Here is a 144,179-nt window from a genome sequence, read left to right on the forward strand (position 1 = left end):
TATAGAGCATTGGTAAGGCCCCATCTAGAATATGCCGTACAGGTTTGGTCTACATCACTCAAACAGGACATAATTGTATTAGAGAGGGTGCAGAGAAGGGCAACTAAGCTGGTAGAAGGTATGGAAAATCTTAGCTATGAGTAAAGACTATCCAATTGGGGGTGTTCACGCTAGAGAAGAAGCGCTTAAGGGGTGATATGATAAATATGTATAAATATATAAGGGGATCATATAATAATCTCTCTAATGCTTTATTTACCAGTAGGTCTTTCTAGCTGACACAAAGTCACCCATTCCGATGAAGAAAAGAGGTTCCGCTTAAATATTTGGAAGGGGTTTTTTACAGTGAGAGCTGTGAAGATGTGGAATTCTCTTCCTGAATAAAAGATGTGGTAGTGAGACTACATTAATTTGAGAGCAAATAATTAATTACACTGAAACTACGCAGCCAGCTACACTACGTGTACCAAGGGACTAAAATACAAGTGTTTAATGATTTGTGCTTAACTACACTCTCTAAAAGAAGAACCATGAGGGCTTTAACACAGAAGCTAAGGGACAACCAAATCCCATACCGATGTGGATTCCCCTTCTGCCTGATAGTGAACCGAGAGCGGACCCAGTTCTCCATTCAGGACCAGGCCAGAGCATCACAGTTCCTGCAACAGCTGAGCCTTGTTAGAGAGAAGTCTCCCCCAGCACCCCAGTCACCTTCACAGCAGCACAGGCTCTCCCAATGTGGAGCACAACATCATCCGGACACTGTGTAACGGTTGGCACCCTGAATCCAGAACCAATGCCAAGCACCCTGGTCTCAGGTAGTGCTTCTGTAGCAGCCGCCTTTGGCCTCAGGAGGAGCCCTCAGCTACTCATATGCCGCCAGGTCTTAAAACGAGAGGTGCAAGGCGAAAGGTTCTAAACAAGCACAACTGTAAGCAAAGTCTTTTGGGCAGAAGGTCGGGGTACAAAGCGTAAGGCAAAATCAGGCAGGGTCAAGGCAGGCAGAGAATAAGAGTAGTCAGGCAGGCAAGGGTCAAACCGGGAGATCAATCAGGTAGGATTTAGCAGAAGAGGTAGTTGGTATTCAGGCAAGAGTCAGGATCCAGAGGTCAGAATAGTCAAAAAGCTAGGCAGGGGTCACAACAGGAATCAAAACAGGTTCAGACAGATAGCATAAAGCTCAGAAGCACCAGGAACAAACTCCTATAACGGGCAATGCAAAAATGAATTCCCTTTAAAAACCCTTTGAATTTCGTGCCATTTCGCGCCATTTCGCACCATTTCACACCTTTATGCATTGATGTCATCCCGCCTGCGCGTCCACGTCCATAAAGGGGACAAGAGTGCGTGCCCTAAGCAACAACTGTGGTGCACCACTAGACCACCAGGGTTAGCTGATTTTGTTACATTACTGCCGCTCTAGGGGGCCACTGGACCACCAGGTCTCTCAGGAAACTTAGAATGAAATTGCTTCCTGAGGCGATCAGCCCTAATATCACCAACAGGAACCCAAGAGGTTTCCTCAGGACCTTAGCCCTTCCATTTCACAGGGTATTGTAACTTACCCCTCGCTAAGCGAGAATCGAGGAGCTCTTGGACAATGAATTCAACCAATACTGGGGGAGGAAAGGATTGTTGGCCCACCTGTGTGGCAGGTTTCAGGAGGGAAACGTGAAAAGAATTAGAAATTTTGAAATTATCAGGAAGTTTGAGATGACCAGAAGAAGGGTTAATTATTTCAATGATGGCATATGGACCAATAAACCTGGGCCCCAACTTGAGGGAAGGGAACTTTAACTTAATATTTTTTTGTAGAAAACTATACAGAGTCTCCTACCTGATATTTGGGTGCCTCTCTACAAGACCTATCGGCTGCTCTTTTCTGAGCAGCTGTAGCTGCAGAAAGAGAGTCATGCACCCCAGACCAAATTTTTGCAAACTGTTTGACAGAAGAATTAACAGAGGGTTCAGGGAACAATGAACCAGAAAAAGAAAATTCTTTGGGAGGTAAACCATTAACAATAAAGAATGGAGATTCATCAGTTGAAGAATGAGTTGCATTATTGTAAGCAAATTCTGCCCAGGGTAGTAGTTCAGCCCATGAGGACTGGTTGTCAGCCACGTAACACCTCAAAAATTGTTCAAGGGACTGGTTAATCTTTTCAGTTTGACCATTGGTTTGAAGGTGATTAGCAGTAGAAAATGACAACTCAATCCCCACTAAGGAGCAGAATGCCCTCCAAATTTTTGAAACAAATTGTACCCCTCTATCAGAAACAATATTTACAGGAAAACCATGCAACTTAACAATATTAGAAATGAATAACTCGGCCAATGTTTTGGCAGAAGGGAGGTGTGGGAGGGAAATGAAGTTGCTCATTTTGCTGAACCTATTCACCACCACCCAAATCACAGTTTTCCCCTGAAAGGGGGCACATCAACAATGAAATCCATCAAAAGATTTGACCAGGGTTTATCAGGAATGGGTAGTGGCCTCAACAAACCCTGAGACAAATTCCTAGAGGATTTAGACATACTGACTGGGACAGAACTAACAAAATTTTCTAGTGTCTTGCTTAAATGAAGGCTACCAAACATTGCGGGATAAAAGAGACACTGTTTTGACGATGCCAGGGTGTCCCGCCATTTTGGAATTGTGAACCTCACCCAGAACCTGTTCCCTAAGATCCTCAGGTTCAAATAATCTTCCACATGGGGAGTTTCTACAGGAGCAGAAGACTGAGTTGAGGATAATAGTGTGGCAAGGTCTGATCCCAGAGCTGCCACAATTAATTCACTAGGAATGATGGGAATGCACTCACTAGATTCGGACAAATTAGATTCAAAACTCCTAGAGAGTGCATCCGCCTTAGTGTTCTTGGAACCATGCCTGTAGGTAAGGGAAAAATTAAACCGGGTGAAAAATAAAGCCCATCTGGCCTGCCGAGGATTCAACCGCTTGGCAGACTCAACGTATAACAAATTTTTGTGGTCAGTAAAGACCGTTATCAAATGCTTAGCCCCCTCCAACAGATGTTGCCATTCCTCAAAGGCCCACTTAACAGCCAACAATTCTCTATTCCTGATATCATAATTAGCCTCAGCAGGCGAAACATTTTTTAGAGAAAAAGGCACAAGGGTGTACCTTGTTGGTTGTTGGTTGCCTTTGAGAAAGGACTGCCTCTGCCCCAGCCTCTGAGGCATCAACCTCAACAATGAATGGAAGAGTGGTGTCAGGGTGATGAAGAATGGGGGCAGATATTAACTCCTTTTTGAGGAGTTCAAAGGCTTGAATAGCATTGGGGGGCCACATACTCGGATTTAGTGATCAGTGATAGGGGCCATTATCAAAGAAAAGTTTTTAGTAAATTGGCGGTAATAGTTGGCGAACCCTAAGAACCTTTGGGTTGCCCGCAAAGAAAGCTGACTGAGCCCAGTCCAGAACTGCCTTAACCTTCCCAGGATCCATTTCCAGACCCTCACTAGAGATGTTAAACCCCAAAAATTGGACAGAAGAAACCTCAAAGGTGCACTTCTCTAGCTTGGCGTAGAGGTTATTTTCCCTCAACCTGCATAACACCTGCCGCACATGTTTGCGGTGATCACACAAGTTGTAAGAAAAGATCAGGATATCGTCTAAATAGACCACTATGAATAACCCCAGCAGGTCCAGGAAGATGTCATTGACAAATTCCTGAAACAATGCGGGGGCATTACAAAGACCAGACGGCATTACTAAATATTCGTAGTGGCCATCCCTGGTGTTAAAGGCTGTTTTCCACTCATCTCCCTCCCTGATATGGATGAGGTTAAATGCACCTCTAAGATCAAGCTTAGAATAAATACTGGCATTCCTAACCTGATCAAATAACTCAGAAATTAGAGGAAGGGGGTAACGTTTTTTAATGGGGATCTTATTTAAACCCCTGTAGTCGATATAGGGGTGAAGACCACCATCTTTTTTCCCAACAAAAAAGAAACCCGCACCAGCAGGGGAACTAGAGGGTCTGATGAAACCTCTTTCAAGGTTTTCCTGAATATACTCTCTCATTGCCTGGGCGATTGGACAGTCATACTGCCTATGTGGGGGTAGGGTCTCTGAGGCTTTCTTAGAAAAGACATCTGTAAAATCTATATAAGCTGCAGGTAAACCCTCTAGAGATGTAGTTGCTACCACCAGGGGAATACAAGACCCCTGACATTTTAAACCCCATTGGAGAACCTCCCCAGTTACCCAGTCAATGTGGTAACCAAGGTAACCCCAAGATAAATGGAGAAGAAGCACCCTCAATAATAAAATAAACGAACTCCTCGCAGTGCGAGTTATTGGAACATAAAGATAAGACCACTGTCTTTTTCGTCACCAGACCAGACCCTAAGGATTTTCTATCGACTGCTAATATCCTCATACGAGAAACTAGGGGTGTTAGAGGAACACAAAATTTTGCCACGAAGGCAGCATCCAAAAAATTCCCCTCCGTCCCTGAATCCACAAAAGTGGACACCTTGACAGAGCCCGTAGGCCAGGATAACTTAACCGGAATCAAAATCCTAGAGGTAGAATGGGGAAAGGAAACCTCTGCACCCAAATGGAGCTCACCTTCTCCATTTAGGCTTGGAAGTTTCCCAGCCTCTTAGGACATTGATTTAGGATATTACCCTTTTCCCCACAGTAAATGCATAAACCCTGGGACCGCCTACGGGCCTTTTCCTCAGGAGTTAGATGGGATATGCCCAATTGCTTGGGTTCCTCCTGAGGTAGAGGCACGGAAGGATTAGGAGACTTAACATTGGTCACCACATTAGGAAAATTAGACTTAACATTGGTAAACCCAGACTGAAAAGAAGTGCCCCTCTCACCCCTTCTTTCCCTCTGTCTTCTATCTTCCTGGATGGCAAGAAACATGAGATCATCCAGGTTGGAAGATAGGGGATAATTTACCAGGCTGTCTTTGACAGAATCTGAAAGCCCAATATGGAACTGGCTGCGAAGAGCCATGTCGTTCCAACCAGTTTCTACTGCCCACCGGCGGAACTCGGTGCAATACACCTCTGCATCCCTCTACGAATCGCGGAGTCGGCAGAAGAAGCACGATCCGGGTCATCGTAGAGTATCGCCATAGTTTTAAAGAAAGTCTCTAGGGAATAGCAGGCAGGATCAGTGGAGGGTAGCCTTAGGGCCCAAATTTGGGGATCACCCTGTAACAGGGTCATTACAGACCTTACTTTTTCCTCGCCAGTGGCGAAAGATTGAGGAAAGAAGCTGAGGTAGAGTTTGCATGCCTCTTTAAACACAAAAAATTGTGTTCTATCCCCATTAAATTTCTTGGGGAAAACAATTTTAGGCTCATGGGACTTAGGTACGTTACCCAGCATGGAAGGAGAACCCACAGGAGCGGCCACAGGAGGGGTGACCACAGGAACTGGAGACTGTACAGCAGAATCTAGATGGCGTGTCAGATTGTGAAAATCTTGCATAAGGTAATCTTTCCTCTGCTCATGTTCCTCCAGGCGCTGCAGTAGAGGGGTAAGTAGTGCTTCTGTAGTGAAAGGAGCAGCGGCAGCAGCGGCTTGACCTTCTTCGTCCATGGCCCATTATACTGTAACTGTTGGCACCCTGAATCTAGAATCAATGCCAAGCACCCTGGTCTTGGCTAGTCCTTCTGCCTGTAGCAGCTGCCTTTGGCCTCGGGAGGAGCCCTCAGCAACTTAGATGCCGCCAGGTTTTAAAACAAGAGGTGCAAGGCGAAAGGTTCTAAACAAGCGAAGGGGCACAACTGTAAGCAAAGTCTTTTGGGCAGAAGGTCGTGGTACAAAGCGTAAGGCAAAATCGTAGTCAAATCAGGAAGGGTCAAGGCAGGCAAAAAATAAGCGTAGTCAGGCAGGCAAGGGTCAAACCGGGAGATCAATCAGGAAGGATTTAGCAGAAGAGGTAGTCGGTATTCAGGCAAGGGTCAGGATCCAGAGGTCAGAATAGTCAAAAAGCCCAGAAGCACCAGGAACAAACTCCAATAACGGGCAATGCAAAAATGAATGAAGTCCCTTTAAATACCCTTTGAATTACCCTTTGCACGCTGCCGTCTTAACGCCAGCGCGTCCATAAAGGGGATGAGACACGGCCACACGTGCCCCAAGCAACAACCATGGCGCAAGAAGAGGAGCGGTGGGCATCCGCACCACTAGACCACTGGGGATAAGCTGATTTTGTTACACACTGACTGCAACAAAGATCTCCACATTCTCCTCCAGCATCACTCACTCCGTAGAGGGCACCTGCTTGATGAGTTTCAGAGTGAGCACTGGATAACAATCCCCTAACAGGAGACTAGAAGATGTTAGGGGTGTATTTACGCCATACAAGGCCAGCTGGATCCCATCTTGGGAATTTTTTCTTTTCTTCCCTTTTACCTCCCCCCACCTCTTTTTTTTTTTTCTCTAGCTTATAAACATTTTACAGCCTGCAATAGCTACCTGGAGAATGATACACGTGTAAGAGTAGGATGGGATTCCTGTTCTTTCCTCTCCTATACCTGATTATGGCTAATGCCGGCATTCTAACCACACTAGGCCACCCCTCCTTAGAACTTTTTTGGAAAGGGAGACTAAGCCAACTGGACTAAGTTTAAAGTTACAGGGGCTCATTTATCAACACTGGGCAAATTTGCCGATGGGTAGTTACCTATAGCAACCAATCAGTGATTAGCTTTTTAAAGCCAGCTGCAAGTAGAACAATGAAAGCAGCAATTTGATTAGTCGCCATGGGTTATTGCCCATGGGCAAATTTGCCCAGTGATGATAAATGAGCCCCACTGTTCTTTATTTTGGTTCTGAAAATTTTGATTTTTTACACGGCACGTCTTAATTTCCAATGGTGGCATTGGCAAGAGGTTCTCCCCCTTGGCCAAGAGATACACAAGGGACCTCCATTTATATTCATAATGATCAAAATAATATCTTTAAATGTCAATGGATCAAACTCTCCATTGAAGCGTAACTACTTTATAAAGACCTCCAATCTACCAGCCCTAGCATAATATTTCTCCAAGAGACACATAACCGTAAAGTGGACGAAACGATCTGAAGGATCTTAAGGTAATGGAAGCAGACAAGATGTTGAAAAAACATAAGCAGCTTCATTATGAGAAAGCTAACAGACTCCAAACACTGCTGGCTAGGAAATTGAGGGCAGATCAGGACTTACAAACCCCCAAAGTTATTCACACAGCCCAGGGCCGGGTATGCTCCCCAGAAGCCATAGGAGAGGCTTTCCGCTCATATTACAAAAACCTGTACAACCTGTACGACCTGTTCCCTGATACTGATACTGACAGATGGACCAAACAAAACAGGAATTTTTGTAACTAAACTTAACCTTCCAAAATAACCGCTCTACTATAGGCTACTATAAAACCTTTAACTGGTAGTTGAACAAGTACTTGCTACCACTTTACAATAGCTGGAGGGAAGGGACACCCATTCCTAAAACCACCCTCAGCTCATTTATAACATTACTGCCAAAGGAGGGGTAGGACTACGCAAAATGTGCAAACTATTTTTCTCCTGAACTCAGACCTGAAGATATTTTCAAAGCTATTGGCAAATAAGCTGAACTTACTCCTTCCAACATTAATAAATTTATGTCAATTTGGCTTTGACTTAGGCAGGAAGGCAGGGGACAACATAAGAAGGGTGGTAGATGGACAATGGTATTGTCTTCTTAATGATAGAGACTTCAATACCACTCCCCATACCTATATGAAAAAATGGGAGGAGGCATTAAACCAACCTATAGACTTAGCCACTTGGTATAACATCTGGGGAAATGCTACAAAACCCCAATATGTGTTACCCTCAAAGAAAACATTTATAAAATATTAATGGGTTGGTACCACACTCCCTCTCTATTACATAAGTGGTTTCCGCAAACAGTTTTACCTCAATGTTGGAGGGGATGTGGCCATGAGGGAACACTATTCTACACTATATATTCTGGACATGTCTAGCAATCCAAGCATTCTGGGAGAGAGTGAGACAATTGCTACATAGGGCTCTAATCTTTGAACCACAACCAGACCCTTTGATATTCATTCAGGGGAAGAGAATTCCCAAGTTAAATAACCAAACCCAAAAACTAGCCAACTCAATCCTCACTGCGGCTACTTGTGTTGTAGCTGGGAAATGGAAAAAGACCCTCCATCCATCAGAAGCAGACTTTCTGGAGAAAGTATTGTAATGTTTTCGTAGCCAAGGATGAGTACAGTATAACAGTGCTTTATTAGCAGGCTCATGCAGCCATTACACAACAGTAAGCAACTCTAACACCGCAAGCTGTATAGAAGGTATTCACAGTATAAGTCTTGAGCACAGTGACATCTACAGGCCATTTGTATAAACACCACATATTCCCCCTATAGTAGGAAAGCATTTGGATAAATATAATAAACAGCAACAATTAAACAGTATGCATTTTAAAACAATATTATACATTCTTCACATCAAAAAGTCCTTGGTCCATGCAGGTAGTTTTCTGATTCTCTCAGTACCTTTATAGGTTCACTTTCTTCAGGCCAATTGCAGTTGACATCAGGAAAATGTCCTTGGAGCTTCTCCAAAGTCATATCTAATAGGAGCAAGCCGACTTGCATTCCATATGCGTCCATTAGACAGTTCAAATGTGTATGGTCCTCGCTGGCGTCTCACTTCAAGTTGTGTAGTAAATTTTGATTGTCCTTTCATAGTTACATAGTTAAATTGGGTTGAAAAAAGACAAAGTCCATCAAGTTCAACCCCTTCAAATGAAAACCCAGCATCCATCCATGTCCTTGTTTCAGTATTCCTGGTTTCTTAATCCTGACTAAAGATCCAGGCTCAAAGTGTACTTCTCTGGCACCATGTTTTCTGTTAGTATAACAGCATTTGGCTTGTTGACGTTTCACAATGTCAGCAGTAGATGATTTTGTAGGCACAGTATTTTGTGGAAGTTTGATGTCTGCAACATGTAACTTAGTGAGCATCTGTCTGCCATGTAATAATTCAGATGGAGATGATTGGGTTGTTGCATGACACATTGCTCTGTAGTTATGTAGGAACTCTGTTGTAAATACTTTCCAAGATTTCCCAGTAAGATTTGCTGTCTTTAGTTCTTCTTTCAGACTTCTGAATTGCTCGATTTCTCCATTTGCTTGTGGGTAATACACTGAAGATTTCCTATGCACAATATTCCTCTCAGAAAGAATTCAAACTCAGATGAGACAAACTGTGGTCCATTGTCTGATATTAACTCCTTTGGATTACCTTCTCTGCTGAAGACTGTAGACAGAAATGTTATAACTGTAGCTGGTGTTATATGAAAAACAAATGCCATTTCAGGCCATTTACTGTAATAGTCTATCAAGGTTATAGCAAACCTACAGTCTATAGGAGCATCTATAAAAGGAACGACACTATCAATACTGAATCAGGGAATGGTACTGGCTGAAGTGGTGGTGTATGTGTGATAGCTGTAACACAAGAATGAATGGCAGTTATCACATTAGCATTCATTGCTGGCCACCAGTATAGTTCTTGTAGTCTTTTGTTTTCCTTGATGACTCTCATGTGCAAGTTGTATGAGCTTTTCTCGCAAGGTCTCACATAGCCATACACTAAGAAAGTTTGTTTATAATCCTGTAGTAAGGTTGAAGATCAGGACCGAGTTTCTTCTCAGCATTTGGCCATTTGCTTTGTTAGATGTTCTGTAGTTTTACTTGAATTGGACATGTGAGGCAAGCTTGCTTAAAATCAGCAGCTGTAACTGTAGATGATAGTAAATCAGTCAATGCTACAACTTCTATATCCTCATCCAGTATATCAGATGCTGCAGGTAAAGGTAAACGTGACAAACAATCAGCAGTAACATTTTGTAGTTTAAATTCAGTAGCCTTGCTGACCATCTAGCTATACGCATTCCAGCTCTTCCTAGTCCCTTTGTTGTAAGCAGTCTAGTTAAAGGGCTATGATCAGTGCATAAGGTAAATTCTCTACCCCATAGGTAGGTTCTCCATTTTTCTGTTGCCCAAACACATGCTAGAGCTTCTTTTTCAACAGTTGAATACTTATGCTCTGCCTCTGTAAGTGTTCTGGATGCAAATACAAAAGTTTTCTCTGTATGATCAGCAAGGATCTGTGTGAGAACTGCACCAACACCATAGTCTGAAGCATCTGTAGTAACCATAGTGGGTAGTGCAGGATCAAATAAAGCTAGCACTGGACTGTTCACAATTAGCTGTTTCACTATTTCAAAGCTATGTTGAGCAGACTCTGACCACACCAGACTTAAAGTTCCTCCACAACTGAAGCATAGTTGGGAATACGATGAAGTAAGACCTAAGAGAGCTCGTAAGGTCTGGAAATCAATGGAGTACGTGCTTGTGTAACAGCGTTGACATGGTCAGGGTCAGGCAGTAATCCATCTTGTGAAACTATATGACCCAGAAATGACAGCTGAGTTTGTCTGAAGTGGCATTTGGAAATGTTCAGTTTCAGTCCTGCAGAATCAATGCATTTCAGAACATTTTTTAGGTACTTGTCATGAAGATCCATAGTTGGAGCATAGACAATTATATCATCCAAGTAGCATTCTACACCAGGTATGCCATGGGGTATAAAAGACATCAGTCTTTGAAAACAACTCGGTGCTGAAGCTAGTCCATAAGGTAAATGCTTGAACCGAAACAAACCATCATGGGTGATAAATGCAATGAGGTCTCTGCCTTCCTCATGCAGTAATACTTGATGATAAGCACTCTGAAGATCCAGAGTAGAAAAGAATTTTGCTCCTTGGAGTTCTGAACATATTTCCTCTATGTGTGGCAAGGAATGATTATCCATAAAAACTGCTTTATTAGGTTCAAGGAGATCAACACACAATCGAATACCTCCAGTTTTCCTCATTGTTACAACAATTGGTGAAACCCATTCAGAGGATTCAGATTTTTCAATCACATCTTGCTCTACCAGTTTCTTTATTTCCTGTGAGACAGTCTCCCTTATAGAGTAGGGCAATTGCCTCAATTTCTGGCGTACTGGTTTTACTTAACCAGATGTTCTCAACTTAACTTTGTGTACAAAGTTCTTTGCACAACCCAGTGAAGTGTTGTTTTGTGGTGAAATTTTAGACACTGGCTTTGTGGCAGGCACAGTTGCTGTAGTAATGAGACTAGTAGAGAGGTAAGTATCTGATTATAGTATACATTAAAGATATGGCATGGGTGTACACTATATTCAGATACTTACCTCTCTACTATCACATAAATAGAAATAATTCTTACTCTATATGAATGTTTGCTAAAAGGTGAAGAGTTTCTATCACAAATATTGTGTAAAGGCTTTACAGGCACTGATGGTGTGCATCTAATTTTGAGATCGCTGCACTATATTGTTTTCTGTTTTTTTCCCAAAAAACCCTCTTTTGAGGGATACAGCAATCACTTCTGGAATTTTGGCGTTTAAAGGTGGAAAAAAACGGATTGTCTGGACTAGAGTACACTAGGTTTGGGACTTATCAACATTTATATTTTTTTATGTAACTGACCAGTTTCAGGCAAGGTGCAACAAGCGGATCTTTTGCAAAGTATTTCAAGAAAATATCCTTTGGAATTATAGAAACAGCTGAACCTGTGTCAAGCATCAGGTTAATGGAGTGCCCCTTGTCAGCAGAAGCAGTATTGCCATTGACAGTGCATATCAACTTGTCTGGAATAAATGTATCAGCTTTATCCACACTTTATACTGTAACATTTGTAGTAGTGACTTCACGAACATCTTTAGCAGAACTATGACAGATCTTAGCAAAATGTCCTACCTTTTTGCATTTGTGGCTCTGTACAGCTTTTGCAGGACATGTAACATGATTTGCAGTGTGTTGTGTTGAACCACAGTGAAAGCAGAATTTTTTATTTGTATTTGCTGCATGATTTTGCAGTGTAGGGGAATCCCTTTCCTTAGCACTGTATTTTGCCTGTGACTGTGCATTATTAGGCCAGAGTGTTGAATTCACAATCTGTATATTCCCAGCGGTTTCCTGACTGAGAGTTTTAGCCTCTGCCACTGCTGTTTCAATTTGGCTTAGCAACTGTAATAGACTTTGTAAGTGTTAAATCCTGTTCTAGGAGCAGTCTCTCTCTAATGTGAGGTGAGTTTGTTTTTTCCACTATTTGGTCTCTTAGCATTTCATCTGTTAGATTCCCAAACTCACAGGTAACAACCAGCTCTCTCAAAGCTGCTACAAATTGTTCTGTGGATTCGCCATTACGCTGTCCACGTTGGTGGAATTTATATCTCTCGGCAACTACATTTACTCTTGGCATGAAAAAGTTCTTTATAGCAGTAAGTGCAGTTTCATGAGTCTCATCAGGTAATGGTAATATATAGAATATACACTGTCCCTCTGCTCCTAGGCAGTGAATAGGTAAAGCATGCTTTCTAGCAGCTGAAATCTACCTTGGTCAGCAGCAATAATGTAATTTTCAAGCAGACGGATCCAAGCAGTGAAAGGTATGTTTGGCTCGCCAGGGTTTTGGAGAAAAGGTGCAGGCTACTGTAGAGGTAGAAGAGACATCTTGTCACCAATTTGTTATGTTTTGGTAGTCGAGGATAAGTAGAGTATAACAGTGCTTTATTAGCAGGCTCATGCAGCCATCACACAGTAAGCAACTCTAACACCACAAGCTGTATAGAAGGTATTCACAGATAAGTCTTGAGCACAGTGACATCTACAGGCCATTTGTATAAACACCACAAGTACATTATATAAGGAGAATTAAACACCTGACAGCACTCAGAAATGACAATATAGACATATTCAACAAAGTCTGGGAAAATTGGGACATAATCCAGGGGGTGGGGATGATGTAAACAACATATTCCAGAGATACAGGAACGCAATGTATATTTTATACCCAGGTCAAACGCCATAGTCTAACTATTAGGTGCGATTCATGCCAAAATGCAAGAAATGTAAGGTATATGTGAACTCACCATGCCCGGGGGAACGATAGGCAGAAAAGCCACTGAGACCAATATCAGAACCCTAAGTACATACAACAATTATATGCATAGCTGTGAAAGGGACATGGTTGAAGCATATTTTAATTTGCCACCTCTAGAAACAGTAGCAATATGCCCAAAAGTTAATGTAGTTAGATATTATATGTACATGTACATAGATATTATTCCATTCATATTACACAATAATTGGATGAAGCTGATGTAACTACAAATGCCAATGTGTAATTTCTGATCACTTGAGCTAATTCTTCTTTTCTGTTTTCATTTTCATTTCTGTTTATTATGAAAAAATACAAAACCTCAATAAAAAGAAAGTTATGAAAAAAAGTTAAAAGGTTGAACTTGATGGACGTGTGTCTTTTTTCAACCTAACTTACTATGTTAATGTTACTATGTAAATAGTATCTCTTACTTAACCAGTTAGGTCATTTTTTTGTCACACTGGGCTGTTTCTCAGCCTGCATATAGGTGCTTGCCGAGAAACATCCCCTCCATTTAGATCTTCTGTTGGCACCTGGAGTCACTGTTTCTGCCTGGATGCAGACACACAGAGCATATTTTGGTGTCAAAATGCATGGACTATCCATGTGTCTGTACCCAGGCTAAAACAGTGGTTTCTGATGTGCATGAAAGGGCTGTTTCCAGTGTGGCACTAACCAGAAGATATGGTGCTCATAAATACATAAATATTACTTATCTAGAAACCCCAGGTGTCAAGCATTCCTGATAATAGATCCCATACATATACACTACTCTACTTTAAAGGAACAATAAAACCAAAACATAAAACGGTTTAAAGTAATTAAAGTATAATGTTCTATTGTCCTGTACTGGTAAATACAGTTGTGAGACTGGCAGGTAGGAGCCTATGTGCTGTGTAATCCAGGTTATACATGGCAGAGGCCATGTTATTGTGAAACAAGGTGATTTAATGGCAAACAGAAAATGAACAAAACAGCAGATACAGTGCAAGGTGGAATGGAAAAGGCAAGTCCTATACCAAGACAGTTAAATAATATTTTTAGGAAGGCTGTTAGGAACTTTTGCCTAGCTTTCTTTATTGTTTCACATTTTCTCTAAGTACAAAGGGACACACTTAACTGGGGTAATTTTTACAGCTAGAATACAAAAAATTCATATATGAAAAAACTGTTATACTCCAGATATGTCACTGCAAAGGATTAAAATTAGCACAGTGATGCAGCTTTTTAATTTAACAGTGTATTTGTAAATTAAAAATTTAGCCCATACTCTTGTAAACCTAACAATCATTCATTATAGTATAAGTTTACAATCTATGTAGCCATAATTGTGTGATTAAACTACTGTATATCAGAATATCCAAATACAGTTTCCTTTCCTCTGTTGTTTTGGGTAAAAGGAAAAGGATCTCAATGCATTTGTAATTAAAACTTGTAGATCTACAAAGGGCTGAATACTTTAGTTAGAAAAAATGTCAGAATGACTAATTAATTGTTTCAGAATCAGCTATTAATCATGCTTTAATGTGATAGTCTCTCTGCTTTGGCAAACAGTCATGGCAGACATTACTTCTCCTAATTCCTCAAGTAGAATACAAATATTGTGGACTCAATAAATCTTAGTATTGACTGCCCAAATTCTTTCTTGCCAATAACTAGTGAATTATAAAATTATTACAAGTCCATGACTAAGAAAGCACATTTAATAAATTCCTAATTTTACAAAATACATCTATACAGGATTTTAACTCCACTGCATCCACTGGCTATTTCCCAATGGGGCTAAAGTGTGAACCCTTCATCTTTGTAACAAGTCCCATGTACAAGTCCCATGTGCATCAGGAGTCCTGCTATGTATGTGCTATGATCATGACCAAAAGAGTCAGGAGAGTGCCCATTTGCATGATGTCACAACACATGTGTGGTACGGAATATTGAAATAAAGAGACGCTAGAAACCCGGTTTCAATGCTCGAATATTGGTTTTAGTCCTGAGTGTTCCTGGGTATGCTATAATTCTTTATTGGTTGAGTGCTGGATCCTGACCTTCGTGCTTTGACTCCTGACTTTGTTATTCGCTACCTGTCCTGATCTTTTGAGTACAAACTTCCTTAACCCTTCAGATACCTTGAATTGGACTTTCTATATACAGTTTCTTCCTTGCTCCTGACTCCAATCTTATAAGAGCCACTAGGCCTTGGCAAAAAGGATTCCAGATGGGAATTTTACAAGCGTATTTATGAAATGGTGAACTTTCACCCATAGGCCACCAACTGGACAGCTCAGGCTTATAGTAATTAGCAAACCCCGTGAACCTTTGAATAGCGCATAAAGACAAGAGTTGCACCCACTCTAGGATAGCCTGTACTTTGGCTGGTTCCATCTCTAAACCCTTTTGGGACAGCATGTACCCCAAAAAGTTTACTGAGATTACCGCAAAGACACATGTCCAGCTTAGTATAAAAGGTAATTTTGCTTTAACCTAGGCGACTCTTCCTGGACATGGTCACAGTAATCTAAAGAAATGGGCAGTGAGACTAAAAGAAAATATCAAAATATCAACTAGATACAACACAACATACCAACCCAGCAGGTCATGAAAAATATCATTAACAAGCTCTTGAAAGATGGCAGGGGCATTACATAAGCCCGAACGACATCACTAAATACTCAAAGTGCCCATCCCAATTATTAAATGCCGTCTTCCACTCGTCCCCTTCCCTTATATGAATTTAATTATAGGTGCCCCTGAAATAGAGAGAAAATGGTGGTGCCTTTGAGTGTATCAGAAAGATACTATCAAAGAGTTCAGAAATTAAGGGAAGGGGGTAACGGTTCTTGACCGTAATTTTATTTAAACCCCTATAATCAATACAGGACCTAAGCGCCCTGTCTTTTTTCTCAACAAAAAAAAACGCTTGAGAAAAGGATGGTCTTATGAATCCTCTTTCCAGGTTCTCCTTAATATATTCCTCCATAGCCTGGGTTTCAGGCAAAGAAAGAGGATAGGATAGGAGGAGAAGAACCTGGTATTAACTTAATGGCACAATCATAAGACCTATGAGGAGCAAGGGTCTCTGCAGCTTTTTTTGAGAAGATTTTAATGACAAATAAGGGGAAGGTAAACCTTCTAAAGAGGTTGCAGCTAGAACATGAAAAGACTTAAAGCAGGAAAACTCGCAATCTGTACGCCATTGATCTATTTCACTAGTGAGCCAGTCCACCTGGGGGTTTTGTTTCTGCAACCAAGGAAGTCCTAGAATTATAGGAGTTTGCAGGCAGAAGATAATAAAAAATTTAATTTGTTCAGCATGGTTACCTAAGGACATAGTGAGGTTACCAGAACAAGAAGCACTAACCCATTCCCAAGGGGAATTCCATCTACGGCCATTAGTCTGAGCAATGGAATTAGGGGTTTAAAGGGTATGCCATGCCTAGTTGCAAAATTAAAATCTAAATTACCTTCTGTCCCAGAGTCTAGGAAGGTCGCAGTTTGTATGCAACCATTACCCAATTTAAGAGAACAGGGAGAAACAATTGTGCAGGAGAAAATCATTGGGGAGTAGAAATGGCATAACCCAAACTGGACTCCCCAGACCTGTTCAGGTTCTGCCATTCTTGGGACAAGTGTTGCGTAAATACCCTTTGTCCCCACAGTATAGACATAACCCATTAGCCCGCCTACAACCATTTTCCTCAGAGGAAAGACTAGTTAAACCAAACTGCATGGGCTCCTCAGAGGAAATAGGGGTAGGAAGAGGAAGGATAGAGTCCAAATCTGGAAACGTATTAGGGGAGGTTGCCACAGCGACAACCTGACTTTTTAAATGAGTGTCATTCCAGCCCGTCTCTACCGCCCAGTGGTGGAACTCCATACAATAATCCTCTAACCGCCACTTGCCTTGCCTGAGGTTACATATAGCTGCATCGGCAGAGGGATGTCATTTTTTCAGAAATTTTGCCTATGCCACGTGCAAGTTTAGGAAGACAGTGGGAGCTTAAGGAGCTAAATGTGTGGCTAGAGCACTGGGCTAATTTTTCCCTGGGGTACCACCTACTGTATACAGTCATGATGGATTGCACCTCAATGGAAGGGGGTCCACTGTGCTAGGGGAAAGAATGGCTAAGAGGTTGGAGAAGTGTTTAAACTAGGCAAGGGGGGATGGGTGGGATAAAGAATTATGGGGAAGCTAGGGTAGATGGGGCAGTGGGATTAGTAAGGGGTCATGGGGGAGGAGTGAGGGGGCATGCCTTTTACCAGCTAAAGAGGTCTCTCTGTTACAAGGAAAACAGACTAATACTAACTTAAGATATAATTCTCCACTAAGTAATCCAAATTTCAAAAGAAAAAGTAGTAACCATTGATGTATGCTGGAAAATGCACGGAGTTTGTCAGGTAAAATGGGAGACCTAGAATTATTTGCATGTTCTAAATATTATGACATAATTGGTATCACTGAGACCTGGTGGGATGAAATATGTGACTGGACTATGAATTTAAATGGTTACACCCTTTTTTGGAGGGACAGAGGGATTAAAAAGGTAGAGGAGTATGTTTATATGTAAAGCCTGAACTAAAGCCATGCACTAAAGAAATAACCATTGCTGGCACTGGGGAGGGTGTGGAATCCCTCTGGATAGAGATTTTGACTGGTGTATGCTATAAACCACTTAGTATAAGAGTATAACGCCCAGCTACTCTTACAAATAGAAGGGGCTTCACAACTAGGTCAAATCATTACTATGGGTGACATCAATTATCCAGACATTGACTGGGGAAATGGGGTTGTAAATATGCTGAATGGCAACTTTTTATTCCAGAACCTACTAGGAATAACTCTCTTTTGGATCTTGTAATAACTAATAATACTGAACTCATCTCTAACATTTGTGTGGGTGAGCACATGGTCTCCTTTGAGATTCTGTTGCAGAAGCAATTCTATTAATGAGTAACTAAAACACAAAATTTCAGAAGTGCAAACTTTGACAGTATAAGGGCATCTCTGCAACATATTAAGTGGGAAATGCTTTTCACAGGGTTTAACACAGAACAAAAATGGGAAGTATTTAACCCTTTCACTGCCAGCCAATTTGGCCAAGTAGGAACTTCTATTGCCAGACCGTTTTTGAACATTTTTTGCTCTTTCACTTTAGGGGACTTTCCTGGGGGGGTCTTTTAGTTTACCCATGAAAACAAGATATTGGGTTTTTTTTCAGGACACCCTAAGCTTTCAAAATATGCTAGAATTTAGTTGTCATTCCAGTCTTGTAAAAAGATATGGGCTTCTAAGTGTATAAAAAAAAAAAACAGTTTCACATGATAAAAACGCATATATCAGAAGCATAATTTATTTTATGCATAAGAACATGACAGATTTGGAAAGCTCTGTGTCTTCCGAACGAGCCAATACTAAATATATATAATTTTATGGAGATTTCTCATTTCGATAGATCAAAAACTCCGAAGCAGTAAACTACCAAATTTCCAAAGCACCGCTCCACAAAACTGCATACATCTGATTTCAAGGCCAAACATTCCACAAACAGTAGGTTTACCCTAAAAAAACTACCCCTTATTGGAAAGAACAGATTCCAACGAGTTCAAAATGGGTAAATATATATTTGTACTTTAAACTACCAAGTTGCAATTCTTTCCTAAAGTTAGCAGTTTTTATAAAAATGTGTTACATTTTTGAAAAATTACCTAAAAGTGTCCAGTCTACAGCATTGTATCTCCCACATATCATTATATACCAAGATACAACACCCCAAATATGAAAGCCCAGGGTCCGCTGAACAGTTTGATGCCCAATATGCATAGGTACACCTAAGTATGTGGCGTATAGGGACCCCAGAATGAAGACACCCCATATGAGTTATCAGTTCTGGAATTCCAAATACTGCAAAATCAGCACATTTACATTATTTTTCAAGGGGCAAAAGTACAAAAATGTATGTTCACCCCAGAAAACCATATACTTTTGGAAAGTACACATTCTGACGAATCTAAAATGGGTATGCATGTCTTTCTACTCAAAAGTACCAAACCGCAAAGCTTTCCTATATTTCGCAATTTTTATGACATTACCGAAAATCAACTCGATATTGCAGGAAAAGGAGCTGAAAAACCTGGCTGTAGCTATGCTAAAAAACACCAGTCACAGCCTTTGTCAAAAAGCTCCACTGCTTCTGTTTCTGCTGCTGTAGCCAATGTGACCCCTGCTAAAAGTTTTGCGCAGGCAGTCGCTACCGGTAACAACCCAAGCCAAGTCACTGCTGGGGTAGAGCAGCTTACAAGGAAGCATGGGGTTAGATGTCTAATGTCAGGAGCTCATGGCATAGAGGCTTACATAAAAGCTGCAGCTGAAGTGGTGGGCCCCTCTGTAATAGTGGCAGCAAGTAAAATGAATGGGAAAGCCATAATATTTGCCCGTACACTAACTGCAGTGCATAATCTTGTGCAGAGAGGCATAACAGTAGGGGGTAGTTATATCCCTGTAGAACCCCTAGAAGGATTAGGCATAAAGATAGTCTTATCTAATGTGCCCCCCTTCCTGCAAGACCATTTATTGCTACCCCACCTGCAAGCCCTCGGTGAAATAAAGTCAACTATTTCTAAACTTCCCTTGGGTTGCAAGGAGAGCAGATTGAGACATATCCTCTTTTAAAAGGCAGGTGCAATTACTTATGCCTCGGGGTCAAGATACTATTGAGGGGTCCTTTGGTGTTCCATTTGAGGGGGTGCTCGATAAAAAAAATTTACTGCACAGAAAGAAGTGAGGTGCTTCCTTTGCAAGAACCTGGGGCATACTCACCAGAGTTGCCCCAAATGGCATATTAAGACCACGTACCTCTAATGTAACATCATACCCTGCTCCCTCTTCACTCAAGTTATCTAAGGATGCAGCCTACATTTCAATTTCAGCAAAAGAGAAGGGGGGAGGAATGTCAATGCATCCCCAAGTGCTGCAGTTGTTTTTGCCAAAAACCAACTTAACCCTGTTATGAGCAATCCTAAGGGTGTGGGATAGAGCAGAGAGTAGCATTTCCTCTTCAAATGACAAGAAAAAGAAGAGGAAATTTAAATCCAACAGGCTGATACCTGAGGAATGGGTTTCAGTGGTCAATGATGGAGCACCCCCATCCAAGGGCAAAAAGGGCAGCAAAACATCTGCTCCTCATGTGGTGATATTGTCTGGTCCAACTGTTGGATGCAATCAACTGGTGCCAGACCATGCACCTATAAACTCAGTTGGGGAAGAGGAGATAAATGGTCTTGAGAAATTTGAACAGGGGATTATGGGTCTCCCGAGTCAGGGGTGATGCATCTGTCTCCAACAGGGGATCCTCCCCTGAAGTATAAAGGGACAGCTAATGAAACCCCTGTAGAGTGGGCCGTAAGTGTTCCTGAGGTGCTGAGCTTTGGGAACTACAACCAGCCTCAGTGTTTAGTGCCTCAGGGTATTTCACTCCAAGAAATGGAGAATATTGGGACAACCCCCATACAGGACCCTGCAGACAATGCTGTGAGGGAGGATAATGAGACTGGAGTTGTAAATATGGAGGATAGCCAGACAGCCTCTGTAAAGTCTACTGTGCATGTTAAGATCTCTCCTCCATTCTCTTCCACTGATCCCAATGTTATTGCCATTCAGGAGGCACAGGAGGCAGTGGAAAGGGCAGAGGTTGCCCATCGAGACTCTAAAGCTCCTGTTGTTAAGGAGCCAATTCCATCTGCTACCCCTGAGCCAAACACCTCCAGTGGTGTTCAAAGCAAAATCCAAGTATTATCTGAGCCGTTGCAGGTTCTCCAGATAGCAGGTGCTTCTGATCCTTCTCCTGCAATTTCTTGTGTAGATATTATCAAAGCTCCAGTGGAGAGGGGAAATTATCAATCCCTTAGCCAAGAAGAGTTCATGGATGAGGGGGACATCAAAGAGGAGGTTGACACAGTTGTGACAAATCCTTCTACCCCAATCATCCCAGCTGAGGAACTCAAGATGTTTCTTGAGAGCACCCTTGGTGTTAAATTGGAGAAGAAGCTACATAGGGCTCTAGAGAATTGGCGTGATTTGACTTTGGTGATCAGTTCTGTGAGACAATACATCGAGGTCATAAAAGAGGCCAAAAACTATGGAACTGCAGAATATCTCCATAGTGTTAAGTTCCACAAAAAGTGTTTGTCTCACCAGACCTCTGTGAGGGCTAAAGCATTTACTAACACACAATAATGGCTCTAAGTATAAGCACTCTTAATACAAATGGCTGTCGGGAGCCTTTTAGAATGTTTCAGGTACTCTCCTTTCTACGCCAAGGAGGGTACTCTGTGAGTTTCCTTCAAGAGACCCATATCACTCAGGAGCTTGAAGCGACCTGGCATCTGGAATGGAAGGGCAGAGTCTTTTTTAATCACCTCACATGGACATCATGTGGGGTGGTGACCTTGTTCTCAGAATCCTTCCAGCCAGAGGTACTGAGCGTTAATTCTGTCATCCCAGGCCGTCTGTTACATCTCCGGTTCCGGGAGTCTAGTGGAACATACAATCTGATAAACTTGTAAACCCCAACTACTGGAACCGAGAGAAAGCATTTTTTTTGTAAGTTTATCAACCTATATGGAGACAATTGACTCAGATGAAGCCGTGATTATAGGGGGTGATTTCAATTAAACCCTTGAGGCTCGGGACTGAAATGTTTCCCAGAAAAGGGATTCATCTGAGTCAGCTTTGCGGGAACTCATTGCTCATTTCTCCTTGGTAGACATCTGGAGAGAACAGCACCCAGAAACCGATGCTTTCACCTATGTTAGGGTGAGGGATTGCCATGTGTCTCAGTCCCGGATTGATAGGCTTTATATATCAAGCCATATTATGTCACGAGTTTGGTCCAGTAATATTAGCTTGGCACCTTTCTCGGACCACAATTGTGCTTCTTTGATAGTGGCAGTTGCACCATCTCTGCCCAAAGCAGCCTATTGGCACTTTAATAACAGCTTATTAAAGGATGAAGGGTTTGCAAAGGCAGTCCGGGAAATGTGGACAGACTGGAAGGGTTATCAGGATGAATTTGCCACACTGAGTCAATGGTGGGATGTAGGCAAGGTTCACCTAAAGCTCTTGTGTCAAGAGTATACAAAATGTTTGAGCAGACAGAAAAATGCAGAGATTGAGGCTCTGAATAGGGAGGTGCTTGATCTTGAGCAAAGGCTGTCAGGCTCTGAAGACCAAGCCATACAGTGTGAATATGTAGAAAAGAAAGAGACTCTGCGTGGAACAGCGAAAGGCTCGTGGTGCTTATGTGCGAAGCCGCATGCAGTTACTCTGTGATATGGATCGTGGCTCACGTTTCTTCTATGCTCTGGAGAAGAAGAAGGGGAACTGAAAACAAATCACATGCCTTCTTGCAGAGGATGGCACCCCCCTTGAAGATCCGGAGGCTATCCGGGACAGAGCCCGGTCCTTCCATCAGAACCTTTTTTCTCCGGATCCCATCTCTCTGGATGCCTGCAGGGAGTTATGGAATGGGCTTCCAGTGGTCAGCGAGGGTAGAAGAGAGAGTTTGGAAAAACCAATCACTCTGAATGAACTCTCTCAAGCACTCCACTTAATGCCCCATAATAAATCTCCAGGGCTGGATGGATTGACTGTAGAGTTCTTCCAGTTCTTCTGGGATACTCTGGGACATGATTTCCATAGGGTTCTAAATGAGGCCCTCAAAACCAGTGAGATGCCACTTTCATGTCGTCGAGCAGTGTTATCACTGCTACCTAAGAAGGGGGATCTCCGCCTTATTAAGAATTGGCGACCGGTCTCATTGCTCAGCACAGACTATAAAATTGTAGCCAAAGCTATATCACTTAGGCTCAAGTCTGTGCTGGCAGAGGTGGTTCAACAATAGTGTTTAGCCGCACACCACTTACTTGCTTGCTGGGTGCATCCGTATCCCTGGCCGCCTCCAAGCCAAATATTGCACAGATATATGAAGTGGGAAGGAGCACACCAAAATGTCCAGGCAATGCCTTAGTTCATATGCAGATTTATTGAGTGCACAAGCTTTCGGGGTCAGAGGAAGGGGTTCTGACCCCGAAAGCTTGTGCACTCAATAAATCTGCATATGAACTAAGGCATTGCCTGGACATTTTGGTGTGCTCCTTCCCACTTCATATATCTGGCAGAGGTGGTTCATCATGACCAGTCCTATACAGTCCTCGGCTGGACAATTTTTGACAATGTCTTTCTGGTTCGGGATTTACTACATTTTGCCAGGAAGGCTGGTCTATCTCTCGCTTTTCTCTCCCTGGATCAAGAGAAGGCATTTGACAGAGTAGATCACCAATATCTTTTAGGCACTCTGCAAGCCTATAGCTTAGGCCCACAGTTTGTGAGCTATCTGAAAACACTGTACACCTCTGCAGAGTGTCTAGTTAAATTCAACTGGTCTCTGACTGCACCTCTGGCCTTCAAACCAGGAGTTAAACAAGGATGTCCTTTGTCGGGACAGCTGTATGCACTGGCCATTGAGCCCTTCCTGAGTCTACTAAGGAAGAGGCTTACAGGACTGGTACTCAGGGAACCTGACATGAGGGTAGTTCTTTCAGCATATGCTGATGATGTCATCCTTGTGGCCCAGGACCTAGTTGATCTTGATTTCCTGGATTTAGAGAGGTCAGATTGGGTGGAAGCTCGGGCAGTTATGCCACACATGGGGTACCTTACCACTGCTCCAGGAGATCAAGAATAACCTCTCTCCTGAATCTCACACATTTATTGATGGGGTTTTACGTGGTGGAGAACCACATCCACCTTGGAACTCTCCACCTCCAGTCATAAAAATAGCACCCAAGACCCGTCAATCCCCTGACACACCTCCTTCCCCCAACTTGAGCCAGTTGGAGAATTTTACCTCAACGTGCTTTTATGACATGACAAGAAAGCTATTGTACTCCCTCATGCTCCACACTGTACACTTTCTTGCTCTTGTCTCCAGCTATGATACCATCTGGAGGCGGGTGTTTAATGAGGGTGAGAAACCCCAGTGGCGAGCCCTTCATTCCAGCCTGGTGCCCAGACCCACTGGAGAATTGAGTTGGAGAGTGCTCCATGGTGCTTTGAGCACAGGAGAGTACCTGGTACATTTTACAGACTCCACAGCTGCTTGCCTATTCTGTGGCAAAAGGGAGTCTGTGTTTCATGCTTATTTTTCGTGTGCCAGACTGCAACCTCTTTTGGCTCTTTTGAGGAAACTTCACCTGCAGTTCTGGTTACATTTTTCCCTCTCATGTTTTTATTTTTGGACGCCCAGTATCCCGGGACAATCGAGAGAAAGACCTTCTCTTCAACTTGCTCCTAGCTTTAGCCAAACTAGCCATTCATAAGTCTAGAATGCAATGTTTGGAGGGTGGGAATCCTCTACCGGTAGAGGTTTTTTTCTGGGTGCTGGTGCGTTCCCGCATCCAAGCAGAGTACACCCAGGCAGTGTTTACTGGGCGGTTGAGTGAATTTGCTGACCAGTGGGCAATAGATGGGTTGCTTTGCTCAGTATCCCCAGATTTGGTTTCTGTTAAGACAACGCTCACAATTCATATTTAAGTGCACTTTAATTTAAGTGACAGATCTATTATATTCATCATCAACATCTCCTTTGAGGTGTAATTCTTTTTGGTGAGCAATCACTCACCTGTAATTTGAATAATATTCCAAATACTGCAAAATCAGCACATTTACATAATTTTTGAAGGGGCAAAAGTACAAAAATGTATGTTCACCCCAGAAAACCATATGTTTTTGGAAAGTACACATTCTGACGAATCTGATATGGGTATGCACATCTTTCTACTCCAAAGTACCAAGCCGTAAAGCTTTCCTACATTTCGCAGTTTTTATGACATTACCGAAAATCAACTCGATATTGCAACTCTGAAGCATCTTATCTCCCACATATCATTATATACCAAGATACAATACCCTAAATATGAAAGCCCAGGGTCCACTGAACAGTTTGATGCCCAATATGGATAGGTATACCTAAGTATGTGGCCCAGAACGAAGACACCCATATGAGTTATCAGTTCTGGAATTCCAAATACTGCAAAATCAGAACATTTACATCATTTTTGAAGGGGCAAAAGTACAAAAATATATGTTCACCCCAGAAAACCATATATTTTTGGAATGTACACATTCTGACGAATCTAATATGGGTATGCATGTCTTTCTACTCCAAAGTACCAAGCCACAAAGCTTTCCTATATTTGGCAATTTATGACATTTCCGAAAATCACCTGAATTTTGCAACTTTGAAGCATCGTATCTGCCACATATCATTATATACCAAGAAAAAGCACCCTAAATATGAAAGCCCGGGGTCCGCTGAACAGTTTGATGCCAAATATGGATAGGTACACATAAGTATATGGCGTATAGGGGCCATAGAACGAAGACAGTTCTGTAATTCCAAATACTGCAAAATCAGCACATTTACAGCATTTTTCAAGGGGCAAAAGTACAAAAATGTATGTTCACCCCAGAAAACCATATATTTTTGGAAAGTACACATTCTGACGAATCTAAAATGGGTATGCACGATTTTCTACTCCAAAGTACCAAGCCGCAAAGCTTTCCTACAATGCGCAATTTTTATGACATATACAAAAATCTCCTCAATACTCCAACTCTAAAGCATTGTATCTCCTACATATCATTATATACCAAGCTAAAACTCCCTAAACATCAAAGTCTGGGGTCCGCTGAACAGTTTGATACCCAATATGCATAGGTACCCCTAACTATGTGGCGTATAGGGGCCCCAGAAAGAAGACACCCCATACGAGTTCTGTAATTCCAGATACTGCATAATCAGCACATATACAGCATTTTGCGACAGGCAAAGGTACAAAAAACTAGGTTCACCCCAGAAAACCATATATTTTTGGAAAGTACACCTTCTGCCGAATAAAAAAGATGGCGGGGGCGTTGTAGAGGCCAAAGAGCATTACCAGGTACTCATAGTGCCCATCTCTGGTGTTGAATGCCGTCTTCCATTCATCCCCCTCCCAGATGCGGATCAGGTTGTAAGCTCCACAGAAATCCAACTTAGTGAAAATCTTCACCTCTCTGAGTTGATCAAATAGCTCAGAGATGAGAGGTAGCGAATATTGGTTCTTCATCGTGATTTTATTGAGGCCCCTGTAATCAATACAGGGACGCAAACTGCCATCCTTCTTTTCTATGAAGAAGAAGCCTGCCCTAGCAGGAGAAGAGGAGGGTCTAATGAATCCTCGCTGGAGGTTATCTCTGATGTGCTGCTTAATCACGAAAGTCTCAGCAGGAGACAAGGGGTAGGTACGCTCCCTAGGTCACAGCACAATCCAGGTAAGATTTTACTTAAGTATACCCTGTGGATGTATGGGGAGTTTATACCGTTCCAGTAATATAGCGTGGGGTCCGGGGCAGAGGGCACCAGGGCCATAAAGTTTAAAACGGTGAGTGAGTGTTAATTGAAACAAATACCAGGAATTGTGGCTATAAATTATAATTGGAGAAACCCCTAGTATAGCGCTGGATATGTGTTCATTTGAATTTACGCTCCCTGGAGGGCATGGTTCCAGGGAGAAGTTCAACGGGACAGTTGTAGGGCTGGTGAGGAGGGAGAGTCGCCATAGGCGGAGGGTGAATTTTTTTCTTTGGGAAGACTAAAGTTGCCCATACACTAGACTTACATCTAATATCAGATGTAGCAGATAAATATAACACCCTTACTTCCTGTAGCTCCCTCTAATTTCATTGGAAACCATGCAGATGTGCAGAAAGGAGTCCTTTTTTAAATTTACAGGGCATAAAACCATTGACACCTTCACATTGCATGATGTGAAAAGCAATGGGCATTGACACCACAGGCACATTACATACAGAGAGAGATACATAGACATATTGCATAAAATTGTGACAGTGGGTACTAACATGGCCGGCAAATTATATAATATTAGGGTTAGGATGCATCATTTTTTAATAAACTGGCAGTTACATTTATAAAGACCCCCAAGACAGGATAAATGCAAAACACATACTGTAGCAGAATAAATTAAGTGCTAATTTCACATATAATGCCCTCACACAAAGATTTTATGTGTGACCATATGCACATACATGATCACTGAAATACAATATAGGGTATTTTTCCTGACATAAATGTACAAATATATTTTTTTTGCATTTTGGCCTCACTCCTAGATCCTTTTCTCTACAGCAGTGCTACTGACGTGGAAATTTTTCATATTTCGCCATATGGCCGCCACCGATGCGGAATAAGCATCTTTACGACCGACCTTTGCACAATCACCCGATCATTCTGATTCCCATCCGATTTGTGTTCATCAGGCATGACTGCAGCATGCCCGGTGTGGCGCCGGTTGGGATTGAGGCATACGGACCATTGAACAAAGGTGTACTTTTACAAGCAGCAGACGGCCGCGCGTTCTCATGAGAACGCTCGTATGTATCAGTACAAGCCATGCTAAGATCGCTGTGTCTGTGTGTATGTATATTACCGGGGGGAAGTGCCTTTTGTCCTGGTGTTTTTTGTTTGCCTAGGGAAGTCTACCTTTGCCCCCCCTCTTCTATGGACATGTGTAGGTATGCTGGTTCCACCAATTGGTTCATAGCATAACATGCTCATTGATTGGATATATTGTAAGACCACCTTTTGTCTTTGTGTATAATAAACCACTGGCCATTGTAGAGGGAGGCAGAATACTGGACCCCAGCTGAGAATGACTGCTGTGACTTTATTTCTGGGGGATTGCGCAACATCACCACACGATACATCAAGGTTTCCGGATCGATTGTCCATTAAGACGAAAGATCATTTTTCCTACTATAACAGATGGCGAGCCAGGCAGGAGGTCCAATTTTTCTCTTAATTTCAGCAGAATTAAAAGGGGCCATATCTTATTTTGTGGCAGCAAAAAAGGCCGGCATTGAGGTAAGACCTGTTTTGATACTCTAATATTTGAGAAAGTTTTTGCTGTCTGCAAATTAATTTGTGGTCTCTAGGCTACTGGAATCAGGTAAAAATCTACCAAAAGAACCTTTTGGGTGTATGTGTGGTGTTTTTCGGTATTAACTGCCCAGGTACTGGTTGGGGCATATCTGCATAACTGCTGTGGGGTTTTATTTATTTATTTATTTTTTTAACCATAAGGGACTGTTATTGCATCCTGCTGGAGGATCTGTGAGTGATTCAGACCAGTGGAGGGAGTTTCTGTGTATGCCGGGTGGTTGTAGGATAATCTTGTAGCAGGCAGATATGGCCAACGGTATCTAGAGAGGATTTAGAATCATTGTTTTTTTCATTTGTGTTTGTTTTCTGTCTGTCTACTAAATTTCTTTTATTATTACAAGTTTCAATATTGGAGGTTGGGTAACAATCCAACCAATCTGAATTACAAACCAACTTTCTAGCCCTTGCTGAGCGCTGAACAAGGGGAGCCTACACCATTTTGTCATTAAGCACATGTGCCAATGGCCATTTCGTCTTTAAAGGGGAAGGAAATCTAGTTGGCACAAAAACCCTCCCCTCCAGTGTGTTGCCCACCCTCCCCCCTGGCCTAGCCGCCCCGCTGGGCAAATGCCCCTAACTTGTTACTTACCCTTCTGCGCAGGTCCAGTCCAGGGAGTTCACAGACGACATCTTCTTCCACACGATCTTCTTCCTGCTTTGACCGGCGCATGCGCAGAAGGAGCATTTCGCCGGTACGAACTACTGCGCATGCGCCAAAAGTCACAAAGACTTTTGGTGCATGCGCAGTAGATCCGTACCGGCGAAATGCTCCTACTGCGCATGCGCCAAAACGCCGGTCAAAGCAGGAAGAAGATCGTGTGGAAGAAGATATCGTCTGTGAAGTCCCTGGACTGGACCTGCGCAGAAGGGTAAGTAACAAGTTAGGGGCATTTGCCCAGCAGGACGGGTAGGCCAGGGGGAGGAGGGAGGGTGGGCAACACACGGGAGGGGGAAGGGTTTTTGCGCCGACTAGGTTTCCTTCCCCTTTAAGCACATGTGCCAGTGGCCATTTTGGCTTTGTTTTTGAAAAGGTATATTGGGCTATTGGTGGGAGACACATCCCCTGCATATAACCCTAAGAGTTGTTCTATTGTATAGAATAGATTTTCATCTTTACATTTCATAACAGCAAAGTTCTCTTTGAACTTTTTGGAACATTTTTTAAATTTTTGTTATACCTTTTCTGCTGTTCCCTGTAATTGTAATTGTCCTTTTGTGTAAGTGAAGGAAGAATGTTGCATGGTTTACAACATAAGGCTTTTTGTTAACTAGCTGTTTCTATTTTTATACTCCTTGTTTTCCTGCTCTTTCTCTCTTTATTTTCCTCTCTTTATCCTTCCTTCCGTCATTTATTCTCCCCATCTCTCTCACTTTTCTCCTTTTCTCTCTTTTAAAACACTTTTGCTTACCCACTCTCTCTCTCTGTCTATAACTACCACACTAACTCCTTACCTTGCTCTTGGCTAGCCCTCTTTTCTGTTTTAATCCGTTCTCAAACCAACACATTCTTTGTAGGTTCGGTTGGAAGACATCTTTTCCGACATTGGAAATCGGGTAGTGTAAGATAGCTGCTGTCTGCTTATGAAAGTTGCTGTTAGGAAGGAAATTCCTGTTAGTTATGACCATAAGTAGTGATGGGCGAATTTATTCGCCAGGCACGAATTTGCGCGATTCGCTGCCAGCGAATAAATTCGCGAAACGCCCGCGAAAATTCGCGGCAAAAATTCGCCAGCCTCCAAAAAAAATTTCCAAAAAAAATTTCCGGAAGAAACGGCACCATTTCGCAAATTTTTTGGCAAAGCAAAATGGCGCAAATTAGCCCATCACTAACCATAAGGGCTGTTCTGCGAAGTCGGGCTGTATAGGGCGAAAAACAGTGAACTGGTTAGCTTTTTGTGAGGAGAAAAAGTGGGCCAAGCCTACTCAGGTTCATCAATTGTCGGGTGAGCTTTGTTCTCTTTTCTCTTCCCCTCAAGGTCCATCTTAAGGGTGGAAGGTGTCCGTGGTTCGTGCCAAAGCCCGGGGGTGGAGTTCATGGGGAAATTATTGAGGACTGTTCCCTTTCTTGTTCGCTTTCTTGACTTTTCGTCACTGAGTGACCAGGTGTCCGCGGTTCGTACCGGAAGCTTGGGGGGCGGTGAACTGGTCAGGGGTTTCTCTGTTTTTATCTGTTTTTCTAGCCACTTTCTCTCAAAACCTATTGGCCTGACTGGGGTGACCAGGTGTCCGTGGTTCGTACCGGAATCCCCAGGAAGGTTCAACTATATCTCCCTTGTTCTCACTTCCTGTCGCTCCCTCTCACTTGCTGTCAACACTCCAGGCATTGGGGACTCTTAAATAAAATTCATCACACTCTCGCGTTTTCGGCGCAGATCCTGGACATCACTCGGACAACAGCATTAGATGCAAAATTCAGGCTTTATTTCATCATACACACAGGTAAGGGTTTAGGCGGTGGGTGTGCACGCTGACTTATGCGTTTCTTGCCGGATCCACCGGCACTTCCTCAGAGTCAGTGAATATCACATGACTCTAGACTTAAATAGCAACAGTGACTGACATCAGTGCTCAAAATACAGGTGCATTCAAATTCCATTAGTGATTGATACTTATTATTCATATATCATTTAAAATAGTGGTAACACGATTAAAAATTAAAAGTTTAAATATTTCTTGACATAACCATGCTTTTCATATCATTTATACAATAAACTGAAACAAACAGCAATGGAAATGTATGTCATATTGCGGTGAATAATTTAAATAATCAAATCAAATATTTGTTATATAAACGTGTTTTATACAAAGCCTTATGTTTAACAAACCATTGTGTTCGTATCTGTACTTTAAAGTGAGCATATAAAATCATTAAATAGATATAAATGAGAAAAATCTTTTAAAACCAAATGTATTCTCTTTAGAGGACTGGTTATGAATTCATGTTCAATTGTATCAATTCATATATCGTTTTAATCAGTGTATATTGTAACATTCTTTTTTTTTGTAACCAGTTGCAACTTTTTAACCATTGCTTTTTGTCTAATGTCATCTTTGGAGCAGGAACAATATAGTAAAAATTATTTTTGGTTATATTTTAAACCAAACATTGTTAGTTTGTCACTCTTATATGTGAAGCGTATATATAAGAGTGACAAACTAACAATTGATTTCCTAGACATACAATTTAAAACCAAAGACTCACACATTCTTACTGATGTGTACAGAAAAACTATAAGTAGGAATTCATTATTACACAGGAACAGTAGCCATCCGGAACCTTTGCTGAGAGGTGTACCGACTGGACAGTTCATCTGACTGAGACGGAACTGTACCACTTGGGACACCTTTCACCAGAGATCCATGGAACTATGGAACAGACTTATATCCAGGGGGTACGAAATTGACTGTGTCAAAAAAGCCTATGAGAATGCGATAAGGAAAAATAGGGCTGATTTACTTAAAACACCAAAATATCCTAGACAAAAACAAAATGATAGAAAGATAAGATTTATAACTACATACAGTACTGAGGCAAAACAAATACAAAAAATAATTTATAAGCATTGGTCATTACTATTTTATCTTCTATGGATCTGAAGAAACCACAGATAGTATACAGACGCAGTCTTAATTTAAGGGATAAACTAGCACCAAGTATGTTGCCAGATATTAACAAAGAAGGTAATGTGAATTGGATGAAGGTCTTGGGTACTTACAAATGTGGAGCCAATGTATGTAAATGCTGTCGTTTTATTAACAGATCAGATCAGTTCAAAAGTACAAATACACAAAAATCTTATAAGAACAGGATGTATGCCTACTGTAGAACTATGCATGTGATATATTTAGCCACATGTAGGTGTGGACAACAGTATGTAGGAAAAACCACTAGGAGATTTAAAGATCGAGTTTTAGAGCATTTAGCGTGCATTAATAGGAGAGATATTTCATCTGCAGTAGCTGAACATGTAATAGACAAACACCTAGCGATGGAGCATTACGTAACCTTCCAAGTGATAGAGACGATCAGACTAGGTAAGAGAAAAGGAGATATAGAGGGTATACTATCTAAGAGAGAATTTTATTGGATATTGACATTGAACACTGTCAAACCAAAGGGTCTTAACAAAGAAGCAGATATAAAGTACTTGTTAAGATGACTACATGTCTTGTAGATCTCATTTAACACCAATATTTATTTATGCTTCCTGTCACAGCCAATACTATTCAGTTACATCAGTATGTGAAGAAATTTTCTATGGAATGTGACAAGATTAGGTAACTGAATTTTTTCCAATATCTACAACCATTTTTTATATAATCCTAATGACATATAGTATTTTCAATTGACATAAATTGATAAAGTATTTAATTTAGTCGATTAATGATTGAAAATCAAATGACATATGACATAGCCAATAGGATAGGAGAGATGATTTAATCATATTAAGTATATACAAAAGGTTAAAAATATAAAAGCCTGTCTGTGTTATTAATTTGTAAAAATTATACACAATAAGCATAATCAGATCAGTACATAAATTTAAATTGATATATGAAAAGGAATTAATGAATTGAAATTGAATACTGAATAGATTAATTTAAAATATAACCAAAAATAATTTTTACTATATTGTTCCTGCTCCAAAGATGACATTAGACAAAAAGCAATGGTTAAAAAGTTGCAACTGGTTACAAAAAAAAGAATGTTACAATATACACTGATTAAAACGATATATGAATTGATACAATTGAACATGAATTCATAACCAGTCCTCTAAAGAGAATACATTTGGTTTTAAAAGATTTTTCTCATTTATATCTATTTAATGATTTTATATGCTCACTTTAAAGTACAGATACGAACACAATGGTTTGTTAAACATAAGGCTTTGTATAAAACACGTTTATATAACAAATATTTGATTTGATTATTTAAATTATTCACCGCAATATGACATACATTTCCATTGCTGATTGTTTCAGTTTATTGTATAAATGATATGAAAAGCATGGTTATGTCAAGAAATATTTAAACTTTTAATTTTTAATCGTGTTACCACTATTTTAAATGATATATGAATAATAAGTATCAATCACTAATGGAATTTGAATGCACCTGTATTTTGAGCACTGATGTCAGTCACTGTTGCTATTTAAGTCTAGAGTCATGTGATATTCACTGACTCTGAGGAAGTGCCGGTGGATCCGGCAAGAAACGCGTAAGTCAGCGTGCACACCCACCGCCTAAACCCTTACCTGTGTGTATGATGAAATAAAGCCTGAATTTTGCATCTAACGCTGTTGTCCGAGTGATGTCCAGGATCTGCGCCGAAAACGCGAGAGTGTGATGAATTTTGTAGTGGATACCGGCACGAAGTAACCGGCGTCTCGTAAAGGCTGCGACTGGATAGACACAGCTGATCTGGATGAGCTCCGATGCGAACCGCATCTATTTCTTTTTCTATTGGGGACTCTTATCCTGCAGTCAAGGCGCTGTTTTGAGCCAATTAAGCACGAGGGATAAGGAAGGTGTCCGTGGTTCATACCTGTCCAGATCCCTCGGCCGCTGATCCTTCTCTCTGAGTGGGCTACGGTGGATAATGTCCGTGGTTCGTATTTGAAGCCCTAGAGCTACTCAGAGGATGAACAGGTAAGGATCGACGGCAGTCTGCACGATGGACATAGACACTGTAGGTGGATGCATCTACTTGGAAAAAGCTTGAGACTCGAGTATGGGTGTAGGGAAATCTAGGGAACAGAAGGGTACCACTTCTGAGTTCAGGACGGCTCAGCAGCACATGAAATCCACATATGGAGTAGGGACTGTTAAGCCCCTCAAAGATTGGCACAAATGGTCTTCAGGTTTAGAATTGTCCATCCCTAAGGAGGGGACGTTTGAGGTCTGGATCTGGGAAAAGTTCGTCCGTGAGTTCCACTCCAGACTCCAAACACATGGGTCTTCAGAGAAGGCCAATTTGTGGTTACAGGAATCTACCAAGCTTCAGCAGCAGAGCATTCAAAAGTCTCAGACGGTAAGGTCAAACATAATCATGTACTCCCGTCCGGCCAGAACTGCAGAAAGCAATAATGATAAGGACGAGACAGAGCTGCAAACAGGTTTAAATTTGCTAGCAACACAGGCCATCTCAACAGCCTCAGCTCATCTGTCTCCATCACCAACGACACGAGCCGTATCACCTGGCACGTGCCTTTTACTGCGGGGGAGATCAGGGAGATATTTAATGACCTCCCGGATCACAGGACTTACCCGCGTGGGTTCGCTAAGAAAATGGGAGTCAATCAGCTAAGCTATCGGATGAGCAGAGCAGATTGTGCGCGCATCCTCAGAGCCGCAGTAGGCGAAGATGTAGCTGATTACATAATTTCCAGGTGTGCAATAACTACACCTGAGCAGCTCACAACGGGGGCAAGGAATTCTGTAAGCAACTGACAGACAAAATGCCCACTATGTATAGTGTTGTGTCCCCATTCCAGTTTATGACAGTGATCCAGGGCCCAGATGAGGACGCTTGGTCTATTGGCGGAGGTTAATACAAGGGGTAACAGATGCAGGATTTGAGCCAGGTCCAGATGCCCCAGAGAACACCCAGCCAGTATCGCCCATCCATCTAATGTTAAAGGCTAAATTTCTGGCTGGATTGGTGCCTAAGCTAAGAGATAGGCTAATGGTTGCACATAGAAATGGACCTGCATGCCAGGAAAGAGGCCAAGTCAGCCAAAATCATGGCAGCTCTTGGGCTAATAGCCCAGGACCATCATCCCTATCCTAGGAAAAAGAAACTCACCAAACGTACTAATATAACTTGTTTTGATTGCGATCAAAAAGGACATTTAGCGCGCCACTGTCCAGAAAATGAGGACAAGAAAGAACAAAATACTCCTAGTCCTTATAAAGTTGTTCCTGACTGGCCTCCGCACATAACCCAAACCCGGGGAAATCTTATCATAGTACGGAGGGCCCCCCGGGAACCTACCATTTCATACCAGACCCTGAAACCGTTAAAACCATCAGAGCTGCTACACAGTCCCATAGCTTTGCCCACTAGGGGAAAGGCAAACCGGTGTTGGCCCATGTCAATCTATTTCTTCAGGAATTGCCATATCTTCTGTCCTGCCTGTCAACACTCCAGGCATTGGGGACTCATCCTGCAGTCAAGGCGCTGTTTTGAGCCAATTAAGCACGAGGGATAAGGAAGGTATCCGTGGTTTGTACCTGTCCAAATCCCCCGCTGATCCTTCTCTCTCTGAGTGGGCTATGGTGGATAATGTCCGTAGTTCTAAAAACACAAGATCTAAAAGGCAGGATTCCACACTCTCTGGAATAAAGAAAGGGGATGCAGTTCGCATCTGAGCTCACCCGGATTTCTCTGTGTCCATCCAGTCGCAGCCTTCACGAGTTGCCGGTTACTTCATACCGGTTTCCACTCCTATATTCATCGCACCCCCGTGTTTGCGGCGCTGATCCTGGACAAAACTCGGACAGCAGTGTTGAATACAAAATTCAGGCTTTATTCCATACACACAGATAAGTGATTAAGCGGTGGGTGGGTATACACGCTGACTTACGCGTTTCTTGCCGGATCCACCGGCACTTCCTCAGAGTCAGTGAGTATCACGTGACTCTAGAATTAAATAGCAACAGTTTCTGACATCAGTGCTCTAAAACACAGGTGTGGTCTAATTAATCAACAACCAATGTGCAATATTCATATGTCACTACATATTGTGTCATTAATAAAAATAAAAAGCTTAAAAGCATAACTCGATATCTGTATTCTTCATATTGTTTATACAATGTGCCTTAATCGACATTAAAAAAATATATATATATCATATTACAATGATTAGTCGAATTTATATATTATGCAGCCGTGTTATTTTTTACAATCGTGTTATTTATATATAAAGCCTGTTATTTAAATTAACCATTTATGTTCACACTAATGATTTAAAGTGATTTTATAAAAACATTAATAAGACATATATGAAAGTTTAAAACGATATCTATTCTCTTTAGAAGACTGGTTAGATAATTCTTATACAATTGTATCAATTCATGTTTCATTTTGTGTATTATGACAGTATGTTTCAATTTATAACCAGTTGCAACTTCTAAACTGTTGCATTCTATCTAGTGTCATGTTTATTTTAGCAGGTATAATATAATAAATGGTATTAATCTGTTCATATTTTTGACTATTATTGTTCATTATTATATTTCAATCAATTTCATATTTCATATTTTATTATTATTTTTTTTATATTTTTTAATATTTTTTCTCTATAAATATAATGATTTCTATCTATATAATGAAATGTTTATATTTATTATATAATATCACAGATTAATGTCCACAACAGGTATGATTTATTTATTTGTATATATTCAATATAATTAGCCCATTTCTCATAACGCATTTGCTATAGTATATTTTGATTTAGCTTTATGAAATATAGCTTAATCTCATTATGCGGTATATCTAAAAGCTATATTCAATTCTATATGGGTATATTTTTAGATTTGAAATTCCGGGAACATTTCATTTCTATACTTTATCTGATTCTTATAATCATTGTTTCACCCCTTATTCTTACATACACTTACGGCTGTCTGTTATTCATCATGATAGTACATAAAATTCAAAGTTTTTTGTATAGGTGTCCTAATTATCTTAAGAAGTATTTTATATCTGCTTCTTTATTGAGGCCTTTGGGTTTAACTGTTTTCAGTGTCAATATCCAATAGAATTCTCTCTTAGAAAGTATCTCCTCTATATCTCCTTTCCTCTTACTAGATCTAATCACTTCTATCACTTGAAATGTTATATAATGTTCATTAGCCTGATGTTTCTCTATTACATGTTCAGCTACTGCAGATGAAATGTCTCTTCTATTGATACATGCTAGATGCTCTAAAACTCTATCTTTGAACCTTCTGGTAGTTTTACCTACATATTGTTGTCCACACTTACATGTGGCTAGATATATCACATTCACAGTTCTGCAATTAGCATACATCCTGTTTTTATAAAGTTTGTTTGTATTCGTACTTATAAACCGATCTGACCTATTAATGAACCGGCAACATTTGCATATGTTGGCTCCACACTTGTAAGTACCCAAAATTTTTATCCAATTCTCCTTGCTTTCTTTTTTGATATCAGGTAACATGCTAGGTACTAATTTATCTCTCAAATTTGGACAACGTCTATATACTATCTGTGGTTTTTTCAATTGCATGGATGATAGAATGGGATCTCTCTGAAGTAATGACCAATGTTTATAAATTATTTTCTGTATTTGTTTTGCCTCCATGCTATATGTAGTTATAAATCTTGTCCTTCCATCTTTTTGTTGTGATCTGGGATGTTCAGGTGTCTTAAGTAAATCTGCTCTATTTTTCCTAATCGCATTTTCATAGGCTTTTTTGACACAATCAGTTTCATACCCCCTGGATATAAGTCTATCCCATAATTCCATAGATCTCTGGTGAAAGGTGTCCCAAGTGGCACAGTTCCGCCTTAGTCGGATAAACTGGCCAGTCGGTACACCTCTCAGCAAAGGTTCAGGATGGCTACTTTTCCTGTGTAACAGTGAATTCCTACTAATGGACTTTCGGTATACATCTGTAAGGATATGTGAATTCTCAATTTTAAATTGTATGTCAAGAAAATCCATTGTCAGTTCGTCCCTCTTATATGTAAAACATATATTGTTGTTGTTGTCATTACAATATTGTACAAACTTCTCCAAAAGTTGATCATTCCCCTTCCAGATTATAATCAAATCATCGATGTAGCGATGGTAACTTTTAATGTTTTTCCTATAGGGGTATTATCTGTAAGAATGTAATGTGTCTCAAACCACCCCATAAAGAGGTTGGCATATGATGGGGCAAATTTTGCCCCCATCGCTGTGCCACGCCTCTGTAAATAATATTGACCATCAAACATGAAATAATTATGTCTTAACAGATAATCCACTGCATCCACTATATATTGGTTCTGTTCAGATGTGTAAAATTTCAATTCTCTTAGCCAAAACTGTAAAGCATGTATCCCATTATGATGAAGTATCGATGAATATAATGCTGAAACATCCATTGTGACCCAGGTATAATTTTCCTTCCATTCAATATCTTTTAATTTGCTTATTGCATCTCCACTATCTCTCAAATATGAAGGTAAACCAACCACCATAGGTTGTATCAGTTTATCAACATATTCGCTCAACTTTTCATTGAGAGATCCAATGCCTGCAATTATTGGACGTCCCTGGGGTCTATGCAGATCCTTGTGTACTTTGGGAAAGGCATGAAAGATAGGAATTTTAGGACATTCTACCCTTAAATATTGCAATTCATTATCATTGAGTATGCCCTCATTTCTACCATACTGTAAAAACAGTTTTTTTTGAAAAAGTGTTGTAGGGTCACTATCCAATTTGCCATAATTGTCAGGATCATCAAGTTGTCGCTTTATGTCAGATATATAATATTCTCGGTTCAAGATGACTATAGAACCCCCTTTGTCAGACTTCCTTATTACTATATTATCATTCGTTCTTAAAGATTCTATTGCTTGGTATTCTTGTTTATTTAAATTATTCATATTTGAAATTTTGTGTTCATCAAATAATGTATGTAAATCTGTGATTACCAAGTCATAGAATCTTTCCACGAACGGTCCCTGATTTGTTGTAGGGTTAAAATGTGATTTCACTTTTAGGTCCGTGTGTATTATTTTAGTATTAGAGTTACTTTCTATTTCTTCCATTGGTTGGATAGTGTCTATTGTATTATCTGTATTTAATCGGTCTATAACCTCTAATACATCTTGTGTTAGGAAGTCTGTTTCAGCATTTACAGGTAATTGGTGTTCAGTATTTCTATTATGTATATGAAAGAACCTTTTTAATGCTAGGGTTCTCACCAACATATTTACATCCATGATAGAATCTGTTAAGGAAAAATGATTAGAGGGACAGAATGTTAGACCTTTGTTCAATACTTTCAGTTCATTTGTAGTAAATTCATAGTCTGATAAATTAATTACCAAATCTTCTTGTATATCTTTATCTCTTCTTATCTGTATTTCTTGTTGGTCTTCATTCTTGTGATTTTTGATTTCATATTCTTTTCTGATTTTCCTTCTTCCTCTCTTGCCTCTCTTTCTTTTCTTGCTGTCTTGGTTCCACACTCTCTGGCAACACAACCCCCACCATTGGGCTTACAGTTCATCCAGTGACTCTTAGGGAGACAAAACCATTGTACTGCAGGTTAGGTCAACACACCGAAGCAGTCAGATCTCTATTAGTTTCAGATGATGTCCCTATCAACCTATTGGGAGCAGACATTCTGTCAGAGATTCAGGCCAACATCACTTATACCCCAGAGGGTGTTGTGGTAACTAGTGCACTCACAGACGAGTTGCTGTGTGCAGTGGTGGCAGTCCCGTATACTGGAGAACCTGGTACACATTTGTCCCTGGATGTACTAGCTGAGGTAGACCCTAAGGTTTCAGCTTGCTGCCAGTACCTCCAGCCACTATACGGATTGCCCCCGGTTGCGTGCTACCAAAATTGCCACAGTATATTCTGAGTATGGCGCAGATGGACAGTCTCAAGATCCAGATTGATAGATACTGTATCTCTAAATCGGGGTCTTAACCCCAACACAATCACCCTGTAATACACTTTTATTTCCAGTGGCAAAAAAATCAGCCAAGGGTCAGGAAGTCACTTACCGACTGGTCCATGATCTCAGAGCCAGTAACAAAATCATAGTCAGTGATGCCCCGTTAGTGCCTAATCCTCACACATTACTTGCGTCCATCCCTCCTAAAGCTTCGTACTTTAGTGTTATTGACTTGTCTAATGCCTTCTTTTTTCTGTTCCATTAGATCCACAGTGTTATTACCTTTTTGCTTTTTCATTCCAGGGTAGACAGCTGACGTGGACCCGGTTACCACAGGGGTCCATGACTAGCCCATTGGAATATAGTTGCAAGCTAAAGGTGGTATTAGACCAGTGGGTGCCAGAGGATCCGGAGGTCGCACTGTTACAATATGTGGACGATCTATTAGTTTGTTGCCCGGACAAGGATTCTTCATGCTACAGACACACTATCTCGCTACTGAACCATTTGGCATCCACTGGGAATAAGGCTAACAAGGAAAAATTGCAGTTTTGTAAGGAGAAGGTTATTTTTCTAGGGCCTGTATCTCAAAAGGGACCTGACACCTGACAACACAACGGATACAGACTCTCAAAGACTTCACCCGACCTCGTAATGCCCGACAGTTGAGAGCCCTTCTAGGTCTGATCAATTACAGCAGAGATTGGATCCCTAATATTTCATTCAAAATGGGTCCTCTCTATACTTTACCCTCTCAGACACCATTTCAATTAACTGAAGAACACTGGTCAACCCTCCAGGATCTGATCCAGGAACTCTCCAGGGCCCCAGGCACTAGGTCTTCCCAGCTATGACCTACCCTTTTATCTCTTTTGTCACAAAAGCAAAGGGCATGCCACTGGGATACTGACCCAATTGCAGCCACATGTCGGCCCAGGAGGCTGAATTACATGCATTGGCCAGAGCCTGTGAAAAACATGAAGGTTTAAGGATCAATGTACACACGGACTCCAGGTACGCTTTTGATATAGCTCACGATTTTGGCCCAATCTGGAAAGCTAGAGGATTCCTCACTAGCTCGGGGAAACCTGTAAAACATGCCGAAATAATCAATAGATTGTTCATAGCACTCACTCTTCCTTTAAAAGTGGCTAACTTAAAGGTCAAAGCTCACACCACAGAGACCACCATGGAAGCCAAGGGCAATGCAATGGCAGATCTGGCTGCTAAAGAATGAGCCCTTGATCCCCCTCCCCTGTCTCTAATGCTAGCTAAACCCCCTGATGTGTCTCTCGAGGAATTTAAGAAGTTGCAGGCTCAAGCGGAGAGTAGAGAAAAGCAGAAATGGGCAACGTTGGAGCAACAGAGGGGGCTGATAAGATCTGGAGTCTCGATGGTAAGTGGTGCTTGCCTAAAGCATTATATCCGATGATGGCCCATGTAACCCACTACCCTAGTCACCAGTCCAAAACCGTCATGTGTGCCCAAGTAGAGGAGTACTGGATAGCTCCAGGATTCTCCACCAAAGCCACCAAGCTCACTAGTGTTTGCCTGGTCTGTGCCTTACAAAAAAGTTTATATCAAAAACGATATAAGTCCCAAGGCCTCTTCAAGTAAAAAATATTAATTTATTGTTATTCATATTAAAACAGTAGCTAGTACATACTACCCCACATACCCCACCTTACGCGTTTCGCACCCTCCGGCGCTTAGTCATAGGTGTATCTGAGATACACCTATGACTAAGCGCCGGAGGGTGCGAAACGCGTACGGTGGGGTATGTTGGGTAGTATGTACTAGCTACTGTTTTAATATGAATGACAATAAATTAATATTTTTTACTTGAAGAGGCCTTGGGACTTATATCGTTTTTGATATAAACTTTTTTGTAGTTGAATGCCTTTCTGAACTGGGGCGAGTCCCTTGGGCCTGGCTGATTAACTATATGGACTCCCGATTTTGAATTGAAATATGGTCTGTGCCTTACACAACCCTGGATGACCAGCTATAGCCCCAAAGAAACATTCTCCAAAACCTGAATACCCCTTCCAGAGAACCCAAATAGATTATATCAAAATGCCTAAGAGTGGGCCCCACGAGTATGCTTTGGTCTGTGTGGACATGTTTTCTAGTTGGCCGGAGGCTTGGCCTGTTAAAAATGCTAATGCTGTAACAATGGCTAAAAAGATCCTTTCCGAGGTTGTCTGTCGATGGAGAGTACCTGAAGTCATCGAATCTGACCAGGGGACTCATTTTACCGGACAGGTTTTTAAGGAAATTTGTGAGGCCCTTCACAACAACCAGGGTCTCCACACTCCATACCACCCCCAGAGCAGCGGCATGGTAGAGAGACTAAATGGTACTCTTAAGAACAAGGTCTCTAAGATATCCGCTGACACGGGTAAACCTTGGCCTGAGTGTTTGTCTATTGCCCTGTACTCTGTGTGTAATGCCCCAAGACGGCTTCACGGGCTGTCCCCTTATGAGATTCTGTTCGGGAGTAGGCCCAAGACGGGATTGTACTTTCCCCAGCAGCTGTCATCTTTACATTCTCAGTTGACGGGGTATGTGCAGTCTTTTCAGCGGGAACTCCAAAAGATACATCATAGAGTTCATGAATCTATTCCTTATCCAGAGTCTATAACCACTTTGCATTCTATCCAACCAGGTGAACGGGCCGTACCAGGTTCTTTTGACAACATCCACCTCCCTTAAGGTCGAGGAACGTGATGGGTGGATCCAAGCCAGCCAGTGCAAGAAGCTGCTGGACTATCAAGTGCAATGATCAGGTGCATTGTTTCTATATACACTTGTTGTTTAATGTATTTTGGATACTGTTATGAGGAGTCACATCCGAATTTAATGTTCAAGATGCATTTACAATTAGCAAAGATGGCAAATAGGTCCAACTGCTGGGTGTGCTCCAAACCCCATCTGAGCCAGAGCATCCCGGCGATGGCGGTAGTACATGCCCTTTATGACATCAGGGTAGGCATGAGAAAATTTAGTCCTTCAGGTAGATCAGCAGAATGCCATCTGTCCATAGAATTTAATCAGACATTCATAGATGGTAATGTCACCTATGGTCTTGATGTCAGCCCCGAGGCTTGTACTAGACTTAGCAGACCCGTGTGTGTATCCGGTCAATTAGGCCAGCCTGGGATTTGTTTTAATATCAGCTCTGGTTTTGGAGCCAAGTCCCTGGGGAGGACCGAATGCCCATCTGGGATAACAATCCAGATCGACCATAGAATCCCTGACGGTAACAACCTAACCACCAGACATGATTATGTCTGCTGGGAGGGAGGGTGTGACATTAAGGAGGGTGCAGCAATCCCATTATCCATCCAGTTGTTGCACAATACCCGTAACCATAACCCCAATGACCTTTGTGTCTCATTAACTGGGCCCTATTACTTTTTGTGCGGCCAGGCTGCCTATAGATTCATTCCCCCAAATACTAGAGGGTCATGCTCCTTAGTCAGGTTAGTCCCTGCCTCCTACATTGCCAAAGGTCACAAGGACCTGATGGTGCAGAGGAGGGTGAGTGTGGGAAGAAGGACCAGGAGAGAGCTGTTCTCTGCAGGGGACCGTGCATGGGCATGGTTTCCGTCATGGACCGGATGGGGTATAGAACTTATGAAGCGGCTAAACAATTTTTCCATCATAATGGACGAGATGTTTAATGAGACAGTCGGAGCCATGAGAGAAATTTCTTCTGAACAACGACAGCTGAAGACGCTTATGCTTTAGGAGAAAATGGCTCTCGACTATCTTTTAGCATCAAAGGGGGGTTTCTGTGAGTTCATTGGGGAGGATTGCTGTACCTGGGTGGAAGATACTGGGGACAAGGTTCAGGCCCATCTTGACAAGGTGGAAGCTTTACAGGGACAAGCAAACGCTATTGCAGAGGAGGGTTGGAACCCCTTTAAATATTTAGGGGGCTTCGGTGATATGTTGTTTTTTATTGGATCATAGCTTAAAGAAGTTGGAGTGTATGTCCTGATGCTGCTCTGCTTTCTTTTCCTCCTCTATGTGACAGCGAGAATGACCTGTAGTTTGGTGAACCAAGTTGCAAAGAGCCGTGCAGAGGACCATGTGATGATTCCATAAAGAGCCATGGCCTGAAGCATCCGGAACCCTTTACCTCAGGAAGATCAGCACAGGAAGAACCACCATCTTTTTAACACAAACTATGGACTGTCCCTAAAAGAACCGACTTCTTCCCTTCTTGGAGACTTTTTTTTGGGCTGTTCAGACATAACCAGAAACCTTGTTTGATGATATCACCTCCATGAAGGCCAGTCTGGACCTCGTGATCAAGATATAAAGAAGATCAAGAATATTAGGCCGGTTCTTCTTGTTAGTGCATTTGTAGTTTAGCATGTTCCCTTTTCTTTCTGTACCCTTTAGAAGCTTTGGTTGGAGTGATTGTAGTGTTAGGAAGCCATTGCTGTGACGACATATGGCGAAAAAGGAGGGACTGACGTGGAAATTTTTCATATTTCGCCATATGGCTGCCACCGATGCAGGATAAGCATCTTTACGACCGGCCTTTGCACAATTGCCCAATCATTCCGATTCCCATCCGATTTGTGTTCATCAGCCATGACTGCAGCATGCCGGGTGTGGCGCCGGTTTGGATTGAGGAATACGGACCATTGAACAAAGGTGTACTTTTACAAGCGCGAATCAGCAGACGGCCGCGCGTTCTCATGAGAACGCGTGTACGTATCAGTACAAGCCATGCTAAGATCGCTGTGTCTGTGTGTATGTATATTACCGGGGGGGAGTGCCTTTTGTCCTGGTGTCTTTTGTTTGCCTAGGGAAGTCTACCTTCCCCCCCCTCTTCTATGGACATTTGTCGGTGTGCTGGTTCCACCAATTGGTTCATAGCATAACATGCTCATTGATTGGATATATTGTAAAACCACCTTTTGTCTTTGTGTATAATAAACCACTGGCCATTGTAGAGGGAGGCAGAATACTGGACCCCAGCTGAGAACGACTGCTGTGATGTTATTTCTGGGGGATTGCGCAACATCACCACACGATACATCAAGGTTTCCGGATCGATTGTCCATTAAGACGAAAGATCATTTTTCCTACTATAACACTGTCCAACTTCTGTGGTACCCAGACTTATGTTCCACAGACAGAGCAGGGTACATATGGGCAGAGTAGGGCACACATAGGCAGAGTATGGCACACGCAGGCAGAGTATGGCAGAGCAGGAGACAGGGAAACCAGACCAGGACCAGTCTAAAATGTACTACATACAGTGACACAGTGCTGGTGACCCATTAGCAGTTTGTATAAAGTATGAACAGGTAAACCATGTGGGCAGTTTCAGTCTGGGTCTCAGGTGTTAACAGTACAGGGCTTTATGATGTGAACAATAGAGGTGTCACAAGTGTGAAATACAGGGGCATTACAGGTGTGAACAATGCAGGGGATTAGTCTGAATTTGAGGTTTAAACAATGCAGGGGCCAGTTAATCTCTGTAGTGATACCATTTAAATTTTACACATGGTAAGCAAACACAGCAGGTACTCCAAAAAGGCTTTTTACACTGATTAGCGTTAATCCAGAACAGTTCTTGTGGTGGTTCCTTGGGTGCTCCGCCTCTGACACTTGAGAAAGGGCCAGGTGCCCGAAACATGTTGTGTGGTAATGGAATAAAAAGCCTAATTGCAGTTATGCTGCGTTTGTGAGTGTTTCCAACAGTTACTACAAAACACAGCAGGTAGGTGGGGGCCACATAATGGAGGGTTGCAGGCCACCAGTTGGACTGCCCTGCTCTGCAGTATAAGCCTTTTCCATGTATATGTTCTTCCATTTATTACTCATTTTTTACTCTCAAATCATCCTCATTCTCTTCTATCTTTCATGTTTGTCTTCACTTTGTTCCCTTCCAGCCTGCATTTTTTCTCCCACTCCTCTTTTAGATCTCATGCACTGTATTAAAAGGGTTGTTCCCCTTTAGTTAATTTTTTAGTATGATATAGGCAGTGCTATTCTGAGACATTTGCACTTGGTTTTAATTTTGCATTATTTGTGTTTTCTGAGTTATTTAGCTTTTTATTCAACAGTTTGCAATTTCAGCAATCTGGTTACTAGGGTCCATTGATTTGAAAAAGAGACTGGAATATGAATAGGAGAGGCCTGAATAGAAAGATGAGTAATAGAAAGTAGCAATTACAATACATTTAAAGCCTTCCAGGCCATTAATTGGATGGGGTCACAGACCCCCTATTTGAAAGCTGGAAAGAGTCAGAAGAAGAAGGGAAATTAATAAAAAAAATAAACAATGAAAATCAATTGAAAAGTTGATTGGAATTGGCCATCCTATAGCATACTAAAAGTTAACTTAAAGGTGAACCACCTTTATTTAATGGGCCTACTTTCTTGTTACCTTCAGCCCTGTGTGTTAACCTTTTTAGTTAAATGTGTTTCCCAGCCATGCAGTGTCATAAGGACTCCCCCTGAACAAACACAAAACGAACAAAACAAAGAAAATAATAAGGAAAAACTACATGTGTAAACACCAACCCGAAAAGCACAATTTTGTTTTTCAGGTGAAAGGATTAATGTCAGACTGAGACAAGGATGACTGAGGTATGATTGATGCTAGCAGTTTAATTTCAGCTAGTAGATTTAAGTTGACCTCAGCTCTCAAAAAAACTGTACAGTACCTGTGTTTGAGGGGACAAAAGCTGCTGGAAATATTCAGAGGAGGTGATAAAAGCAGGTAAAGTTTACAAATCTGCAGTGCCTTCTCTTTTGCCGTGACTTTAGTTTGTAATGTTTCCTCAGGCACGCCCACTTCTGTTTGCTTACTGGTACATTCAACAGTCTGTAAGAAGACTCTGATTGGAGAAGCTTCAAGGCAAAAGCTCCTATCAGAGTGCTGCTGGTTTCTATATCAACAGAGCTTGTCAGCAAGAATAGAGTTTTCTCCCTGTGTTTAACTAGAAAAATTCAGTAAGGGAAACTTTCTTTTTTCTTTTCTTTGAGATGTTAGGCAGGTTTGGGGAGGCTTAGCCTTCCAAAGCCTTAATGAAAATCCACCCATGAGAGTCGCCGCTGACTTCTTGCAGAAGACATCCACAAATCTTTGTACACAGTGAGCAAAGATTGCAGCTCTGAAACAGCGAGGGACACCCGGTGGACGGGCTTAGCAGGCAAACAGTTCTTTTGACAAAAAGGACTCCAACAGGAGATCTGGTTAGCAGACCAGTAAATGGAGACGTAGCCAGGGTAACCCCAACACCACAGGAGCAGATGGGCGGAGATAATCAGGAACGAAAGTCTCTCCTTATGCAAAGTCCCAACCTGCACAGGTAATTCTCCCATTGTCTTGGAGATAATCGCGGAGGTTAGAGGTATATCATCAATGGCAGGAACACGCAGGAACATAAGGGGTAGAGGGGTACACTCATGTGTACCCATGCACATGGGTGCATAGTAAGTGAAGGTTTCCTTCTTAATAGTCCCAATTCTAGTAATGCAACTAATGATGCATGGTTCACACATGAGGAAATTCAAAAGAGACTAGAACATGTTAAGATTAACAAAGGTCCGGGGCCAGATGGTATTCATACCTGGGTACTTAGCGATCTTAGCTCTGTAATTGCCAAAGCTCTTTACTTAATTTTTCAGGATTTATTGAGATCTGGCATAGTGCAGAGAGACTGGCGAATTGCTAATGTGGTGCCTCTATTCAAAAAAGGATCCAGTTCTCAGCCTCATAACTATAGGCCAGTTAGTCTGACGACAGTGGTAGGAAAGCTTTTCGAAGGGTTAATAAAGGATAAGATACTGGACTACATAGCAAATCATAATACTATGAGTTCGTGCCAGCATGGTTTTATGCGTAATAGATCTTGCCAGACTAACTTAATTTCTTTTTATGAGAAGGTAAGTAGAAACCTCGATTCTGGGATGGCAGTGGATGTGTTTTACTTTAGACTTTGATAAAGCATTTAATACAGTGCCACACAAAAGGTTACTGGTTAAATTAAGGAATGTTGGCCTGGAACATAGTATTTGTAATTGGATAGAGAACTGGCTAAAGACGACTACAAAGAGTGGTGGTAAATGGAACATTTTCTAATTGGACCAGTGTTGTTAGTGGAGTGCCTCAGGGCTCTGTACTAGGTCCCTGGATTTCAACTTGTTTATTAATGACCTGGAGGTGGGCATTGAAAGTACTGTTTCTATTTTTGCAAATGATACTAAATTGTTCAGAACTATAGGTTCCATGCAGGATGCTGCCACTTTGCAAAGTGCTTTCTCTAAATTGGAAAACTGAGCAGCAAACTGGATAAATGCAAGGTTATGCACTTTGGCAAAAATAATATAAATGCAAGTTATACGCTAAATGGCAGTGTGTTGGGAGATTCCTTAAATGAGAAGGATCTAGGGGTTTTTGTAGATAACAAGTTGTCTATTTCTGGGCAGTGTCATTCATGTTGCTTCTAAAGCAAATACAGTTCTGTCTTGCATAAAAAAGGGCTTTAGCTCAAGGGATGAAAACATAATTATGCCTCTTATAGGTCCCTGGTAAGGCCTCATCTAGAGTATGCAGTGCAGTTTTGGACTCCAGTCCTTAAGAGGGATATAAATGAGCTGGAGAGAGTGCAGAGACATGCAACTAAATTGGTTAGAGGGATGGAAGACTTAAATTATGAGGGTAGACTGTCAAGGTTGGGGTTGTTTTCTCTGGAAAAAAGGCGCTTGCGAGGGGACATGATTACACTTTACAAGTACATTAGAGGACATTACAGACAAATAGCAGGGGACCTTTTTACCCATAAAGTGGATCACCATACCAGAGGCCACCCCTTGAGACTAGAAGAAATTTGAAGCAACGTAGGGGGTTCTTCACAGTCAGGACAGTGAGGTTGTGGAATGCACTGCCGTTTGATGTTGTGATGGCTGATTCAGTTAATGCCTTTAAGAATGGCTTGGATGATTTTTTGGACAGACATAATATCAAAGGTTATTGTGATACTAAGCTCTATAGTTAGTATAGGTAAGGGTATATAGAAGTTAATTAAAAGTAGGGAGGGGTGTGTGTGTATGCATTTGGAGGGGTTGAACTTGATGGACTTTGTCTTTTTTCAACCCAATTTAACTATGTAATTATGTAACTATACAAACAAAGCATCCATGAAATTCCCTCCACCCCTGGAATCTAGGAAAGCAGCACTGTCGATAGTCTTAGTTTCCCTGGGGAACAGGTGCAATACTGCCCACTTGAGACACCACAGTTTTACCTTTGCAAGAGGAATCTCCTGGCTTCAATGGACAGGAATTGGCAATGTGAGCCTGGCCACCGCAGTATAGACACAGGCCAGCCAAATGTCTCAGGAGCTTTTCTTGTTCTGAGAGACGCATCTGATCAATCTGCATGGGTTCCTCAGAGGGAGTTACAGGAGTTGGATTGACAGGATCAGGAAGCATGGGTCTCTGGAAGCAAGGTGCCAGACCAGGCAGGGATCTTTTGTTTCGCTCTTTATCAGACTGGTGCTCCCGGAGTCGGGTATCCACCTTGATGGTGAGAGCAATCAGATCTTACAAAAGTTCAGGAAGATCCCTGGAGATGAAGTCGTCCTTGAGTCTAGTCGACAAGCCTTGATAGAAGACTGCTGCATAAGCCTCATTGTTCCAGCTAGTTTCAGCCATCAAAGATGTGAAATCAATAGCGTACTCACTGACACTGTGGTTCCTTGCTGGATCTGTAGCAGTCGGGAAGAAGCATTAGTGCCATGACCAGGGATGTCAAAAACCATACGGAAGGCTTAGAGGAAGGTCTTGGCATCAAAGGCCAAAGGGGTGTTGCCCAGTCTAGCGGTTTCCCCACCAAACGAGACATCACATACCCCACCTTGGCATGTTCACTGGAATACTGCGAGGATTGAAACTCAAACTGGATCAGACACTGTGTGACAAACCCTCTACAGGCTTGAAGAGCCCCATCATAGCTGGGTGGTGGAGTAATGCGGGGCTCACCTGCCGACGCAGTCTCGGAAGGAGAATTACCAGCTGCGTGAGGATTTCTGGAGACCGGAGACACAGAAGGCATAATCTTCCATGTGGGACACTAATCTCCGGAGAGCTCTTCTAACATCAGGCGTAGATTCCTTAGTAGGGTCCATGGTCTGATAATAAAGTCAGGGGTCTATCGGCTCCCAGCAGGGAGTAGTCAGGACCAAAGAGGAAGCTTAGGGTTCAAAGTCTGAGTTTGCGGTACAAATAGGGATCAGGAGAAAATGTCGTCAAATTCAAATCCAAAGTCCAAGTTTGCGGTATCAATATGGATCAGGAGAAAACGTCGTCAAATTTCAGGCAGAGGTTCAAAGGCAGGCAGATTACAAGCAAGGTCAAGGTTCAGGTGACATTTCAAATGTTTACATATTTATTGTGTATTCTAAGTGCTTTTTTGTGATCTGTACTAGCTGGAGCCACGTCATCTTGTCTCACTGTGTATTTGTATACTGCTGAAATGACAATAAAGTTTACTTTGACTTTGACTTTGAAGAAGGTCAAAGTCCAGGAGTCAATACAAGAAGAATTATAGAACACAGAGGAATACAGATCCTATTATTGGGCATTGACCTTGGCGTCTTTTTATTTCAAATCTTCGCGCCGGACGGGTGACGTTATCATGCCAGCGATGGGACACCAGCCCACTACCCACATGGCGGTCATGGGCACCACCATTTTGGGAGCAGCGCCAACTGCAATGGGAGTACCATCTTTCTCTCCTAACACTGTCTACACAAACGAGAAACCAATTAATGAAGGTTTCCTTCTTAATAGTCCCAATTCTAGTAATAGAACCAATGATGCATGGTTCACACGTGAAGAAATTCAAAAGAGACTAGAACATTTTAAGATAAACAAAGGTCCGGGCCAGACGGTATTCATCCCAGGGTACTTTGCGAGTTTAGCTCTGTGATTGCCAAACCTCTTTACTTAATTTTTCAGGATTAATTGAGGTCTGGCATGGTGGATCCCATTCTCAGCCTCAAAACTATAGGCCAGTTAGTGTGACATCAGTGGTAGGAAAGCTTTTCTAAAGGTTAATATAGGATAAGATACTGGACTTCATAGCAAATCATAATACTATTAGTTTGTGCCAGCATGGTTTTATGCACAATAGATTTTGCCAGACTAACTTAATTTATTTTTATGAGAAGGTGAGCAGGGACCTCGATGCTGGGATGGCAGTGGATGCGATTTACTTAGACTTTGCTAAAGCATTTGATACAGTGCCACACAGAAGGTTACTTGGATAAATTAAGGAATGTTGGCCTAGAACATAGTATGTTTTTTAGGATGGTTTTATAGGATGGTTTTCCTATGAGCTGCCTGAAAGGATGTTGTTGTCACTATGAGTTGCCTGGTAGGGTGGTTTTCACATGAGCTGCCGGGTAGGATGGTTTTCCATTGAGCTGCCTGGTAGGATTGTGTTGTCTCTACGAACTGCCTGGTAGGATGGTTTTCATATGAGCTGCCTGATAGGATGTTGTTGTCACTATGAGCTGCCTGGTAGGATGGTTTTCATATGAGCTGTCTGATAGGATGTTGTTGTCACTATGAGCAGCCTGGTGGGATGGTTCTCCTATGAGCTGCCTGGTAGGATGTTGTTGTCTCTATGAACTGCCTAGTAGGACAGTTTTCCTATAAGCTGTCTGATAGAATGTTGGTGTCACTATAAGCTGCCTGGCAGGCTGGTTTTCCAAGGAGCTGCCTGGTAGGATGATTTTTCCAATTAGCTGCCTGGTAGGATGATGTTGTCTCTATGAGCTGCCTGGTAAGATGGCTTTTCTATGAGCTACCTGATAGAATGTTGTTGTCACTATGAGCTGCCTGATAGGATGGTTTTCATATGAGCTGCATAGTAGGATGGTGTTGTCACTATGAGCTTCCTGGAGGGATGTTTTTTTCATGAAGCTACCTGGTAGGATGGTTTTCCTATGAGCTGCCTGATAGGATGCTGTTGTCACTATTAGCTGCCTGCTAGGCTGGTTTTCCAAGGAGCTGCCTGGTAGGATGGTGTTGACTCTGTGAACTGCCGGTAGGGTGGGTTTCTTATGAGCTGCCTAGTAGGATGTTGTTGTCAATATGAGCTGCCTGGTAGGATGGTTTTCCTATGAGCTGCCTGGTAGGATGGTTTTCCTATGAGCTGCCTGGTAGGATGGTTTTCCAATGAGCTGCCTGGTAGGATGGTGTTGCCTCTGTGAACTGCTGGTAGGGTGGGTTTCTTATGAGCTGCCTAGTAGGATGTTGTTGTCAATATGAGCTGCCTGGTAGGATGGTTTTCCTATGAGCTGCCTGGTAGGATGGTATTCCTATGAGCTACCTGATAGGATGGTGTTGTCTCTATGAACTGCCTGGTAGGATGGATTTCCTATGAGCTGCCTGGTAGGATGGTGTTGTTGCTATGAACTGCACGGTATGGTAGGTTTTCTATGAGCTGCCTGATAGGATGTTGTTGTCATCACTATGAGCTGCCTGGTAGGATGGTTGTCCTATGACCTGCCTGATAGGATGTCGTTGTCACTATGAGCAGCCTGGTAGGATGGTTTTCATATGACCTGCCTGGTAGGATGGTGTTGTCTCTGTGAACTTCCTGGTAAGGTGGGTTTCTTATGAGCTGCCTGGTAGGATGTTGTTGTCAATATGAGCTGCATGGTAGGATGATTTTCCTATGAGCTGCCTGGTAGGATGTTAATCCTATGAGCTACCTGATAGGATGGTGTTGTCTCTATGAACTGCCTGGTTTTCCTATGAGCTGCCTGGTAGGATGGCTTTTCTATGAGCTGCCTAGTTTAATGACACCATTTCTAAGTGCTGCCTTGTAGTATTGTGTTGCTATGACCTGCATGTGGGATGGTGCCATCTTTATATGCTGCCTGGTAGGATGGTGTTCCTGTGCGCTACCTGGTAGGATGGTGTTCTAATAAACTTCATGGTGGGATGGTGTTGTTGCTATGAACTGCATGGTATGATAGTTTTCCGATAAGCTGCCTGATAGGATGGTTGTCCTATGAGCTGCCTGATAGGATGGTTTTCATATGAGCTGCCTGGTAGGATGGCTTTTCTATGAGCTGCCTAGTGGAATGACACCATTTCTATGTGCTGCCTTGTAGTATTGTGTTGCTATGACCTGCATGTGGGATGGTGCCATCTTCATATGCTTCCTGGTAGGATGGTGTTCCTGTGCGCTACCTGGTAGGATGGTGTTCTAATAAACTTCATGGTGGGATGGTATTCATTGGAACACATCTCACCAGGGATCTCCTACCAGTGATGTCACCTGTATGAACTGCCTGGTGGGATGGTATTCCAGTGAGATGCCTGGTGGGATGGTGTTCGTATCAGCTGCCTGGTGGGATGGCATTCCTGTTAATGTTTGGTGGGATGGTGTCATCCCTATGAGCTGCTGTATGAGATGGTGTCATCTCTATGAGCTACTTTGTGGGATGGCGTTCCTACGAGTTGCCTGGTGGGATGGTGTCATCCCTATTTGCTACCTGGGGGGATGATGTTATCTGTATGTACTTCATAGTAGGATGGCATCCCCATGAGCTGCCTAGTGCGATGGTTTTCTTCTGAGCTGCCTGTTTGGATAGCATTCCAATGAGCTGCCTGGTGCATGGTGTCATTCCTATGTGCTGTCTAGTAGGATGGTGTTCCTATGAGCTGCCTGTCAGATGGTATAATCTCTATGTGCTGCCTGATGGGATGGTGTCATCCCTTTCTGCTGCCTGGTAGGATGGTGTTCCAATGAACTGTCTGGTAGAATGGTGTAATCCCTATTATTCCCATTAGGATGGTATGGTTTCTATGTGCTGCCTGGTAGAATGGTGTCTTTCTATGTCAGTAAGCTATACTGACAGACTCGTTGGGCATAAATGACACCTGAGATGGATGTCAGGTAAATGGTGTATTGTCAGATGTTAAATGCAAACTATTGAACTAAAACCCTCTATATTTAACTGATAGTCCTCATTGCACTACCCATGCTGTAATCATATCAGTAATCACTGAACACTGCACCAGAACCATAAGAAGACCTTCAGTGTTCATGCTCCTACTTAGAAACTATTACATATACCTTGGGGCCAAAGTAATGCAGCTAAATGTTGCAGTTCCCAAATCCACCACACACACACACCTCTGTAGTGTGGCACCTGGTACATGGGGAACATTTACTTTTAGGAAGTGTGATTGATGCACATCTATAGGGGGCACATGGACAATTTAATGTTTAGATTGTAAACTCTGTTGGGCAGGGCCAACTGTACTACTTATATCAGTTTTTATCTTCCTGTATGTGATCTGTATGTTCAATGTGTACACTTATCTCATTTATTATACAGTACTATGTAATATGTTGGTGCTTTATAAATTCAGTCCTAATAAATCACTTTTAACTTTTTATAAAACTAAGGTCTTATTTGTGAAGCTACCTCTTCATATTGGCTTGTTTATTAGCTTAGTGCTATATTGTCACTGTTTCCTAGGAGCAACACCGTTGTTGCTTTATAGACACATGTTAATAATAATTATTCTGGCAAAGTCCTGGGCATGTTACGAGAAACTCAATTCATAGATGCACTAGCTTTCATTTCTGCCAACGCAAATTTGGTATAGGTCTTGCGCTCAGGTTAATTTACATATGGCGAGAAATTTACATTGAATGGAAGTCTTTATATTATGTTATGTATATACATTACATTTCCACTGTTAATTACACATGTCCAGGGAACATTTATAAAAACAACAGAGTTGTTATAATGCCCTACACATGAGCCCACTGTATAGTTAATGTTCCATATGTTAGAAAATGTATGGGGGAAACGGGTTACACAAAAAAAAAATTTTTAAGACTTTTGCAAGGCTTTAACTCTGAAAAAGAGAAAAGTCGCCAGTGTTTTTTTTGTACTTTGAGGCATTTTCCGCTCACAGAATATAATGTAAGTGATAGAAGATTGAGGAAGATCGAACTACTTTAATGCACTTCGCCTGGTCTGAGGTGGCGAAGGCAACTCTGGCAAAAGAAGTAACATTCAGTAAAATCCGCATTTTAGTAAATTTACGGAGTAACGTCTGTTAGCTAGAGCGAAAAGTCACCTGGTGATAGAGTGCAAATATATCAGGTTGTATCCAAGGACAAACTTTGGTTTCCCCACAGTTCAGCACTTGCAGGTCCTCCTCCACCTGTTTGAGACGATCTCCAAGTACAGAAAATAAAGTGCTAGAATCCTCAAAAATTCATTGAGGAGGGGGATTTAACAGAAAGAATAAAATATAGTGTAGTATTTTTTCAAAAAAAATTTTTTTTGTTATTTGTTTTTTTTTAAAGAATTTCTTAAACGCCCACCGTGATTATTGACAGTGATAATAGTGTTCTTTTATTTGGCTTAGAAAAAGAGAGCCCAAACTGTGATGGTTGTGAAATAACAAGTGAAAAAAATATATATAAAAAAATGAAAAATAAAAAATAAAAAATAAAAATAAAAATAAAAATAAAAATAAAAAATAAAAAATAGAAAAGAGTGAAAAGTGAATTTGTTCAGTGAATTAATAAATACCAACGATTTCTTTCCAAGTGATAATAAATGCAGTGTTATTCATTACTTAAAACACATTCAGTGCAGTAGGTGAATATTAATCTGATTAGTGAATATTTAGTGTGGGTTAAACTTCCCCTTAGATTTTTCTCGTTTGAGATCCACACTCTATGGATTAGAGGAAAGGTAACGTAAAATACTTTGCCACAATTCCGGTACAACCGGTTGTGCAGCTCACTCACCAAATGTGAGTTAAGGGAGAGCGTCTGATAGGTCCTGTTCGCGCTGTTTCCACTCTTTTTCTGCTATCCAGGTTTTTGTAAGAGGGATAAAAATGGAGAGGGGCATGTGCAGGGATCACTTTAAAACAGTTTAATAGAATAAAAAATACACTCACAAACACGATCGGTAAAACTGCAAAAAGGATTGGTAAAAGTCCCGCGAAAGTCGCTGTGTTTCCTTGGCGTCCCTCGGAAGGTACAGACGTCTCTCTGGGTCGGGTACTCCTGCAAAAGGTTAGCGTGGTCTTTTTCGCTTACGCGTTTCGCCTGGCTGGCTTCTTCCTGAGCGATGACGTCCACATACTTTCTTGCCCCTTTATTCTCTGTGCGCTCTCAACCAAACTTCCAACAACTTTATTTACAAGTGTTCCAGTGCATTTAGGCACTGTTCTTTATGCAGCTAGTGCGTATCATAACTTTAAAAAATCTTGTCCTATTATTTCTACACCCACAAAGAATTTAGTGTACCCATTTATACATATAAAACAATTAAACATATGTATTTAACATTTCTACAGTATTAAAAATCCAAAAAAAAATTTTTTTTAATAATAATGGATTTTTAATACTGTAGAAATGTTAAATACATATGTTTAATTGTTTTATATGTATAAATGGGTACACTAAATTCTTTGTGGGTGTAGAAATAATAGGACAAGATTTTTTAAAGTTATGATACGCACTAGCTGCATAAAGAACAGTGCCTAAATGCACTGGAACACTTGTAAATAAAGTTGTTGGAAGTTTGGTTGAGAGCGCACAGAGAATAAAGGGGCAAGAAAGTATGTGGACGTCATCGCTCAGGAAGAAGCCAGCCAGGCGAAACGCGTAAGCGAAAAAGACCACGCTAACCTTTTGCAGGAGTACCCGACCCAGAGAGACGTCTGTACCTTCCGAGGGACGCCAAGGAAACACAGCGACTTTCGCGGGACTTTTACCAATCCTTTTTGCAGTTTTACCGATCGTGTTTGTGAGTGTATTTTTTATTCTATTAAACTGTTTTAAAGTGATCCCTGCACATGCCCCTCTCCATTTTTATCCCTCTTACAAAAACCTGGATAGCAGAAAAAGAGTGGAAACAGCGCGAACAGGACCTATCAGACGCTCTCCCTTAACTCACATTTGGTGAGTGAGCTGCACAACCGGTTGTACCGGAATTGTGGCAAAGTATTTTACGTTACCTTTCCTCTAATCCATAGAGTGTGGATCTCAAACGAGAAAAATCTAAGGGGAAGTTTAACCCACACTAAATATTCACTAATCAGATTAATATTCACCTACTGCACTGAATGTGTTTTAAGTAATGAATAACACTGCATTTATTATCACTTGGAAAGAAATCGTTGGTATTTATTAATTCACTGAACAAATTCACTTTTCACTCTTTTCTATTTTTTATTTTTTATTTTTATTTTTATTTTTATTTTTTATTTTTTATTTTTCATTTTTTTATATATATTTTTTTCACTTGTTATTTCACAACCATCACAGTTTGGGCTCTCTTTTTCTAAGCCAAATAAAAGAACACTATTATCACTGTCAATAATCACGGTGGGCGTTTAAGAAATTCTTTAAAAAAAAACAAATAACAAAAAAAAATTTTTTTTGAAAAAATACTACACTATATTTTATTCTTTCTGTTAAATCCCCCTCCTCAATGAATTTTTGAGGATTCTAGCACTTTATTTTCTGTACTTGGAGATAGAGTGCAAATGACCGTTAGTGCCAGTCTCTTTCACTAGTGAATTGCGCCTGCGCCCGTTGGTAAACTGGCGATGTCCCTGTGGGTGGCAACACTAGTGTAAAGTTGCTAGCGTTAGCCACTTTGCCCTTTAGTAAATCTGTCCCTTGGAGTGGACTTGAGCACAGAACACAACATTATACATGTATGTGCACACAAGCCAACTCCCTGCCCATCAGTGCACTTGACTAACAGCGATGAGTGAATCAGCTTGGATCAGTTTTATCTCAGCCTGTGTCTCTATGCAGGTGGGAAAGCAGCCTGGTGTGCCATAAGCCTAAAGGAGTTGAGAGTCAAACAGTAGAGAGTCAAATGATGCAAATTATAATTTCTATGAAAAACAGTTACATTTTGACCATGTATTGCATGATAAAATATGAGGGGAGGCCAAAGAGACTGCTCAACACACACCATCTCCTATGCGGGGGGTGTCCACTTTGCAGTACTTTTGGAGTTGTGACAACATTTTATCATTTAAAAGGCACCTATTACATACAAAGCCCACACTCTGGATGGAGGAAATGATTGTATTTCTTTAAGAAAATCACACTTATGAGTGCTGCAGCATTCTCATTGTGTACATAAATGCAGAATTTTTTTTTTATTAGGGACATAAGTATTGTTTACCTCATTCTCTCCTAGTGCCCACCTCTGGTGGGGGAAAAATGTTATGTATTAGGTTCCATTTAACTTGCCTAACATTAATTTATAGCTGTAAAGCTACCCCCTCAATGTTGCAAAGATGTTGGCATTATGGAAAAAAACAGTACAATATTTATTGTGACAAGCTACGCATCATTTGCCTTGATTTGTCCTGCATTGCATATGGAACTACAATGTTGCTGTATTCTTGTTTATATATATAGGAATGACTACGCAAATGGTTAAAACAAGATAGCTTGTCACTTTAAACGATATCACAATATGAACCCAGGGGGATTGAAATTCTGGGCTATCGAAAAAATAAATCTAGGAATAAGAAACCGGAATCTAGAGCAAGAATTATTAAAACGAGAAAGTCACTGTATTTTTAAAATGTGCTCCGTTTCTCCTTATGGGATCACTGAAAACATATTGTATAATGCCTTTATTTAGCAGGCAATTATACATTTGATTCCCACTAGTATTAATAATCCGCTGATAATATAACATGTCCACCGTAACCAATTGATCATACACAATATTTGTAAGCAATAAATCAAGTTCACTATAAACACTTCCCATTGAAAAGGGAAGTTAATAATCTGACAGGCAACTCCCCGAAGCGATGACGCACAGTTGAATGACATATGGAGGTGTTCCTGAATCGATAGCTAAAGTATACACGGAGCAACGTGATGACGCACACTTCTTGCGATAATTGAATGACGTCACATGAGGAAGCCATAAAGAGCGATACAGAGACTTGTGAGCCCAATTTTGCCTTGAGAAAACATACGTGAAACGCGCGTCGGCAATCCTCCGCTCTTATTTTTTAAAAGCCTAGTTTTAAAAGCTTCAGCACTTCTGCGGCAACCTCTAGCCGCACAAAGTTTTTGGATAATTTTAGCAGCAATCATTCTTCATCCCTCTATTACTCCACGGCTCTAGGGATTTGCGGTTTTTTAGATAGCTCTTCCACAGACTAGTTTAAATATCGAGACCGCAGTTCTTAGAGTCCTGCCTTTCTCCCGTGTGGTGTCCCAGGGCATTAGACAGAAAAAAGCCTTATTTAGGAGATTTTGGGACAACTCCACCTCTAATCTATTTTCCTTTTCCATTCTTTTTATTCATGAATTGCTGATATATATAGAATTCTCTTTTTATAATAATATCACATTTTCCAATGAATTTTTGATATTTATTAGCACTAGCACTATAACCAATTAATTGATAATCAATGAATTCTTAAATTAATTGATGTTATATAAGCATTTGCACTTTTTTGAATGAACTATAACTGATGTTTTAAATGAATTCTTGAACTAATTTTGGTATAATTAATTGGTGGTTTGTAGGAATAGAATTAACTCAACGGCACATAAAGCACTAAGCACTTTTTCTAATTGTTGCACTTTAAGGGTAAATTAATTAGTGATTTAATTCTAAAACATATTTTTAAAGATATTGTGGGGTTACTACTTTTCAAAATCAGGGTACAAGTATGATAATCCCCCCTCAAAAAACATGAAAAGCTCAAGAGTATGAAATTCTGAGAAAATTAATTACAGGAGGAGGGGTATTAGAAAGTCTGTACCTGTACACTGCACAAATATTTTGTTAAAAAAACACTGACTCCCAACAAAAGCTTGTTAGTATAGTAATATGTATATAGCCTATATATGTAAATTTATGATATTAATATGTTTGTATGAATGCACATACTGCTAAAGACTTACAATTTGAATACTTACACCTGGAGAGGGTCTGTTGCATTCCAAAGGAAACTGGTTGTGTAGCTGTGTATCATGAAGCAACATCTAAAAGAAGTCAGCACTCATGCCGTTTTTGGTTAATGACCATTAGTGATGGGCAATTTTATTTACCAGGCATGGATTTGCGGCAAATTTTCACAAAATTCACTGCAACAAAAAAAATTGATATACATCAAAATTGTTGCGCCTCAAAATATTTTTGGGCACCCATTTGCTTTAATGCATTTGGACAAAATGAGTGCACGTAAAAAAAATTGTCGCTCGTGTCAAAGACACCCGTCCTTTATAACTGTAGCTATTTCTTCTGGTGTAATTTGTGTATTCAAAGATGAAAGATGTGGTTGCATAAGTTTTGGCAAATTACAAGCTTATATATATATTTGGCAGTTTCATGTACCCTACCCTCTGATTTTCCCCGTTATATAAACCAGTATAATAATCTACAAATGCTTTATTTGCTTTGGGTCATTAACCAATAACCCACTTTTTGTCCCATCTATCCCAATTATACCAATTGATTGCATTTTCCGAAGCTTTCTTAATCTCCTAGCTAAAAAAGTATCAGGTTTATTAGCCTTTTCAAAGAATTATTGTTTTGCCCATAACATTGCTTTGTATGTGTCCTCCGAAAGAGCAAGTTTTAATTCTCTTAGCTTAGCTTTCACCATATCCATATAGCTAATCATATCTGTATTCTTTTTATATTCAAGCTCATAGTTGTGTAATTTTTCTTTTAAATAATTAGTTTTTTCTCTCCTTTTCCTTTTTCGTTTTGATTCTAACTTTAGAAGATCTTATTATTATTTATTACCACCTTATGGGCTTGCCACAATGTTGATATAGAAGTTTCACCCACATCATTTTCAGAAAAATACGTTTTTATATCTTTCGCTACAATGCCATGAATACACTGTGTGATCCATAAAAATGCCCTCCAATGTGGTGGCAACCATTGTATGATCAGACCATGATATTTTCCCTGTAATAGAATTAGATATTTTTTAAATGTAAAATCTCGCATAGTGGTTAGCTAGTCTCCATGTATCCATTAAATTATGGTCCTTCATAAGAATTAAAAAATCTCCATCTATTTGAATGACTTTCCCTAACTTTCCTGGGGTATTTATCAAAAATCATATCATAAATAGTATTAAAATCCCCTGCTATTATTATTAAGGGACAACAATTTATACCTAGTATTGTTGACAACACCCATTTAAATAAGGCATTTGATTGTTTTGGTGCATAAACATTACCAATAAGACATTCTTTTGTATTAATTACTCTCTTTAAAAATAAATAATGGCCTTTTTTTATCTGCAATGAAATCATGCAGCTGGAAATTTAAATTATTATGAAGTTCCCCTTTCTTCTGTTGCATGAAAAACCGCTGAGTACTTTTTATCACCCCATTTTGGAATTTGGCCTTTCTTAAAATGCACAGTAAAAAGGATATTTAAGGTTCCAGTAGTTCACTTCCTCTGCCGATTTAAAAAAAATGCCTGTCCTCCCTCAGACTTGTAGTGAAATCCAAATAGTGTTGAAGAGAAAACCAGCTCTCACTATCACGAGGTTAAACAAAAAAGGAAACAAGAGAAATAATTCCAAAATAGTGTAGTATTTTTCAATTGTGTTGTTACACTACTCAGTGAATTTGCAGTATTACTAAGATAGGTGCCCTTTTTAGTTCCACTTATTTGGTCTGTGCGCCCCTTATTACACTATTCTGAACCTTGCAGTGTCGTGAATTAAATGGTGGGGTACTCACAAACGTTTAAGAAGGAATATACATTGAAGAAAATGCTTAGCACTCTCCATGCAACTCCAAATTCGACAGCTCTATAAAAAGGCACTGACATTGTGTAAAACAGTTAATATTTTAATCACCAACAAAGTTAAATTTGAACTCACAATAGTTCTGTTAAAATTCGCATATAATTTCTTTGAGTCACTGCTTCACCACTTTCCAAGTTCTCCAAGCAGTCAATCTAGATGGTAATTGCCGGAGTCTCGACTGCCACCTGTAACCCTGGGCGCCTGTGGATGACGTCACTGCCTGATGCATTTCGTCTTACGACTTCCTCAAAGACTTCATTGCGCATATCTTTTTATGGAGATGGTTGTTTTGACAACGTGTTTTTCTTTCTGCTTCATGTGCTCTATGTTTATATGTCACCATGGTAACCTTTCAGCAATGTCTCTCCATAGCAAGCCTTTGCTTCCATGCGCGTTACCATGGCGACCTGTTGTAGCTTCTTTTTTGAAGAAAGGAACTTGGGTTTTTCTAACATGCAGTCCTACATATTCAGACAATGTCAACTTTGAAAGGTCTATTGTATCTCAATAACTACTATATAAATACATATAAATATCAGATGTACAACAAAGAATGTTATATTTTGTTTACAATGTTCATGTGGCCTACAATATGTAGGAAAAACAAATAGAATGCTGAAAGATAGAATCAGAGAACATGTAAATAACATAAAGAAAGGGAACGAGAAACTTGAGGGCACATTTACTAAGGGTCGAATATCGAGGACTAATTAACCCTCTATATTTGACCATCGAAGAAAAATCCTTCGACTTCGAATATCGAAGTCAAAGGATTTACCGCATTTAGTTCAATCGATCGAAGGAAAAATCGTTAGATCGAACGATTAAATCCTTCGAATCGAACGATTCAAAGGATTTTAATCCATCGATCGAACGATTTTCCTTCGACCATAAATTGCTAGGAAAGCTTATGGGGAAGGACTCCATAGGCTAACATTGGTGCTCGGTAGGTTTTAGGTGGCGAAGTTTTTTTAAAGAGCAGTACTTCGACTATCAAATGGTCGAATAGTCGAACGATTTTTAGATCGAATCGTTCGTTTCGAAGTAGCCAATTTGATGGTCAAAGTAGCCAAAAAAAACCCTTCGAAATTCAATGTTTTTTTCATTCTAATCCTTCACTCAAGCTTAGTAAATGTGCCCCATAGTGTTTTTAAGGATGTCCATGGAATGAATCCTGCCTGTTTAACATACTGGGGTATAGAGGAAGTTAAAAATTAATGAAGAGGGGGAGACTTTGTAAAGACAACCTTACAGTGTGAGAGCAGATGGATTTAGAAACATTCACTCCTAAAGGCCTCAATGTGGACATAAATTTAAAAGCTTTTTTATAACCCACCTAATTTTAAGTTAAGTGTACATAATTGTGCAGTGGTTGTTAACATTGCCTGAATGTATCGGCTAATTTATTGTGTTTAATCTATGTATATAAAATAATTGAATAAGTAGCTATGTCTGTATTTATATAGTAGTTATTGAGATACACTAGACCTTTCAAAGTTTTCATTGTCTGAATATGTAGGTCTGCATGTTAAAAAAACCCAGGTTCCTTTTTTCAAAATAGAAGCCAAGGTGAAATACTGCACTACATTGGAATTAGTTCTCTTGTTTCCTTTTTTGTTTAACCTCATGCTAGTGAGCACTGGTTTTCTCTTCAACACTGTTTGGACTTTCTTAAAATGCATTTCCTGAACCATAATTATATCTCCCTTAGAAGCCTCATACTATCTTAATGCTTGTCTATGTTTTTGTGGAATGTTAAGCCCTTGACGTTATGTAAAATTACATTAATTGCCATTTTAAATTATAATTCTGTTTACTACCAATAATTTGTATATTACTCCATCCATAACCTTCTAGTATTATTACAGTTATAAAGGAGAAGCTGTGATGCTGCAGATAATATTTGGAGAACTACAAACTGTGAAGCAGATCATTTTGCTATCTTTGGATGCCGAAAAGTAGATTGGAGGTACGTTTATGCTACACTGGAAACTTTTGGCATTATTGTCCCATTGTTAACCACAATTAGATGCCTTTATGGAAACCCGATGGCTGAAGTTAAAACAGGCTTAGGACTTTTGAAATTAAAAGTGGTACAAGACAGGGATGTCCGTTATAACCCATCTTATTTGCACTTTGTATGGAGCCATTGGCACAAATAATAAGGCAAAATGTAGATATTACAGGTCTAGAAGTTGAGGGGGAGACTTATAAATTAAGTTTATTTGCAGATGATATTTTATTGATTTTATGCCAAACCCAAATTTATCTTCTTAATTTATATAGAGTATTGGATGCTTTTAGAAGATTTTCAGGTTACAAGATAAATCTAGCAAAATGTGAGGCTTTGCATTTAAATATATCATTAGAAGTAGCAAATGCATCTCAATCTTTCCATTTTAAATGGCAACATGTGGCTTTTAAGTATCTGGGTGTAATGCTGCCTAAAAGATATCAGGAACTTAGTAAAAATAACTATGTACCTTTGACCTAAAAAAAGACATGATATTATGGGAAGGATGCAGCACATTTTAGCTAAATGTTTTTTGAATTTGTTTAGAACGTTGCCTATTATATATCGGAGCCTTACAAAGAGCCAAGGAAACATTTATATGGGCAGGGAAAAAAGAGTAAGTAGAGGAATGGGGTTCCAGAATTTTTTCCATATTATAAAGCATCTCAATTTGTACAAATTCAGTAGTGGCATTTGAGTGGAGAAAAACCACGTTGGGTTATATTAGAACAGGCACTACACTCAAAATTTAATTTGGCAGACTCTATGTGGAAATCCTCCCTACTGGCCAAGAGGAAGGAGGCTACATCATGTGTAGCACATTCTTTAAAATCTAGTCAACATATAAGTTGAAAGATAAATTATGTAAACAACAATTCTCAATGACAACCTAAAAAATGTGATGGACATTATACCAGTTACAAATTGGAGTGTGAACGAGAATAAACCAAATAATCATGAAAAGCATAAATCCATCAAATCATTTGGATAAGCTTACCGCTTTCCACGTTGGGTCCAGGTGCTCATGCCCCAGACCTTCAGCATAGGGGAGTAGTTTACGGCAATTTAGTAACAGGCAGGCACCACTCCAGAACATCCATTGAAAGTAGAATCCAAGAACGAAAATTGAATATAAATAGTATAATTCTTTATTTTACATTATGTCTAAAAGGATACAGCCTGATGCGTTTCGTGTCGCACAGGGACACTTAATCATAGGCTAATTCTCTTGAGGTATGAACAAAGTATTTAAAGGAAAAGATGCCAATAGGGGATCACTTAGGCGGAGTTAGTGAAATTGCCTAAGACATTGTTGTATCTAGTGGCCAATTTGTAGAATACACAATATCAATTGTTACAAATAATGCATTTCCACAATAGTACAAACTAATTTTAAGCTAAATGATTTAGAAACATAATGTAAAAGATTTTTGTTGTATAAATATGATCAATATGATTATATAAATATATAAATAAATAAATACAATACTTAAATAGATATAACAATGTATAAATAAAGGGTTCGGTTAGATAAAGCAAGAGATATCAAATTCGAAATTTAACCCCATTGGTTGTCTGCTTGCTAGGTGAAAAATCCATTTAGCCTCTTTTTTTAGAAGATCTAGAATTCTACCTCCTCCTCGACTATTTGGAATAATTTTATCTATGGCTATTACACTTAAAAAAGACAAATTTCTGTTATTGAAATCTGCAAAGTGTTTTGCTACAGGAGTTACACATGTTTCTTTTGAGATATTGAGTATATGCTCTCTAATCCTATCTTTCAATTTACTGCCAGTCTGACCTACATATTGTTTTTGGCATTTAGTACATGTTAATAAATAAATTACATTCTTATTATTACAATTGATGTAGTGTTGTATATTATACATTTTGTTTGTAGTGGAGGAGGTAAAAACTGATGTTTACGTGTAACACATCTACACACACCACACTGAAAACAACCTTTATTTTGTAACCATGTACTTTTTTGTTCTTGAAATTTGTTGAAGCTAGGTGTAAGTTTATTCCCTAAAGCTTCTGTTCTCCTAGGGATAAATTTATGTCCTATTTAAATGATTTGTTTTAGTATAGGGTCAGTTTCTAAAATCACTAAATTATTCTGTACAATGTTTCTTATTTGATTAAATTGGGGGCTATATGTTAGTATACATGATAAAGTCCCAGTGTTGTCTTTCACTTTGTAAAGGTCTCTGTTATTAGTGTTAGAATTATTTAAGTTGTTATTGATATTATCACTATATCTCTTAAATAGTTCCTCTCTCTTAATTTTTGCTGCTCTTTCAAAAGCTCTATCCAGAATGTTTCTGTTATAACCTCTTTGTAATAGTTTCAAATGAAGATCTTTGGATTTGGTAATAAATTCATCATCTTTAGCACAAATATGAAGTAGTCGCAAAAATTTACTGTATGGTATATTCTTATTTAAATGTTTTGGATGACATGACTTCGCATTAAGAATAGTGTTCACTGAACATGGTTTTCTATAGATAGTAGCAGCTATAGAATTATTTTCAGTGTAAAGAGTTGTGTCCAAAAAAGTATGTTTATTTCATTCGTGAACTGTAAATTCAAATCATTGTGATTAAGATAGGAAAGAAATTCTGTGAACATTTCATGTGTGCCCGACCAAATAATTAGAACATCATCTATGAAATGACCATAGTATTGTATATATCCAGAATAAGGATTTTCATCTTGAAAAATATACATTTCTTCCCACCATCCTAAAAAAAGATTTGCATAGGATGGTGTGAACTGTGCACCCATAGCTGTGCCACATCATTGCAAATAGTATTCATCGTTAAGGAGAAAAAAATGGTGTGCAAGAAGTGGATAGCTTGTAATATAAAGGAAATAAAATTGGTATTGTATGTACTATGATATTTAAGATGATATTCAATTGCAATCAAACCCAAATTATGTGGAATACATGAGTATAAAGAGACCACATCAATAGAGGCCCATCTATAGGAGGCATCCCACTGAAAGGTGTTTAAAGCATGTACTCTATAACATGACCGCTATCCTTCAAATAATCTAAATACTAAAGGTTGCAAAAAATGGTCTATATATTCACATATGTTTTCTCCCAGTGAACCAATACCAGCTATAATTGGGTGACCTACCGGTGGTCTATTGGGTTTATATGTTTTTGGAAGATAATGAAAGATTGCTGTTTTTGGATTTTCAACCTTAAGGAAAGTGGCAGTGGTTTAATCTATGATATTAAATTGTAAGGCAGTTGACAACAAACTCTCCATTTTTAACTTAAATTTTTCAGTTGGATTTTATTTAACTTTTTATAGGAAGATATGTCTGATAATTGTCTATTTACTTCTATTAGATAATCATTTTTATTTAGAATAAAAATTTGGCCTCCTTTATCGGCTTTTCTGATGATAATTGTTTGGTCTTTTTTATGGTTATTTAACGCTTGTCATTCTCTATTTGTAAGATTATCTTTAAATAGAAAACCATTATTAGCAGTATTTACCTCATTATATAAATTTGTAAGTTCTTTTTCTATATTTTTCTGAAACATGTTTATTAAATGATCTCTCAAATAAACCGGATAAAAACTTGACTTTGGTTTGAATTTATTTTCAACTGTCTCACTACCTACTCTGCCTGAGTCTGGATCAGTATCTCGCTGTAAATTTTCTAAATGGATTATTGATTTCAACTCCTTAAAATTAGGAAATTTGGATTGTTTAAATTCAAAGTCAGATTCAATTTTCTGTTTTTAGATTCCCCCTTGTCTTCATTAAAGAAGTGTTTTTTTTTAACAAAATCTTTCGAACAAATCTATTGATATCAATTACTGTATCAAACAAATCACAATTTTTTGTAGGACAATATGTTAAACCTTTTTCCAAGACATTCAGTTCTGCTTTAGTTAAAGTGCTATCAGAAAGGTTTAAAACCTTTTGTTCCTCTAGCTCAGTGGGTATTTGGATGTTCTCGTTCTTTTGTCTTCTTCTCCTGAATCACTTGAAAGGAAATTTCTTTTGTTCCTCCATTTGTTCTTTTTTTCCATACACGTTTTTTGCAGGATAATAGGATTCAGAGGATATCTCTCGTTCTGAAAAGACTTCCAGGACATATGTGTATCTTTTTCCCTGGTTTTTATGTCCATTAATTCTTTTTCTATTTTATCAACTTTCTTATTCAAATTCTCAGTGAATTTTAAATATTCTGGTTGTTCAGTTGAACCAGAATATTCCTTTTTTAATTTTGAAATATAATTTTGTGAGAGATCGTATGTTTGGCGTTTTTAATCAGTAAGAAGAGCCATTAAACGTAAGGAAAAGTCGAATAAAATTTTCTTCCATTGATCCATAAATTCATCATCATTAGTCAGATATGTGGGATATTTTTTGATTCTTAGGCCTTTGGGTATCATTTTAAGTGACAAATTATTTTTCAAAACAGGCTATTTCCCATCATGTTCTCATTTCTTTTAGGGATAAAGTTTCTAGTTTGTTAAAATATTCTCTAATAGAACTCATAATCTCATCATTCTCCTGAGAAAAAACTTCATTGAGTTTTTGTTCTCATGTAAGTAAATCCATGGTGTATAAAATTCAACAAGAAAAAACAATAAATATGAATAGAAACCCTTATTAATTTTTTTTTATATTAGGATCTGGTATATATATAATCAAACAGTATTCTCACTATCAATTAATTACAGAAAGATCAAAAAGTGTATAATAAACAAATTATACACAGAAATCAACTCATCAAATACAATTGATTTTATATTCAATTTTCGGCTCTTGGATTCTTCTTTCGATGGATGTTCCGGAATGGTGCCTGCCTGTTACTAAATTGCCTGAAACTTAGAGGATGTATTTCCCGATTATATGATCATTTGTTTCAGTCCAAATGGTAGGAAGACCTGGAAAGCCTAATATAGGATAAATTTTGGAATCAAATATATGAAAATATTTCTAAGATCTCAACTAATACTTTATTGAAGGAGAATTGCTATAAAAATATCATGAGATGGTGTATGACACAGCAAAAACTTCATAGAATGCAAAGGGAGGTTTCTCCTATATGTTTTAGGGGCTGTGGGGAGATAGGTACATATATGCACATGTGGTAGCAGTGTCCCCAGATAAAAGAAAAAAGTTTGTATTTCAGGAAATTACTTTTGATATGTACTTTAAAGATTTCTCCATGCCCCGAAATTGCTTTACTTGATTTAATGCTAACAAATAAAATATATACACAGCAGACTACATTGTTGATATTTAAGCTATGCTTAGCTGCTAGATTGTTTATAGCTATACATTGGAAAGGTCCTATCTTGCAGATATGGAGGCCTTTACAGATTAAAGTAGGAGAAATACTTGTAATGTAAAAATTAATGGCACATGTGAATAATGAGGTTAATAGGTTTAGACTGACATAGGAATCTTACATATACAAATATCCAATTAATACGGGCATAGATTAAGCCCTATGGCAATAAAAATTAAAATAAACTGAGATACTGTATATACTCTATATGACATGTTACCCTATAAATAACTCCACAATATAATAACTTCTATAGGTTGATTCATTTTTATTTTTAGTTCAATTTATAAAAAAATATTTTGCACGGTATCTGCTATCATGAGTTTTATGCTATGTGATTTTACTGGGTAATAAGTACTGATCCGGTGAGAGGTTATACTTAATTATTATTCTGATCTTATCACAGACATATAGACAGATAAAGAAATATTGTATATTTCAATAATGTTGTTGTACAAAAAGTATTTATAACTGTATTTTTTATTATTGTGCAATAAAAAAAAATCAAATAAAAAATTGTTGCATGTCCTTTGATGCCCATTGACTTCAATGCATTTCGCAAATTTTTCAGCAAAGCGTCACGGGACAACTAATGTGCATGGAACTATATAACTTTTGTAGTTCTTACAGTAATAGAGTGTGTAAAGAATGTATAAGGAACTATTAGGGCTGAAATTAGATTTGGTTTGCTCTAGAAATAGTGTTGTGTGTGTGTCTCTTTCTCAGTTTTTGAAGGAAAGAAGCAGGTTACTGGACCAGAACATGTTCCCAAGGATCAGCAAACAGTGGCAGGTCTACACACAGTGGGGGTCATTTATCAAAAGTGGGCAAATTTGCCCTTGGGTAGTAACCCATGGCAACCAATCAGATTGCTGCATTCATTGTTCTATTTGCAGCTGGCTTCAAAAAGCTAATCACTGATTGGTTGCTATAGGTAACTGCCCATGGGCAAATTTGCTCAGTGTTGATAAATGAGCCCCACTGACTGGAGCATTGGTCTTGTCACTTCAGCAAGTGAGAATGTTGTCTCCAGAAAGTAGTGGTGTTGTGAGCATCACAGATGAAGAAATAGAGAGAAAAAGTAGCAAAGATATAGGTCCCGATATCCAGAAACCCATTATCCAGAAAGCTCCCAATTATGGGAAGGCCATCTCCCATAGACCCCATTTTAATCAAATAATACAAATTTTAAAAAATGATTCCCTTTTCTTTGTAATAATAAAACAATACATTGTACTTGTACTTGTGAGAAGCTAAGCAAGTTTTTACTTGACATTTATAATGATACAGTGGATGATGAAAAAGTGATTGTAACTGAAGTTAAAAAAAATGGGAACAAAAGCATTGATACATCCCATCAAAATTTGACTAGAGAAAGAGGCACTACAACTTCTCTTACCAAGTGACAAGATCGTTATTCAGAAAGCAGATAAGGGAGGTACTACTGTAATAATACATAAAGACAAATGTGTTGCTGAGGTCTATAGGCTATTGTCAGTACCAAGGCACTTTGCAGCTGCTGTATAGGCCATTATACCACATGGAACATTAGGAAAAGTATGGACGGTATGATCACTGGCCATACAGTGAAGTGTATTCCTTATGCTCAGTTAGTGAGAATTTATCATAATTGCACAGCCGAGAAACTTTTTTATCAGAAGTGATGGGTGAATTTGTCCTGTTTCGATTCGCCGTGAATTTCCCGCGAAAATTTTCGGCGACGATTCCCCGGCGTCAACGTTGATGCCAGCACCCATTCAAGTCAATGGGCCTCTGTTAATCGCCAAAGTTGTCAACAGCATCAGAATCACGCTGGCATCAAAATTCTTTCAAAATGCAGAGACGCGCAAATTCGTCTGGCAAATAAATATGCCCCATCACTATTTATCAGTAATATCAAAAAGAATTGGGACGATTAAGCTCCAGAGGATATAAAAAATGTGATTTAGTAGAAGCAATTAGGAAAGTAGAGAAACAAAAGGGAAAGAAAGAATACTGTATATTAAGGTAGAAATAAAAAATGTAGAAAAGGAAGTGAGGGGGAAATGTATTTTAGAATATGGCATGCAGTTTGGAACTGTATTATAAACTATTGGAGAATTTTACATTTCTACCTTTTGGTTCTGTGTTTATGCTTCTAACTATTTTCTGGCACTCCTGCCACTCTTTACCACTGGTTAGTCCTGTTGCAACCCTCAGTGACTGTGTGCCATGTGGGGAGGTATAAGGGAGACTGTGTTCTCATCAACTCTGCCTAAAGAGGTCCTCTGAGGGGGCATCTCCTATAAACCTGCTTGTTTTGCAGCACTCACACAGGAGGTCCATGAACTCCAGAGTGGATATCACCATAATCAGGCCCAGCTGCAGACTTTGACAGCCTCTGGTGGTATTCCTACTTCCACGGCTGATGCTTCTGACCCTTCTGCTGTTTCCTGAGCTGTGCCTTTGGAACCTAGGTTTCCCCCCAATAAGCATTTCTCTGGTGACCACAATAAATTCAGAGCCTTCATGATGAACAGTTGGAAACTGGTTTTCCTCTTGAATCCTTGAAGATGTACGTCACTGAGCAGGCAAAAGTGGGGCTTGTAATTCCTCTCCTTATACGAGACATGGACTCATGCTAGAGCAACAAACTATATGGTACCAATGGAGGATATGTCACCAACTTCCAGACCTATGAGGAATCCTCAAAATCACAGACTTGGTTTACCCTGGTGCCTGTGGGTGTTTCAGGAACAAGAACTTTCACCTAAGAATAACAGTTTATATGTTGTTTCAGGGCTACTATTAGCTCTTCATTTACTAGTGCACTAGCCAAATCTCTTTCCGTATTGACATTTGTTCTCAAAATGTACTGTTTTGTTGGGTTAATGACCCTTCCTCCAGATCTTCATTTAAAACGTATTTTGAGTCCTTACTAATCATGACCTCTTGATGTGATCTTTGTGAAGGCTAAATAGTAACTTGGTTTGTATCTGTGAGAGGGATGAGTGGAAGATAGTTTTCCACACTCACCATGGACATTTCAAATTCCTTGTAATGCCATTTGGGGTTTAGAAAATATCCCTGGATTAACACAGAGGTCTGACCTAAATCAGTAGTACTTAAGTTGCAAATTAGAGAGAGAGAGAGAGAGAGAGAGAGAGACAGAAAAAGTACCCCACTTAATCGCTCAAATCAGCAGTCACAAATTAGGCTACCCTGTAGCCTTATTAAATTACCTTATAAAAATTAAATTATAAAGTGCAGTGCTATAATTGCATTTAATACAATTAGTATACCATTACTGAAGTTGATTCCTAATAAATAGATAAAGTGCAGTGCAATATAGTTCATACAGTGATTTGATTTTTTAAAAGGCAAAAATTGATGCTTATGCCCAAGCTTGAACCAATTATAAACCACCAGGTTCCCTTATTTGGGATATGACCCACTATAGTATTATAAATAGCAACGTTGCTTAAAATTATGGATAATTCTATTCCCCCATCAAATTAAGATTAGGGGATTAATTCATTGGATTTGAAACTGTAGGGTTTTGGCCCTTGACCGCCCTTCCACCTGCCACGCCCTTGGAGCCCCTCACTTAGGATCCAGAGATCTCCGGGAGACAAGCAGTACACCACACAAGATATGATGCAAAACTTGTCTGTTTATTAGCATGTAAAGCTAGATTTTATATTCTTTGCATGCCCCCTATAGCCCCTCCTTTAACAGCATATAAGGAGAGAGACAAATAAAACAGCACAGTTTGCAGAATCACGGGAATAGAGCATGTGTTACATTTGGAAGAAGCAAACAAGTTACATAGGGTGGGGGAAGCAAGATGTCAAAGTTACAGAAATAACTAAAGTGTAACAGCTGAAGTTATACATATTTCAGTAACGGTATTCAGTTTCTACAAGTTGTGCAGATAATATTGAGCCTGTATTTTAACTGAACCTTTCAATTGCAGTTACAAGCAATTAACCATGTAATGTAAGGATTTATTAGTGAAAGCATAAGAACCATGATTTTAAGCATATTTCTACAAAAGTGCTTAATAGTGCTGAATAAATAAATATAGTAAAAGGTAATTAAATTAATTAGAGTGACAACAATTAATGGGATAAAAATTACAATCAATGCTCAAGTTCATGAAAAAAGAGAGAAATTGGAAGAAAAAGGAGGGGGAGTTGTCCCAAATCTACTACCTAATATTTTCTATCTCTGGGACACCACAAAGACTGAGAAGGCAGAGCAACCGGGACTGTGGTCTCAAATTTTAGCAAGGCCCTAATGCTCTTGAAGGCTAAGATATCCTACAAAACCACAAATCCACTGCCTCCTGGGAAATAAGATGTACAGAGAGAGATATAGTTATGAGCTGAGCAATTTCCACCACCCCTCCAATAGTTTGACCATTAAGTTAAATAAGTTTAAAAAGACTAAAAGATCTGTAGACACAGGAACGCCGACGCGCGTTTCGCAATGTCAGCTTTTTCAAGACGTAATGAGAGGTTCCCGGGAAGCATGGTTTAAAACACTTCCGCATTGTGCGTGACGTGGTGAATCATCGCAATCACAAGGCTCAGTATCACCAGAGCCTCTCTATCTGTTGCCAAGATTCCATATGATGCTAACTCGCTACCAATTACGGAAAATCCCAAGGGCCGCCACAATCTTGGTTCCATCCTGCGCAAGCGCTTCCAATAATAATAGCCCAATCTCAGTATCACCCGAGCCTCTCTATCTGTAGTCAGGGAAACCATATGATGCCATTGCGTTACCTATTAAAGAAAAACATTTGACTATTTGATAAGACTATTTAAAGTACTATATGGCAACGACTTATTTTATGGGATATTAAGGAACCCTCATATTTGGACGATCACATTAATACAGATCAATTTTTAACTCTTATTATAAGACTTCAATTTATTTATACTTCCTTCTGTACATATGATTAATTTTTAAAACACTTTTTATTAATAATTTATTAAAAATGAACTCACATATAATATTATCATAAATATAATAAAATTGTTAAAAAAAAGAATCTGATTTCATTTCTACTATTTTAAATAAATGCTGTAAATAAGTTATTCTCATTTATTCCAATGAGGGATACCGTGTTCATTTTAAAGATCCAGTAGCTTTCTCGTTTTAATAAGGCTTGTTCCAGGTTTCCTTTCCGGATTCCCAGTTCAACCTTTTCCAAAGCCCAAAATTTCAATTTTTAAAACACTTTTTATTAATAATTTATTAAAAATGAACTCACATATAATATTATCATAAATATAATAAAAAATTCTAAAAAAAGGCTTGTTCCAGGTTTCCTTTCCGGATTCCCAGTTCAACCTTTTCCAAAGCCCAAAATTTCATTTTTGCTGGATCCATGTTATGTGATTTTTTAAAATGTTGAGCTACTGTATAAATTGTTTTATCATTTTTGCTTTCATTACCTGCAGTTCTGATGGTGCTGCAATGTTGTTGCATTCTTGTTTTTAGCATTTGTGTAGTCATCCCTTTGTACTGTTTGTTACATGGACATTCGATGCAATAGATCACACCCTGGGTCCTGCAATTTATATAATTGTTGAATTGTGCCAAAACGATCTTCAAAGCTGGTAATCTTTTGCAGCTTATTGGACATATTGCAATCACCGCAGGGAAAACACCCACAGTTTTTTTGATACGTGTTCTGTGTAGTTTGGAAATGGCTCTTTGTGAGAATGTCCCTTAGATTGGGGCTTCTTTTATAGCATATCGATGCTCGTTCCTGTAATATTGAGCTGAGGGTATTATCCTCTAGAAGTATTCCTTTCTATCAGTGACCATTGCCCTATGATAAGCTTTTTTCACTAGCTTGCCAGAGTAGCCTCTCTGTTTTAGTCTATTTTTAAGTTCCTTGGCTTGTTCTTTAAAATAACTGGGGCTCAGGACTTAGATCCAACTGATTTTTTTTCAAGAAATTGCCCCAATCTGAGCGTAATCATGATGTGGGTTATTCTCAAATAACTGGCGCTCAGGACTTGTTACATCCAACTGATTTTTTTCCAAAAGATTGCCCCAATCTGAGCTTAATTATGATGTGGGTGACTGTAAAATGTTGGTTATAAAAAATCTGCCTCTTAAAAGGGGATAATCATCCTATTCTGGTTTACTATGATAAAAAGAACTTGGAATATTCATACTTTGCCAAGAGACAAGATAATGGGCCCCTCTTCATTTCTATATATAACTTCCTTGCCTCCTACAGCCTGGTTCAAAGAACCATATGGCTGATGCTTTATCTAACATTGGATTCCATGTTTCTGCTGAGGAAACCTCTTGTGGAATTATTCTTTGATTCCTTTAAATTTCTCCTCAAGGAGAATTACTTACCAGGATTAAAGAGGCCTCTAAAATCATGATGTCAAATTTCTCAAGGAGTCTTCCTAAATTTTCAAGACAAGAGAATTTATCAAAATTTACATTTGGATGCACTGAGATTTGCACGTGATCATCACTTATTCTGGTGTTTGTGCAATCTGGCTAAGGATTGTCAGCAATATGTTCTGTCATATGATACATGTGTGCAATTTTAGAGCTCACATTTCAGCCCTATAGGTCTGTTACAACCCTGCCTTCTCCAGACAAGGCCCTAAAAATTATTTAAATAGACATTTTTGTGGATCTACCTATATCTGGTTTTGACAGATATTTGTGGTTGTAGATAAATTATCTGGGATGGCACATTTCATTCCACTTAAAGATGCTTCAACAGTCCCCTTAATCCAGCTGCATTTAAACTGAATTGACTGGCTAATCTACATATCCATCCTGTCATTCTTCAAAACAACCCTGCCAAAACCTTTTCCTGGACATAAAGTAACTCATTCTAAACCTGACATTGTTTAAGGCATAGAAGAGTTTGGAGTGCAGGTGATTCTTAACCTCAAATGTTTAGGGGACACTTGCACTATTTAATTCAATAGAATAACTTTCTCCTGGAACCTGGCAGCTTGATGGAGCGCACGTTGGGGCTGTATGAAATTAAAGTGGAACTATCACAAAAATTTAATACAAGCTTCCTCATACTGAAGTAAGAAACTTTTTAAATACAATCATTGTTTCTGAAATAATACAAGCTTATATTCACTATTCTTCTCTAAGCATCTGTTTCACTTCACTCTGTCTTCGTGCATCAGGTGGGTGTCAGATGAATGATCCAATATATCTTATAGGGGGCTCCCTATCCTAGCAGATGTATTAGAGCTCACTCAAATAACTGATTCCAGTACAAACAAAAATCTAACAAAAAAACTGCATTTTGCACAAATTCTGCATGTAGAGAGACATGATTTTAATAGAGTGAGCTCTAATACATCTTCTAGGAAAAGGAGCCCCCCTATAACATATATTGTATCATTCATCTGACACCCAACTCCTAACTGAAAACAGAATGAGGAAAAACATATGCTGAGAGAGGAATAGTGAAGATAAACTTGATTATTTCAGAAATGGTACAGCATTTTTAATTGATTGTATTGGAAGTTTCTTATTTCAGGATGCTGAAGCTACTATTAAATTTTCATTTTGTGATAGTTTACTTTACGTACTGTCTAGGTTGTGATTCAACTGACACAACATTCAGTGCATTCTGTTGCAGATCAGGGTTGACTGGGTGCTCACATCCTGACACAAATGCACACAATCATCGGTGCACAGACTGTTCCCCGATGCAAACCCGCATTTGAATTGATGCATGTGTATGCACTTTGTGCATAAACAATTAGTCCTCTCTTCATTGCAAAGTTATTGTCACTACTTATGAGACATTGAGCCCATTTCTGCTAAAGCTACGTTTCTGTTCCTGATGTGAACACAGTGTCAGTGTCTCGAGTAATGACAATGAATGACTTTTCATGATTGAACTTCTGCTGCATGTACTGACCTTCTGCCTGATTGACTATGACTCTTGCCTTTAAACTGTGCCATGACACTAATTTACTGGTTACAGCCCTGCTGCAACCCTCAGTGACTGTGACCCCTGTCAATCAAGGCAGGCCCTCTGCCTTGAGGTAAGTGATAGCTTACTGTTATGAGCATAAGAAACTTTCTAAACAAAATCAATTGAAAATTCTGTACCGTTTTTCAAATAATGAAGTTAGTCTTCACTATCCCCATCTCAACAAATTTTGTCTCTACATGATGCTTGGTACAGTCAATTATTTTGAAACATTTAACATTAATGCAATGTCTAGGCAAAGGGAGCACACATCAATGTATCTGATCTAGATGTCAATCAAAATTAGACTTCAACTGTCTGAAGAGAGCCAGATTGCAAGGAAGTGGATGATGAAAAGCTAATTGATCATTTCAGAAATGGTATAGAATTTATAATTGATTATTTTTGGAGTTTCTTATTGCCTTTAAATTAAGCTCATATTACATTTCTATATTCTCAATAGTTTCCCTTTAAGGTCCCTGGAATTTATTAAAGATAACTGTTATTTGTATTAGTTGCTGACATTCATCTGATGCTGCTGACAAATATATCTAATAATACAGCAGTTCAAAAATGGATAGAAAGATGCTAAAGATGCATGATAAATGTATTTCATTTTAACCAGAAAGCACACCCTAGAGAATATAGCTGGTAGAATCTAAACAAATTTATACTGTCCCAGCTATTATGAATTCTGTGCTCTCTGTATGACATCTGCCTTTTGCAGATGGCAATGTTTTATCATCTTCTTTCTCTGATCTTCTTTTCAAGGAACAAATCACCCAATAAACTGTTTATTGTTATTTGAACCAAACCCCTAAACCATTTGTAAATGATCTTGATAAATAAAAGCAAAGAAAATATGTAACAGTATTTTTTTTATAATACCCTAATAATTTTAATATAAAGATGAAGTGATGCCAGGCTAATCTGCAATTTTTTTTATTGAAGCTTGATTGGCATGATGTTTCACTTTACAGATTTAATGGGATCCATATGTTGATGTAGAATTTAAAACTGGCACTTTATTTGTAGCTCAAACAAACTTTTGTTTTTGTTATATAGATACATATAGATGTGCAGTCTATTTATAGTCTATCATTAGGTAACGTAGGTGGCCATACAGGGCTACCCCATATGTTATGATGCCCAAACAGAGTCCACAGACAAAAGGGCAAATGCTATCTGAGGACGTGCATAGCATTTTTTTATTCCTTTCTTTCAGCAGGAAATAGACAGGGCTGTCTTTCTCTCAGTCTTTTTGTCAAGATGATCTCAAGCAATTAGCACAGCAGGAAATACAGGGGGGGGGCTATGACCAGTTTGACTGTTTGCAGTTCTCTAAACTTAACTGTCTTAAATCCCTTCAATTCTACAATTTATCAAAAAAAAAAATTTTTTTTTGGAGCAATTTGAAGGCGTACATGTTGAAATCTAAAATATATATATATATATGTTTTACATTAAATGCCCTACAGTTTATTTTTCTAATGATCTGTAAATCTTTGTAAATCTTAATTTGGCAGCTGTGATTTGTAATGTTGAACTATAAACTTTGACAGTCAACTGTAATAATGCATCAGCTAGTAAGCAGCTGCTGATGTGCCAGCATTGAACAAACCTTTACATTACTGTCTGATGACACAAGACATGCTGATTTATTATCTATCCTGATCATTAAAAAAAGTTTTGGTCATAATTCAGAATAGACATTGGTTAATTTATAGCACAGTTTCAACATTAACTCCTAGTTAATTAAATATCCTTACATTTCATGTGCTAAATGTATTTAGCTTACAGCTACAGTCCTGTGTATCTGTCTAATGAGATTGTGACATTGCACAGTACAACAGCATATTGTTGCAAGTCAGAAAACATACATCTAAAGGTTTTTAAGGGTGCCAAAGTTGTCCTTATCTGACCAATGATAGTGTGGCATTCATTTGTATTGGAGAATTACTCAGCAATGCAAATGATTGGTATTGGGAATGCACAGCTGTTTTTTAACTAATATATTTGTATATGTATAAACATTTCTATTAACCAACATTCTAATTGTGTGCATGTGTGCTTTAATAACAAGTCAACTGTCACCTTTAAGCACAAAGAAAACAAAAGATAAACCCTTTTTTATAAACAAGATTAACAATTGCACCTTATTTCACTCAACAAATGTTCTTCACACTTAAGAAATGCAATTAAAATATTTACCATATTATGATAATCAGAAGCCAAAACACCACAACAAAAGGTTGCTTTTCTACTCATCCAGTCCAAATTCAGTAATGTTATAAACATATTAAAAAGCTTTTAATTTAATGCACTCAAAACAGTTAGCTTTTTTATTACAAAATAAGGGCACTGGTAGTTTTCTTTTTTTTATATATAGATTTAATAATCTCTTTAAACTGAGAGGATGAGCATCTGTGCTTAAACTGGTGTCAGATATATTGCAATTGTGTTTGTTTTATAATCCCATCATTCTTGGAAAGGACATCCTCAGATTGCTCTGTACTATCAATAACTAAAAGTCTAAACATTTATTAAATTCTTTCAAGCACTTAAAAAATCTCATCTTAAACTCAGCAAGGTAATTTTCTAAGATTGGGGTTTTTACTTGAAAATGATATAATATGTTCACTTAAATGTTTTATACTTTGCATACTGTTAGAATTCAGTAGAAAACTAAAATTACTAAAATTATGTATACTTTTATATCAATGAAAGTCTAGCTGCTGTGACTGCTTCAAGATACAATTATAGAAACAGGCTATGGAAAAAAACAAATAACAGAACCTAGTGCAATATTGTTAATATGCACTGAATATTAACAATATTGCACTAGGTTCTGTTATTTGTTTTTTCCTTAGCCTGTGGTGCTGGTCTATAATTGTATCTTGATTTGGTGTTCGAGTGGAGGAACTGTGAAAAAGATCGGCAAAGGAGAAAATTCTGAGGGTTTACTTTTCCTTTATTCTTGCAAATTTTGTTTGTTTTTGCAGTTTTAACTCTGTTATACATGCATTGACGGTTTACCTTGTGTAAGATTAAAAATGTATTAGTACTGAGATTAACTGGCCCCTGCATTGTCCACACCTCATAGGCAGAATGTAAGACCCTACCCTACTCTGCCTCTGTGTGGCATACACTACCTGCCCTACACTGCCTGTATGTGTCATACTCTGCATGCCCTATGCTGCCTGTGGGAGTTGAGCCTGGTGGGGATTTACACTGTGGATTTGTTAGAATTTGTAAATTGTTGCTATGGAATCCCAAAGGTGTTTAGCTATGTGCTGGGTTGCTATTCTATCCACAGGGGTGAAGGGGGTATATGGATTTATGGGTATATCTGAATATGATGTAATTAACTTTTTTCACATGAGAGAAGGCTGATATCCTTGCAGTGAGCACCAACCATTTGGTTTTTTGGTGTGCTACCACCATTGAGGTGGAAATGGTCTTAAAAGTTCTTAATATGGTAATATGATAATATGGGTGTTGTTTAAATGGGGAGTGGTCTACACCATGTAGCCCAGAAAAATTAAGGCCCTCAGTACCACAGAAGTTGGACAGCACTGCTGTATATCATGCTGAATCAGTAGGCTTAAGTTAGCATTGATCTAATGCTTTTAAGAATATTATATTAATGCATCATAGGATATATGAAACTAAAATAACCAAAATATGTTTATGGGAATCAAATCTAGAACTCTTGCAACATACTAAATAAAGGGTGACTGAAATGTGATTGCCCCAAATTGTAAAACTACAGAACATTGATTCTCTTGCCAATGTGTACATGTACACTTTAGCTAGAGGATTATACAGTAGAATGCCTGTAGTGTATTCAGATTATACAAAACCTATCATACAAATATGTCTACAGAGGTTTACAGCATCTTGGGGCACATACAATTCACTTACAATTCAGTTGTGTGAAGCATATGAGTATCTGAAGAGTAACCAAAAGAGATCTGGCTCTCGCACACCTTTGTAAGAGGTTATTATAGTGCTGTCTGGTGCACAATGGTAGAGGTCCAGCAACCCCAAATCCAATCTAGAAGTCAAACAATCCAGAGGCACAGAACTGATGTAAGCAAGGAACACCTTGTACATTTATTACAGAATAGCAGTGCAACGTTTCGGGGTCAGGACCCTTTATCAAGCATAAGGAAGTGAAGTACAATACGACATACAAAGAGGTACAATGATGGTGATTGGTTAATTCAAATAAGATTCAATTAAAGTCCAATGAAGTGAATGTCCAATAAAGTGTTAGTCCATGGGTCATGTGATAAGTAAGAACAATCTACACATTAGAGGCCTTCAAAATCTTTCCCTGTCAAAATATGCAGAACAATGTTTCACCTGCAAAAAAAGAGGACAATATGCCTAATTATAAAACATTATAAGAAGCTCGATAGGTTAAATTCCTCATTCAGTCCCTTAGGTTGTCTGGACTGCAAACGCCATATCCAGTAACATTCCCTCTGATGTAAAAGCCTTTTAATATCTTGCCCTTGTTTAGGTAACACTTTTTCCAATACTTGCCATGGTAATTGTGCCACCCAGTGGTCATGGGTAAAGAAATGTCTAGCCAATAACATTTATTTTTTCTCCTTTTTCTCCTTGGTTTTATCTTTTTTTTTTAGATTGATCAATAGGCAAGGACTGGGCAATTGTTGGTTTGTAATTTCTTATCACTGATTTATGTTCATGCAGGCGTGTTTTTATAGGTCTTGTAGTTTGGCCGATGTACAACATGCCACGTGGGCATTTAATGCAATAAATTACATTGGAGATGTCAAATGTAGAAAAGCCTTAACCTTGTGTTTGGTACCCAACGATGTATGCATCACCCCGTCACCAGGTATGATGCCACTGCAATGCCCACAATTTCTACAAGGAAACGTGCCGTTAGCTTTAAGTGAGTGATAAATATCTCATTTAGGAGTTACCTTAGGTTTAATAAGATCACCTATATTCCTCCCTCTCCTATAGGAGAAGAGGGGTGGTAACTGGAAAAGATGCCCAAATTTGGGGTCCGCCTCTAAGACATCCCAATATTTTAAGCTGATGTTCCTGCATAATTTGGCATTAGAATCAATGGAAGTAATGAAAGGGATACGTGCTGACTCCTTAATGTTATTGGCCCTTCTCTTTAACGTTTGGTTTCTAGGTATCAAGTTCACCTCCTCCTTAGCAGCCAACAGTGTGTCAGTATCATAACCTTTTTCTGAAGATTTATTCACCATCTTTGTTGCTTCTGTTTCAAACAACTCATCTGAGGAAGTAATGCATTTCACGTGTAATAACTGACTCCTGGGTAAGCCTTTAAAAAGCCCTGGAGGATGAAAGCTTTTACACCTTACTAGATTATTTTTATCGGTAAGTTTAGTGTATAGATAAGTTACAAAGGAGCTATCAGTATATTGAATTTAACACCCAAAAAGTGGATTTCCCTGGAATTGGCCACAAAAGTCAATTTAATTGTACTATGTGTGTTATTCAAGTATGTTACAAATTCCTGTAATTTCTCGAATGGCCCTGTCCACATAAAAAACGTATCATCCACGTAACGCATATAGGAGTGGATATATGTCACAAATTCAACTTTGGAGAAAATGAACATTTTTCCAAAAAAATCCATAAAAATATTGGCGCACGCTGGTTCCATGTTGGCACCTATGGCACACCCCTGTAATTGAAGAATAAATTTGTTCTTATATTGAAAATAATTTTTCCAACAGGGTACATAAAAAAATTACCATAAAGGTGTGTAAGGATCCGTAAGATTGATATGTACGGATACACTCGATGCCCTCATCATGTGGAATAGATGTGAAGAGATCCTTCACATCTAATGAGCAGAGGAAGAAAGGTTCATCCGGCACATGTATTTTATCCAGCCTTACAAGGAAGTCAGTAGTGTCAGTTAAAACTGGTTCTAAAGCTGGTAAAACTTCCTGCAGGTACATGTCAGTATAAATGGCCAAAGGTTGCCAGATGGAACCAATATTAGAAACAATTGTCCTCCCCGGAGGCTGGATGAGGCTTTTGTGAATTTTAGGTAAAAAATAAATATTCAGAACCTTAGGAAATTGAGTAAACAAATTCTGGCAAATATCATCTGAAATAATACCCTCAATAACAGTATCATTCAACAACAAATCTAATTTGTTTTTAAATTTACTAGTGGGATCACCGCTGCATTTTTTGTAATGTGTTGACACTCAGCTTCCTTATCATACATAATCAGTAATATTAAGGATCACCGTGCCTCCACCCTTATCCGCTTTCATTAAGGTGATATCCACATTTGATTGTAATTTATATACAGCGGTTCTCTCTTCCTTAGACACATTACTCTGTGGTCGCTTTCTTTTTTTCTCCATAGCTTTAGAAAATTCTAATGAAACAACTGATTCAAAAGTATCAATTGAAGGGAAGCTACCAGGTGGAACAACGTTACTTTTTGTACCCAATATGTACGATATGTATTTTATGGCTTTGTTTTCAGTAGGCTTTGTTTTCAGTAGGATCCACATTGGACACACATCAAATGGTATTTATCAAATGGTATTTATGTAGCATTGGTAACTAAAATTTACTTTACTGCATGGAAATCACATTTTTCTGACTGTCAGGTTTTCTAACAGTCAGGAAACTTAGGCCCATAGACTCCCATAGAGTCCATTATAAGAAAATCATTCTTTTTTTTTCTTTTTTTTACTGAGTTATAGTATAAACTCATAGACTAAATCCTTCATTCCCTTTACCAGTTTGTAAAGAGGCAACATTATGTTTCCATCCCTCAAGGCACTTAAGATCCTTTATATGCAAGATAGCAATAATTATCCCAAATTCATCTCTAGCATATGTGTGGGTGAGCATTTAGGGAATATTGATCATATCATGCTCTCCTTTGAGAATATCTTGCAGAGACAACTGGGAAAGACTTTTCACATGGTTAAACATGAAATGTCTTTCAAATTCTGCTTAATAAATATAGATGTCAGGATGAATCACAGGTGAGTGGCTAGCAGTTAGGAGCGTATGTGCAAGAAAATGTAAGGAATTCCACAAGTCCATTACCAGACCAATGGTCAAAGACAGGCGGCTGACAAGGAAAGTCAGATAACCGAGTGTTGCTCCATTAAATAATAGTACCAGTATGGTTGTAATAGATTCTGAAAAGGTAAATGTGCTAAATCAGTTCTTTTCTTCAGTGTATACAATAGAGGAGTCTGAGTTCCCAGGATCACTTCATAGCTGCACTGATGGCTCAGCTCAATCTAGTCAGTGGCTGACTCAGAATATGATCCATAAAGCTTTAATAAAATTCATGTAAACAATGCTCTAGGGTCTGATGGCATACACCCCATGGTTCTAAGAGAGCTTAGTTCAGTTTTAGACCAGCCCCTATTTCTGATTAACTCAGATTCACTTTCATCTGGTATGGTACCTATGGATTGGAGAAAAGCTGGTGTCATTCCAATATTTAAAAGAGATTACGATCTCAGCCTGGCAATTATAGGCCAGTAGGATTGACATCTGTGGTGGGCAATTATTTGAAGGCTCGTTAAGGGATCACATTCAACATTTGTCCTAGTGAATGGCATTATGAGCAGCAATCAGTATGGCTTTGTGAAGGATAGGTCATGTTAGAGAAATTTGATTGCTTTTTATGATGAGGTAAGTAAGATGCTGGACAGTGGGGAGCAGTAGATGTGATCTATTTGTATCTATCTATAGCTATGAAGAAAGACTGGCCAAATTGGGGATGTTCACGCTGGAGAAGAGGCGTTTAAGGGGTGATATGATAACTATGTATAAATATATAAGAGGATCATATAATAATCTCTCTAATGCTTTATTTACCAGTAGGTCTTTCCAGCTGACACAAGGTCAGCCATTCCGTTTAGAAGAAAAGAGGTTCCGCCTAAATATTCGGAAGAGGTTTTTTACAGTGAAGCTGTGATGTGGAATTCTTACCCTGAATTAGTTGTACTGGCTGATACATTAGATAGCTTTAAGAAGGGGATGGATGGCTTTTTAGCAAGTGAGGGAATCCATTGTTAAATGCAATACAATGTTAACTTGCAGAGGGTCTGGGCAGGTGGCTGACAAGGAAAGACCAATAGGCATGCAGAGGTCAATATCAAGTGATCCACAAACAATAAGAAATGAATGAACAAGAAACACAGGAACAGAATAATGCTAAATCTGGCTCTGAGGCTTCACTGATAAAGCAACCAGGAGTTGCTTCCAATGGGCTTATAATGCCCCTGAATAGAATAATTGAAAACACTTGATGTAAATGAGTTGGGCAGAGGAAGAGACCAGCAGGAAGAGAGCGACCCATGACCATAAGGATAATTGGCCCATATCCATTCTGAAAACCCCCAGTGGCTGAGTAGGTTAATGCAGCCATAGTTAATCAAGCATACCAGAAAAGGTAAGTCCTGACAATAGATGTCAGTATATTTCTCTTGTAAGCAAGGAAAGACATTGCAAAGCAAAACCTTTAAGATTAAGATGAGATTTCTAAGGAAAAACTTGCTTGCACACATTTAAGTTGACTGGGAGAGCTGAAATCTTTATCAACTACAAGGAGGTCATTAAAACATGCAGAAAAATAAGCTCACACAATAAGACAAGCTAATGTAGGAATGGAAAAGGCTAAATGAATCCAAAAGTATTATTTAAATATATAAATGGTAAAAAAGCAAGAAAGGGTGGGACCTTTATTATCAGAGGGATGAGATCAAGGAAAAGGCAGAGATTCTGAGCTGTTATTTTGCTTGTATCTACACCAATTAGATTAATTACCAAACACTCGAAGGCTTGTGAAGCTGGGCAAACCCCTGCGTGTTTATTCACGTCAGTGATGTAACGTTTCGAGGGCGGACCCCTTCATCAGCCTTCGAGTGTTTGGTAATTCTTCATATACTGTATTATCGGAGAGGTGCCAAACTCTTTTCCAAACACCAGGCAAGACACTTGGAGAGGCTGGGAAGATAGGTATCGTATTTGTATACACCACTGAGGAACCAGCTAGCAAATGTTTCCTTTTTAATAGACCCAATTCTAATTATATAATTATTGATTCATATGCGACGCAGGAGGAAATTCAAAAAAAGAAGTCATGTGACTTGTGCTCTGATAAACTTCAATCACTCTTTACTGCTGTACTGCAAGTTGGAGTGATATCACCCCCCTCCCTTCCCCCCCCCAGCAGCCAAACAAAAGAACAATGGGAAGGTAACCAGATAGCAGCTCCCTAACACAAGCAAACAATAAACTATATTCTCAAACTGTGAGGACATGCTGTGAGTGTGGAAGTGTGTATCCCCAGGCCCTTGCGGGTCTGGGGAGGATAGTTTTAATTTTTTGGAGTGATTCCCCCCTCCCCCCTTTCACCACGTGCTTATTTTTTGGACTTTTTGATTTTTTTTCACTTAAAAAAACCTTGGGAAGTCTGCTATCTTCCCTCAAGGTGAGAAAAAAAACAGAGACACCCCCTGGGAACATGAAGCGTTCCAGGCTGGGAAGTAGAAGGAGGTCTGCAGAGAGTAATGTAGCAGTACCTGGAGACCGGACGAAAAAGGCTGCAAAAGGGAAGGCTCTGAAAGTTGCTTTGGATGAAAGTGGTCTCTCAGCTGGAGAGACTGAAACTGGTGCTGGCAGCCATCCAGAGAAGGATCCGAATGCAGGAGCTGCTGTGGGAAGCCGTAGCAATTCTGCAGAGGAGACGAATGCGGAAATGACCGAAGTCTTGGGGAAAGCACCGCGAGAGTTCGAGTCATCTGGCAGAATGGAGGAAGCAGCCAGCACAATCGCACACAGAGTGGCAGAGAGCACCCTGCAAGAGCCAAGGTCTCGTCTGATCTCAGAAACATCAATTACAGACACCAGACAGGGGGTGAGTGAATCTGCAAAGAATGTGACTGCAGCTGCAGGAGCTGCAGCTTGTGAGAGGGGGGAAGGGAGCTCAGAGACTTATGTTAATGAGAGGCAGACTATGGACACTGATCTGAGCTCTGTTTCATTAAAAGAAAAAGGGGGAAATATAAGTGGAACTTTTGTGGCAAGTACTAATTTGGATAACTCTGGAAATGCAGGGAAGGACAATGAAAGTACTGGGGGAAGTAATGCAATAGAATATGACAAGATCATGAGTGCTTTAAATGAACTTAAATGTTTAGAAACAAAGCAGAATGTACTGACAAAAGGGATTGATGTACTAATTAAGGATTTACGACTGCTTAAAGGAGCCAAAAGGACTAAAGCAATAAGGGAACTGACTTATTTAAATAAGGAAATGGAGGATGTGGAAGTTCAGATTAAAACTATTATTATTGAACCATGGAAGGAACTTTATGCAAATAAAAAATGTTTTGAAGAAATTAAACAAGGGGGTGGGGATGTGGCCCGCAGAAAGACTTTTTAAAATATCAGAATTATTGAAAGAAAATGCTAACGAAAATGTTTCTCCCCCTAAACAAAAAAAATCTTCTGAAGATAACGATTTACCATTAATTGTTTTTGATGATCCAATTGAACAGGTTGTTACTGATCCTATTGCCAGAAATGAATGTTGACATGCAACCTAATAATATGCCTAATGTTCAGTCTGAAAATGTTGAAAGAAATGCAGATGGTGGAGAAAATACTGCAAATGTTTCTGTGAAACCCAACGAAGTAGGCAATGTGTGGGGTCGGAAAAAACTGTTTGGGAATGTGCAGACTGGTGGGGAGGAATAGGAGGATGATTATGGTAAACGTAAAAATGCTGTTAAAATTAAGTGGACAGGAGAGAGGGAAGATTTTCCTAGCAGGAGATTTGTAGCTAAGATTTTGGTGAAGCAGTTACTTGGTTTCTCAGAGGAGGATGTTTATGCTATGATAAGTGTTACAGACATGGAGTTTGATTTGAGCTTTAAGTTGTCGCAGGGACTAGAGGAGTTTTGGCGGAAATACAATTTGACAAAGAATGCTAAGGAATGGGGACAATTTAGAGTTATCCCAATTTCCAAGCCGGAGTATAAAAATGTTACTATTCTGATGAAAAATGAGACTGTGCACCAGGAGGATGTTTTGATCTGGTTAAAGAGACAATGTACTGTTGTATCCCCTCTTGTCAAGATCTATGATGAGGAAGGTTTCTGGGTAGGTGGCTACAAAGTACAGGTAAAATTAAATTCTGAAGGTTATATACAAAGGCATTTACCTACATCCTTTTTCATTGGGAAAGACAGGGGAGTTTGCTTCTATGTGGGACAACCTAAACTCTGTTTTAAATGTAGAACACATTTGGCTAGTAAATGCAGTGTTAAAAAATGTGCCTTTTGTGGAGAAACAGGACATCTTAGTAAAGAATGTGAGCAACAAATCAAATGCAATCTTTGGGGGGAAGAGGTTGAAGAGTTGGAAAAAATGGAGGAGGAGGAGAGAGAAAAAAGAAAAAATCAAGTACAGGACACGAGCAGGAAAAAAAGTAAAAAAGATCAGGAAGAGGTGTCCCAAGAACTTGAATGGGAATCCCTAGATGAAGAGGAGATGATGGAGGTAAATCTAGGCCCCAGGGTACAGGTCAAGAGAGTTGGAGATGAGAGTAATGCCCCTAAAAAAAGAACAATAATGGATTTATCAATTGATTTTTTTACCATAAATATGAACAGTATCAAAAATAAGAAAACGCGTTTTGTTGCATATGAATATCTTAAAGATATAGATGCAGATATCATCTTTTTACAGGAGACAAGACTCTCATCTCTAAATGATATAAAAGAGGCAAAGAGAGAATGGATGGAAGGCCTATCCTTCTGGTCCCTGGGCACAGAACCAGCAGGGGGGGTAGGCATTCTATTTAAAGGCAACAGGCATATAATTGTTAAAAAAAAGAATTGATGTTTCAATGGGCAGATGTCTAATATTAGATATTTCATTTGAAAATAAATTGATTAGACTTATCAATGTGTATGGGCCACATACAATTTATGAAAGAAGATCATTATTGAAAGAAATCAAGCCATTCCTTTTCACATCCATCCCAATAATATTCGCAGGAGACTTTAATCAAGTCTTAGGAGAAAAGGATAGAACTGGCAAAATTAATAAATATGAAAGTTTATTTTTTAGAAACTTGATCTCTGATGCAGGTATGGAAGATGTGGCTACTTACAAAGGGAGGGAAGGCCTCCATACATACAGATGTGGTCAGAGAAGCAGTAGGATAGACTTTATATTTGTTAAAAAAGGTGGAGTTCATTCTAACTTTAGAGAGATAGGAGTTGAATTCTCTGACCATGTGGGTTTGTACTTTCATTATGGTGCAGTGGGGGTTTGGAGTTTGGAAAGGGTCTTTGGAGACTTGGCAAAGAGATACTAGAAGAGGAGGAGACGAAAGTTGCTTTTAAGGAATTTTTGGAATTGCAAAAAACCAGAATAGATTTTTTTGATTCTGTTGTGGATTGGTGGGACTCAGCTAAGGATTCTTTCCGTACCTTTTTCGCTTCTACCTCTTTTAAAAAAGGGAGGGCCAGAGAAAAAGAGAGTCAATCTTTGAGAAGGAAACTTGAAATCTGTATTTCGAAAGGGGAGGGGGGAGAAAAAGTAAACCAGCTTAAGTATTTGTTGAGACAGCATCAGTATGACCGGTTTAAGTCCCTGGTTCTGGAGAGGGACTATGGGAAATCTTGTTCCCTGGACCCTTTTCAGAATTGTAAGGAGACTGTTAAGAGGAAACTGGTCGAAGGTCTTTATGACCCCCAGGGTAAGTTAGAAAATTCTAGGGAGGGTATCCTGGAGGTGGTGGAGACTTACTATGCTGAACTCTACAAAGAACAAGCTTTGGATGGGAAAAAGATTCAAGCTTTCCTAGAGGCGACCCCAGTCACTGACACTGCTAATTTGGACCTATCCCCTTTGGTATCAGAGATCCCAGAGGAAGAAGTATGTCACTTTTAAGGAAGATCTGGTTCCAGTGTTGGCCCAAGTCTTTAATGCATGCCTGTCAGAAAAACATCAGTCTCCATCTATGCAGTCTTTTTCTCTGATTCTGATATCAAAGGGGAAGGATTCGAGGCACATTGGGAATTGGAGGCCGATTGCCCTTCTTAATTGTAATAGGAAGATTCTGGCAAAAATACTTTCACAGAGGTTGGTGCGGTGGCAGGTCCTCTCTTATCTGCATCTCAATTCTGCTCAATAGAAGGTAGAAGTATTTTTGGGGCTATTCTTTCACTAAGGGAAGCACTGGAGAGATGTAAAGCTTGGAAGTGGGGTAGATACTTTCTGTCTTTAGACCAAGCTAAAGCCTTCGATAAAGTCAATCATGAATATCTATGGGTGGTTTTGCACAGATACGGTATTCCGGAACAATTCATAAACTGGATTAAAGTACTGTATAAAGAGGCAAAAAGCTTTCCATTGATTAATGGTTGGAAAGGCGAGGACTTTTCGGTGAAGGCTGGTGTGAGACAGGGGTGCCTTTTGAGCCCGATCCTGTATGTTTTCTCTTTGGATCCTTTCTTGAGGAGACTGCAGAAGTGTGGGCTTGGAGGTGTTCCGTTTCCATTGGGCCAATCCTTTAAGTCCCTCGCCTACGCGGATGATATAACTCTAGTAATATCATGACCTATAGAGAAAGGATTGACATTATTAAGAGGGGTGGTGCAGGGGAAAGAGTCTCTGTGGGAAGTCAGTGTAAGAGATTGGGCATCACCTTTCATCAAAGATTGGCTACTCGGGGGCGGAGCCTAACCTTCCATGTGAGCGGTACTTTTGCTCCGGAGCTCTCCATTCCCTAGCCCACAAAGGTGCACAAATCGAGCAATCCCCGACGCAACTCAGCACGTTTACTACAGCCTATTATCCCGAGAGGCAGATGGGTTCCAAAAATCCGGCGAAAAAGGACTCCAAAAAGGTGTCGGAGTTCTTTGCAGAACGTAACACCAGGCAGTCAGGCGCCATCTTGGATCACCACGCAGATGTACTTGCGGACTCCAGACTGACAGCTTCCCCGGTCACAGCAGCTGAGATTAAGAGCATGCTTACGGAGCTCAGAACAACACTCCAGCATGACTTTAAGCTGTTTTCCGCTGAAATCAAGCGTGAGGTACGGGACCTCGCGGAACGCACCGACCACTTGGAACGCAAAATGGCGGAGTTCACAACTGCGCATAATGCGGTTGCTGACACGCAACAAATTATGGAGAAAGAAGTGGCGTGCCTTACCGATAAGGTACCTTGAAGATAGGTCCAGGCGCTGTAACATCCGCATAAGAGGCATCCCGGAGGACGTTAAGCCGGAGGCGCTTGAGGCCTACTTTATGGATCTCCTCCAGGCTCTATTACCGGAGGCACCCCTGATTGACCTGACCGTTGACCGCATTCATCGGGTCCCCAAGCCCAGGATGGCGCCTGAAGCAGCGCCCAGAGACGTTCTTACTAAGCTACATTTCTTTAAAACGAAAGAACGAGTCCTGATGTTGGCCAGGAAGCGGGACACTTGGCCAGATAAGTATAAAACTCTGGAACTATTTACAGATCTTTCTATGGCTACCCTCGCTAAACGGAGAACATTCCTTGAAACTACGAGATCACTAAGGGAACATAAAATTCCCTATAGATTTTAGCCGATTCCCAAACCACTAACGCATTACTGAATGCATTCATTACGACTCGCTCATGGTCAGACCACGCGCCTGTCATTGCAGATTTTAAGGCACACCAAGATCAGGTTCGATCCGGAGTCTGGAGAATCAATGACTCTCTGTTGGCCAACCTAGATCACAGACAAAAGAGAACGGATCATCTGATTGACTACTTTAAAATTAATGAAGCCCCAGAACTAACTCCACAAGCAGTGTGGCTGGCTCACAAAGCAGTACTCAGAGGTGAATTAATTAATCTCAGCAAACAAGTGAAACGGTCTAGAGAAGCTCAACAGGAAATGCTAGAGAAACAATTAAAACACATTGAAAACTCCCAACTCTCTGCTTCCTCCCCCACTAGGCAAAAACTTATGCAAAAACAGGCAGATGATATCAGGATACAACTCCATAAGGTACAGCTAGCTCGAACAGAATATAGACTTAAACTACTCAAACTAAAATATTACACTAAGGGCAACAGAGCGAATAAATTACTGACTCATAGACTCAAGAGTATGCAAGCTCAGACCCGAATTAAATCTATTACTCATAAGGGTGCACTTCTTACTAGCCCGAAAGAAATAGCAGAATCCTTTGTAGAATTTTATAAAGGGCTCTACAATCTGACCCGAAATTCCCAAGAACATATCCCCACGCGACAAGAGATTGCCTCCTTCTTGGATTCGGTCCAACTGCCCTCACTAACCAGACAACAGATAGAGATCCTTAATGATCCCTTTACTGAGGAGGAAGTTTCGGCCAAGATTAAAACCCTAAAAAACGGCAAGTCCCCAGGTCCAGATGGATACTCAAATGATTATTATAAGACATTCGCGCATATTTTGGTACCTAAACTCACTAAACTTTTTAATTACTGGGTTGAAACCAACACCATTAGCCCGGAATCTCTTGCTGCTCATATAGTCACCATCCCGAAACCGGGTAAAGCCCCGGATAAATGCACTAATTACAGACCGATTGCACTTCTAAATACAGACATTAAGATTTACGCCAAAATTTTAGCATCAAGATTTGCCCCACTACTCCCAACCTTGATTGACAATGATCAAGTGGGATTTATACTTGGTAGACAAGCCCCCGATAACACCAGGAAACTACTAAACTTAATTCACATTGCTGAAAGAGAGTCCACTCCATTCCTGGCCCTTTCGTTGGATGCGGAGAAGGCATTTGACAGGGTAAACTGGTCTTACATGCATATGGTCCTAGAAAGAACTGGACTCCAGGGTAACTTCTTAAAAGCCATACTGCTTCTCTATACTAAGCCGTCTGCTAGAGTAAGAATTCCGGGTGCTCTGTCGGATGCCTTCGACATAACCAACGGCACGAGACAGGGGTGCCCCCTGTCGCCCCTTATATTTGCCTTAATGGTAGATCCTTTAGCAACGACAATACGACTGCACCCGGGAATAGAGGGACTTAAGGTTGCAGCCACTCACCACAAGATAGGATTATTCGCTGACGATATTGTCATGACCATCACTAACCCAAAATTGTCGTTGCCCTATCTCATGAATGAGCTTCGGATTTTCCAACGCATTTCTTATTATAAGATCAATCAGGATAAAACGCAAGCCCTCTCCATAGGTCTGCCCCAATCGGATATAACTCAAGTTAAATTACAATATAAGTTTGACTGGAGAACCACATATTTTACCTACCTAGGTGTTAAGATCCCTAAAACCCTGAACCAAGTATTTAAAATAAACTACTTACCTTTACTACAATCCATCAAGGCTGACTGTAATAAATGTCAAAAATTGGAAATTTCATGGTTGGGTAGAGTTGTTACCACTAAAATGACTATACTACCGCGCATTCTCTACTTATTTAGGACCTTGCAAGTGCAGGTACCCCAGACTTTTCTTATAGATCTCCAGAAAACTATTCGACACGTCATCTGGGATGGCAAGAAGCCCAGAATTGCTTTACGAACGCTTCAGCTCCCCACATTCTCAGGAGGCTTGGGAATCCCCAATATCTCTTTCTATCACAAGGCGTCTCTTCTTGAAAACGTAATTAGACTACACAGTGCTTTAGGCCATAAAAAATGGGTAGATATCGAGGTATCTTATTTAGCGGGATATAGAATGGCAGAACTGTTATGGATACCACTCAAGGCTAGGCCGCCTCTTCCTGGCAAACTTCAGACCACAGACCTTCTTTTGAAATGTTGGGATAGACTCCACAAACGCTATAGCTTTGGGGAGTTTCCGTCTACTCTTACACCAATCTCTGCAATTAAATTGCTGATTCCGGATGTACATCTGTCCGAGTTCATTACTAAGGGCATCACATCACTAGGGGACCTTTACTTTGCTAACACACAGAGACATTTTGCTGACCTCCAAAGAAAATATCTATTATCGGACAATGCGAAATTCCCACTGATGCAAATTAACCATCTACTGCAGTCACATCTCCAAAGCCCTAAAACCATCAGAAGGTCTACACTCATGGAACTTCTCTGTAGAGAGAGTGTGTATGGAAAAGGAGTGTTATCTGACTGTTATAAGTTACTCCTGCAGAAGGATCCTGAGCTTAAACTCCTTTACCAAATGAGATGGGAACAGGACTTCAATGTCCATCTCACCCCTCAACAATGGGACAGAGTATTTTTGGCATCCCAGGGTGCCACGAGATGCACTAATCATATAGAGATAAATAAAAAAGTGTTGTTCAGATGGCACCTTACTCCTGTGAAAATTCACAATATTAACCCTAACTATAGCGACAAATGTTGGAGAGGTTGCGATGCCCCTGGTACTTTATATCATATGTGGTGGGAGTGCCCTCAAGTATTTTTGTTCTGGAAATCGATATTTGCATTCCTACAAGCTGAGCTACACTGGACTTTACCTTTTGAGCCTCAAATAGCCTTGCTTAATGCCTTCCCTTCTTTTGTGAGGCCGCCACAACGGAAGTTACTATTCCAAATATTTACTGCTGCTGCCACAATCATTTCGAGAAAATGGAAACTGAACACTACCTATTCTCTTCAGGAGCTATTCACACTAATTTCCACTCATGAACAAATGGAGGAGATGGCATCCACCAACGAAAATAAGAGAGAGGCCCACGATGACATTTGGTCACCTTGGCAGCTCTTTAGGTCGAATACCCAAACCTCACAGCATGCCTTGAATCAGACCCATTCTATATCCCAATCCCAATTTGGTGCAACAGATATATCACATTAAAGGGGGGAACACCCCTTCGATCTGCATATATTATCTCCTGGATCATTAAGAGAGCATAACAGTTCAGAGCAAAACAGTTAACTTTTTTTTTTTTCCTTTCCTCTGTTTTCTTTTATATGTTTCTATGCTTATTCCTTACTGTGATCTCACTATAACCTATAATGATATATGACTCTGTTGTAATTTGCACTTTTCTATTTTATTGAACTCGGAGAATTGTGTACCAGCTATACAGCTTTTTTTTTGCTATCGCTGTCTGTGCAATTCAATAAAGCATTTCTCTGGTTAAAAGATTGGCTACTCGGTGGTAGAGGTAAGGATAAGAGGAGGCCTTGTTCCCACTTATCTGCAACAAGCGGTTAAAACAGTAAAAAAATGGAACATCAGTTCTGATGAATTAAGATCATTGCATAGAAAATTGTCCAATTGGAAAGTTATAGACTTACATTTTGCATCTACAATAGGAGTTAAAGATTGTCCGGAAGAGACTTTGGCAGAAAGCATTAAGTTCCTTACACATAAAAGAATGCCAAGGAAATTTTGGAACACTGCATAGCTGTGGTTACAGGGCAAGATGTATGTGAGAGGCAATTTAAAATACCTCAATGTGGTAGACAGAGAGTGTCCATGGGGATGTAAAGTGGATGAATCTCAAGAGCATTTTCTTGTAGATTGTCCAGTTTCTAGCTCATTAAGAGAAAAAGTGGCAAGACGTATGAACCTAAATCTAATAAAAGATTTAGATTTTGCAGAATTTTCTTACGGAGTGGTCAAAGGTAATAGAACTGGTGGAAGAAACAAAAACACTTGTACATCATTATTGCAGTAATACGATATCACCTGTGGCATATGAGGTGCAGAATGACTACAAGTCAGATTGAAATGTCAGTAGAAACGGTAACAGAGGCAATCAGTAGAGATGTCACTTTTATTAAGTCAAAAGAATTTTAAAGTTTCAGAGACACATAAAAAATGTGGGAAGGACTTTGTTTTTCTTGCTGAAATGTACCAAATGTACCAAAATGTAATATGTGACTGATTGTAACTTTTTTCTAGTTTGATTAATTGTAAATCTGAATATTTTTAAATAAAATTCCCTAACACAAGATAACAGCTGCCTGGTAGATCTAAGAACAACACTCAATAGGAAACCCATGTCCCACTGAGACACATTCAGTTACATTGAGAAGGAAAAACAGCAGCCTGCCAGAAAGCATTTCTCTCCTAAAGTGCAGGCACAAGTCACATGACCAGGGGCAGCTGGGAAATTGACAAAATGTCTAGCCCCATGTCAGATTTCAAAATTGAATATAAAAAAATCTGTTTGCTCTTTTGAGAAATGTATTTCAGTGCAAAATTCTGCTGGAGTAGCAATATTAACTGATGTGTTTTGAAAAAAACATGTTTTCAGATGACAGGATCCCTTTAAGGTATTAAGAAAGTATTAATTCCATGGTACTAAACAAGCTTAGTTCTATAGTTGCTAAATGTCTTTACTTAGGTTTTCAGGATTCCTCGAGTGGTATGGTGCAGAGATTGGTGAATTGCTAATTTGGTGCCAATATTTAAAAATTTAACCCAGAAAACTATAGACCTGTTAGTCTGACATTAGTAGTATAGCAAATACCTCTCTGACTCACATTCTGGCAATTTAATTCAATGACAATGTCCACAAAAGGGTCAATTGGGTGCAATTCTCCCTTGGCGTTCCAGGCCGTAGCACATACTGTACAAGAAAGACGGCAATGAAATACTGCAACACTGGACATCAATTTAAAAACTTTCTTCTTTAATACATCCAAATAAAAACATGCAGCATAGAACACCTGATGCATTTTTAGTGCTTCCACGCTTAATCATAGGTACAGGGCCGCCATCAGGGGGGGACAGGGGGGAGAGTTGCAGGGGGCCCGGAGGGTAAGGGGGGCCCGGCTGTGATGCACCTACTTGATTAGCCAGACCCCCCCTGCTTCTTGAGAGCTGCTGACTTCAGAAAGGCAGGGTGGTAGCACAGGGGGAGGTATCTTCTGTCCATTCCTTTCCCTTATTGGTCACAGACCTGGTTGAGCTGCTCACAGATTGGATAGCTGGGGTTTGAACTTCCCCTCCAGCTCATCCAATCGCCATGCAGCTTTACCGGGACTTGAAATTCTGTGACCAATGAGGGAAGAATATGCTGTCACTGGAAGATGCCGCCACCTGTGCTCTCCTCCTCCTTTCTGATGTTGGCAGCTCACTTACAGCTGGTGGGCCACACTAATGAAGTAAGTGCAACATGGCAGGGCCCCCCAAAAGACACCATTTTTATTTTAAACTTTTGGGGGGGCAATTTTTTTACTTGGACATTTAAGGGGGTCCTAGCCATCAATATTTTTTAATGGGGGGCCCTGACCACAAATGTTTTTTTTATGGGGGGCCCTGACCACCAATATTTTTTTATTAACATGTGGGGACCCTAGCCACCAATGTTTTATATTTTTTTACTGTGTGGTAGGGGGTGGACCTGTGGGGTGTGGAGGGTGGCCTTTTGGGTGGGGCTTATGGTGAGCGCAGCCCAGGGGGCCCAGGAAATTGCGTTGTACAGGGCCCTGTGATCTCTGATGGCGGCCCTGCATAGGTATAACAGCAAGATCAGTAGTACATCTTCTGCCATATGCAAATATACAACTGCTAACCAAGCCAATAGAAAACACTTCACATAATACAATATTTCATGTGTACACACAGTAAAAGCACAAGAGTATGTACAAAATAACACAAAAATATATATTAGAAAATAATATCAAATAAAAAACAAAATAAACCACCCAAAAAAAACAAAAATGAAAAAACACTGAAAAAAAACTTTAAACAAAATGAGCAATGTCAAATCTTGTATTGACCCAGAGGGCTGCGTGCACCGAGGGTAAAAATTCAATAAACATCAAGGAACATAATATATCTCTCCCTCTTAAAGGAGCACATACTCATTCAATAATAGTTACGTGAATAAAAGTTTCAAACCAAATGAGTTCTCCAGTTCGACAACAAAGAAGGTTTTCTCCAACCCCCAAAATAAAATATAATTTCCAGAAGGATGTGGCCGATCATACCACCAACCCATATAAAGGTTAGTGGACAATGTAGAAAAAGCAGTGCCCATAGCAACCTGCGCCTTTGTAGATAATAAGAACTACTGAAGAAAAAATAATTATGGATCAGCAGAAACGCAAGGGCTATTACCAAAAAGGTGACACAATCTAGGAAATATAGCCTTGAATCCCACAACATATACCTTCTAATCTCAAGACCTTTTTTGTATGGAATAGAAGAGTATAAGGACTGAACGTCTATGGTAACCCATCTATAACCACACTCTCATACCATGTCATTTAGTATAGACAGTAAGTGACCTGTGTCTTTAAGATACAGTATGATTTTAAATTGGTAACAATGGTCTACACCAGTGCTGTCCAACTTCTGTGGTATCGAGGACGGGAATTTTCTGGCTTAGATGGTGGAGGGCCAATAATGGAAGCCAGTGTTGACCACTCCCTGTTTTTAAACCACACCCACTGTAAACCACACTTACCACAAGACCATGTCCAAATTAATGGTGGTAGCACACCAAAAAACCAAATGGTTGGTGCTCACTGCAGGGATATCGCTCATCACTCATATGTGAAAAATGTAAATCAGTCTTCTGCCTGTAGCAGGGAACAAAGATAAAGCGCAAGATCTGCATCGACACTGATTAATCATGTAGATGTACAAATTGTATTGCTTTCAAGGAGCTGCACATCCACTTCTCTTGGTTGTAGATATGCTTCACTTGTGGGGGAACCTATTAACTCCTTATTGCTAGGAACGGCCAATCTACCATTTCCCTCTGCGATGAGTGCAGTTAGATTTTTTTTCTTCAATATATTTGAGTGCTACTGGAGCTGGTGCACTGTTGATAGTACAGCAGCCGTACGTGAGCATCATTCTTTTTGGCTAGTTAGCCCTATTTCTATTTTTTTGGCACACCCCCGTTTGGGTATATTCTGTTTTTGGAAAATGTATCTCCTGGTTGGGGGAGGATACCGGGTGGGGGGTCTAATGCTGGGGTCTATTTGTTATATTGTGCTCTTTACTCTCCCTTTCTCCTACTTTCTATGCTCTCTCTCTTCTTTGTGGGCTTCCCCTTCTGAGAAATGTTTTGTATGTATCTGGTGCCAGCCTGGGAGTCAATTCATGTATTCTCTGGAAGGTATTATGGCAGGAGGTAGGCTGAAAATAATATCGAAAGTTAGGGGTCTAAATGATAAGGTCAAAAGCTCATTAGTGTTAGACCATCTCAAAAAACAAGGAGCTGATATAATGCTACTTCAGGAGACATCTTGTGGGGCAGAGGGTGCGGGCTCTTAAAAAGCAATGGTTGAGTCGTACACTACATACTGAGTAGTCAACATATTCACGGGGGGTAGCTATTTTGTTCAGGAAAACAATTAGTCCTAATATTGAGAAAGTGATGTCTGACAGATATGGTAGGTTCCTCATTCTGAAGATAACAATTGAGACATATAGAATGATGATCGTTAATGTATACTCTCCTCCCCCTGGGGATTTAAAGAGGACCTGTCACCTTGAGACATGAGTAATATATATCTTTCCCTCCTTAGTTAAACCCTTTAGTCAACTGTTTTTGTCATATCTGAAATGAATTAGAAAATATCCTACATGTAAAAAGTGTTTCATAGGTGCTGCCATCTTGAAACAGGACCCCTCTGTTTTCTGTGTGTGGGCTGAGCCAAACTGTCAAATCTCATGCATGCTTAAGTCGTAGAGTATCTGTGATAGACATGATCTGCACCACTCATGTCAGACCAGGACTTGATATTCTATTAGGATTGTTTGAAACACCGTCTGTATTAGCACATTGTGTGGGCTACTACTAAAAATCTAAAACCAAAACGTTAAAACCTACTAAGAATGTGTAGGCCTTGGGGCTCATTTCTGAGACAACCTGCAATTGAATTGGTTTTCATTATTTATTTGTTGTGTTTTTGAGTTATTTATCTTTTTATTCAGTAGCTCTCCAGTTTGCAATTTTAGCAATCTGGTTGCTAGGGTCAAAACTACAATGGCAACCATGCACTGATTTACATAAGAGACTGGGCTATGAATAGGAGAGGCCTGAATATAAAGAGGAGTAATAAAAAACAATAAAAATACATTTGTAGCCTTACAGAGCATTTTTTTTTAAATGGGGTCACTGACACCCATTTGAAAGCTGGTAAAAAATTCAAAAACTATTTAAAAAATGCACACCAATTGAAAACTTGTTTAAAATAAGGCAGATGCTCTGCCTATTCGTGCATAGTAAAAAAATTTCAGATGGTGAATAAAGTTTTTCCCTGCTGGTGTTTCTGTATGTATAAATCAATCTAGCCATTATATGTGTTTTAGCACATAGAAGGATAGGGGTTCCCTCAGCAGTGTTACAGCTATGTGCTGCTCCGAGGTAGATTTTTGTGCTGCTGGGGGTTAAAAAGTGTAGTCAAAAATGGAGAGGGGAAGTGCAGCAATGCAAATTATTTATATGCTACTACCCAAAACACTGCTTTCCAGTACCCCTCAATGTCCTTTTATCCTTCTGTTCTGCAATGCCCCTTCACCTTCCAAGCCTCTCCCTTCACAACATGAAACTTTTTCAAAGTCGATGCCTTTACAGAATTTCCATCTCATTCCTCCCTGCTCGTTCACCCACCACATACCACATTACTTACTGTAATATGTAGGGGGGAACTGAGCCTTCAACTTTACTCTATAACACTCCATTTGGAAGGTACAGTGAAGGGGATGCGAAGGGAGAGTTTTCAACGCCTGTTAGCAAGATTCATAAAGGGTTATGCGCAAAGGAAACCAAAGCTCTCAACTTTAGACATAACTTCTTCGGAAAGGCACATGGAGGGGGATGCAAGGGAAAGCATTCACCACCCATCAGAAGAGACAGTGAGGGGGATGCAAAGGGAAAGTTTGCAGCTCCTGTTCACAAAGGTCCGACAAGGCTATGTGCAAATCAAAATAGAGCCATTCAACTTCAGAAGCGAAATCATGGGACATGCAGGAGGAACAGTGTGGTGCTATCAGTCACATTAGAAACCTGTCACGGAGGTAGAGTAAAATTAGTGCTTGGCTGCAGCTGCTGAGATTCCTTACTTCTTGTCTGTTCTGTGATCTCTTCCTTTCCTCTTCTTCTTCGTTCTCCTTCTCCCGCAGATTCAAACGGCTGAGGTGAAATTTCACGAGATTTCAGCCAGCTATAGTTTTTCCCTTGAGGCTTTGCGCCCGACTTTCAGAAAGTCGGGACTTTGGAGTCTCGTGCACAATTTTAAAACCCTGCCATAATTACATTTATTTAGAAAAATACGGAAGTATGTACGTTTTGTTAACTATTTAATAACAGTCCTACTGTCAACAAAAAAGTGACAGGTTTCCTTTAAGTCTATTGCGAACAATACTTAACTATATAGCAACAGAAGGCAACTACCCAACATATTGGTTGGGAGACTTTAATGCTGTCCCTGACCCTATGGTGGACAGGTTGCGACCGCTTAGGGGAGAATCGGGAGCCTTGGGTGACTGGCTACAAGCCACGAACCTTACAGAAATCTGGAAATGGTTTCATCCAGCTGAGAAACAATACTCGTACTATACGACATCCACCTCTGTCCTATCCCGAATTGACTTAGTGTCTACTACTAGGGGGAACTTTTCAGGTCTGGGGTCTCTAGTAAGGATAGCAAGAAGCTTGCCACATTTATCCCCTTTGTCATACCAAGAGGCAGCTCTCTGAAGCTTCCACTGGGAGTATTTATGCGTATAAACCAGGTTAACAGCCCTCTGAGCCGTTGCCAAGGCCAATCCCAATGGTTCGGCTGGATTATTTGTAAATGTTGTTTCCGCTTCTAGTAACTGCCCCCTAAGGAGTTCCAGTACCGATTCGCTCATTTTCACGCTCGGCTCTGCACATCTTGGCTGAAGGTTGTGGCTGATTCTCTCCCCTCCCGCAGGGTCCCAAGAAGAATATTGGTAAGAACTCCAGCCATAACTCTTTGCTTGTCATCTGTCATTATCTCTGACAATGTGACATTTATTTATTTTTATATATGTGCTGAGGTTGTTTTACATAAAAATAACTGGCTCAGTGGGTATCATTTGTGAATCTGTCACTGTGCCACTGTCTGCCATACTGCTATGAGTTCTGGGGTATTTACAGTATACATGAAATAATCTCTGAGCCATCTTTCTATGAGTGGTTCTGGTGGTTATTATTAGGGATGTAGCGAACCGCCGATAATGTGTTCGCGAACGCCGTTCGCGAACACCGGCAAAAAATGCGAACAGTTCGCGAACAGTTCGCGAACTTCGAACATCCGAAAATCGTTCGATTCGAACGATCGAAGGATTTTAATCGTTCGATCGAACGATTTTCGTTCGAATCGAACGAAAATCGTTCGATTTTAGCGACCGAATGGTCGAATGGTCGAACGATTTTGACGCGAACGCCTATTGGCGAACGTCGCGCGACGTTCGCGAACTTTCGGCGGACGCGAACAGCCGATGTTCGCGCGAACAAGTTCGCCGCAGAACAGTCCGCGACATCCCTAGTTATTATACATGAAATAGTCTCTGTGCCATTCTGCTATGAGTTATGTGGTTATTATATATGAAATAATCTCTGTGCCATTCAGCTATGAGTTCTGTGGTATCTACTGTATACATTAAATAGTCTCTGTGCCATTCTGGTATGAGTTCTGGTGGTTATTGTACTGTACATGAAATAATCCATGTGTCATTCAACTATGAGTTCTGTGGTATTTATACATTAATATATCTCTGTGCTATCTTGGGGTATTTACAGTATGCATGAAATCATCTCTGTGCCATCTTGCTATGAGTTCTGGTGGGTATTATACTTGAAATAGTCTCTGTGCCATTCAGCTATGAGTTCTGTGGTATTTATACATGAAATAGTCTCTGTGCCATTCTACTATGAGTTCTGGGGTATAATACATGGAATTTCCACTGTGCTGTCTTGCTATGAGATCTGGGGATATTATACATGGAATTGCCACTACATTCATTCTGCTAAGTATTTTATGAGTGTTCCAAATAAAATAACCTTGTATTCATCAGTCACTTTGTCTGAGAATGATGTGATTTGTGCTTTAGAGAAAGCTGAAACAGATGCTTAGCTATCTATATATTCAGTAGGGAGTGGTTTATCAAGATGTATCTCCAATAGTGGGCGTTGTCACCACCTTTTGCCCCTAACCCCATCTTTTACCCTGAAAATCTGGTAGCCTTAATCAGGAGGTGATTGCTGTCCCCCATTTTGCGCAGCACTTGTAATGGTGGGGGGCCCCAAAAGCATTACCCTGCCTAGGGCCCCATCTGTACTTAATTGGCTCTGGAGCAAAGTGAGGAGTTCTGAACAATCGAAGGGGCACTTTCATAATTCAAGTATAGGACGGAAGCCACGTCTCTCTGAGCAGGAGAAACTTCGGAGGTGTTTGGCAGGTCTATTTCTGTACTGTGGCGGACAAACTCATTTTGCAAATTCCTGCCCTGTGAAGCCAAAGGCCAAATAGAAGCCAAATATATGGATGTTCCCCTATGAGTAACAGCAATGGACGACAGGCCGCTAACGTCTGAGATAATCTCCATGACAACAGGGGAATTGCCTGTGCAGGTTGGAACTTTACATAAAGATCAATTATTGTTTCTCCCTTCCGTTCCTGTCATTTAAGGATTACCCTAGCTTCGTCTACACAATCCCTCCATTGATTGGTCCTCTGGTCAGATCTCTCGTTGGAGTCCTTATTGTCAAGAACATTGTTTACCCTTTTCTCCTCTCCACCGTGTGGCCATCTCCTTGACAGGGAGTGCACTGATGTCTTTTGTAAATAGTCTGCTGAATTTCTCCCTCCTCATCATCACTATGATTGCCCTGCCGATCTTCTTCCTGGAACCATGCCCCCTAGAGGTCGCACTTATCCCTAGTCTCCTGTGGAAACCTCCGACATGAAGGACTATATCCAGGAAAACCTCCAGCGAGGTTTTATTCATCCCTCTACCTCTCGGGCAGGGGTGGGCTTCTTTTTCGTGGAGAAGACGGACGGTGGTTTATGTCCCTGCATTGACTACCAAGGACATAACAAGATTACAGTTAAAAACCGATACCCCTTGCCTCTTATCACTGAACTGTTTGACCAACTGAAAGGGGCTAAGATTTTTACAAAGTTGGATCTACGCTGAACATACAATCTTATCCGCATACGTGAAGGAGTCTCTGCAATCCAAAAGTGGCCCCTTCCACTGACCACCAAGGCCATACAAAGATTCATTTGGTTTGCGAACTACTACAGACAGTTCTTCAAGGGGTTCTCCTCCCGCATTGCCTCCATTCTTGCTCTTATCCAAAAAGGGGGTAAACCTATCTCATTGCCTCCTCCAGCCATAGCAGCATTCCAATCCCTGAAGGATGCTTTCACCTCTGCTTCAGTCCTCCGACATCCTGATCCTCTGTTACCCTTGTTTATTGAGGTGGACGCCTCTGATGTTGGGGCTGGTGCTATTCTTTCCCAAAGACATTCGGCTGATGGAAAATTACATCCATGCCATCCATCTCTGGCGGAGCACAACTATGATGTGGGGAACCGTGAATTCCTGGCAGTAAAGCTCATCCTTGAAGAGTGGTGCCAACTTTTAGAGGGGGCCTCGAACCCAGTCACTATCTATACTATAAAAACCTGGAATTCATTCAAACACTCAAGAAACTGAATCCCCGACAAGCAAGATGGGCTTTTCTTTTCCCGCTTCAACTTCATCTTAACCTATAGCCCTGGCTCCAAGAATCAGAAAGAGGATGCACTATCCCGAAGCTTCACTCCGTGGATCGTCTTCCTGAAAGGCAAGATCCTATTATTCCTCCTGCCTGAATTATTGCATCTCTTTTCCATCAATTTGCCAAGCAAATCCTGCCTGGCCAGTTCTCCGCTCCTACTGATACACCTATTGGGATGGCGTTTGTACCCTCTGAGCTTTGTCTGCCCATCCTACAACAGACTTATTGTTCTAAGCAGGCTGGACACCCCGGTCCTGAAAAGACTCTAGAGCTTCTAAGATGCCTAGTCTGGTTGCCGACTAACTGCAAAGACGTCAAAGACTTTGTCGCTGCCTGTACTATTTGTGCCTCTTCCAAAGCTAGCCAAACTTGTCCCAGTGGTCTTTTACAACCGCTACCCTCTCCCTCTCATTCTTGGACTCATCTAGAGGGAATACTGTTATCTGGGTAGTTATAGACTGCTTCAGTAAGATGGCACAATTCATTCCTCTGCGAAAACGTCCCTCAGCAGTGGAACTGTCTCAGCTGTTCATCCAATTTATCTTTCGGCTGCACGGCTGCACGGCTGCACGGCTGCACGGCTTCCCGGCGGAGATAGTCTCTGACAAATCTTATGTAAAGATTTGGGAATCACTCTTCAAATCTCTTCTGCCTACCATCCCCAAACCAATGGGGCAGCGAAGTGGGTGAACCAATTGTTAGAACAATTCTTGAGGAATCATATCTCCCTCTGTCAGGACGATTGATCCTGTCTCCCATGGGCAGAATTCGCTCTTAACAATGCATGTCACACTTCCACTGGGAGAGCTCCTTTCATAAGGGATGCACCGAATCCACTATTTTGAATTCTGCCTGAACCCCTGAATCCTTTGTGATAGATTTGCATATGCAAATTAGGTCTGGGAAGGGGAAACATTTTTTACTTCCTTGTTTTGTGACAAAAAGTCACATGATTTCCCTCCCAACCCCTAATTTGTATATGCAGATTCGGTTCAGCCAGGCAGAAGGATTCGGCTGAATCCGAATCCTGCTGAAAAAGGACGAATCTTGGCCGAATCCCGAACCTAATCCTGGATTCGGTGCATCCTTAACTTTATGTCTGTTTATGGCAAACATCGTCAAGACTTCTTCTTGTCAGATCGCCATACAAAGTTGGTGACATGGTATGGTTATCCACTAGGAACATTTAAAGGTTTCTTCTACCAAGTTGGGTCCAAGATTTGTTGGTCCATTCTACATTTCTGAGATGGTCAATTATGTGGCTGTCCGACTATTACTTCCTCCTGAGATGTGAATTCCTAATGTGTTTCATGTTTCCCTGATTAAACCAGCAATTTCCAATCTCTTCTCTTCGGATCAGTCTTCCCCTTCTTCTGTCCCTGTGTATGGTCAACAGGAGTATGAAGTCAAGGCTTGGTGGTCCAGTGGCCCCCCCGTGGAGGAGGGGGTACTGTCAGGAGCTCCCGACGGAGCTTCTTACCTTCCCGGTGAAGAATCCAAGATAGTGGTGCCCATAGCCACCTCGTGGGTAACGGTGGCACTGGCACTGCGATGTTGACGTCAGGACACCAGCGCAATGATGTCATGCAAACCGGCGCCAAATTCAAAATAAAAGGATGCCCAGCAAAATAAAAGGATGCTCTATTCTGCCTGCCTTTTGGACATTTGCCTGGATCTGGACTACGTTTTCTCCTGACCCTTATTTGTGCCACGAACTTGGACTTTGACCCCTGGTCTTCCTCCTTGATCCTGACTACTCCCGCTAGGAGCAGATAGGCCCCCTGACAGTGTCTGCCTTAATATTCTTAGAACCAGGCCTTTAAGTCAGAGAAAAAATAAATCTAGTAAACATTCTGGCCTGTCTCTGGTTTAAATGCTTTACTGACTCAATATACAAAAGATTCTTTTGGTCAGTATAAACCGTGATAGGGTGCTTAGCATGCTCCATTCTTCAAAGGCCCATTTAATGGCTAACAATTCTCTATTACCAATATAATAATTGCCTCAGAGGAAGATAATTTCCTAGAAAAAAAAGCATGCAGATGTACCTTCTCCTGCCCCAACCTCAGAGGCATCTACCTCCACAATAAAAGGTAGGTTTGTGTCAGGATGATGAAGAATGGGAGCTTATACAAATTATTTTTTTAATGAACTCGCAGGCTTGGATAGCCTCTGGAGGCCACATACTGAGATCAGCACCCTTCTTTGTTAGATCCGTAATTGGAGCCATAACTATAGAAAAAAACCTCTGAATTGAACGTAGAGAGAGAGTGGTTGAGCCCAATCCAATTCTGCCTTTACTTTCCCAGGATCCATCTCCAACCCCTTACCAGAAATATTAAACCCAAAATTATACCGAAGGGACCTCAAAAGTACATTTCTTTATCTTGGCAAACAAATTATTTTTCCTTAATCTGAGTAGAACCTCACACACATGTTGTCAATGGTCACCCAGTTTAAAGAAAATCAAAATGTCATTGAGATAAACTACTGCAAATAGACCAAGTAAATCCCAAAAAAATGTCATTGAGACAATTCTTCAAAATGCATATTGTTAGTAGTGATGGGCGAATTTGCGCGAAACGGAGAAAACTTCGCGAAATGGCACCAGCGTCTCGTTTTTGACACCGGCGTCCATTTTTGAATTTTTTTTTTTGAAGCCAGCGAATTTTCGCGGACGTTTTGCGAATTTATTTGCTGGCTGTGAATCGCTGCAAATTCGCGCCTGGCGAATAAGTTCGCCCATCACTAATGCAGACGAATATCTTTGGGTAACCAACCCTGACCCAAGTGGGCTCTTAACAGAGGTTTAAGGGAAATAAGGGGAATATTATACCTTACTGCAAAGGCAGCATCCAAGAAATTCCCCACAAGCCCAGAATCCTCAAAGGCAGAGATTTTAACTGAACCCCGGGCCAGGACGAAACTACTGGTACCAAGATCCTAGAGGTAAATTGTGGAGAGCCAGATAGAGCCAAATGGAGCTCCCCTTCTCCATTTAGGCTTTGATGTTTCCCTACTGCTTAGGACAATGGTTAAGAAAATGCCCCTTATCCCCACTATATATACAGAGACCCTGGGATCGCCTTTGAGCCTTTTCCTCAGGAGATGGATGAGTAACCCCAATTCCATGGGTTCCTCCTGAGGGATAGGAAATTAAGGGACTCGTGATATATCAGTATTATATACTGTAGGTAAAGGTCTTAATATGAGAGAAGCAAAGTGAGGAGTTCTGGACAAGCGAAGTGGCATGTTATATTTCGGTAGCAGAGGATAAGTAGAGTATAACAGTGCTTTTATTAGCAGGCTCTCATGCAGCCATTACACAACAGTAAGCTTAAACTTTATCACTCTCAAGCTGTACAGAAAGTCCTGTGTATGCACAGTCCTGTGCACAGTGACAACCGCAGGCCATTTGTTTAAACACCACATATTCCTCTATAGTAGGAAAGCATTTGGACAAATGTAATAAACAGCAATAATAAAACAGTATACATATTAAAGCAATATTATACATCCTTCACATCACATACTCCTTGGTTTTCTTATTCTCTCAGTATGCCTTATAGGTTCACTTTCTTCAGGCCTATTGCAGTTGACATTAGGAGTAGGAAAATGTCCTTCATCAAATGGAGCTTCTCCAAAGTCAAATCTAACAGGAGCAAGACGACTTGCATTCCATATGCGTCATCATCAGACAGCATTTGTGCAAATTGTATGAGCTTTTCTCGCAAGGTCTCTGGTAATAGTAAGCGGTGAGCTCCACGGACAACATAGCCATCTAATAAAGACAGTTCGTGTCTAATCCTGTAGTAAGGTTGAAGATCAGGACTGAGTTTCTTCTCAGCATTTGGCCATTTGCTTTTTAAGATGTCCCGTAGTTTTACTTGAATTGGACATGTGAGGCAAGCTTGCTTAAAATCAGCAGCTGTAACTGTAGATGAGGGTAAATCAGTCAATGCTATGTCCTCATCCAGTGTATCAGAAGCTGCAGGTAAAGGTAAATGTGACAAACAATCAGCAGTAACATTTTTAAAACCTGGTTTGTATTGCATTTTGTAGTTGAAATTCAGTAGCCTTGCAGACCATCTAGCTACACACAGTCCCTTTGTCCCTTTGTTGTAAGCAGTATAGTTAAAGGGCTATGATCAGTGCATAAGGTAAATTCTCTACCCCATAGGTAGGTTCTCCATTTTTCTGTTGCCCAAACACATGCTAGAGCTTCTTTTTCAACAGTTGAATACTGATGCTTTGTCTCTGTAAGTGTTCTGGATGCAAATGCAACAGTTTTCTCTGTATGATCAGCATGGATCTGTGAGAACTGCTCCAACACCATAGTCTGAAGCTTCTGTAGTAACCATAGTGGGTAGTGTAGTATCAAATAAAGGACTGTACTGGACTGTTCACAATTAGCTGTTTCACTATTTCAAAGCTATGTTAAGCAGACTCTGACCACCAGACTTAAAGTTCCACGTAGTAGTGCTCTAAGTGGCTCCACAACTGAAGCATAGTTGGGAATAAACTTAGAATATCATGAAGTAAAACATAAGAAAGCTCGTTAGGTCTGGAAATCAGATGGAGTAGGTGCTTGTGTAACAGCGTTGACATGGTCAGGGTCAGGCAGTAATCCATATTGTGAAATTATATGACCCAGAAATGACAGCTGAGTTTGTCTGAAGTGGCATTTGGAAAGGTTCAGTTTCAGTCCTGCAGAATCAATGCATTTCAGAACCTTTTCCAGGTAGTTGTCATGAAGATCCCTAGTTGGAACGAAGACAATTATATCATCCGAGTAGCATTCTACACCAGGTATGCCATGGAGTATAGAAGACATCAGTCTTTGAAAACAACTCGGTGCTGAAGCCAGTCCATAAGGTATATGCTTGAACTGAAACAAACCATCATGGGTGATAAATGCAGTGAGGTCTCTGCTTTCCTCATGCAGTAATACTTGATGATAAGCACTCTGAAGATACAGAGTAGAAAAATATTTCCTCTATGTGTGGCAAGGGATGATTATCCATAACAACTGATTTATTATGTTCACGGAGATCAACACACAATCGAATACCTCCAATTTTCTTCATTGTTATAACAATTGGTGAAACCCATTCAGAGGATTCTGATTTTTCAATCACATCTTGCTCCACCAGCTTCTTTATTTCCTGTGAGACAGTCTCCCTTATAAAGTAGGGCAATTACCTCAATTTCTGGCGTACTGGTTTTACATCTGGTCTCAACTTAACTTTGTTACAAAGTTCTTTGCACAACCCAGTGAAGTGTTGCTTTGTGGTGAAATTTTAGACACTGGCTGCGTGGCAGGCACTGGTGCTGTAGTAATGAGAACATCAACTAGTTGTAGGTTTAATGCAGCAAAGAGATCCCTTCCAAGTATAGCAGTACCCTTATTCACAATGTAAAAGTCACATTTTGCAGTATTTGATTCAAATTGTACAGTCACTGACAAGCAACCAAGCACATGGATTGGATCCTTTAAGTAACTGACCAGTTTCAGGGCAGGTGCAACAAGCAGATCTTTTGCAAAGTATTTCAAGAAAATATCCTTTGGTAGTATAGAAACAGCTGAACCTGTATCAAGCATCAGGTTAATGGTGTGTCCCTTGTCAGCAGAAGCAGTATTGACACTGACAGTGCATATAAACTTTTCTGGAATAAATGTACCAGCTTTATCCACACTTGTGACATTTGTAGTAGTGACTTCATGAACATCTTTAGCGGAACCACGGCAGATCTTAGAAAAATGTCCTACTTTTCTGCAGTTCTGGCACCGTACCGCTTTTGCAGGACATGTAACATGATTTGCAGTCTGTTATGTTGACCCACAGCAAAAGCAGTATTTTCTATTTGTATTTGCTGCACGGTTTTGCAGTGTAGGCGAATCCCTTTCCTTAGCACTGTATTTTGCCTGTTGCATTATTAGGCCACAGTGTTGAAAGGAGAAGGAAAGCTACGGAGGCATTTTATTGCCAATAGATTAGCTGCAATAGTGCAAGCTAGAATGCTATATTTATTCTGTAGAATGTTTTACCATACCTGAGTAAAAAGCTCTAGAAACTCTCTGTTTGTTTAGAATAGGAGCTGCAGTATTAATGTGGTGTGACATCACTTCCTGCCTGAGTCTCTCCCTGCTCTGGGCTCAGATTACAGTAGAGAAGGGAGGGGTGGGGGGAGAGGAGCAAACTGAGCATGCTCTTGCCCAGGGCAATGAGGTTTAAGCTGAAGGCAGGAAGTCTGATACAGAAGCCCATGTGTACACAATAGAAGGAAAGAAATGCAGTGTTTCTTTTGACAGGGGACTCAGAGCAACATTACTTTTAGGATTTACTGGTATATTTAGATGGACCTTTCTGATAAGGCTTACTTAGTTTTAACCTTTCCTTCTCCTTTGAATTCACACTCTGTACATTCCCAGCAGTTCCCTGACGGAGAGTTTCAGCCTCTGCCACTGCTGTTTCAATTTGGCTAGCAACTGTAATAGCCTTTGCAAGGGTTAAATCCTGCTCTAGGAGCAGTCTCTCTCTAATGCTAGTTGAGTTTGTTTTTTCCATTATTTGGTCTCTTAACATTTCATCTGTCACAGGTAACAACCAGCTCTCTCAAAGCTGCTACAAACTTTTCTGTGGATTCGCCATTACGCTGTCCACATTGGCGGAATTTATATCTTTGAAGAACCACATTTACTCTTGGCATGAAAAAGTTCTTTATAGCATTAAGTGTAGTTTCATAAGTATCATCAGGTAATTGTAAATTATAGAATATATGCTGTCCCTCTGCTCCCAGGCAGTGAATAAGTAAAGCACGCTTTCTAGCAGCAGAAATCTCCCCTTGGTCAGCAGCAATAATGTAATTTTCAAACATACGGATCCAAGCAGTAAAAGGTATAGTAGGCTCACCAGGGTTTGGAAAAAAAGCTGCAGAGGTAAAAGAGACATCCTGTGGCCAGTTGTTACATTTTGGTAGCTGATGATGAGTAGAATATAACAGTGCTTTTATTAGCAGGCTCTCATGCAGCCATTACACAACAGTTAGCTTAAACTCTAACACTCTCAAGCTGTACAGAAAGTCCTGTGTGTGCACAGTACAAGTCCTGTGCACAGTGACACCCGCAGGCCATTTGTATAAACACCACAGGGCACGTTCGTAATTCAAGTTTAGGATGGAAGGCAACAAAAACTTCACAGGAATAGATGGAATAGCGCGGTCAGGCGGCCCGGGGTCGGTACAGGCAGAGTTCAAGCAAGGTCAGACAGCCAATGGTCGGTACTGGCGGAGTTCAAGAAAGTCAGACAGGCTGGGTCGGTACTGGCAGCGTTCAAGAATATCAGGCAGGCAAGGGTCAATATTATCAGAAGTTCAGAATAGGCAGGCAGGGATCAAAACAGGATAAACACAGACAAATCACACCCAGGAAACTTTAATTATTCAAAGTTTTGTGCCGAAAACATGCCAAAACATAATGACGTCATACGTTCGGCGCAGTAAAACCCGGAAGTGTGTGCCGCGATCGCCATAGGAGTCAAGTCACTCAGAGGGATGCTATTCTTGATCTTTAGTGATCTCAAATGACCCAGAACTTATAGCAAATGTGCAAGTCATTGAACCCCTGGGTAATTGTGACCATAATGTTATATCTTTTAATGTCTGGTGCAAAAAACAAAAATATACTGGGGCAACAAAAACCATGAATTTTGGAAAAGCTAATTTTAGTTCCTTAAAGGGCTGCCTACAGAGCATTGATTGGAGCAATAAGTTTTCAGCTAAAACCACAGAACAGAAATGGTTGTCCTTTAAAATGATATTTAATCATTACTGTTCTCAATTTATTCCCTTAAGGACTAAACGTAGAAGCTCTAAGAATCATCCTGTGTGGCTTAATACAGAATTTCCAAAGTAGATAGCAGCACTCCCATGTGACATTAAAATCGCCTTTATTTCAAGATATTCAACAGATGAATATCTTGAAATAAAGGCGATTTTTTTTTTAAAAGTTTTTATTTTGCAGTTTTAACAACAATAAACAGAGAATGAAAAAGAAAAGAGAAGAAAAAAAAAACAAAAAAAAAAAAAACGTGAGGCAGAGGCAGTCATTTCGGCTATACATAATAACACTCGTTTCTACAAACTACTGTAAATTCAACCAGGTACCCCAAATGGCATCAAATTTCTCTGGGCACCCCCTGGCTAAGTATGTCAATTTCTGACTTGGAAGAGAGTCATTTACCAACTTTCGCCAATATTGCAATGAGGGGGGGTCCAAGGACTTCCAGTGCATAAGAATGGCTTTCTTGGTGTAGTAGAGAAGTTGTAAATAGCAGAGTCTGGAATAGAAACGTAGTGGAACATCACCAGACAGTCCTAGTAACAGAGTTCCGGGGAACGAATATGTGGGAGTGCTAATTTTTCATCCAAGAATTGCAGCACCTTACTCCAGAATCTCTGTATCACTGGGCATGACCAAAACACATGGAACAGGGTGCCTATCTCATCCCTGCACTTAGGGCACAAATCTGACACATTATCGTATATTTTCGCTAAACGGTACGGAGTCAGGTACACTCTGTTTAAAAACTTTATCTGGATGTATCTATCTCTCATTGAGATGGAAATATTTGGGACCATTTTGAGAGCATCAGACCACTTCTCATCATCCAACTCAGGAATGTCTCTCTGCCATTTGGTCTTAGATTTTTCCAGGGGTGAAGGACCTGCAGTCAACAAAATAGTATAGAACCAAGAGAGTGGTTTAGTCAGGTCTTGTCTATGGAGGTAGGTCTCCAGGTTAGTTTCAACCACCCTTATGGGCCTAGCGGGAAATTGCATGTTAAAGGCATGACGCAACTGCAGATACCTGAAAAACATACTAGGGGGAGGGTGTATCTCCTGCCTCAGTAAGTCATATGTTTTACATTCACCACCATTCACAATGTCACGTAAGGTTTTAACTCCCAGCTGAGCCCATCTAGCTATGTCTTGTAGCTCATGAAAGTGGGGAAGATGATTATTGCCCCATATTGGGGTCCTAGGAGACCAAACTTCAGATGGACCCTGTACCACCTTCAAGGCTTTCTGAAAAGCTTGAACTACAGTGACCATAGAGGGTGTGGTAGGGCAAAAAGAAGAGGCGCCTCGGTATGGAAGTTTAGATAGGGCTTCAAGTGAACCAACTATAGAGGCTTCTAATAGAACTGCTGGATTATTCATATCGGGGACCAGCCACCAATGGACATAGACTAGCTGAGCTGCAAGAAAATAAGCTTTGAGGTTAGGTAAGGCTAGTCCCCCATTAGACAAAGAAGTTTGCAATATTTTCATGCTTAGGCGTGGGTGGCTTCCTGCCCATAAGAAGCCCCTAATGATTTTATCCACCCCTGTAAACCAGGACGTCCTCGGAGTGATAGGGGAATTGTGTAATGCATACAAAAATTTAGGGAGAAAAATCATTTTAAATATATTAATTCTACCTGGGAGGGAAAGGGGTAAGTCCTGCCATATACCAACTCTGTTAGTTAGTGCCTGCACTATCGGGTATAGGTTTAATTGTTCATATCTATCTAGCTCTTTATGTATTGTTACCCCTAAATATTTAAATGAGGTCACCACCTGGAGACGTGATATATAGTCAGGGGTGCCTGGGGGGAGAGGGTCTATCGGGAAGATGACCAATTTAGAATGTTAAGACCAGAGTATCGACCAAATTCAGACACAGCTATTAGGAGAGTTTCCAGAGCCTGGTGTGAATTTGCCAAGTACAGCAGCATATCATCAGCATACAGCGATATTTTTTCAGTAACATTCCTCAGTCTCAACCCCTGTATCCCTTCATTCGCCCGTATATGTATGGCCAACGGTTCAATAGCCAGAGCGAAGAGCATTGGGGAAAGTGGATACCCTTGGCGCGTGCCTCTCTCTAAGGATACACTCTCGGTTAACCTCCCATTCACTATAATCCTAGCTCGAGGGCGAGCGTAAAGCAACTGTACCCACTTTATAAATTTAGGGCCGAATTTATACCGGGCTAAAGCTTCCCAAAGGAACTGCCATTGGACTGTGTCAAAAGCTTTTGCCGTGTCTAGTGACACCACAATTCTAGATCCCGAGTTATCATGTTGAGTAGAGATATTGGTATACAAAGCCTGATATTAATGTCTGTGGCCTTAGAGGGCATGAAGCCTGTCTGGTCCGGGTGAATCAGCTCCGATATCACCAATTTAAGTCTATTAGCAAGTATTTTAGCAAAGATTTTAACATCCGAGTTTAGTAGGGAGATAGGACGATAAGATTCACAGCGATCAGACGGCTTGCCTGTTTTTAGGATCAACGTGACATACGCATCATAGCAGGAATCAGGTAAAGTGCCAATTGCACCAGACCCATTAAACAGCTCTACCAGTCTAGGAGCTAAAAATTCTAAATATTAAATAAAGGCGATTTTAATGTCACATGGGAGTGCTGCTATCTACTTTGGAAATTTGCTACAAGGATGTAAAGGTGAACACATCAATTGGCGTGCACACCTGAAAAGTAAGCGAGTGAATCTAAATGCTGGATGTCCTTCTATATGGCTTAATACAGAAGTAAAGTAGTTAATGGGAAAGAAGAGAAAGGCATTTTCAAATCTGATAGTGCTTACTTATAAAGTTTATATATGTAAAACCACTGAGTGAGGTTTTGGTTTATTTATTTAATTAATTATTTTTATTTCTTTCCCTTTTATTTTATGCTTTGTTATCTATTTCCCTTTGGATTCTTTGACTTTAAGTATATGTACTCATTTGTTTAATTCCTTGGTATGTCATGCAGCATTGTATATTCTTTTTGTATGCTTATCTTGACATACTTCATATGTTGTAAACCATAATCTGTTGTGTTTATGAAAACTCAATAAAACATTGTTAAAAAAAAGAAAAAAAAAAGAAAGGCATTTTAAAGCTGCATTTAATGAATATAAACACTGTAATAAATGTTGTAAATCAGCAATCCGGAAGGCTAAGAAAAGAAATGAAGAGTTATAGTAATTGCGGTGGAGGTGAAAACTAACCCTAAAATTTTTTTTTAAATATATTAATAGTAAAAAGATGCAGATTGAGAGTGTTGCTCCATTAAATAATGGTACCAGTATGGTTGTAACAGATACAGAAAAGGCAAATGTGTTAAATCAGTTCTTTTCTTCAGTGTATACAATAGAGGAGTCTGGGTTCACAGGCTCACTTTATAACTGCACGAATGGCTCAGATCAATCTAGTCAGTGGCTGACTGATTTAAAAAGCTTTAATACAAATTAATGTAAACAAGGCTCCAGGGCCTGATGGCATACACCCCCAGGTTCTAAAAGAGCTTAGTTCAGTTTTAGACCAGCCCTTATTTCTGATTTTCTCAGATTCACTGTCATCTGGTATGGTGCCTATGGATTGGAGAAAAGATGATGTTATTCCAATATTTAAAAAGGGATTACGATCTCAGCCTGACAATTATAGGCCAGTAAGATTGACATCTGTGGTGGGCAAATTATATGAAGGCTTGTTTAGGGATCACATTCAAAATTTTGTCCTAATGAATGGCATTATGAGCAACAATCAGCATGGCTTTATGAAGGATAGGTCATGTCAGACGAATTTGATGATGCATTTTATGATGTGGAAAATAAGATTCTGGACAGTGGGGGGGCAGTAGATGTGATCTATTTGGATTTTGCCAAAGCGTTTGATACTGTGCCCCACAAACGACTGCTTTCTAAACTAAGGTCTGTTGGGCTTAATGAAGTTTGCACGTGGATAGGAAACTGGCTACAGGATCGGGTACAGAGGGTGGTTGTTAATGGGACATTCTCTACTTGGAGTAAGGTTCTTAGTGGGGTCCCCCAGGGCTCAGTATTGGGTCCACTTTAATTTAACTTGTTCAATAATGACTTAGGGGAGGGTGTTGTAAGTAATGTATCAGTGTTTGCAGAAGACACAAAATTATCCAGCCCAATTAATTCCATCCAGGATGTGGCATCCTTGCAACATGATCTTGACAAACTGGCAATCTGGGCAGCTAAGTGGCAAATGAGATTCAATGTTGATAAATGTAAGGTCATGCACCTGGGATGTAAAAATATCCAAGCCACTTATACCCTTAATGGGACTGCACTAGGCAAATCCATTATGGAAAAGGACCTTGGAGTCCTTGTAGATGATAAACTTGGCTGTAGCAAGCAATGCCAGTCAGCAGCATCAAGGGCAAATAAGGTCTTGAGCTGTATTAAAAGGGGCATAGAGTCAAGGGAGGAGGGGGTCATTCTTCCACTGTATAGAGCACTTGTAAGGCCCCATCTAGAATATGCCGTACAGTTTTGGTCTCCATCACTCAAACAGGACATTATTGTATTAGAGAGGGTACAGAGAAGGGCAACTAAGCTGGTAAAAGGTATTGAAAATCTTAGCTATGAGGAAAGATTGGCCAAATTGGGGATGTTCACGCTGGAGATATGTATAAATATATAAGGGGATCATATAATAATCTCTCTAATGCTTTATTTACCAGTAGGTCTTTCCATCTGACACAAGGTCACCCATTCCGATTAGAAGAAAAGAGGTTCCGCCTAAATATTCGGAAGGGGTTTTTTACAGTGAGAGCTGTGAAGATGTGGAATTCTCTCCCTGAATCATTTGTACAGGCTGATACATTAGATAGCTTTAAGAAGGGGTTGGATAGCTTTTTAGCAAGTGATGGAATACAGGGTTATGGGAAGTAGCTCATAGTACAAGTTGATCCAGGGACTAGTCCATTTTGGAGTCAGGAAGGAATTTTTCCCCCTCTGAGGCAAATTGGAGAGGCTTCAGATGTGTTTTTTTTTGGCTTCGTCTAGATCAACTGGCAGATAGGTAGTTAATAAAAAAAAAGGTTGAACTCGATGGACATGTGTCTTTTTTCAACCTTACTTACTATGTGACTATGTTGCTTTGACCTGTGGGTTAAGTTCTGAGCCCCTCAAGGTCCTGCTTCCAGCTCATGTGGTGGATTGCCAACCTACAGTATTTCTCCAGTACTCCTTTCTTCTGCCACCACTCCTGTTCTCTTCTGAGTCGGCAGCCTTCACAAAGAGGAGATTTCCTTCTTGATCATCCAGTGTCCTGAAGTGTTCCCCTGGCTTTGGTTACATAATCCCTCTTTCGATTGGTCTGCCGAAGATTTTACAGATGTCTTTGAGAAGAAGAAGAACAACAACCGGTACCCTCTTCCACTTATTCCGGAGCTCTTTGATAGGTTAAAAGGAGCCAAAGGGGCAAATTCACTAAAGGACGAAGCGCCTAACGCTAGCGTTAATTCGCTAGCGTAGTGCATTTTCGTTAATTTGCCGATTCACTAAAGGACGCTGGCGTAAATTCGCTAGTGTTACTTCGCGCCCTTACGCCTGGAGAATTTGTGCAACGGACGTAACTACGCAAATTCACTGACGCGCAAATTTGTCTGAACGCTACCTTTTACACCAGACTTCCAGAGTAGATAGGGATTGCTTCAAAAAAAGTTAAACATTTTTTTTTTCTTTTTTTATGAGTGATAGGCTGAAAAAGATCGAAATTTTTTGTTGGGGCTACCCTCCTTCCCCCCTACATTTCCTAACTCATGGCACCTTAACTATACAGTGGGCACATGTGTAGGGCAAAATAAACATTTTATTTGCTGTTTTGAAGGTTTCCCAGGCTTGTGTAGTGATGCTACATATACCTCCATTGTAACTTGAATTTGGTGCCGTATGCAAATTAAGCATCGCTAGCGTAACTTCACTTTGCTTGGCGAATTAATGCTGGCACAACTTCGCAACTTTACGCTTCCCCTGAGCGCAACTTCGGATTGCAGTGAATTTGCATAGCGCTGGCGAAAATATGCCTGGCGAAGTGCGGCGAAGCGGACGCTGGCGCAACTACGAATCTTAGTGAATTTGCCCCAAAGTCTTTACCAAACTCAACTTACGGGGAGCCTACAACTTGATGCAAATCCGCCAGGGGGATGAATGGAAGACATCGTTCAATACAGGGATGGTCACTATGAACACTTGGTCATGCCTTCGGCCTATGCAATGCCCCCACTGTCTTTCAAGATTTTATCAGTGATGTGCTCCGTGATTTGTTGCAGTCTTGTGTCATTGTATATGTGGATGATATTCTGTTTTACTCTTCTTCACTTTCGGATCATGTGGCCCAAGTAAGACAGGTTTTGGACAGACTAAGCCAAGCTTGAGAAATGTGAGTTCCACAAGACCAGTATTTCCTTTTTGGGATACGTTATTTCTACTTCAGGCTTTGAGATGGACCCTGTCAAGGTCTCTGCTGTTCTGAATTGTTCAGTTACCACGGGCTTGAAAGCCGTACAGCGGTTTTTGGGTTTTGCCAATTTTTATCATATATTCATAAAGAACTTTTCTCAGACCGTGGCTCGCATTACAGTGCTCACGAAGAAACCATACAAGACTTCATGGACTCCGGAAGTGCTAGAGGCTTTTTTTAAGCTTAAACAATTATTCACTCCTACACTCATACATCCTGATCCAGCTTGTCCGTTTATTTTAGAGGTGGATGCCTCCGAAGTGGGTGTAGGAGCCGTTCTCTCCCAGAGAGTGGATTTCCAAGGAAATCTTCACCCTTGAGCCTATTTTTCCCACAGACTTTCTTCAGCAAAGAGAAATTATGATGTGCGCAACTGCGAATTATTGGCAGTAAAACTTGCTCTGTAGGAATGTCATCACTTGTTAGAGGGTGCTAATCAACCTATTACCATTCTGACAGATCATAAGAATCTAGAATATATTTCTTCTGCCAGAAGACTTAATGCTCGTCAAGCTCGTTGGGCTCTTTTCTTCTCTAGGTTTAATTTTCTAATCTTTTATCGACCAGGGTCTAAGAATATGAAGGCAGATGCTCTATCTAGATGTCTCATGGGAAAGGAGACTGATCCCTCCCCACCCTGCCCTATTATTCCCTCTGAGTTTATTGTGGCTCCTACTTCTTTGTGCTGGTCTGAATGTGCCTCTTTGAATTCTCCTCCTGAATGTCCATCTGGGAAGTTATTCATTCCTTAACAAATGGCCCCTCAAGTTCTCAGGTGGGCTCATTCATCATCATTTCTGGTCATACTGGAGTTAAGAAGATGCACGAGTTTGTGTCTAGATATTGTTGGTGGCCTTCATTTGCTAAGGATTTTGGTTTCAGCCTGTTCTGTCTGTGCACAACAGAAAATTCCTTGTTTGTTACCTTGTGGTCTATACCTGCCCAACCTTGGCTAGACATTTCCATGGATTTCGTTGTGGAGTTGCCTAAATCCTCTATTCTAGTGGTGGTCGACAGATTTTCAAATATGGCTAATTTCATTTCTCTGAAGAAGCTTCCTTCAGCTGCTGTCCTGGCCCAGGTTTTTATCAAGGAAATTTTTCGTCTGCATGGTGTTCCTCAACTTATTGTGTTGGACCGTGCTGTGCAGTTCGTTTCCAGGTTCTGGCGATCTTCACTAAACTGTTGGGGATTTCATTGAATTTTTCCTTTGCTTATCATCCTCAAAGTAATGGTCAGACAGAAAGGACCAATTAAACTTTGGAACAGTTCCTGCGATGTTTTATTTCCTAAAATCAAAGCAATTGGCTTGAACTTCTTCCTTGGGCTGAGTTTGCTCATAATAATTTAAATATGGTTACAATCCTTTTGCACTTCCAACTAACTTACTTAAAGTGGAGCTGGATGCATTGGTCCATGACTTTAGGGCCAACTGGATGCAGGTTTATCAATCGTTTCTCAAAGCTTCTTTACGTCAAAAGACGGCTGCGGACAATCATCGTCGTTCCAGTCCTCCCTATCAAGTTGGAGTTTCTGTCTGGCTTTATACTCACCATATCAAACTTCGTCTGCCTTCTGCCAAGTTCAGACCTCGCTACATTGGCCCTTTCAAGGTTAAAGACATCATTAACCCTGTATCTGTCAGATTGGATCTTCCTTCTCGTATGAACAATTCTGTCAGATTGGATCTTCCTTCTAGTATGAACATTTCTAATTCCTTCCATGTTTCCCTGGTCATGCCGTTTGTTAGGAATGCCTTCTCTGATGTTCAACTTCCTCCTGCTCCCATTATCCTCGATGACCATCAAGAATTTGAAGTGCAAGAAATTATGGACTCTAGCTAGGAGGTCAAGAGGCAATATTCAATACTTGGTCATGGGTAAAAGCCTCTGATACCCATGCTCCTCGTTTGGTCAGAGCTTTTAATAGAAGGTTCCTTCACAAGGTATGGGAGTGTCACGATCGCCGCCCGGAGCAGGTCCAAGAGCTCCGGGCGGCGCGTCCCTCCTTGCCGGCGTCGCTCCCAAAATGGCAGCGCCCATGGCCGCCACGTGTGTAGCGGCGCCGGCGCGATGACGTCAGCGCGCCGACGTCGGCGCAAGGGCGTCAATGACGTCACAATGGCGCCAAATTCAAAATAAAAACGCCAACTAGACGCCAGAATGGCGCCCAAGTATAGGACTACTTTCCTTATAGTATCCTGGGTTTCCTGTGAAGCTTTATTTGCTAAAACCTTGTTCCTGATTGATTTCCTGACCCTTTGCCTGGACTTTGGACTTTGCTGAATTCTGCCTGCCTGTGAACTCTTGCCTGGATCCTGACTACTCTTTGAATAACCCATTGGACACCGCGACCTTGCTCCCTCAAGAGGGCTTCCTCCTCGATCCTGACTACCTCCCTGGAGGGAGCTCCCGGCTCCCTGACATTATACTTGGGCCATGGATCCTACTGAGGAAGCTACGCCTGATGTTGGTCGAGCGCTCCGCGGACTGGCATCCCGCATGGAGGAATATGAAGCCCAGCAGTACCGCATAGGACAGGCACTCGATACCCTTCTCTCCCGAGTGCCTCCAGCGCCTCCTGCTTCCCAAGCGGCTGCAAATCCTCCCATGGCGGACGTCTCGTCTAGCACAGGTTTCTCGTCTGGTGAGCCTCGTATTCCGCCTCCTCCTCACTTCAGTGGGGACCCACAGGCCTGCAGAGGTTTCGCTACTCAGTGCCAGATCCAGTTCGAGTTTCAACCCTCGCACTTCCCCAATGAACGTTCCAAGGTGGGGTATGTGATGTCTCGTTTGGTGGGCAAACCGCTTGAGTGGGCAACATCTCTCTGGGAGAAGAATTCTCCACTGACTTTTGATGCCAAGGCTTTTCTTCAAGCATTTCGTACTGTGTTTGATGCCCCGGGTCGGGTCACTAATGCCCCTTCTCGTCTTCTGCAACTTCGACAGGGTAACCGCAGTGTCAGTGACTATGCTATTGACTTTAGAACTTTGATGGCTGAAACTTCCTGGAATGACGATGCCTATAAGGCCGTATTCTATCAAGGTCTGTCTATTCGCATTAAAGATGATCTTGTCTCCAGGGAGTTCCCTGATCTGCTGGAAGATCTGATTGCACTATCCATCAAGGTGGACACTCGTCTTAGAGAGCATCAAGTAGAGAGGGAGTGTTGTAAACGAGTTCAACCCGTGTTGGCACCTCGCTTCCAGAGACCTCTCTTGCAAACTCCGGCTGCTCAAACTTCTCCTTCCCCTCCGGAGGAACCGATGCAAGTTGGAAGGGCTCGTCTTTCCGAACAAGAAAGACTCCGTAGACGAATGGCTGGCTTATGTCTGTATTGTGGCGGACAGTCTCATTTTGCGAATTCTTGTCCGGTGAAGCCCACGAGTTCTGTTCCCCGAGGTATATCTAGGGTAACTCATGTAGGGGGCACTACTCCGAAGTCTCAAGAGAACACTCACAGGTTTCTACTTCCTTTACAGATTCGCCTAGCCACTAAGACCATTGTTTTCATTGACTCTGGAGCTGCTGGGAACTTCATAGACGCTCTTTTCACCAAACACATGGAAGTTCCCTTATTCCCATTGTCCACTCCGCTTCGTGTTACTGCCATTGACGACAGACCCCTGGAGGCTGAATTTATCTCCAAGACGACTGGGGAATTGCCTGTGCAGGTTGGGACGCTGCATAAAGAAAGACTATCGTTCCTAATTATTTCCTGCCCATCCGTTCCTGTTGTCTTGGGTCTCCCTTGGCTGCGCCTGCATAATCCCACCATTGACTGGTCCGCAGGACAGATTTCCCGTTGGAGCCCATTTTGTCAGCAGCATTGTCTTCCTGCTAAACCCCTCCAGAGGGTGAATATCTCTATGTCTGATCTGAAGACTCTACCTTCCTTCTGCAGGGAATTCTCTGATGTATTCTGTAAGAAATCCGCAGAATTCCTTCCTCCACATCGGCCATACGATTGTCCTGTCGATCTCCTGCCAGGAACCATGCCTCCTAGAGGTCGCACTTATCCTCTCTCCCCAGCAGAGACCGCTGCCATGAAGGAATATATCCAAGAAAATCTCCAGCGGGGGTTTATTCGCCCTTCTACTTCTCCTGCCGGGGCAGGTTTCTTCTTCGTGGAAAAGAAGGATGGAGGCCTACGTCCTTGCATTGACTACCGGGGCCTTAATAAAATCACTGTTAAAAACCGGTACCCCTTACCTTTGATTGCTGAACTCTTTGACCAATTGAAAGGGGCTAAGATTTTCACTAAGTTAGATCTCCGTGGGGCGTACAACCTCATCCGCATCCGTGAAGGGGATGAATGGAAAACGGCATTCAACACTCGGGATGGGCACTATGAATATCTCGTGATGCCCTTTGGCCTCTGTAATGCCCCCGCTGTCTTTCAGGAGCTTGTGAATGACATTTTCCGGGACCTCTTGGGAAAGTCTGTGGTCGTGTACCTGGATGACATCCTAATCTTCTCGAAAGACCTCGAATCTCACCGCTCCCAGGTGAAAGAAGTACTCTCTCGTTTGAGGAAGAACTCTCTCTTCGATCTGGGTATTAATCTTCAGTTCTCCTCAGCTTATCATCCCCAGACCAATGGAGCGGCTGAGCGAGTGAACCAAGCCTTGGAACAGTTCTTGAGGAACCACGTTTCCCTTTGTCAAGATGATTGGTCTGATCTCCTCCCGTGGGCGGAATTTGCTCATAACAATGCCTGCCACACTTCCACTGGAAGGTCCCCTTTTATGTCTGTGTATGGTCAACATCCTCAAGCCTTCCCACAAGACTTTGTGTTGTCTGATGTTCCGGCCGCTGATGACCATGCAGCCCACATGTCTGCTATTTGGGCTGCAACCAAGTCAAACCTGGAGAAGAGTGCTCTGGTTCATAAGACGTTTGCAGATCGTAGACGTAGACCCTCTCCTCCCTACAAGGTCGGTGATAAAGTCTGGTTGTCTTCCAGGAACATTCGGTTGAAGGTACCATCTCCTAAGTTGGGTCCGAGGTTCGTAGGTCCGTTCTCCATCTCGGAGGTGATCAACCCTGTGGCTGTCAGACTTCAGCTTCCCCCTGAGATGCGAATTCCTAACGTGTTTCATGTCTCCTTGGTGAAACCCGCTACCTCCAACCGCTTTTCCGTTGTCCAGCCTCCCCCTCCTACCATCTCTGTGGATGGTCAACAAGAATATGAGGTGGAGAAGATCCTTGACTCCAGGATCTCCAGGGGCTCTCTTCAGTACCACATCAAGTGGAAAGGCTTCGGCCCTGAAGAATGCTCCTGGGAAGGACGCTCTGATGTCCATGCTCCTCATCTGGTGAGGGAGTTCCACTCCAAATTTCCCCAGAAGCCAAGTCCTGGTGGTCCAGAGGCCCCCCGTGAGGGGGGGTACTGTCACGATCGCCGCCCGGAGCAGGTCCAAGAGCTCCGGGCGGCGCGTCCCTCCTTGCCGGCGTCGCTCCCAAAATGGCGGCGCCCATGGCCGCCACGTGGGTAGCGGCGCCGGCGCGATGACGTCAGCGCGCCGACGTCGGCGCAAGGGCGTCAATGACATCACAATGGCGCCAAATTCAAAATAAAAACGCCAACTAGACGCCAGAATGGCGCCCAAGTATAGGACTACTTTCCTTATAGTATCCTGGGTTTCCTGTGAAGCTTTATTTGCTAAAACCTTGTTCCTGATTGATTTCCTGACCCTTTGCCTGGACTTTGGACTTTGCTGAATTCTGCCTGCCTGTGAACTCTTGCCTGGATCCTGACTACTCTTTGAATTAACCCATTGGACACCGCGACCTTGCTCCCTCAAGAGGGCTTCCTCCTCGATCCTGACTACCTCCCTGGAGGGAGCTCCCGGCTCCCTGACAGGGAGCCCCCTGAGGGCACTCCTGAAGGGGGGGTACTGTAAGACACACTGGGAGATCTTCCCCTTCACTTACCTCCCAGCGCACTTAGATTCCTGTTTCTGTGCACAGGCGCGTACTCCCACATATGAAAATTGACGCTGGCGTGCTGGGCATCATGACGTCACCTCTCAATGCCGGTTTTGAATATTTTGGCGCAATGCTCTTTTAAAAGCCTGTTTGACCATTCTGTGAGTGCCAAAGCTAGGCTACAGTTTACTGTTCCTGCTAAAGCGTTTTTTGACTTTTTTTTGTAACTTCATTTTTATTCCTTTTCACAATAAAATACAAATGTTTCCATTTATGCCTGTTGTCTGTGTTTGTTTTCTCTTTCACAATATTGGCAATTGCATTTAACATATATGTTAAGGTCAAAAACATAACAATATGAATAAGAACCGTAGAGGGTAATGAAAAAAAAAGGGGGAGGAGGGTAAACAGAGAAAAGGGGAAAAATAAAGAAAAATAGAAATAATAGAAAATAAAGTAAAATTAAAGGAAGTGAGTCAAGAGAACCTTCTCTTTTCATTATAAACACAACATTTTTCATCTTAAGTTTCAGCATCCCTGGTTGTTAGAAAGTAGTCCCAATAACCCCATCTATGACTATGCAATTGCAACGTGTTACTTATTCTAGCAGTCATATGCTTTCAAGTCTAGAGATAACTTCCTTGATTGTAGGATTTCCATTTGGATGTGATTGCCAATCGAGCTGCTGTAGTGACCTTGTTAACCCACTTTTGAGCTGCATTAAGTATAGAGATAGTGAGGGCTAATAGCAGATGGAGCATCTCTACATTTAAGGGTGTTTTAAGAACCATTGTTATTAAATTAACAATTTCTAAGTCAGTTTCAGGCAAGGCTATTTTATATGATGTATTGTACCTTTAAGTTGGCAGCCTCTCCAGCACATAGGGCTACTTTGTGGAAAGATTTAAGAGAGTCTGTTCGGGTGAGGTACCACTTCATCACTCTCTTTCTGTTAAGTACACACTTATTTTACACACATTCTCCCACATTTTTCTCCATTGGGATAGAGTCAGTTCCTTTCCCCACACATTTTCCCAATATTGGACATAAGAATGTTTAGGAAATGGCTCCTACAGTAAAGCGTTCAGTAGGTTATTCAATTGCGAAATAAGACCCTTATATGGAAAGCTACTTCCCAGAATTTTCTCAAATGTGGTTAACTGTATCTGATATTGCTGCCCATATAGTGTTGTAATATAGTGTTTAATCTGGAGATATTCCAGTTTTTTTCCCCGTACTCCATTTGAATTTTTTTAAAAGTTCATCGTATGTATATAATCTTTTCCTTAATGGATCATTAAAATCATTAATTCTATTAAGTGCATGTGCAGCCCAATCTAATTGGTATAATTTCCCTTGGCCAGGTTGGAATTCCGGATTCGCTATGAGCAATGTCAGGGCTCATGGGTATTTGCTAATCTGATACTTTCTTTGAAATTGATTCCAGATTATTAGGGTAAATTTTATGGGTTTTGGGGCCGATACTGACTGTTGTACTTTAGGATTATTTGTTAATATTCAGTTACTAATATGGCAGGGTTACTAATATGGTAGGGAAGCGCTTGTGGCTGTAACCATTCTAGGGTACAAAATAAGGTACAAAATTTGCTCAGTACATCTGGTGATAGTATGGTGTCAATTTGACTCCTAAATAATTGTGATGTTTGCCATTTATAATAGTAGTCTGCTTGGAGAGCCTTCTTTGAAGATCCCCCTATGTGAAACATGACCGCTTCCAACTTTGCCCAATTAATTTTGTATCCCGCTACCAAGCTATAAGTTTGTAAGATATGGTGAAGATTGGGTAGGAAAATAAAGGGATTGCTGAGAGTTAGCATGACATCATCAGTAAAGAGTGATATTTTATAAGCTTCGGTGCCTACTGTTATTCCTGTAATATCTGGGTGTTCCCTTATTTTTGTAGCTAGAGGCTCTATACTGAGTGCATAGAGCAGGGGGGAAAGCGGGCAAACCTGCCTTGTACCATTCCTGATATGGATCAGTGTACCAACATCTCCATTCAATTTTAGATAGGCCGAATGAGTTGTGTATAGTGATTTGATAGCTTGAAGAAAAGGTCCTTGGAATCCCATGAACTGGAGAAGCTGAGTCAAATAGGCCCAGTCCAGCCTATCGAAGGCCTTCTCTGCGTCCAGACTTAGTACTACAGATGGAATACCTCGGGATTGAATAATATCCATAAGATCTATTGCCCTGCGGGTGTTGTCTCCTGCTTGCCTTCCCATCACAAAACCTGCTTGATCGGGATTGATCAGTCTGGGTAGAAGTGGGGTTATTCGTTGAGCTAGCAGCTTAGTGAAAATTCGCTATTTAGAAGTGCTATGGGTCTATTATTTCCACACAGTGATGGATCTTTACCCTCCTTGGGCAGAACCGTTATGTAGGATCAGAGCATAGTGTTTTCGTATTTGTTCTTTTCCCTGTAGGAAAATGTTAAATAGTTCTGCAAAGGTTTGGACGAGGATCGCCTGCAAGGTCTTATAGTATGTATTGGTAAATCCATCAGGTCCTGGAGACTTATAAAGAGGAAGAGCTTTCAAGACGCTAAGTATGTCTTCCCTGGTAACTTCCTTATTAAGTTCCTCTATTTCATCCTCTGTTAATGTGGGTAAGTGACACCTGTCCAGAAATTGAGCAAGTTGTTGTGATTTAGTATTGTTTGTATGCGCTGTCTTAATTGATTTGCTAATAATATGTGGGCCTTGTTTCCCATTTGATAATATTTCCTTTTTGTCCAGATCAATGTTTTCTCTGCTTTGTGTGTGACAATCTGTTTTAATGAGGAGCATACATTTTGGATCTCCTGGGCTATTTTAGGATCTGGATTTTGTTGATTCCTAAATTCAAGCTTACACAATTTGGATTCTAAATTGTGTCTCCTGCTTCCTATTGGGTTTTTGTGGTAGAGAGTGAGATAATGTGACCCCTGATGATGGCTTTATGGGCCTCCCAAATTAAAGCTATGGAATCTATAGATCCCTTGTTTTGACTGAAATACTCTTTGAGATGATTCCCTATTATTTCCCTGGTGTTGGGGTCATTAAGAATAGTCTAGTTCAATCTGCAATGTGTTTATAGGGCGTGGTCTGACCATGAGATAGCTTGAATAGAAGTGGTAATGGGATACTTCAGGAAATTTTGGGATCCAGTCTCATGGAGGTCTGATGTGGAGAGGAGTAGAATGTATATCTACTGTCCCTGGGGCTATTAATGCGTCATGAGTCAAATAGGGCATGAAATCTAATAATAGCTCGGAATTGCTTGGCTTGTGGGACTTGAGAAGGGTGTGAAGGACAGGTTTCTCTATCTAACTTTTCTGATAAAACCAAATTAGAATCTCCCCTATTATCAGGATTGTGGAGGAGTATTTGTTTGCCAGAGACAGGGTTTTGTGTAACATATGGATTTGCTAACTGTTAGAAATATAGACATTAAGCAGAGTTAAATGGTGTATTGGTGTAATGAACATTAGGGTCCGCAATTTGTTTTGTTATTGTCAAGGGACAATGTTTGTGTATCAGGATCATAACCCCTGCTTTTTGTGGGGGCCTGATGCCTGATAAGTTCTAGTATTCTGATGAGAATTGAGTCTATTATTATCAGAAGCCTTGAAGTGCGTTTCTTGGAGGAATACAACCTCTGCCTTAAATCTCCGAATTTCTTTTAGGGCCAATGCTCTTTTTCTGGGGCTGTTTAGTCCCTTCACATTTAGGGAGAACAATAGAATCATTTTAACGTTTTAAAAAGGGATGCTAAACTGTGGGGCTCGTACGTTGGCAAATTATACCTTGCATCATTATATCATACAATTCAACTTTGTTTAAAGTTTTAACATATTATAACATATAGCATGCCTTTGTGGACCAGTGAAGGAATTATTTCACCAAATTGTGTAACTTCTATAGTCCACTGAGTGTATGGCCCTCAGGTGTATTAATGAAAAAAAATATTGGAGCAGAGTGCATATATCTTTACATTGTCATCCTGCTATAAAAGCTACAGGTTTGGCTCAAGTGGGTTTTCCAACCAGGGTGATTAGTGTAGAGTAAAGAAAAATAGGGCTCAGGATATGATAAACCAAAAATAACAGTCAACAAGAAAAAACTAAAAATTTGTACAAACATTGGTGTTACCTTAACTTGGTAACCTGAGACACTATGGGTATATCACATCAGAATACCAGTGTTGAGGAAAGCGTCTAGGCAAAAAGGATCCAGTGGAGAAGACCATCCCTCCACAGTTAAGCCATGAGAAGCTCAACTCAACTCAACTGAATACTAGATCCCGAGCAGCAACTTGCCATCTCGTGGAAGTGAGAACAGTTCTTCCATGTCACGGGCTCTTTCAAGTAGGAGAACCGTATCTTTGTGAGGGAGTGGGTGGTGATCAGATCCTGGATGAGCCTGTCGTTTCCCATTCCAGAGTCATTCTAGGTGATTGTGCTTTAGGAGTTTCCATGGATGTTGGCAGAGTTGGCAGGCCGAGGTTACTCAAGAACTTGTTGCTTTTTCTGCAGATCTGAAAGAATGTGTTGTTGACCCTTTAAATGGAAACCCCCATCTATATGGAATGTTGTGTGCTCGCAGATGTTGAGTAACTGGTCTAAAGTCCCTTCTTTTGGCCAGCGTGATAGGAGATATATCATTATAGATTTGTAGCTATGCCCCTTGAAATTCAATATGTGTAGAGTTTCGTGTTTCCAGAAGGACTTTCTCCTTACTTTCGAAATAATGGCAGCATACTATAATGTCCCTGGGAGCAGATTGACCAGGTTTCTTAGGGCCCAACACTCTATGTGCCCTATCAAATCTCCATGCTTCAACTGGAAGATCTGGGCAAAGTTTAGAAAACAGGGCTCTTAAATACTGCCTAATATCTTTTGGTGGGATGCTTTCAGGTGCACCTCTTATGTGGAGATTCTGTCTGCAATTTCTGTTTTCTAAATCTTCGCAGTAAGATTTAAGACTAGCCAGTTCTTCCTGTAGAGTGAGCTGGTCATCTTCCAGCGTGTTGTGCCTTACAATTAGGTTATATGAGATAGTCTCTAATTTATCCACTCACTGCCCCAGTGAATGCAGCTCTGTCTTAAATTATGCAGAGTTGAGTGTTGTTGTGCAAGTTTTTCAGCTGTTACAGGAATGGAAGTGTGAATTTCCTCTACCTTATTGAAGGATGGTTCCAACCAGTTTTCCAGAGTGTGTTTCAAGTTACGCACATCATTGTTGGTTTCCGCAGCAGAAAGCCCATGGTCCCAAAAGGGCGCCGGTGAATACCAGAATCCACAGGGTCTATCTGTGCATTCAAGGGTATCTGTCACTGTGCAAGGTTCCTGATAAGGTGAGTGTTATAATCAGCCATGAAAAATATTATTTTATAATTTAATATGTATTACTACACATAGGGTATATACTTACTTAATTTTTTCCCCATTTTTTTTATTAAAACAAAATCAACCTAACACTCATCCACAAATTTACCTCATTTATCAAAAAATCAGGTTGAAAAATTCAGTGCGGTAAAAAATCTAGACAAAATCGTGTGTCAAATCAAATAGTGTGACTTTTTTGATTTCAAGCTAGAATTGTGTGACTTTTTAGATCTGACACACAAAACCCTCAAAGATCATGAAGGCAAGAAACATCTTCAAATTGTAAAAGGGACTTCTGCCATTGCCTTTTACATGACTTCAACAGCTGGAGTATTTTCAGTTTCAAAGTTTGTTTTTCCTCTAAATAATTGAGTTTTCCCCCTAAAAAACTATCCAAGAAAAAATGAGGCTTAACCCTTACTATCTAATATTACACTTATACTATAACCATGTAATCAAAGACTGCATAAGAACTAATAACAATGAATAGCAGCTGCAAGCATTCCTATTTTAAACAATGTGGGGTATATTACTAACTCTGGGAAATCAAATGGTTGCTTTTTATACTTAAGGGAAAAGTAGAAAATAAACGCCCCTTTTACAGGCTATACAAGATGTTTTTAACAGTAGTAGTACCATTTAAACAATTTTGTTTTTTAAATGACAATGAATAGGAATGTACTTAACATTTAAACCAAATGTAAAACGGTTGTGAATGTGTATACGTAATGTATAGATGCAGCCTGTTCATTTAACAAATGCAGGAGATAAACAAATGGCTTTATGTTTTAAATGCTGCATGACACACAATTCATCAATTATAACTGATGTCACTGCTTAAGAGAATTACAATAGGATTTTGCAGCATGAATTTGAACATTAATATTATTTTACATGTAAATTGTTTAAATCTTATAAGCAACATCAGGCTTCTTAGCCAATCAGACAGGGATTGTATGCCCATATCTCCTAAAAAGGAAATAGACACTAATCTAATTTTTATTATTAGTAAAGTGCATTGGCATTAATTGTAATGATAAAATGATTAAAAAAAATGCAGAAGAAACAAAAGTCTGTAAAATGTATTTGTACTTTATAATTACTTTTTAAAATTCCACTGAATATTTAAATATTCAGTTATGATGGCTGGAAAAAGTGCCTAGTGTAACAACATGCTCAGCAACTTGTAAGCATGTATTTTACCAATGCAGGTGCAAGCTAGCATCAGTGTTGGCAGATGCAACATAAGTTGCTCCATTCGTGTTTCAATAAGGCAGATTTACTAAAATTTATAATATAAATGCCAAATCTTTAAGGTTGTGGACAAACAGGAACATAAAACCGCAGAAACTGTGCTGCAAGGTTTTTTTTTTCACAACATGTTTCGAGCAAGTGGCTTGAAAAAGAGCCACTAGCTCGAAACATGTTGTGAATAAAAAAACCTTGCAGCACAGTTTCTGCGGTTTTATGTTCCTGTTTGTCCACAACCTTAAAGATTTGGCATTTGCATTGCTTCTTATTTGGGACAGAAGCTGTGGCGCAGGAGCTTTATCGTGACACTGGTACAAACTTTTTCTTCTTTCTGCTAAAATTTATAATATAGATTTTGTTTAAAAGAAAAAAACCAGCTTTTGTTGTACTCAAGTTGTTTATCCCAGAAACTCTCCATGAGTACACACCAAACTCCAGTCAATACAACACACTCTTGCTTTGCTTTCACCCCTGAACCCCATACACCATCATTATCTTTGTTTAACATGATGGAATAGTTGGTTAATTATGGCATCATTCAGTAATACTGCTTAGTACTTAAATGGCCCCTATCACAGCCAAAATTAAACACATATTAACAATCTGACCACTACAACCTAAACACATTTAATCAAACTATTGTATTGTACAGATTGTAGCATTGCCTTGAGTTTTCTACCCAGGATGCCTAGTTTTAGTAAACTCCTCCACTAGAAGTATCACGAGATTTCCCTATCTTGTCCCCAGCTGGTGATGTTGTTATGCAAATGAAGGGTACACACAGGTGGCAGCACTACTGATCAGCAGCTAACACAGAAGTGTGGCTGTTTTGAAAATAGATTATAAGGGTTGCTAAGCAACCAAGGCATTTCAACTGAGCATGTGCGCGATTTCAGAGCTGTATGTGAAGATTTAGGTAGGAGGAGCCAGTGAAATCTAAGATGCCTGCTTCAGCTAGAACTGCAGTGGAGATAGGGGAGATTTTGCAGAAGGCATAGTGAGATGATGATTTACATTATACAAACAATTGTAACTGTTTTAAAAATCAGATTTCTTGAACTTTCACATAGTGTCTTTGCTTAGTAAATGATTTTATTTAGGATTGGTGCCCTTTAAGAAGGTCTTGGAAGTGTACAAACCACTTAGGGTATACATTATTTAAATTATATACTTTCTGCTTTCCCCACTTTGGATACCCATTATACATGTCAAAACGTCATATCTGTACATGCAAAAGCCACATATGTACAAATGAAATGTTTTTCATGCAAAGGCATTCATTTTCACATTTTCCATTCATATTTTTCCTTTAACGACATTTATTACAATCTGTGAATTCGAACTGTTAGATGAAATCCTTTGTGAATCATAGCCCATGGATTGCCTATGCAAGGAGCCATATTAGGGACATTTATTTTGTGTTTCGCTGTATACACATTTATTTCAAGATCAGCTGATTCACAAAAAAATATAAGAATGTGGCAGTCAATTGGTTAAAATCCATGCCAGATACTGCACAGTTCTATTTATAAATAGCATTGTTTTACTTTATAACCCTTTGCTCTGTTGTTTTCCATTTAACGCAACCTTCTGTCAGTTAAGACTGTCACAAAAAGTCAGCAAGATGCTCATGGTGTTTGACTTTATTAATGCAGATGCCAAATCAAATGCACCGCCGGTGCTTCCTGAGATGTCTATATTTCATTTAAACTTAGATAAAGCAAAGAAACTGGAATATTGTCTCATCATGCATTCTAAATAAGGCAGGCTAGAAAATAATGGGGAGTTAATCAGATCACTGAAACTCTAATTCACTTGGTATTGATCGGGCAGATTCCTAATGGGACGGCAGACCAATTTCAAATTACAGTAAGCCAGCTTGTCCTGGAATACCAATGACCTGCTGTGAAGCTCAGCTCAGCAGATGAAGAAGTGCTGTCTATTTCCAAGTGGGGAACATATAACACAATACATATTCGATGTATAATATTATGCAGCATTCGGCTAATTAATAGGTGACTGATGAAAGGAGCTGATTCTACAAGAACAGCACAATCTACCCTGGATAAAAGCAAGCAAAAAAAAAGAAATGAACCTAAAATAGGGAGGTCCTTGATACAATAAATAAAAAAAAATAGTAAAAACTGAAGCGAAGGCTAATGGAAGGTAAAGCAATTAAAGCAGGCTTTTAATTATATTAATCAGAGACTTTGTTTGAACGTGACATGTTTGCAGATATTAACTCTTTCATCAGACTTTTCAGAACTTTTCATCATACATTTTATTAACTTAATTGAAATATAATGGACTAAATGAGAAACACAGGAAAAAGTAAATTACAGAACAACAGTTTCTGCTCAGTAGCAGTTTAAAGATGCTGCAATCGCCCTCATAAATTCCCTTGTGCCCTTTGAAGATTGATATAAGTGATTCTAAGGGTCAATGGGTCATTTATGAACACAGTGCAGTGTGCAAAGTGCAATTTTCGGATGCAAATCACCATTTGTTAACTCAGATTTCTAGTGTAATTGTGGCTGCACCCTGTTTTGCATCTGGCACAATTTTGTGTTAAAATAAATTGCAGATGCATTTCTCTGCAAATTGGATGCAAGTTGAAACTCAAATTGCATTGCTTCCAGCATGCTGCATTAAAGTGGTATTAGTGTTTCTGGCATATGTCTGCTGGCCTATTGATGCAACCCACTGTGGGAACCCTGGAATCACCACTACCTTTAAGGTGTCAGTAGTTCCAGGATTCTCCAGCATCAATAAGCAGACTTGCGTACAACTTATAAAAAAAAGAATGCAATGGTGCTACTGTTAAAGAGCGTACTTGGATATAGGTACCTTTTAATTTTCTGTACAGAAATGTTGATGCATAACTAAAAAAGCTCAAAAAATGGGATAATCACACACAATTTGTGTGCCAAGGCCTTCCCCTTCCCACAAATTGCAGGACAAATTGCAAGCCTAATTCAGTTTTTGAGATATGTTGTAATAGGATGATCAACCAACGAGTTTGTTCTGTCCTCACTAAATGTTACCCTGGGGTAGTGTGTAGCTTGGCATGTAGCTAAACTCCTTCCTTCATTAACCCACTGACACAGGTTATTGAGCTTCAGTTTATTAACAAAGGGCAAGGTGTAAAACTAGAGAAGATAGAAAATGACAGTGCTTAGTAAGCTGTACAATATAACATAATATATTTCAATGCATAAACACTGTGTAGCATATGTTAACTAAAAGGGGAGTGAGGCCTGCATATAATAAAAGGCCTAGATACCTAGGAAGAAACATATACTGTATAGCAGGGCCATGAGGTGGCTGCATATAAACTTGCATATAAATGCACAAAACAAGTAAATAACTATCTGCCTTTATAGATAGGTTTGGGGCTATAAACAATACCTACCACCTATCTGATGCAATACAAACTATAAAACAATGCTGGGAGCATAACACAGTTTAAGCACTGGTTTAAACATTTATTAGGTGTTGAAACAGAGACCTCTACTATTTTTGCATGTATACAGAAGCACATACACTGTACAGTGCCTAGTAAAAGTATTCATATTCTTTTTCTTATTTTACTGAATAACAAAATAAACTGAAATTTTGTTCTCTGGATATTTTTAATTCAAAGCACTTAAACTCAAAAAAAATCTTGAATAAATATGTCCATATTAGTATATTTCGTATATCCACCTTTTGCAGCAAAAGTCTTTTCATATATGTATGAGCAAACTTTGAACACAGATGTGATTTTTGCCTATTCTTTCTATCTATTTCTGTTCTTTGTTAATAGATGCGTTGAAACAAAAATATTGGGATAAATAAAATGTCAGTGTAGTGCACACTAAAGTGTTGACAGTGGTAGATGTGAGTCTGCTTTTTCTAATCTGGTAACACCGGAATCCCCAGTAACCAGGCACATAAGACGGCAGTGCAACAGGCACAACCTGACTTTAATAAACAGCAGCAGCTATAAGAACCCCCCCCAGCAAGAACCCCTCAAACACCAATGTGCACAACTAAGTCCCCAACACATTGCCAGCGAGATATATTGTGTCCTGGTGGGGGTAAATTTCGCTGTATGGCTATGATGAACTGTGAAACTGTATTCTGTCTCTTGGTGTAATGGCAACAGAAGATGGCCCCCTGGTAAAGGTATATACGGTGCTCCCTCTTGTGTAGTTTGATGTGTGAAGCACACATCAGCTCTTCTTGCACTGTATTTGTTTCCTCCAATGACCTAGCAGTAAAATATCTGTTTATATGACTTCCAATGTCCCTTAAACTGGCAACACAAGGGTTAATAACCTACAGTTCAGAAAGAACCTTGCTTCTCCTCATACTGTAGCTTACTCCTTATCAAAATAGTTTACAAGCTGCACTCCTGGATCACACCAGGCTCTTAAAAAAACTTCCTCAAGGGAACAGCAGGGAACAACTCCCAGCAGGTTGCACACTGCAATGTTTTTCCCTTACAGATTAACAGCAGTGTCTTGTCACTTAAAGGAACAGTAATACAAAAAAAATTAAGCATTTTAAATAATTAAATGATAATGTACTGTTGATCTGCATTGGTAAAAGTAACATGTTTGCTTTTGAAAGACTACTATAGTTTATATAAACAAGCTGCTGTGTAGCCATGGGGGCAGACATTTATGCTGAAAAAGGAGAAAAGGCACATGTTACTTAACAGAAAACTGATAAGCTCTGCAATGGAATACAATGGTATAGTACAGCATGCATCTATTATCTGCTATGTAACCTGAGCCTTGAATGGCTGCTCCATATATAATCTATAATAGGCTTTCTGAAGCAAACACATCAGTTTTACCAGTACAGGGAACAGTACATTATATTTTAATTACTTTGGAACACTTTCATTTTTTTGGCGTTACTGTTCCTTTAACAGGCTGGAAAACAAAACTCCCAGTCTCTAAAAAATCTCCCTGCACAGCTCTCCTCTCCTGGCTGTTTCCTCTTCTTCCTCTTCCTGGCTGATTCCACTTCCTGATTTTGGCTGTGGGGGAAGAACCCAGGCTGTCCCACTGATGATTAATTGGATAACCCCTTCCTTTATGCAAGTTGAAACATTAACTAATTCCTCTGTATTGTAGTGGAAGGCACAGGGGACTACATTACCTAGCAGTCTTACAGGTACAGAACACCAAGGGGTATATTTATCAAAGAGTGTAGTTAGAGGTTGCCACAGTCCTCTAGAGTGAAATTCCACCACTCTCCATTCATGTATATGGGATTTTTAAAAGAGTATTTATCAATGGGTGAAAGTTCAGAGATGAATGGAGAATGCAGAATTTCACTCTAGAGGACTGTGGTGATCTTTAACTTCACTCTTTGATAAATATATCCTCAAGTATGCTACACTAGTATAGGATTAGTTATTTGGAAAAATATTTCTGTCATTCTATAATGGTGCTACTATGAATATTTACGTACTGTAATTACATGCTGTGTCGTTATCTGTGGCTTCTGTGGCATCTGTAGCTTGATTCATTGTGCAAAAGTCCATATGCAATAAAAAAAGGGGCAAGCATTTCAAGATTTCAATGAGGAATTACATCCTTTCCATTAAAATATTTTATTGTAAGGTATGTAGTGTAAATAATGTATGGCATGCACAATGTGTGGGGGTATCTGTACGTGAGTAAGGGATATGGGAGCCCACCAAAACTCTGTACATGCCCTGTACTGTAGTAATACGTGGAGAGGATGCATCTGAGGGAATTAAATGTACATTATTAGCTAGTACAAAGGTGTACTCTCTAAAATATTGAAGACTTTTGAAAGGCCACAGAGCAGTCATATTTCCCCAGGAATTCTCAGAAAACAACAGTGATGACATTATAGAGGTGTTTCAGAGACTAAAAGACAACAAAGAGGGAATGTTGAAGGCTTAAGCCTGTGGGGGTTCTGTTAATGACAGAAAGGACCACATGTCATATATGCAATATGGTCAGAAAACGGATGCAGGTATTGGCACTGGCCTTGCCACACGCCAGCAATGAATCCAACAATAAATGAAAAGCCGATACCTTTTTATACAACAAACGGGGTGATCCCAAGCTTTATTCCATGGTGCTCTTGACACAGTTCAACAGTGTTTGTTGCATGAAAAGGTTGTATTGTTGGATATATGCAATATGGTACCAGTAATAAATATATGTTTGTAAATGCAAGGAGTCTGGTAAAATGGAAGAGCTGGAGATGCTGGTCCTGGAGGGAAAATATGATGTGATTGGTGTGGCCGAAACATGGCTGAATGAGTCGCATGACTGGGCAGTTAATATCAGTGGCTATACTATTTGTTTTGAAGAGACACATGCAATACTCAAGAAGGAGGCTATATCTGTTTGTTAGGCAGGATTTAAAAGCTAATATAAAGGATGAGTTTATGTTAAAAAAAATGAGGAAGCTGAAGTCTTATGGGTGGAGCTCATCACTGATTGTAGAGAGTCCAGCAAATTAATTGTAGGAGTATGTTATAGACCCCATTAATATAAGAGAGGAGGAGGAGGCTAAGTTTCTGATGCAAATAGAAAAGGCTGCTAGTTTGGGGAAAGTAATGATAATGGGTGATTTCAATTACCCAGAGATTGGAGCAACAAGTATATTGTTGCATGACAATTATATGGCACAAGTTGTTGAGGAGCCAACAAGAAAAAAACAGCAAATGTGCAAGTCTTTTAACCCCTGGGTAATAGTTACCATAATGGGATCTCATTTAATGTCTGGTGTAAAAAACAAATACAGTATACACTGGGGCAACAGAAACCCTGAATTTCAGAAAAGCTAATTTTAGCTCCTTAAGGGCTGCCCTTCAGAGATTAGATTGGGGCATTATGTTTTCTGCTAAAATCACTGAACAGAAATGGTTGTCATTTAAATGATTTTAAATTTGTTACTGTCCTCAAATAATTCCCTTAAGAAGTAAATGTTGAAGCACTAAGAACCACCCTATGTGGCTTAATATGGAAGTAAAGAAGTTAATAGGAAAGAAGAGAAAGGCATTTAATTTCCAAATATTCTTTATTATTTTCCAAAAAGAAAAGTAAAGCAGGTTAGGTATACAGCATATTGTCATTCAACAGATATCTTCCACGATAAGTCACCAAGTATACCGTGTAGAAAGGGAGAAGGGGATTGTTAGTGAGGATGATGACAGGGGAAGAAAGAAAAAAGAGGGAGAAATAGGCACATCCCGTAATAAACCCAAGATCTCATTGCTCAGAAAAAAAAAGTACAAAGAATTACACAATGCAATCTGATCATGTTGCTGAGACCGCTGACCCATGAGTAGATAAGGTTTGCCGACACAGGTCAAGTAATTGCGTGCGTCTCCAGATTCTCCAAATAGCAGTGTTTTGGGCTGCCCGCTTAATATCACAGTCCATTAGTTCCTCCATTGACATGCTGTATTGAGCATCTTTAAGGACTTGATGTATCGTTGGCGCTAAACTCGCCTTCCACATTCTAGCTATGGAAGCTCTCACCGCAAACATCCTGTGATGTAGTACAAATTCTTCCCCACGTTCAAGATCTGTTGGGAAAATATGTAGAAGAGTTATAGCTGGTGTGAGCATTACTGAAATATTCATCTTGGTCGTAAGGAGTCTCTCCACATCTTGCCATAACGGCTGAATTTTGGGGCAGTCCCAGAAGGTATGCAGTAAAGTACCAACGGCACCACATTGTCTCCAACACAGAGCGGAGGTGGTAGGATAAATATGAGCTAACTGGTGCGGTGTCAGATACCAGTTAAGCAGGAGCTTTGTATACTGTTCCAAATGATTTCCACATCTGGTGGCCCTTTTAACGCGCTGAAGAACTCTTTCCCAGTCAGCCATCTGCCAACTGCAACTGCAAATGAAGTTTAGATTCCCATCCTATCATTTGCTTACTTTTCGTCTCTGAATATGTCGAAAGCAACAATTTATATAAGGAGGATATCATGCCTCTTAACGGCTTATCTTGGAGGCAGACAGTTTCCAACCAGGTTTTCTTGTCTAAAGGGAAGTTTGCTTGCGTAGAGAGATAGTGGCGTACTTGTAGGTATTTGTAGTGGTCAGCATTGGGTAACCCATATTGCAGCACTAGATTGGGAAATGATTGTATATGACCCCTACTTATAATCAAAGCTATATTACGGATGCCCTGATGTTTCCAGGTTCGCAGGGATAAATCCGGTATAGCTTTCTCTAAGCTGGATATAGGCTGTAATTGTGAGGTAGTAAAAGCAAACATCTTATGTTTCCTGACACGTCTCCAAATCAGAAGTAGATCTTTGATGGTCTGTAAGGTAAAATTACACGTGAGTGGATTGATCGCTTTTAGAGACCAGATAAGCTCCTCAATATTAAACGGTTATGGACCAGTAGAGGATTGTCTCCAGTATTATTGCCTTGTGGTACTCCCTGAGATTTGGCAAACCCAATCCTCCTGAGACCCTTGGCCGGAATAAAGTGTCCTTAGCAATCCGCCTTCTTTTGCCATTCCAGATAAGAGAAAGGCATTTAAAAACTACAAATCTGTGGGGAAAGAGGCTGCATTTAATTAATATAAATGCTATAATAACTGTTGTGAAGGAACAATCCAGAAGGCAAATCTAGAAAATGAGGAGCGCATTGCGGCAGAGGCTAAGACTAACCCCAAAAAGTATATTAATAGTAAAAAGATGCGAGATGAGAGTGTTGCTCTTTTAAATAACGTTACCAGTATGGTTGTAACAGATAAAGAAAAGCAAATGTGCTAAATCAGATGATAAACTTTATGTGGTGAGTTCTGCACTGTTGGATGAGAGTCTATAGGGTAAGCAGCACCAGGAGTAGTGGATCCACATGTCCACTTTATGTAGTGAATATTGGCAAGGTCAGGTGCGCTATTGTTCGCTATTTAATATGTTCCCAATCACCTGAAAAGAAACCAGTATACAGTATGGTGTAGTATGTCAAAAATTCAATACTTAATATATAAGTATTTGAACCACTCACAATATTGTATGTCAGGTATAGGCACGTAAATTTGTCTGTAGACAAAATACTGGCAATAATGAAGAAACGCCGGAACTGCAGATATGGCCCTGCGGGCCGTTAAAATTTACTGAGCGATAGTAGGGTAGAGCATTAGGCTTGATGCGGAATCTCTCTCTCAGGTTCGCCGTTGTTCAGTATAGTTGTATGTCAGAATTGCCATATGTAATAGCGCTCATTGAAGGCTGCTTTGGATAATGGTGGCGTCTCTGATAGGGTGGATAGTGTGTTCTAGTGCTGCTCTCCTATTTTTCTTAGTCTCCCCAGTCTCAAAGGCTCAGCGGTCCGGGAGTGAAATGGGATACTTTAATAAGCATACAAGAAGGGGCAAATTTTAAGAATTTATTCAGTAATAAATGAGTTATTTTCTTCAGTGTATACAATGGAGGAGTCAGAGTTCCGAAGGCTCACTTCATAGCTGCTCTGTTGGCTTAGCTCGGGGGTGTCCAAACTTTTGGCCTTACGGCAGATTACCCTATCCACCTTTCTAATAATTGAATCCCCAATAAAACCTGCCTATCCTTCTTTGCACTTCCCCCACCAGTCATATTAGAGACGTTGCCTCCCGGGGTGCTCCAAGAGTCTGCCTGCTCCATACATGCCAGTTCAGAGCTGTCCATCCAGCATCTTCAGCCAAAATGGTGAATCTGTTGCTTTGGATGAGCAGTGGACCAGCCCTGCTACACTTCCGGCCCCTACTTAGCCTCTTGACTGTAACAAACCTGCCTCCATCATTAGCATCCACTGCCCCTTCTACACCCGGCACTACACTGGCCCATGCTAGTGGTTGCTCTGCAAGCCTCGTTTCCTCCGCCATGTTTGCCATCACCCTCAGTGCTGCAAGTTCCCTGTCCCCCTTAGAGTCTGCAGTTCAAATTACAAGATAAAAACCTGACATCTCTCATATGTAAATACTGCATGGAACTGCTGCTCCAACGCCACATACATGTGACAAGACAAACACTGAATGATTCCAGCAAACCCACTTGCACTCGTATTTACACTGTTTTTTCTTTTGTTTTTTTTATAATGCTTTATTTATACTGTAGTTATTTTTGGGGATAGGGTACAGAAAATAAATATGGGAAGAAAGGTGTAAAAATGGGTAATTGAGCATAATATCTACATAGATCTACTTATAACATCAAATACACATACCGTTGGCTACAAGTTAATCCTCTGTTTGCAAGTATACTGTGCAGCCTCATGTTTTTCTTTAAGGATTTAATGATTTCATATAACTTTCCCAAGGTGACCATATTTCCCAGTACTTTTCACTTTGGTTATGTGCTAGCAATGTCATTTCTTCCATCTGTCTAATTTCCTCTGTTTTTATAAGCCACTCTCTAAATGTTGGTGGATCTGCTGATTTCCAATGCTTGGGAATTATCGCCTTTGCTGATTGTAGTAATTGCAGAGTTAGTGGATCTTTTATTATTTTCTTTGTATTTTCATGTAAATTTAACATAATGCCACTTGGATTATCTATCCTAATCTTGTTCTGCATCATCTTCCCTATGGCATTGATTATATTTTCCCAATAATACTGCAACACTGGGCATGTTAACCATATATGCGTATCGTTACCTTCTTCTTCATAGCACCTCCAGCACCTCCCTGAGGTATTAGGGTACATCCTATTAAGTTTCATTGGGGTGTAATGCCGCCTTGTTAACAATTTGTATGCTGCTTCCCTTGTTTTGGCTGCTTTAGAAGTTTTGTAAATGGTTTTAATGACATCTTTCCATAGGTCTTCAGGAATCTCAATCATTAACTCATTCCCCTCATGCCTACATTGTGAATCAAAACTAGGATGGTAAGTTTCAATGAGTAGCTTATACATTATAGATAGAGGTTTACTAATGTCTTTTTGAGCGGTAATTATTGATTCCCACGGGGTTTCCCAGTGGTGTAACTAGTTGTTACTGGGCCCCATAGCAAATTCAATTTAGGGCCCCAAAATATTTATAAGTTGGCCTATTTTACCAAGATATATTAAAATTGCAAACTAATTAGGGTCTCACTGGGCCCCCTACACTCCTGGGCCCCCCTGCAACCGCAGGGTCTGCTTCCTCTATAGTTACGCCCCTGGGGTTTCCGATCTCTCCCAATCTGAGCTCAATCTAGAATGTATAAACCATTGCAGTTGAGTATAGTTCCAGCTCTGGGGTGTGAACCCCATCTTTTTTGTTTCTAATTAGGTCTCTTATTTTGGTAGTTTTAGTGCACCAGTTCTCCCATCTACTAAAGGCCCTGTACTCCATACTTGGCTGGAACTCCGGATTCTGTACTAAAGTTTGTAATATATATGGGGCTTTTGTTAACCCTTATTCTAATTTGTTTTTATGCCATATTTTCAAAGTAGTGCCTACTAAGGTTGTAATTGTTCAATTGCCATTTTGTCTCTCTCTGTCCATAGATTATGGTCAATGGGGTATCCTACTATATCTTTCTCTATTCACACCATCTGTTGACTTATTTCTGTTGCACCAATCCCAAATTCGTAATAAGTGGACCTCTATATAATAAAGGTAAGTATCCGGGAGCCCTATGTCTCCTTTTTCTTTTGGTGCTGTTAGTACCTTATATTTTATTATTGGAGTCTTTCCTTCCCAAACAAACCTAGATATCATTGTTTTGATTGTGGAAAAGAAGGATTGTGGTATTGCTATAGGCAGTACTTAGAAATAATATAATAGTTTTGGCATAAAAAACATCTTAATAGCTTGTATTCTTCCCAGCCATGACAGTAAGAGTTTTTTCCAATTATCTATTTATTTATGGAGAATACTTATTAGTGGTAGGTAGTTATAATTTCCTCATCTCTGCTCTTAATTTGACTCCTAAATAGGTTATCAATGGGCATGCCCATTTAAGTGGAAAATTCTGTTTAAGTGCTTTCGCACCAACTTCAGGGATATTTATATTTATTATCTCTGTCTTGTTATAATTAACCTTAAAGTTAGAGAGCTCTCCAAAATGTCTCAGTAAGTCTACTGCTTTCGGCAGTGATAAGTGCGGTTTTGTAATATATAGTAATAGATCGTCTTCAAAAGCCAGGCATTTGTATTCTTTGCCATATGCTATAATGTCAGAGATGTCGCTATCCTTCCTGATGTGTGCTAATAGGGTTTCCATAACAAGAGTGAAGAGGATTGGTGAGAGTGGGCACCCCTGTCTTGTTCCGTTGAATATTTGTATTTTAGACGATAATATCCAACTAACTTTAATTCTGGCAGTTGGGGTATCGTATAACGCAAATATTCTGTGTATAATAGCTGGGCCAAATCCAAAACAAACAAAAGTTTCCCTCAAAAATCTCCATGACACCCTATCGAAAGCTTTTTCATGGTCCGTGGTAAGTATAATTGATGGAGTCATTCTTTTTAGCCTGATTAATCAGTGAGATAATTTAAAATGTATTTTCTTTCCCTTCTCTTTTAGGAATAAATCCCTTTTGGTCAGTATGTATTAATTCCGGTAAGTAATTTTTAATTCTGTTGCTTGATATTTTTGCATAAATCTTCATATCTATGTTGATCAGTGAG

At 40.2% G+C, this 144,179-nt stretch overlaps 2 long non-coding RNA genes across 2 annotated transcripts in view; one reads left to right on the plus strand and one right to left on the minus strand.

The window, feature by feature from the left end:
* Nucleotides 1-138,617: 138,617 nt before the first annotated feature.
* Nucleotides 138,618-144,179, minus strand: part of LOC121403666 — a 14,692-nt gene continuing 9,130 nt past the window's right edge. Inside the window, exon 2 of the long non-coding RNA XR_005967431.1 lies at nt 138,618-139,142. This is a non-coding gene — a long non-coding RNA (uncharacterized LOC121403666). The remainder of the gene's footprint in view (nt 139,143-144,179) is intronic.
* The window catches only part of LOC121403667, a 6,061-nt gene continuing 4,339 nt past the window's right edge, over nt 142,458-144,179 (plus strand). Inside the window, exons 1-2 of the long non-coding RNA XR_005967432.1 lie at nt 142,458-143,162; nt 144,076-144,111. This is a non-coding gene — a long non-coding RNA (uncharacterized LOC121403667). The remainder of the gene's footprint in view (nt 143,163-144,075; nt 144,112-144,179) is intronic.

This window comes from Xenopus laevis, chromosome 1L, assembly GCF_017654675.1.
Source record: "Xenopus laevis strain J_2021 chromosome 1L, Xenopus_laevis_v10.1, whole genome shotgun sequence".
Classification (NCBI taxonomy): Eukaryota; Metazoa; Chordata; class Amphibia; order Anura; family Pipidae; genus Xenopus; species Xenopus laevis.